This window comes from Embiotoca jacksoni, unplaced genomic scaffold (genome assembly GCF_022577435.1).
Source record: "Embiotoca jacksoni isolate LCO1_2020_lvr unplaced genomic scaffold, fEmbJac1.0.p SCAF_93, whole genome shotgun sequence".
Taxonomy (NCBI): Eukaryota; Metazoa; Chordata; class Actinopteri; family Embiotocidae; genus Embiotoca; species Embiotoca jacksoni.
Genome location: NW_027185451.1, coordinates 622937 through 765734, shown reverse-complemented (window position 1 = coordinate 765734; position 142798 = coordinate 622937). Strand labels below are relative to the sequence as shown.

Below are 142798 nucleotides of genomic sequence, written 5' to 3'. Positions count from 1 at the left end.
CGCAACCCGTCTTACTTTAAAACCTTTCTCAGTTTCAGAGCTTCGTTTTCTCCCTCCTGCTTTAAAAACAAACAAAGAAAGAAGCAAATTATTTGCGAGACTCTCGACGTAGGTTCCCAGTTTGAAAAGAATTAACCGCACGCCCTGCACGTCGCAGTAATTCCATGTTTGCACAGCCTTCGGGAGAGAGCTAAGTGTTGCCGCGCGCTGAACTCGCCACGCTGAGTCGCATTAGGCTCAGCGGCGCATTTTGTTTGCCAAGAGCTACAAAACAAATCCGGTGTGCGTGAGGCAACGGCCAACGGTGCATTGTTGTGTTCACAGCTCGCCGTAAATACTCTTGCGCGGACAGCAGACTGTTGGCGTTCACCATCGCTCCTGCTCCTCGCTCGGGGGGGAAAAAAAAAAAAAGAAAAGTCGCGACCCGGCGCCGGGCGGACGGTCGAGAGGTTGAGAGGCCGCGGCGAGCATCGGAGGTTAGAGCGAGGAGAGGAAAAATAAAAAGGGCAAAAGTTTAAAAGGAGAAAGGAAGAAGAACCCGAGGCTGACGCTTTACATCCGAAGGAACGCTTTGAGTAAGCTCAGCATTCACGGACGACCGTTAACCCCGGCCCGCGTTCAGATATCATTTTAAATGGTCATGTTTTTACATGTATCGCACCATAACGTATTGTCGGTAGTGATATCTTTTTTTTTTAATATATATATAATTGTGTGGAGTAGATTGTATATAATCTGGTAACATCTGAACCATGTTTGTTGGAAACTGTATGACTCAGCAATTTGAAAAAAAAAATATGTGCTTAGTGCCTGGCGGAAAAATGAATGTCATGAATGACCCTGGGTGGCTCAGGGGCTCCAAAACCAGGGACTCACACTCAGGACGTACGGCCTCCAGATATGTGGTAATAACTCAGTTATTATTTTTTTTTTCTTTTTCATACAAAATGGGATGTAATTTGAGACCTGTGCTTATTAATTAACATGGATGAAAGCGGAGCTAATATAATTGTCACTGTGTGTTCATGGGACTTGAACCATCACATGTATCTTGATATAATGTCTTCAGATTGCACCGCTTAAAAGCTACATCCTCAATCCAGCCGAAGTTAAAAGGTCGTAGACCAGAAACTAATGCTCAGGACAGGTTCAAGTCTGTCTTGAAACAATTCATACACACCCATATGTGCAGTGACAGAATTATTAGTCGTGGTAATCGTCGCTTAAGAGATGAAGGACGAGATCCACAGTCCAGGTTTACCCAGCCTCCTTCTAATAACGCGGCTTCTGCAGTCAAATGAAACGGGTCTCTCCAGCACTTAGTCTTTTTTAGTATCGAAATTTGTATTCATGAGGGTAAGCAGCATAACCATGTTTACAAGCACCTGGAATTTAGCAAAAGCAAAAAAAAAAAAAAAAAGACATGACAAGCAGCGGGAGAAGCCAGAAGTGAGAAGCAGAACTGCGAGTTTGTTTGTTGTGTTGTTTACAGTGAGGTTGCGTTTCTCCCGTTCGCTCATAAACACCCCCAGAGGATGGAGGAGTGACAAGATGAATTACAGAGAACACGCTCCAACCCTCACAAGACGCCCACGTGCGCCGCGGCGACGATATCGCTATCGGCAACATCAAAGAAGTTCTCCAACAAAAAAAAAACACAAAAAAACAACAAAAAAAGTCTTCGAGTCCAAAGGGTCAGGACCGGGCAACGGAGCCGAAAACCTGCGGTTCGTTAGCGCCGCACCTTCGTTTGTCGCCGCGACAACGGCGACAAAGAGAGAGAGAGAGAGAGAGAGAGAGAGAACCAGACTTCAAATGAGCCTCTCTGGCTCGGCACTTTAAACTGTCGGTGATTCGTGCAGCTGCGAAGCGGTGGTATGTGTCAGGGAAAAAAGGTGTCAAAAAATGTCACAAAATACACTCAAATGAATGCAAACAAATCCTGAGTGTGAAAGTGAAAAGAGGCAACGCATGACTGCGCCTGCATGCTCCGGGAAAGATGGCAGGTTTTCCTTCAAAAAACAAACAAACCGCATAACCTTGACAATCCTGGGAACAAACAACACAAACACAACAACAATAATTATCCTGGAAACGTCTCCCGTTGTTATTATTATAATTATAATCGTTTCTTTTTGTTCAGTTATTAGATGACAGGATATATGTGTGAAAATATCTTCATCTGCCAAAGGGAAAAAAAGAAAAGAAAAAGAGGGGCGGGTGGCAGAGCTGAAAAGTGAAGCCAATGTAGAAGTGCCTCAAAGTGCAATACCACCGAGGGCCACCGGGGCCCGGCTCCAAAAATAAACCTCTAGCTCCAATAGACTCAAACAGCAACAACTTCTCGTGAAATATATCAACGTATCAACAAAGTCGTCATTCCCTTCTGGTCAGTGCTCTGAAGGTCCTTTTTCAAAATAATTGAATCATTAATCAGATATTAGGCCTTAAAGAGGGCTTTCTTTGGGGGCGTGTCTGGTTTGCCACCGATGCAGATGTACACACCGGTAAAAGCTGACAGTCCCACGAGCACCGTAAGAGACGGTTTGACAAACCCAAAGAACTCGATGTGAATTTTCTTCAACTAAATTCAGACAGAAGAGAAACTGTTGTTTGTTTGTTTGTTTTTTTTCATCCAAAAATTCTGTCACTTAGTTCACCGTGTAGTCATTTTAACCTCGGCGTAATATTTCCACTACAACTTTGAAAGCGATGGCCGTCCAGTCCTCCTTCTACCATTTACAGAACAGTCAACATTTTGATTTTCCACCGATACGGAATTCATCACAAACGCTTTCATTTCCTCTCCGCCGGATTCCCGCGACGACGTCTCGGCTTGCATGAATCAGAAATCAATTCCTAAACTTCAGACTTTCACAAAAGTGCAGCCGAAGGACATTTAAGGCTAAATCTAAGAAGGGAGATCATATCATGACCGGGTTTCTTTAAGTCCTTCCAATTGGCTGCCAACTGCTTGTACAATTGATTTTAAGATCCGACTCATCACATTGAAAGCACTTCACCACTCTGCGCCCGATTCAATCTCGGAGTTACTCTCCGCTTATCAAACTTCACACACTCTCAGGTCCTCAACGTAACAGCGGCGCACACATTCGCAAAACCCAGACTCTGTTAAAAAAAATAAATAAAAAAAAGATGTAATTTCCTTGCTTGTATCTTGTAACTTTATTCCATTTTTGATACAGAAAAAAAAAAAATCCAGCAAACAGTGGCCGAGCCCCCACAGGGTTTAAATGATCTTAAAATCCCATTTGTCTCACAGTGGTTTCTTGTTAATTTCATAATCCTGTGCACATACTGTGGCTTTAGACCCTCCACCTCGACCGCCGCTCGTAATACGTTCTACCTCCTGCACGGGAAAATCGATATTAAATGATGAGGTGTCATAATCCAAAACGGGCCGCTGCTCATCGCTCAACGTGTTTCCTGCTTATTTGGTATTTATTTGTTTTACTGAGCGTCGCGTTGTCCCCTCAGTCGGTTAATATTTAATGCTCAGTTTAGGATTTGTTTTTTTGGTTTTTTTTGTATTTATGTTTCATAAGATAATAGACAGAATCGCCCGCTGCGTGAAAGGCCGAGAGATTAGCGGCCGCTAATGCGCAGGCTAATGGGGATGCAAATAAAACAAAACGCCGAGTCAATCAGTAAACACTCTCGAGACGGAAGCATCTCACGCTGCGCGGCTGTACGCAGCATGCAAAGTTTGTTTAAAGAAAACGATATCTAACCGCCCTCAACAGCAGCAGCTTCACTAATGAGGGAGGGTTTTTTTTGTTGTTGTTTTTTTTTTTCTTCTTCTGGTGTTTTAACAGGAAATTACTTATCATATTATGTCAGGGAACGTGTGACCGGCAGGAGTTGTTTTTTTTTCTTCTTCCTGTTTCTCTTTGTATGTACGGAAAGGAAATCATGAAAAGAGAAATCGCTTACGTCACACTTAATTGTTTTGACGTTTAGATCTGCATCAAATTCTGCCGATCTTTGAGGACGTGACGCGTTCCTCAACGTCGCCGTCGATTCAACTCGGTCCCATGAAATTGCATTTATATCGGGCCGAATCACAACACCAGGTTTTTCCCAACAACGGAGCTTTACAACGTCATTCGGAGAAACCCGGAGATTCAACAATTCCCATTTAAGATAGGCGGGAAAGAAAAAAAAACAAAAACAACCTCTGACGGTGGGAAGGAAAAGCTTTATACGCGTGTTAAAGTAGAAACTGAACGCCACAAAGAAAAGAGAAAAAGCAAGAAAATTTGAGGGGTAACGTTAATAAAGTCCCTCGGATACTATTAATGGCTGTGGAAAGGGAACACACTACATCCTGGAGACACCGAAGAGAAAGAGCGGCCAAAGCTGTCACTGCCGAAGGTAAAAATAAAGACGGATGTTTTATCTTTAACTCCCAAGAAATGAACGCTCTTGTTCTGCAGCGAGGTGATACAAATATTCTAAACGCATTTACACCCGAGAGCTGTCAAGTTGAAAGAAAAAAAAAACAACAAAAAAACCCTGCCTCCTCCGTCTACCGCCGGGCCGTTGAGCAGCTCCGTATGTCGGGTTTTGTTTACTCGTCGAGTCGAATGTGAGCTGGCAGGCCCACGGACGGATACCCTGAAGCGACGCGGTAGTTTGGCGAGGGGCGGGGAGGGAAAAAAAAAAAAAAAAGAAGAAAAAGAGGGCTGGTGGAAGTTTCAGTGCCCACACGGGAGGTCTCGGTCCAACGCCGATTTAAAGCCGGCGGTCTGAGAGGCGGCGCTCTGGCACCAGTTCGACGTGAGCAGCGGTGACACGACACGCTGCTGAAGGCGTTTGTTTTGAACCGCGAGCGAGAAACAAATCAGGGGAAACGAAGTGACACACGGCGGCTGTTGTTACTTCTAGTCCGGGTTGTGGCATTTTGTACAATATGCTGAGTCGCTGAGTCATTCGAGGACAGACGATCGCAACGAAGACGCGACGAGACGTCGCAACGCCGAGACCGGGGGGGGGGGGGGGTGGACACAATATCACGAACACCTGCGGCATATATATAAAAAAATAAAAAATTAAAAGATGGTTGCGAGGTTTGACGTTTGTGGAGAAGAATTAGATTGGATTACAATCAGATTATTATTATTATTATTTTTCTGTCATGTATATGAAGTGGTCAAACGAACAAGTAATCCTTAAACCACTGCAGCCAAACTGTGGAAGGCTCCGCCCTGATGATGTCACGGCCATAGACTGTATGTAAAAGTGGACGTAGCTTCCGGGTCTGAAAAATTAGGCCGAAGCGCCTTAAACCGCAATACCGCCGAGTGCCACCGGAGGTCGGCTCCACAGACTCCCGTTCATTTTCTCTCACGAAGTCAACACGCGTTTCACGTGAATTATCTTGTCGTTTTTAGCTAAAAAATCGCTCCTTATTAGTTTTCTGGCGGTTCATCTGAAAATAATCCCGTCGTTAATTAGAAAATAAGGTCCAAAAAGCCGCGTTTGCGAGGGGCGTGTCTGTTTGACTGACAGGCCCGTGGTGCAGTCAGGTTACGGCTATCGGCGGGCGGCGACGCGGCACTCGCCCAAATATGGTCACTTCCTGCTCCGAACTGGCAAAGATGGCGTCGGCCGAAATTCCCAAACCCGAGGCTTCATAACGGCCGTTCGCAAACCAACGGGGGACGTCTCTGTTGCTCGCCGCCTGGTTCTGACTGGTTTTTTCTTTGTTTTGTTTTTTGTTGTTTTTGCAGGGAGGAAATGAAGAAGAAGAAGCAGCCTCGGAGAGACCGGGGTAGAAAACAGGATGATCCCGGATTAAGTGGAAATCAGCCCACTCGTGGCACCTCATCGGGGTGGACGACAGCATTTTACCTCACCGCGGAAAAACATTTCTCTGCAGCAGCGGGGCTTTAACAGCCAGCGTCGGAAAACAAAAACCCCATCAGGTTATATTGAACACTTTTCTATTACTTTGTCCCTTTCTTCGAGCGGTATCTACCCCTGCATATATCTGTCGGCCTTTTGAGTTTTCCCGCTTTCACCCCGATCCAATAAAATCCAACAGAAACTTGTCTCTCCAGAAAAAAAAAAAAAAAAAAAATCTGTCGACAGATTTCTTTTTTTTTTTTTTGTGGAGCTACTTTTAGAGTCCAGAAGGAAAACCGCTGACTCGGCAAACTCTTTCTGGAGCGAGGTGTCGAAATGTTTCAGTCAATACGATCAAAAATTCAATCTACCTCTATTGGATTGGAGCTGAAGGCAGAAGAAGGCGAGTCAAAACTGCCAAGACTTTGAAAGTAGAGAAAGTATCTCTGCAAACGGCTACCGGGAGAGAGGGGGGGGGGAATAAATAAAATCACAATTGTACTTTGGCCCAACTGACCCTTTGAAATCGGCATAAATTCAACAGACGTTACTCTGCAGCGGGTTGACGTTATCGCGTCGATCCTCTGCATTGAACGCCATCCTGTAACGTGCATCTACATTTTCTCGTCCGCTACTCCAAATCCCCCTTTTGACAGTAATATCCAGCAGTGAGCATGTAGTAGTTGGATAATCTTTTGTATTTTCGGTGGATTAAGCGCACGCTGTGTGGATTTTCTTGATGGGGGCGCCGGGGGTGGAGGGGTGGGAGGGTGGGGGTGGAGGGGCGGGAGGGTAGGAGGGGGGGGGGGTTTAGCAGAGGAAGTGACAATCTGTGACTAAATTTACCACGAGCGGGAAGTGCAGGCGGGCGTGCGACGAAGCCGTGTACTTGAATGCTAATGGCGTCATTAGAAAATAACAGTTTACAGGTGTGTGTGTGTGTGTGTGTGTGTGTGTGTGTGTGTGTGTGTGTGTGTGTGTGTGTGTGTGTGTGTGTTGTTCTGTGCAGGTGCCGACGTCACACGAGGAAGGATGAGGAGGAGGAGGAGGAGGAGGAGGAAGAGGGCGTCGGCCAGATGATGTTGCTGTCACTTTATGAAGATAAATCGTCCAATCACACGTCAGAGATCCCCCCCCCCTCCCCCCTCCACCGGAGGAGCGCCACCGTCGGGGATTAGATTACCGCCTCCCACAATGCATCACGCTTTACATCACCGTCCCAATAGGAAACTAATACCGGGTAGCGGGGGCTACTTGCGCAAACCCTCCCTCTTCAGAACGAGAGGTTTAAAAGGAGCTCTCCGAGGACGCGCACGAACAACGACGCCGCCGCGGACGCGGGATCCTCGACTGTGAAATCGGACGGTCTTCGTTAAGTTTGACGGTAAAATCGTCGCAGACGCTTCTCGCGCGCCTCGCGCTTTCGGACCGGCGTCCAGATCCGCGTCAACGACAGGCGAGGGGAGAAAAAAAAAAGCGCCAGATGAGGAAATAATGAAATAGGGGCGATGAGAAGACGCTGGCGTCGGGGTCGGCGGGCGGGACCGTAACGCCGGCGGTAGTTATTGCTTGTTCACTCAGGACTGATGTTGTTAGCGAGAACAGCTTACGCAAGCTGCTTTTTAAAGAAAGTCTTGCAGCAATGTCATTACTCCGGCGTCGCGCTCGACTACAATGAGATTTCCCGAGCGCTCCCAGACAAAGCCCCCCCCCCCCCTCCCCCCTCACCACCCCGGAGCATCTTCTTTTACCCGCCCCGACAAAGCTCGGCGTTACCACGCGACGCAATGACGATTACGCGACGATCGCCCGCAAACGCTGACGTTCAAAATCGACGCGTGGAAACGAAACAAATAATTCAACTTTCATGAAATAAAACCCCCGAATCGAAGGAAGAGGAATCGAGCGTCGTGCGTTTTGTTTGGTGACGCGCGAAGGTCGTAATCGATGTAGGGTTAGTTCGTTTCTGATGAATAAAGCAAAACAGCGCTCGGCGGCCGAAGTCGCGAAGAACCGTCCCGTCCCGCCTTTCGATTCAATTTTATTTACGCGGCGCCAAATCCCGACAATTCAACAATCCCCCCTCCCCCCCGCCCTACCCTCCGTGAGCTCGGAGGAGGAAAAATAAAAACCCTTTTAAGCATCGCTTTATTCGCCGGCGTCGCTACAACTTCGCTTTTATCGAGCGCCGCCAACGCCGCCGTTCAGAGAAGCAACGCCCGACTTCAGCGTCGTCGCACCGATCGGTCCGCCCCGAGCCGACCGCCCCGATCGGTCCGCCCCGAGCCGACCTTCGTTCCAACTGCAAAGGCTGAAAGCTGCGAGCGGCAGGTGGGCGGAGCCAGGCTAATATAAATGTGCGTTATTTTTTTGTTTTTATTTTTTTAAAAGATGTATTTCTCTTGAATCAACAAATGTTCGGGAAAATGTTCCGCATTTAAAACCTTCGAGGGGACGTGACGTCGCATTCTGGTGAAATTGCTCGTGTTTTTATGCGGCCGCCGTGCGCGCGATTTGTTGGAAGTCTATTGTTTTGTTTTGCGTTATTTGTTATCGTGGCGAGGCGGCGAGAAGCATGTTGAAGACCTACAAAAACATACGCCGCCGTTCGTCGACAGAAAAAAAAAAGAAAAAAAAAAGCTTGGAAATGGTGTACTTTATTAAAAATTCAAGAAAGGGACTCGGCTACATCCTTTTGTCTCGGTTAATTAAAACCCTCGTGACGCAACACTGAAATTACCGCCCGTCAGGTCGTTAATTCGAGTAACGGTTGGAGTTTTGTTTTTTGTTTTTTGAAGGAAAGCGAGAACTTGTAGGCCAGTTGCTGCTGAAACTTCTGGAGGTGCAGGCCCACTTTCCAGGGGCCTACGGGGGATCCTTTCTTGGACTCCGATGCAGCAGCAGCAGCAGCAGTAAGGAGATGGGAGGTGTTGGATGGAGAATACAGACATCGGAGCCAAGCTCGGCTCTGGGGGGGGAATCCCCCCCCCCCCCCCCAAAAAAAAAAAATCACATGCACACATATGCACACATGCTCACAGCAGGCCGAAGCAGACCGAACCCGCCGCGTCGACCCCCGCCGCCTTCTGCCGCCTCTTTTTCGTGCGCCGGCCTCCGTTTGGTGTCACGCCGATTGTGAGTGAAGAAAAACTGAGAAATCTTTTGAATTTCATAATCGTGCCTCTAAAGCTGCAATTAATAACAAACAAAAAAAACAACAACCTCCGCTTCGTTTCATCTCCGCCGCTTTTGGTTTGTCTTTGTTTTTTTTTCCCATTTACTTTGCAAATAATCTTCCAGCCAAACTAACTACGACTACATTTTATATATATATATATATATATATATATATATATATTTTTTTTTTTTTTTTTTTTTTTTTTTTCTAAGAGATAGCTCCTTAATCTTTCAGACCTTACACACCCTTTACATATTTTTTTTTGTATTTTTTTTTTGTATTAATAAACCCAAGCCAGGGTGACAGATGCCTTTTTGCATGTGGACAAGGACTGAACCCTCGCTGACCCTCCTCAGCTGTTCTCTTTCAGCAAAAAGAAAGAAAAAAAAAAAGAAAACACCACACCGTAATTTATTCATCCTGGAGACCAAGGTCAGGCGGAGGTAGCGGCGGCTCCCTCGGGTTATTCCTCTATAATGACTTTATTTTTCCTTTTTTGGGGGGAGGATGGGGGGGCAGGACGGCTCACACAGAGTTAACTCGTTGGAGAAGACTTTTCTGCTGCTTGTGCTCAGCACAGTAATGAGACATTTCCAGCCATCTTCAGCTACCAAATTGACAGCGTCACCGACTGCCGGTCCGCCGGGAGGTCTTGTTAGGATGTCGAGCTATGATTGTACGATATGTTGGCATGTCCTGATCGATCACGCTTGGCCACGTGATTGTTTTTTTTTCCTGTTTTTTTTTTTTATCCTCCCAAGAGGTGAACACGACGCTCGCCTTCGATACCGCTTTTTAATTTTTTTTTTTTTTTTTTGAGAGGCAGGGTAGGTAGGGGTATTCCTCTTTGGCGTACCAAATTGTGATGCAGCCACGGGGACAAATGATTGATTACTATAAAACCTGTCAGCCCCCCCACCCGCCCCCCCAGTTGTGTAAAGACTCCCAGAGCCAGGAATAGATCTAAAAGACTGACAGCTGCCTCTCCCATAGGGCGCCAGTCTCTCGCTTGTGCTAATTTGTGCCCGTGCCCACGCGTGTGGAGGTGTGAGCGTGTAATACCGGAGAGGTTTTGGGCAGACTTGTCAGAATCAGTCGGCCCGCCTCGGATCGAGTGAAGAAGAAGAAGAGCGTCTTCCGGCGAAGCTGCCGACTCGGCGTCACGTCGACTCCGCGCGTATCGTACTAGGTATAGGTGTCCTCCGTCTGCAGCTCCTTTTTTTTTTTTTTTTTTGCATATAAAAGTTTAGTTACCCTCCCCCACCTCTACCTTACAGACGACGGTAACGCATCCTCTCCGTGGGAGGGATCCCGGAGATAAAGAAAACGAACGCACCAACCGGCTCAATGTCAACGCCGCAACCGCGAGAACGAAATCTTTGAATAATTCATGGCGGCTGCCTGCCGCATGCAAGTGCCAGGGAACAGCAGCGATGCTCCGCCGTCACGGCATCCCCTGCGAGATATAAAAACAAAAAAATACAAAAAGAAGGAGGCGCAGGGGTGTGAGAGCGCTGACGTTACTGTCAGAAGTGGTGAATAACTGTCAAACTGTGCCGGCAGATAAAGGGCATCTCCGAGACGGGGCCGATTTGATCCGGCGCGCATCTGAACGATTCTGCCAGATGAATCCCGACGATCCTCGAGCGAACGCGAGCGATCGGCCCGGAAGGCCTTTTTTTTTTTTTTTTTTTTCTTCCCCTCGCTCGATTCAATTCAGCTCGTTAAAGGAAAGCCGTGTCCTCGCTCACGACGTCGAAAGGCGTACGTAGGTCAGAGGTCGAGCTTTTTCAGCAACGCTATTTCTGTTTCGGTATCAACCAGCTTGGTGTCAACGAGACTGCGTGTATGGAGTAGACCGTGTGGAAAAGTGGGCGTCGCTTCTGCGCCGGAAAACTGAAGCCAATGTGGAAGTGCCATGAAAAGTGCAATACCGCAGAGGGCCTCTAGGGGTTGGCTCCAAAAAAGCTCGGGCTCCAACCTATTCAACTTCTCTCGTGAAAAGCCAGTAAATATTTTCCAAAGTTACAAAAGTGCCATTCGCTCACGTCACTCCTGATCAGTTTGCTGATGGTCCATCAGAAAATAATCCCGTCACTGATTAGATATTAAGGCTCAAAAAGCGGTACGTTTGAGGTCATGTCTGTTTGACTGACAGGCCTGTGGTGCAGTCAGGCTTCTGCAATAGGTGGGCGGAGCGTAGTGTCCTCAGGTTCCCAATCAGATCGAGTCAGATTCAGCAACCCCCCCCCCCCCCAGCGTGTCCAAATATGGTCACTTCTGGCTCCAAAACAAAGCAAAATGGCGACGGCCCAAACGCCGAAGTCGAGGCTTCGGGAGTGCAGTTTGACGAGCCGACGGGCGACGCCCTGGTTTTCAGGCTGTTACCGCAAGACGAAGAAAAAACCTAACAGCTGTCAACGTGCAGCTGCTGAGACCGCCGCCGCTTCGACTGCAGCCGCGGCTCAGCGGCTATCTTGTCATCCCGACGGCGGACTGACAAGCGGCGGCGGCAAACCCAATCAAATCAAGAGGCAGCGATGAACGCGGAGGCAGCGATGCCACCTGGGTGCTATTGAAATATCCGGGGTGTTGAGTGGAAGTGATGAAGCTGTGATCTCAAGCCTCTCCATCCGGAGGTTTGGCGCCCAGATCCCAATCTCAGCCCCCCCCCCCCCCCTCTCCCCCCCTTCCCCCCTCTCTCTCTTTCTCTCTCACACCCTGCCCACTCGTTAATTGGCTGGATGGGGGAGATTATAGAGCCCCCGAGAGACGGTTGCTAGGATATTGATGGCAGCCACAGGACGGACATGGCTCCGGGCATTTCTGTGCCTCCTTTGGTCTAAAGGTTTTCCCATTCAATTTTCTGAAAAGACCTTACTGGTTCCTTTTTTTTTTTCCCATCATTTCCTGTCAGAAGCTTGATATTTGTCATCAAATTCGTTCCGATCCTGCGTTTATCAGCTTCGAACTGCAATTTGCCGAACATCGTTTTTTTGGAAGCGTGAAAAATCAATGCCTGAATTATTGTAAACTGAGTACAACCTTTTAAAAAAAAAATTTTTTTAAAAAGACTCGCGGTCCACCGTGAATTATCATATTCCTTTAAAGAGCAGATCCTCGGAAAAAGCTCCCCGAAGACATAATTTGCTCGAAGGTAACGGATTGACCGCGGGGGCGAATCGATAACAGCGAGCGACTATTTGTACATTTCAGCACGAGAATTAAATCTCCGTCCGACGAAACGCGGCGTTGCCAGCGAGCGGTTACGCGGCGGCGGCGGCGGCGGCGGGGGTTTGGTGTGCCGGCGGCGGCCACTCAGCTGCATGAGCGATGGGGAACGCTGCCATCCCGTCCATATGGCCACTGCTGCCATGTGCTCTGACAACATATGCTTACTGTAACGCCGCAGCTTTTGGCTGCGAATGTGATCTAATCACTCGTGTTTGCTGTAAGCAGGAGAAGGAAAAAAAAAAAAAAAAAAGAAGGAGGAAACACTGCCAGTGTGAAAAGGTCAACCCGGAGCTATGGAGTGATCTGAAGCTCTTGGATTAGCCAGGAAACCAGCAGCGATAAGCAACATACATTAAGATTAAAAACCGTCCGAGGGCGTTATTTTGGTCCCTCGATAGATTCAGTTTTTTTTTTATTTATTCGGTTATGAACCTTTTTTTTTTTTTTTTGATAACGCTAAAAGATATTTCTCCGCTTCAGATACAAGCTCGTGCAGGTGCGATGCTTCTAATTTTTACATCTCAAACATGCGAACTGACGTAGTGAACTGTGTTTGGGTTTTTTTCCGCCGGTCGCTGAGACTTTTGACTTTTAAAAGTCACTTTCCATCGAGAAGTTTTCTTTCAAAACCCTTTTTCCTGCTCGCGATGTCAACAGCTCCGTGCAGGAGGGAGGCTGGTTGGAAAACAAGCTTCTGGCATTACAAGACGTTTCATTCTCAGGCAAGTACAGAGAGAGAAGTTTATTTTTATTCCTGCACTTTGCATGGGAATATATCCGGTTCTCCTCACTGTTGCAATACCCTGCAAATTGTTTGCGTCAATTACTCGTGGTTACGAAAAAGGTGAAGAGGCCGTCAGATTTAGCAGATTTGCATGACGTAATAGCAGCAGTCCAAAATAAAACTGTAACCAGCTGTCAAAGGAGAAGTTGTCGCGCTGTCGTCTGCTCCCTTTGAAATCTGGTCTTCGTCACATTTGAAACAGGAAAACGTTTTCAAGCTCAAACCGGCCTTTTTGTCAGGTGAATTCAAACACGCTCGGGCGTGACATTAAAAATAGTCTCGGATAAAAACCCAAGAACTGCCTCAAAGCCCACCTCACTCAAAAATATCTCCGCTAAGATTACGTAACTGTAGGTGAGTAAAAAAAAACAAAAAGGTATTAAAAAAAAACAAAAAACAATCAAAATGTCGACAGTCTTGCAAATGTGAAGTTAGAGAAAGATTGAGATTGTGGCAAATAAACCTCAATCAAAAGCATTTCAGTGGCCTAATAAAAAGCCAAAAAGTTAGTTGCGAGTTTTTAAGCATGCAAAGCAAACATCAACCACTCTGACATCCAAATGTTCTTCTTCTATTTCCCTCGAGTGGCGACCGACCGAGACGTCACCCAACTGCTGTTTTGAAGCCTTAATTTCGGCATTTCTGTCGTCGCCGTCTCGTTTTTGTTTTTGTTTTGGAACCAGAAGTGACCATGTTTGGATGAGGTTCGGATGTGGACTGAAAAGTTGACACTATGCCCCGCGCACGTATACAGGCCAAACCTGACTGCTCTCCAGACCTGTCAATCAAACCAAACATGCCCGCAAGCGTAGCTCTCTCTAATTATTTTCAGACGGACCACCAGACCACTGATCAGAATTTACAAAATGACACTGAAATGACTCGTGGGGGAAAAAAAATAAAATGGTTGACTTTGTATTGAATGCGAGAATTTGATGCTTTTTGAATGAGAGTCGACTGGATTTTGTTTTTTGGCACCCGCCCCTTAGTGGCCGTCGGTGGCTTTGCACTTTTAGGGCATTTCCACATTGGCTTCAGTTTTCAGACCCTCTTTAGTTTCGCAACGATAAAAGGCACTCTACTTCCTGTATTGGCACTGAACGCTGGTGTCATTTTGCCCCTAAAACGGTTGTAATCTCTTGGATTACTGGGCTAAAAATAACGAAAAACATACTGCGTGTACGAAGTCACTAAGAGAGGAAAATCAGCTTTATCTCTCCAAACAAGAGACACATCTTGGACATCTCAGGTATATATTGAAAGTCAATGCTGTTTAAATAACCTTCAAAATAGGATCATGTATGAGAATTTAATTTGAAAAAAAAAATCACTATAGCACAATAGAGAATTTGTCGTTCAATTGAAGACACGAGACAAGTCGTCTGGACAGTAAAAATTAAAATAAAACGTTGCGATCCAGGTCATGAAAACATGTTTTCGGTGTACGTGTCAGTTAAAACGAGATGCTACAGTACAGATTAGGCCCCGCTCGGGGAATCGCTTGTACCTGCACCGCGAGTGCATTTCATCATGTAGCTCTCATCTGATATTCCTTACTTCCTTCCTTGTCTTCTCAGTCTGCGAGATAACGAGAAGTGACATCACAAGGAATATCATTATGTATAAATGAACCACCCACGGCCTCCGTTTCCTCCATAAATTAGCGCGCGGGGAAGAACAAAGCTTTCAAGGAACCGCACGACGACATAAAAACAAAACCAAAAAAAATCCGTCCTTGGCACTGCGGAGCGAGAGTGGAGCTAATGGACGGGCTCGCGGAGAGAAAAGAAAAAAGAAAAAACGAATAGCACTGCCGGATAGATCAGGTAGAGCAGGAGGTCCAAGGTGAGGGAGAACACACACACACACACACACACACATACATACATACGCCGAGTGCTATGATCGCATCGGGGGGTGCGAGCTGTTAAAAAAAAAAAAAGCTGCCACCCTCCATCCGAAGGCGCCGAGATAAATGAGCACACAACCTCTCTGTTTCTGCCCTTTGATTTCACTGCTGCAACGCTCCAGGTAAACACAACACAGGAGTGAGAGGAGATGGGGAGCCACTGAGCATGTGATCAGACACACACACACACACACACACACACACACACACACACACACACACAAAAGGACAGAACCCCCTTCTGTCGCGTAGAAACCCGACAACGACGATTGAATCGGTGTGATATTTTCGCTTCCCAAATGGATCCAAAAAAAAACTGCAAGAAAACCATCAAGCAGAACACTTGAACCGGTTTTGTGTTTGCAGCTCGACACACCATCATCACCATCATCACCATCACCATCATCACCATCATCATCACCATCACCACCATCATCACCACCATCATCACCACCATCATCACTATCATCACTATCATCATCATCACCATCATCACCATCATCATCACCATCATCACCACCATCATCATCACCATCATCGCCATCATCATCATCATCACCATCATCACTATCATCACCATCATCATCACCACCATCACCATCATCACCACCATCATCACCATCATCACTATCATCAACACCATCACCACCATCACCACCATCATCACTATCATCACCATCGTCATCATCACCATCATCACCATCACTATCACCATCATCACTATCATCAACACCATCACCACCATCACCACCATCATCACTATCACCATCATCACCATCACCATCACCACCATCACTATCACCATCATCACCATCATCATAACCATCATCACCACCATCATCACTATCATCACCATCATCATCATCACCATCATCATCATCACCATCATCACCATCATCATCACCAAATGCTCAGAAATCCCCTTTTTTTTGTATTATTTTTTTTTTGTCTTCCCTCCTCCTGTTTGTCCTCCGTCGGCGCGGCGATCAAACAGCCGTCTTCAGACTGCGTGCGTAAGTGGAGACAACCCAATCGGATTAAACACATATGAAGATAATAGCTTCTCTGCAACTGTGATTGAACAAGGCGCCCGGGGGGGAGCCGATCGATTCGCTCAACTCCGAACCGGAAAAAGGTTGGAAGTATCTGCTTTGACTCGTCTCACGCGGACACCTTCTTTTTTTTGTTTGTTTTTTTGCTCTTCCTCAATCCAGTTGTAACATCTGGATCGTAACGCGGCGCAAGGTTTAATTACGGGGAGGGGGGGGGGGGGGGACAAGCATCGAGTGTGGCGCCGAAACCACTAAATATGGATTAACAGTTGTAATCGCCGGAGAGCCGGGTTGGGGGGGGAGTGGGGGGGGGGGGCTGCCAGGTGGGTGAACTGGCGGGACATGAACCACGGCGGGGAGGAGGGTGGGTAGGGGTGGGGTTGGGGGGGCATTTCAGGGCACGGCAGCAGCGCCCTTAACGCGAAGGCTCAGGATTTACCAATGAGTTAGCAACGTGCTAACTTACGGCTCCATCTGTTCCAAATACAAACAAACAAGGAGGATCAAAGGGAAGCGGGCGTCTGAGCGCCGACAGCAGCAGGAAGGAGCGGGTGTTTGGCTGACTTTTCTTTTTTTTTTTCGCGTCTGAACACGGAGCCCGCGGAGGGCGTTCGCCGCAACAACGCTGCGCAATCTGGGAATAAATGTGGGTTAATGACGCCGCAGACCAGATGTGTCTCGCTCACATGTTGGACCGAGAGCAGATGCTACTGTAAAAAAAAAAAAAAAAAAAAAAAATATGTAAAAAAAAAAAAGCAACCGGCTGCATATTTACACACCGACTACTGGCGAAGCGGTCCAAGCGATTTATAACGCCCCGGCGTGAAAAATAATCGCGCATCGATTTCATGTTTGAGATTAAATTAATAGAATTAATACGTTAAAAAAAAAAAAAAAAAAAAAAAAACGCAGCAGCGCAAAAGCAAATCTTTTGAGGGAGATTCACGTCAGTTTCTCGCAGATTCACAAATACAGAAGATAACAACAAAAACAAAACCTATGAATAGATTTGCATTAAGTTATCGAGAAATCTATTGAGATTTCAGGATTTTTTTTGGGGGGTGGGGGGGATAAGTAGTGATGGATGGTAAGGCTCAAGGATTATTATTCCATTAAAGGAGGATGAGTGTGGTGGATGTAGGAGGATTTGCAGATATGTAAATATAATGTTCAGAATTATTGTTTTCGTCAACGTGTAATCACACGAAACGAAGACTTCGAGATATATTTGTGGCTATTTTTTTTTTTTTGCTTTTATTGGAGATACAGCGAGACGGTGGCAGGAAATGAATGTTCCGGTCAGCTGGGATTTGAACCAGGGACTCTCTGCTCAGAGCACCAAGTGTTGGGGGGTCGGGTGGACTAAGACTTTCTGTGTTTTCATAATGTCTTCACAGTGTCTTCTTCTACGGGACATGTCATGTTGCACCGCCATGTTTTCTACAATGGCCCAGAAGGGACAAACCGAACAGTAGAGAAGCCCGTCCATGTTTTCTTTTTTTTTGTTGCTAATTTTAACGTCCACAGACTTCAATCCACAACCTCACAACTACAGTTGAAACCAGAAGTTTACATACGCTGTGCAAAAAGACACATAACACTTTTTTTCTCACTGTCTGAAGTTAAATCAGACTAAACCTCTCCTGTTTCAGGTCCGTTAGGATTACCAAAATTATTTAACTTTTGCTAAATGTCACAATAATGAGAAAGAGAATATTTTAGATAATTTTTCATGACTTTCTTTGAGGTCAAAAGTTTACATCCAGTTCCTTAGTATCTAGTAGCATTGCCTTTGAACTGCGTGACTTGGGTCAAACCTTTTGGGTATCCTTCCACAAGCTTCTTACAGTACTCTGCTGGAATTCTGGCCCATTCCTCCGGACAGAACTGGTGGAACTGAGTCAGGTTTGTTGGCCGCCTCGCTCGCACACGCCTTTTCAGATCTGCCCACAAATTTTTGATGGGATTCAGGTCATGGCTTTGTGATGGCCACTCCAGGACATTGACTTTGTTGTCCTCAAGCCACTTTTTAACTATTTTGGCAGTATGCTTAGGGTCATTGTCCATTTGGAAGACCCATTTGCACCCAAGTTTTAGCTTCCTGGCTGATGTCCTGAGATGTTGCCTTAATATTTCCAGGTAATGTTCTTTCTTCATGATGCCGTCTATTTTATGAAGAGCTCCAGTTCCTGCTGCAGCAAAACAGCCCCACAACATGATGCTGCCACCTCCATGCTTCACAGTTGGGATGGTGTTTTCAGGTCTACAAGCTTCCCCCTTTTTCCTCCAAATGTAACGGTGGTCATTATGGCCAAACAGCTCCACTTTAGTTTCATCAGACCACAGGACATGTCTCCAGAAGTTAAGGTCTTTGTCTTGGTGTCTTTTTGCAAACTGTAATCTGGCTTTTTTTTATGTTTCTTTAGGAGTAATGGCTTCCTTCTCGCTGAGTAGCCTTTCAGCCCATGTCGGTGCAGCACTCGTTTTACTGTAGATAATGACACTGTCTTACCAGCTTCAGCCATCATCTTCACAAGGTCTTTAGCTTTTGTTCTGGGGTTGATTTGCACATGTCGGACCAAAACACGTTCATCTCTGGGACACAGAGCCCGTCTCCTTCCTGAGCGGTGTGATGGCTGGACATTCCCATGTTTATACTTGCGTATAATTGTTTGCACAGATGAACGTGGCACCTTCAAGCATCTGGAAATTGCACCCAAGGATGAACCAGACTTGTGGAGCTCCACGATTCTCTCCCTGGTTTCTTGGCTGATTTCTTTTGACTTTCCCATGATATCAAACAAGGAAGCAGAGTGTTTGAGGTGTGGCCTTAAAATACATCCTCAGCTGTGCCTTCAATTAACTCACATGTTGTCAGTTAACCTATCAGGAGCTTCAAAAGCCATGACATCATCATCTGGGCTTGCCCACGTTGTTTAAAGACATAGTACTTTTGGTGTATGTAAACTTTTGACCTTGAAGAAAGTAATATAAAATTCTCTAAGAAATTCTCTTTCTCATTATTGTGACATTTAGCAAAAGTTAAATAATTTTGGTAATCCTAACGGACCTGAAACAGGAGAGGTTTAGTCTGATTTAACTTCAGACAGTGAGAAAAAAAAGTGTTATGTGTCTTTTTGCACAGCGTATGTAAACTTCTGGTTTCAACTGTAGATGCCACTAAGTCGTACAAACTGCTCCTGAATGGGACGTCGGCAAAAAAACGTATTAATAAAAGTCTCTGTCTGTGATTAATGGGAGAAAAAAAAAAAAAACAGAAAGAAAGCTCGTTTGAATTAGAGCTGAAGAAGTTACTCAATTGAAAACGATCCTTGGATTTCGGACTGATAGAACACAAAGAAAAATACGGACATCTTAGAGACACAACAATCAATCAATTATTCAAAGAAATAACTGTAAGATTTATTACAATCGTCCGTCTTGAATACTTTTATTCAGTTTGAATTTTTTTGGATCACGGCAAACTGGTCGTCACCAAATTTGTTTCCCCTGAAGTTGTCATCGTAGATTCACGCTGGTAAACGGCTTCTTTGCTGGATGAAAAACTCGAGCCAGACTCAACTTCTTTGCCGGAAGAAAAGAAGAAAGAGGAGTGAAAGTTTTTGTTTTGTTTTTGTCTTGATTAACAGCCTTCTAAAAAAATAATAATAATAATAATAAATAAATACAAAAAAACATTTTCCCTTCGGTCGTGGCTTTAAAACCGACGCTGGCTCGATTCAAAGCGAGTCAGTAATCAAGAAGCCATTTGACGCTTCGGCTCCGGAGGGGAAGAGCCGACTCGTGGAAATCCTTCCACATGTGAGGAGGGTAAACATTCCATATCGCTTTCTGTTCAGATTTGGCACGGAGCGTCCCGACTTGGCCGCGGGTGCGCTCTGCTTCCAGCGGAGTCCTCGGCAGAGTTGTATGTTGTAGATGAGGCCCTCGACGGAGAGCGTTCATCACTCCAAAAGAGTCACTTTCAAAGGCGCCCCAGTAGGCGTTGGAGGGGTGGGGAGGGGGGGTGAGGGGGTGGATCAAAGCGGCTCAATAGGCTGCCCTGGACCGCCATCTTAAACACCATGTTTTTCGGAGAATCAAACACTGCTCTGCAATACACCCCCTCACCCCCACCCCACCCCCCCACCCCACCCCTCATACTCGGCAATGAGACTGAGCTCAAACAAATCTGAGGGGGATGATTGGGGAATGGGAGGTTCGGCTTTGATTTGGGATTTGGAGGAAAAACACGAAGCTATTTTCTCGCCGAGACAGAAAAAAAAAACACAAAAAAAAACGGCACGACGGACTATCATCGCTCGCGTCGTCGTGTTTCCTCCACTCGGCGTCGACAATTGAAAATACATTTTTCGATTTTACAAGCCAGGCTGGAATTGACAGCGAGGGGATCGAACTCTTGACTCGAGGTACGAAGCCGTGTTGCCTCAAAAAGGCCCCCCCCCCCCCCCAAAAAAAAAAAAAAAACACGACTTAAAAGTTGCTCCCCTGGTTTCGCTCTTCTGACGAGCGAAGGCTTTTTTGACGGACGTGTCGGGGTTCAACCCGGCGGTACGGCGGACGAATTGAACCCGACAGACGGAGATCAATTTCAGATGAAATTTGAAGAGCGCCCCCCCCCCCTCATTTATCCCTAAAGCCGTGTAAGGAAAAACAAAAAACAAAACAAAAACGTGCTCGCTGCTGGCTGTATATGATCATTGTTAATAAAGAGAGGAGCTCTGGCTTGATCAATCACAGCGTTTGGCACCGGCGACCGCCGAGGGGGGAAGGCTTATTACTCCCCCCTCCCTCCCTGGAGTACGCCGCTCCATCCTGAGAGCCTTCATTCATTTTCACAGTGGGTCTCTTTCCTTTTTCTTTTTGTCTCCGCCGCTCTCTTCCTCTTTCACACTCCTTCCATCATCTCGATTCTCTCCGGCTTCCTGTATCTCGTCCCCCCCCCCCCCCCCCCCCCCACTCCTCCCCCTCGCCCCGCCGCGCTCCTTCGCTTTTAAAACAAACGGTGTCCGGGCGAGGTCATTCAAGGAATCTACTCCGACAAGAGCGCGTTACTCCAAAGAGATGACCGTGCAGTTTAGGGGGAAGCAGATGGCACCAGCAGTGTTGTTGGTTTTTTGTTGTTGTTTTTGTTTTTTTTGTCGAGCCCGAGTCTTTGACTCTTTGTTATCGTCCCCGTCATCGTCGCGGTGCATTTTCCGTTTTTTTTTCTCCCATTCCTTTCAAGTCGAGTCAGTTTTATTTATATAGCCTCGCAGAGACCGAGGGGGGGGGGAAATGCGCCTCGAGGGGCTTTACGATCAACACCATCTGTGCTCGGAGAACTCAATTCGGATGAGAAATAAATTCCCACAAAGATTTTTTTTTTTTTTTTTGGAGCAGACAAAAAAATTAAAAAAAATAAACAACTAAGGAAATCGCAGGGAGAGCAACTGGAGGACGGGGATCCCTCTTTCAGGACGGACAGAAACGCAGCAGACGGAAGCTTCAAAGTGTCGAAGGTCGAGACGACCGAATTGTAAACATATGAGGGGACGTCAGAGACAGCGTGACTCGACACCACGTCGATCAGCTGAAGTGGAGAGCTTCGGTTTCCTGCGGCGACGAGGGGCGAACCGCGACGCTGGAGAATAACATGAGATGGCTAATTAATGTGCTCAAATGATAGAAAAAGATGGAGGCAGTGTGAAACGAGTTGAGAGGTGATAAGGCTTTGCTCTCCGTCCTTTTGGTTTTCGTTTTGCCTCACAGCGGGACTTCAATTTATTTTCTTATGAGCTTTTGTGTTTTAATCTGAACTTTACTTCATTAACAGTCGCGCCGAAGCCGCAGACGCTGCACGGGCAATAAAACAAAATAAATAAATCCAGCCTGGTTCTCTGCATTTTGGTGGAACCAACCCAAATAATGAGTTCGAGGGACCGAGGTTAGGAAGCTTAGCAAAACCTTCAGTGTCAACTGTTCCAAAGAAAATCATAACGTGGTAAAGTCTAGCATGCCGGCAGCAGTCGATTACTTCATTCTGGACTGTTTTAGTTCCCTCGAAGCTGATTCGGACGGGGATTGGACGCCTTCGACGCAGGTCGCAGAAACTGTCGTCCCGCTCGGCTCATTTCCATGTTCGCGTTACGTCGGGCTTAAAACCTCTGAACCGATTCGTGCTCAAAAACAAACAAACGCGTAGTTTCCCCCGAACCGGAGCGCAAAGTCAGCGTGACGTAAACCAGAACGTCAAATCGAAGGCGTGAACGTCGAAGCCGAGATCGGAAAACTTAAAAGTCGGATCCGTTCTCACCGTCAAGTCGGTCACAAGTTAGTTTTGTTTGGCGTCCGCTGCGTCCCGTACAGTCCGGCCCGTACCCTTTCCCTTTCCCTGCGTCAACGCCGCTGACGAGTTCTTCCCCCTCAACGTCGCTCCGGGCAGTAAAAACCCTTTCAAGACGCCGCAGCGTAAAACTGCTCAGGGGGGAGGAGACGTCCTGGAAAACACAACCTTCGCTGTCAGCGCGAGAAGAAATCGGAGCGACACCCTCCGACTCGAGCGCAGCGAGGCATTGGGACGTCGGAGGTCGGGGGGGGGGGCGACGGACGCGTCTCGTGTCCGGTGTCATACCGGTAGTCAGCGTGGACTTTGGATCAATATAATTTACCTTTATTGTAATTCGAACTTTGAAGGAAAATAAAAAATACAAATAGAACAGGTTCAGATCTTTTCCAAATGTTACTCCAGTGATTTGAGATGAGAGTGACTTTGGCCTCGATTGTTGTTACCCGTCTTTTTTTTTTTTTTTTTCCAACAATGGGACGGCTTCATTGCCAGCGTACAGTAGGCGTTGGTGTGTTGAAGAATAAGTCTGCCGATATTGAATATTTTCTTTTTTATCAAGTGGAAGAGCGCTGCGAAGCGAGCGGGCTGAAGGGGGAGGGGGAGGGGGGGGTCCGTCGTTTGGAAACTCGTCCCGGTGGGCGTAACTGGAGGAAAGAGTCCCCTACAAATTACACCATTTACCTTTGTTGGAACGATATCTGGTAAAAAAAAAAAAAAAAAAAACCCGTCTGTCCGTTATGAAACAAGAAGACGTGCATGTCAGCAGCCCGTTTTATAAAAAAAAGAAAAAAAAAAGAAAAAAGAATCCAGCAGGTTCGGGGCTGAATGCAAAACACGGGGCAGGCTTTTAATGATGTTAATCCTCCGCAAATTAGCAGCGGACTACGGGGGAAGATTTCATCAGAAGTGAGCACTCTGTTCAAGAGTGTTCAAAAAGGCGTGGAGAGACGACCCATCGCCGCCGCTGCTGCTTCAGACCGCTCCCACGCCGGCGCCCTCTCACCGTGATTTAGCAGTATCCTCTTTTATTTATTTATTTTTTTTATGACAGCAGGTATAGTAGGAAAATATATATATATATATATATATATATATATTTTTTTTTTTTTTTTTTTTTTTTTTAAACGTGGATGATCAGCGGGAGAGTGGGTCCACTAACAATTCACGAGGCCCTTATTTTATTATTATTATTATTATTTTTTTTTTTTACAAGAGCACATGCCAGTTCAGATTGTCCACAGTGGTGACTTGAGGGTTCACCAGCGGGCCACAGCGGCAGAGACTGACCTACATTTCACTCACTCACACACACACACACACACACACACACACACACACACACACACACACACAGGCAGAAAGGCTCGGAGGCACGCATGCTCAAATACCAGTGTGTCCGCAACAGTTTTATTCTTGTCGGTGGTGGTGGTGGTGGTGGGGGGGGGCTCTGAAAACAAACATCTGGATCAACTACGGGACGACGAAACTGCCTGCTGGAAACCCCAGAGGAAGAAAAAGTTGGTCAGAGGCAGAGTGATGGGGAACTCTGCGACGTACATTGTGTGCTTTTGTTGTTGTTGTTGTTGTTGTTTTTTTTGGTCACGGATAAATAAATGTTTGAGGCTTTCACTAGTTTTTTTTTGAAGCACGTTGTTGAGGGTTTTGTGGGATTCACTCAGATTGTTGCAGCGAGTGTTTATGCTGATAAATGAAAACGACACGAGTCGGTAAACTCTACAATTTACAGGTGTTCCCTGAACGCCTCCTGTGCAGGCTATCGGCGGACGCCACAATTTACCATTGTTCCCTCGACGCATCACACGCAGACCAAGAGCAGACGCCACAATTTACGGATGTTTTTTAAACGCCTCACATGCAAACCGTTGGTAAATGCACTAATTTGCAGACGTCCCGTAAACACCTCCCATGCAGGCCATCAGATGTTCCAATTCATCAATGTCAACTGAACGCTTCGCAGGCTATCAGTAGATGCTACAACTTACCAATGTTACCTGAACGTCTCTCGTGCAGGCCGTGAGTAGGCACCCAAACTTACAGATGTATTTCAAACGCCTCGCGTGCAGGCTGTCGTTAGATGCTCCAATTTACCGATGTTTCCTAAATGCCTCCCACGCAGACGGCTGCGCACCGAGTTTTTTTTTTTTATGGGGCAGATGTACGGTGAACGCTGCGGATAACTGGCACTGATGAGATTTACGCGAATAGCGAGTCATTCTTTGATACTTGAGAGCATCTAAGCAATTTCATCGGTGCGATAAAAGCATCTAAATTCATTACGCAGCCGCGCACAGAGCAATAAGCTCTGTACGGCCTGACTTCACAGGCAATACTCATGAGTAAGAGATATTCATTACAAACCAAAAATCCAGACTTTACGCTCGGTACCAAACTATAAAGAACCCCCTTTTATTTTTTTTTCCGTTTTCTCGTGACAACTGCTGCAAAAGGTCTCGTCAAACAATTAAGACAGAAAATACATTTTTACTAAAAAAAATAACTTCTCGAAGTCCTTAACACAATAACACACGATTACCTGCATGACTGTTTAACATATTCCCATTAAACAGATACGGTTCAGGGTGAGGGAGGGGGGTGGGGTGAGGAGGGAGGGGGTGGGGGGGGGCAACGGGCTTCGTCATTTTACCTCGGTTGCTATGACGACCGCCGTCAGCCGCTCACAAAATGGGGACGTGGCGGTGGGAGGGTTAGACGCGCGTAGGTGGGAAAAATGGGGGAGGCAGCTCGAGCTTTGACTGACGGCTGTGACAGCTATGTAATCCTGTTGGTCGCGCTGTCAGGGGAAAACACACACACACACACACACACACACACACACACACACACACACACACACACACACAAGCGCAGTATTGCGTGAGGCAGGTGTGCTCGGGCTGAAGGACTGCCGGGCCGGGCTGACAGCTGACGACAACTTCCAATGACCGCACCGGAGAGCTCGAAGGTGCTCGTACGGGTGGGGTGGGGTGGGTGGGGTGGGACGCGGGCCGCGTTATTCCTGTAATTCTTATTTCACCTCGCCGCCGAGGAGCCCAACAGGAGTTTGATAATTGCGTGATTTATGGACCAATAAACAAGAGAAGGAGCTGCTAAATGCCAACTGGCTAAGAGACGGCGGTTGCGGCGATAGTACGCCGAGGGAGATCCGATATAAGCTTCCCGCAGGGAATGTTTATCCTTACTGCTCTTTATTACTCAATCACTGCCTGCTTCATCATTTTCTGACCTGTTTTTTTTTTTTTTTTTCCCCCGCAGGGGTTAAAGAGGGGGAGAAAAAGAAAAGTGTTTGTCTTATCACTTTTAATAACGGCTGCATAAATACGAGGATAAAGGATTTCCTGGAGAGTCGACTCAAATGAAATGCGCAGCGACATGTCGGCTGATAAATCGACACCGCCAACCAAATAAAAAGTCAAATTTCCGCAGCTGCCACCAAACGAGGAGCGGAGAAAAAAAAAATATCACAGGCAAACGACACCAATTTCTCAACCGATGGGCGGCCACAAAAAAAAAAAAAAAAAAAAAAAAAAAAATCACTAAAACGTGCAACTGTGACATCTTGTTTGTTTTGTTCAGTTCGAGGGTGGTGCTTTACCCTTTTTTTTTTTTTTTTTTTAAATCATAAAAACTGTCTGTTATCATTTCTTTTGTTTTATCACCGACTCATACGACAGACAGTAAGATCCTCGTGCTCTAGAGGTTCATGAAAGTTATTCTGGGAAACAGAAAAACCGGTAACTGGAGAAAAAAACAAAGCTCGCTGAAAGAAAAAGCAGGTAACCCAGAAAATGAATTCCAACGCTCAGTCACAAGGACAGAAAATAAATAAATAAATAAAAAAAAACCCTCCCCAGATTGATGACACCGAAGAGCTCGAGATCATCTGAGGTTGAGTTTTTCATTTCACTGAAAGGAAGCGCAGTGCGGCCGTCAAGAACTCCCGGCACGGCTGTAATTCTGCAAAACAGAGTCGTCCCACCGAGTGTGTGCCAAGAAAAAAAATGGGCGAACGCCTGTAGCGGAGAGGCCGTTTTTCACCGATTCCAGGAGGAAAGCGATCCTTATTCTTCGCCCTCCTTCCTGCGTGCGACCGCTTCAGAAAAAAAAAAAAAAATCAACCGGGAGAATGTAAACACGGGAAGTGATGGATGATCTTTTCTGAAGCTCTGTCTTGCAATTAGTTGTGGTTCGAGTGCTCGAAGGCCCCACTTCGACATTTTTTTTTTTGTTTTATTTTTTCTTTGATGACAAAAATTTCCTGGAGTGGATTTTTCCGGATTAGTTTTTGTCCAGCTACACAGAGATGCATTTTTTTTTTTTTTTTTTTTTTTAAATCCCCAAATGATTTGTCTGGCTTCAAATTCTTCACTTCAAAGTGGCAAAAAAGAAGAAAAAGATGATGTTGCGAGCCAATATGGAAACCTTTCAAGTTGTAAATTTGTGGAGGAAAGCGTTACTTATACGAGGTACGGCCGGGAAGTACATCGACTTTTTTATTTTTTTAAATATATTTTTTTATTTAAACGAGACACAGGACGATACGATTTACAGTTCGATGTTTCTTTCTTAAAGCCGGGATGGTGTTTGCGTCTCAAAACGTTCTGCAGCACAACTCGTCTCAGCTAACATGTGTAGCGGGTAATCAGCCGCCGTAATGAGGAATGTAGAAAAATGATGAGGAATGTAGAAAAAATGAATTAGTTTGAGAGAACACGCGAGAAAATGCACTTCCTGTCGCGCGTCGATTTTGTTGTCGATGTTGAAAACAGAAAGAAAAAAAAAAACCTACGTTTTGAATGTAAGCTATTTTTTTTTCTTATTCCTGTCTTTTAAATGACATGTTTACAGCTGTATATTTCAAAACTGTGAAGGAAACGCTGTCATTTTCGTTCCATTTCGCTGACAATCTGTTGCAATAATAATATATATATATATATATATATATATATATATATTTTTTTTTTTTAAACGGCTTTGACTTCCAAATGAAAGGTTCGCACACTTCATAGAAAATACTGAGACGTGTGTTGCCATCTGGCTTCAAAACAAAAAGGGGAATGTAAGTTTTGGTCCACGGTGCAAAAAGACCATATCAAACCTATCATTCCACTGATAAACGACGTCCTGACTGGTTCGCCTCGAGCGGTGAGTCATACGCGAAGTATGGAAGAGAGCAGCAGCACATGTAACATTTCCTCCTCGGCAAAAAAGTGAGGAAAGATGTAAAAAAAAATTGCTAAAATGCTCGGGTGACACGGTCGGACGGAAGGAAATGTAAAATAAATTTTTTTTTAAAAAAAAACAACGGGGGGAGGAACATATCGGGCTATCCGGCACGATCTTCCTCCTCCGCGGAGGATGAGGATGGGCACAGTGAGAACAGCCAGTGGCACCGAGGAGAGAGGTCACACGTGCCATGATGAATTACAGTAGCCGGGGTTTTGTCTTGGTCTGCTTGTTCTTTAATGAGTCCTCTTAAGGGGGGGGGGGGGGGGAGCGCGCCGCATGCGACAACACCACAAAAGGGAAAAAAATAAATAAAAAAAGGACACGTCAACGCTGCACCGATTCTCATCTGCTCGTTACCGTGAGTCCGCGAGTGAGCCGCTTGTTTTTTGGATGTAAGCGAGTGCAGCTCGTCTAATCTTCAAATGAGAAAACGCTAATTTGCATATTTTGTGGTTGCAGTGTAATTTGATCACAGCACTTAAGGGTGGGAAACCGCAGATTACAGGCTTTTATCAGAGGCTGCGTTATTTCAGTGTGAAAACGAGACTCGGTCGTTCAAGTACTCGACAAACAACATATAAAATACTTGCGACACTCCAAGACGTGCATGAGCCATACTGGACTGTTTGTCCGTCAACAAGCGTTTGAATTCGAGCAGGTCAGCAACACCGCGCACGGCTGTGGGAGGTGCCTGTCAAACGTGCATTAAGTTTAATAAATATTGAATGCATTAATGCAAAATAATTCAGCACAGCGTCAACCACCCACCAACCTGACTGTGACAAATACTGTGGAAAACTACAGCTTCACTCGTGACCCTACAGACAGCCGCCAACTGCACTTTATGTAGTGTAAATAAATGAATAAATACGTAGATGAATGCTTGGTTGGTGGGTTGTTTGGTTGGTTAGTGGATAGGTTGGTGGGTTGGTTTGTTGGGGGTGTTAGTAGGTTGTCAAGTTGGGTGGTGGGTTGGACAGTTGGTTGTGTGGTTGATTGGTGGGATGGTTGGTTGGTTTGGTGGTTTGGATGGTTGGTGGATTGGTTAGTTGGTTGGTGGGTTGGATGGTTGGTTGTGTGGTCGGTTGGTTGGTTGGTTGGGAGGAGTTGGTTGGTTGGTTGGACAGTTGGTTGTGTGGTTGATTGGTGGGATGGTTGGTTGGTTTGGTGGTTTGGATGGTTGGTAGGTTGATTAATGGGATGGTTGGTGGATTGGTTGGTTGGTTGGTTGGTTGGTTGGTTGGTTGGTTGGGGGGGAGGGAGGGGTTTTTTGGTTGGTTGGTTTGGTGGGTTGGTGGCTAAACTCAGCACAGCGTTACAAATGTGCCGTAAAACCAGCCGATCACAGACTTGGAGAAAGGAATCCCGATTGGCTGTTTTGGATCCAATCAGATCTCAAGAGTTCCTCATTCCAGAAGCACTGTCACATTAAATCAAGCAGCTTGTTTGATGCAGAGTCAAGATTTCTGTAAATCGTAAATTGTAAATTGCATATCGTCATAATTATATCACATAAATACCTATTTAGTTTGGTTGCCGAGCTATTTTGTTTTCATCGTATTTCCACATTTCTCGGTTGATATGTAACAACTTGGACTCTTCCTTGTTTCATTACTCTTAACTGGGCCTGCAGCACCGCTGCGGGCAATGTCCTCTCGTTTTTATTGCTGCGGTTTTTTTTTTTGTTGTTGTTTATAAGCTTTAATTAAAATTCGGTCTATTTTTCTCCTCTTTGATTTTCCTTTGCTCAAATTAACGCTTTCTCCTCAAAATACAGTTCTGTGCTTGTAGAAAATTCCAAACGCACGCTGAGGATTGTAGCACAAAAATAACAACATATGCTTGATGTACGTGCCCCTCGTGAGCATCGTTTAATGTACATTTAACTTTGAAATCTCGCTCCTGCGAGATCCTCCGACTGTGACAACGAATCCAGCCAGAGATATTTTACAAACCTCTTTCTTTGTTGTTTATCCGTTTTCTTTTGTTGCTCTTAAAGGGGATCTCATATAAATCAATTAGGCGGCTGGTTCGGACCCAATGAAGACCTCTGCCAGAGAGATTGTGCGCAAGAAGAAGTTAGCAAATGGTCAGCAGTGGAGTCAGTTAACGGCAGCGGGAGTAAATTTTTTTAATCTGGCAGTCCAAGTAGGTCCAAATCTCAAGACTTCTGAGAGTTTGTTGTGAAGCATAACAACTAAATGTGCCACACTGACTCCAGATGAGGCCAGGCGGGTTCATAGAGTGAAAAATAAAGCCCGGGATGTCACGGTATTTTGGTTCTAAACCTCCAGGAGATTTAGAGACAAGCAGCGTTCGTCTATTTTAAACTCTTATTTGGGAACACAGTAGAAGAAGGTGCAGAAATCCGACGCCTCGGAGGAGCATTTTCGAGGACCTGAGGTTGAACTGTGGACTTAGATGATCCTTTACAAATAAAAGCTCGTAGAAATCGTGCCTGGGCACGGAGCTCTGGATTTCTTGATAGGAGGAAATAAACAGACTGCTGAGGCCCTGACGCGGCTGTTGGGCGCTGATCACGCAGAGATTTCTCATCTGCTGTAGTTGCGAGACAGAGACATGCAAATTTGGATGTTGTTTGTACAACTGAAATTGACGATTTAATGGTCTTACCCAAAGGAAACACGAGTTTAAAAAAAAAAATAACAGAAGACTTCAAGGACCGAATGCTTGAAGCTCTTCAAGTATTTTAAGTGCTGTGGTCGTTTTTCAGTAGGCGAAACATTATTAGATCATTCGTTACAAAGATTCTTCAGTCGCCTTAAATGTCTTAAAATATCTTAAACTTTGAATACCTTCCAACCTCTCGTTCATGATACGACTTTTCTGCTTAAAACAAATTGCCAAATTCTGGATTTTGCAGCACCCTCTTAGAAAAAAAAAATCGTGACGCAAGTTGCACAGGATTGTGGGATTTGTTTTTGCAGGAAATGGCAAAAATGTGCAGGTCGAGGACTAAACGAAGACAACAATGGATGAGAAACGGGCTCGACAACAATCTGTCACATGGCCACGCCGAGCTATAACCGGAGGTGTGACCGCTAAAGGATTCACTTTCCCGACTGTAACTGCTAAAAGCCGCCCGCTTGGACATTGTAGTTGTGGAGGAATGCCAACTCTCTATGGATTACAAGTGTGCTGTTACTCTGTGTGTGTGTGTGTGTGTGTGTGTGTGTGTGTGTGTGTGTGTGTGTGTGTGTGTGTGCGTGTTAGAGACCTGGTTTGTGTGAAGTTGACACCCGTGAGTGCAGGCCCACGCCGTACACCCACTGCACACAACTGGTTAGAGAGAGTCAAAAAGCTAATGGACCAACAGATGAACAGACGTTTGAATCAATGCACGGATGAAGAGTTGGCCGGCGTTCAAGAGCGTCGTTATGCAACCATTTCAAACCAGCAGAAATAACTTAATTGAGTTAAACGCGCAGTACACAACAGCGCGGTGAAATGATTCAAAATTCCCTCACCTTGTAGTCACTGCATGATTTTCTAAGTTGACGAGTAGATTGTTTTGCGGCGTGAACGATCGAAACAAAGACTTTGCAAACGACCGTGTTGGAAAATTGGAGGCTTCGAAGCAGAAACTGGGACCGCTCATATTAAACTGGGTACCACTGTGATCTCCAACTCGCCTAACTGCATGAAGACGGTTGCAGAGTGAGCTGTCAACACCTGAACTTTCTCATTTTTGCACCTACGATCCGTGTCCATCTGCATGTTTACAAAAGAGTCGTCGGGCGAAACTGCGAAGACTTCACGACGATCGGAAAAGCAATCCGGAAGCTCGGTCGCCGAACAAAACTCGGCTGAAACACAGTTGTCAGCAATAATCGGGAAGTACGGAACAAGCCGATCGCAGAACTAATCAGAGCCGCGGCGGCCGACTTCAGGAGATGACGGCTCGGTCGAGTTTTGCTGCTTACACGATCTACTTCTGGAATAAAAAACCAGACCGGCGGTGGATTCAGCCTCGACACAACTCTGTGAATAAAAGAAAGCTTGATTGCTTGGAACACAAACGAAGCCTGATGAATACACCCGGTGATTGCCTGTGGATGTCCCAGCCGGTCCTGAATCTGTTTCACGACAGCGAAGCTCATCTTTGCCAGCGAATCAGCAACCAAACCAGTAGAAAACAAACCGTAGTTCCCCGTTTCCCATCCGGGAGTATCGTCGCCTCCACAGAAGGAGAAAGCCTCTTTTTTTATTTTTTTTTTTTTATTTCCGCAGCCTCGTAGTTTCTTTAGAGGACATTTCTTTAACTATTCGGTCGCACAATGTATTCATCTTCCAATGTGTGTTTCAGCGAATCACGATGCGTTTAATCGGTGGCGTATCTTGAAAACGACGACATCAGCAGTTCCGAGTGCAGACTCTGATTGGCCGTCAACGGCTCATCAGCTTTCCCTGCATTAACTGTTACTGTGCCCCAGGCCATCGGGCCAGCAGTCATGTCGGATCCTGCAGTTTGAATTATAGATTTCATTTCCATTTTCTGTTTTCAGGAAAATTGCTTCGCAAATTGCTGCTTTTTGTCTTTGTGACATTCCTATAAATTAAATGCTTTGCTGATTGATCCGGCCCTTCAGCCTTGATTTCGAACAGGGTTTCCGCACTACAATCACAGAGACACTGAAGCTTTTAGCGACACTACACGTCTTCATAAATGCATGAGCAGCGAGGGATCCCCGAAACTACGACAGATATTCGACACACACACACACACACACACACACACACACACACACACACACACACACACACAACACAATGCTTGTCTGCTGTAGGCAAGAGGTCGGTGGCGAGCTTGATCAACCCACTGGCACGTTTGTATACACTGAGCCCTGCCCCGCCCGAGGCCATCTGCTGCCCTCCCTGTAATCCAGGGGCTTGTCGCCGGTGATTAGCCGACCACTCTATCACTCCTTCGTCCCCTCCACCATCACATATTACCGGCTTATTATGTGGATACTTCCGTTGAAGTGCGGCGCGGTGCGCTCTCTTCAACTAAACTCCGTCGTGCGGGTATTTGATGCCCTACAAATCCTGATGCACTTCCTCTCTCAGCCTCTTCATTACAAATGTCAGGCCTATAACGCTGATGACGGGGCTTAAATGTGCTTAAGTGTGCTCTCTCTTAAGATTTGCCTCTTCGAATGCAATCGAACCACCTTTTTGCAGTTTCTCTTGGCATGCGCACTTTTATTGGGGCTGAGCATTACAATCAACTTGACTTTTAATACCTAATTGAAATCTTTATCTTTTAACAAATAAACAAGGGTAATGGGAATACAAAGCCGTATTGAATGACTACGCACTGTGTAAATCTTGCACTGTCACTGTCCCCTTGTGTTTACGTGCCCAAATTAGTATTTTATTTTCTGTCTATACTTTTAAGTCAGCATGGGTGGTAATGTTGGTCGGCCCGGTCGGCCAGCACAGACTGAAACATCTCATTAACTGTCGGATGGTTCCCCTCATTCCCGTGACATTTTTTACCAACATTCTTGGGCGCCCAATATCTTCGTTAAACAAACAAAATTTATCGGGTAAAATATCAGAACATCCACTTGAAATTTGTACAGACATTGAACATATCCAAAAAAAATGTGTGGATTCCAATTACTTTTCGTACTGTTGGTATTTGGGTTCTTAACTGTATTTTGATAACTTTGTCGATGCGTCATCATCAAACATCCTTCTGGTGAAATTCTGTCACGTTTTTGAGCGAACACGTAGCCTGGCTCCGCCCGACTTTTTCTCACAGCTTCGGTCTTTGCTGTGATTATAGTCTGGAAACTTCCAACAATGACGGCATTGGTAGAGTTTTGACGCACAACGTACGGTACATGGTGGTCAATGCTGATTGGTTAAAGGCTTCTCTGATAGTTTCAAAATTAACCCATTCCACGCCCATAATGATGCAATGACCGGAAACAATCCCAAATTGAAAATGACCAGACTCGTAAAGTCATGCCAGTCATTCTGGTCTGGTAACACCGGGCTACACTTGGATGATGCAGCCTAACAATTTTTGGTGTTTGCCTTAGTCTTTCTCCATGAAGTTGACATTTCCGTTTTTGAGTAAAACATTTCTGCAAGTATTGGACGGACTGCAATTCAATTTGTTATCGCCATTCGTGTCCCACTCGGGTTATGTTTAAATAAACTTTGTTAAAGCCTCATTAATGTCAAAATTATATTATTTATGATCAAATATGTGCAAAACTAATGAAATTTCCATCATCTTCTGCTGCAGTTTACATTTAGTGCCGCAAGGCTGGAATTGATAGTGAATATGGAGCTCATTGCACCTGCTCATCATCAGCATTTACTGTACACTGCCATTGTGAGCCAGTGGACTTTAGTATTTATAACAAAGCGCTAAGGCGCCTAATTACATCCACGCAGAGCTGCTGACGTGGCCGACGCTTAGTCTTGTTAATGAATACCCTTTAATCACTCGACTTCTGTATTTCTTCACTGTACAGTCAAACTAAACCGTAAGAAACCAAAGCAGAGCCGGTGAGAAGGCTGAATTATTCCACAGGCCAACACCATCAAATCAGGGATTGGGAAACACTGTCACAAACAATTACCTAAAGCCACTGTCTTGTCACTGTTGCTTAGCGCACTCGGAGGAATTACTGCACCATTTTTACTCAACCAAGAACGCATGGTCCAGAAATGAGCAGAAAATCGTTCATAAATGGGGTCGAGGCTGCAGAGCGACTTTCAGTGGAATGAAAAAAAAAAGGTAAAGTCGGTTATACAAGAGCCAAACCAACAGCAGCTCAATATTCCAGAGTAATACTCTCATGATATTCAGATTTAAAAGCTTTTGATATATCATTCCTTAACCACACTGCAGATTAGAGCTGTATTTACAGTTCATCACATGACCTAATGATGAATTAATCTTCTTGCTGAACAACAATGAGCGCTCTCCGGAGCCTGTAGTTCTTGAGCAGCTTAGCCACTGAAGAGCACAACACAACATCCAAACTACTACCAGACCAAAAAAAAAAAAAAGGAAAAAGCATTTTATGTTCACAAAGAGACTATGTAAAATAGGCCCCACAGCCGAGCGGGAAAAAACAATTGACGGCCAGTGGGAGAGATGAAGGATTAACAGCAGGGCGGCTGGATGGATGGGAGGATATTTACTTTCAAGCCTCCTCCGTCTCTTCAGCTTTATGAGAATAGCACGGGAGGCTCCTTTCAGGTAAATGTCACTGCTTTTCTTCGATGATTCCCCCTGTTACTTTCAGCCCAGTGAAGCTGGCTCGACGCCTCTCGGGGAGTCGAGGGGCCCGTTTTGAATGCCGCTCCCTGACAGCGGAAGCGTTTGGTTTCCACAATACCGGGCCTGTGATTTGTTGGCGTTTCAACTCGTGGCCGGGCGCAGATTTCGGTCCTCGTTTGTGTAGAGAGACACCGAAGGGACGTGACCTCTGCGTGAAGGGAAGACTCTGGAGGAAACCAATGAGTAAAAATGGAACGGAGTTCGTGGCGTGAATTAGTAGAAATCCCAAGCAAAATTACTCTTTGAAAGAACAGAAGTTCCTTAGTGTTCGATTAGAAATCGACTTCTTCTCCTTATTTTCTTTAACGGCAGCTGACAAACAGCTTTTAGACGCATTACCGCCACCTTCTGACAGGAGTAACGCGTTACAACCAGACCATGAGCCCAAAGAGCTCTTGAGAACAAGGCACCTGATATTTTAGGCGACTGCAGTCGTCGGATTTATTCAGTATGGGGACGTAGGCTGGATTGAATATTAATTGCTACGTTTCTCAAACTAAATTTATTGGAAGAGAAAACCAACACCACCACCAACACGAGTAGGTCAGGGTTTTATCTCATATGCTAATCCTTTTACAGCAGCACGTGTCACTTTGATTTACCGGGTCGAGGCTGATAATCAGAAAGAAAACATCCCTACAGAACATAAATCTATCACTGATCTGCTTACTCATGCCAAGCGCATCCAAAGTGCACGCATACCGTAGCGGAGCAGACACGAAGCTCCGTATAAAATATGTTATGAGCCGTTTGAATATGCTGGAATAAGGCGGCGAATCCTCTTATGTCACTCTAAATAAAGTTTTTTGGATGAAGTGTAATCTCTAATCCCACCACCCCTCCTATATCGGTAATAGCCAGGTTTTAGTGTAAGCTCGGCCATTTAGATTAAACAAACTCTGGCATCTCTTTGGCGTCTTTCTCCACTGGGATGGATTGGCAATTTAAAAAAAAAAAAAAAAAAAAAAAAAAAAAAAGGGCAGCAGCAGTCCGGAGAGTGGTGGAGAGCAGGAAGAGTAATATCTGTAAAGCCACAAAACAGATCGATGTGGGTCAAAACGTGACGCATTTCGATGCCAATGCTTTTTTTGTTTTTTTTTAAATCAAGCCCAACGTCACGCCGTTGGTAAAAGCTCGGTGTTATTTGTACCGCGGCGACACTGAGCCGCAGATCATTGCAGCGTCGAGCCTAAAAAAGTAACTATGAAAAATAACCTCCTTTTGAAAGATGCCGAAGCCAACGTGGCTTTTAACTGGTTTTTTTTTTTGTTTTTTTTTTTCAAAAACTGCCGAGTGCTCGCTCTCCCGATGGTTTACAGGGCCCGGACGCACCGCGCGCACAGTTTAGCCTCCATTTCCACTCCAACCCAACTAACTAGCAAAAACAAAAACAAAAAAAAACACAAGCAAGCTGAATCGAAATAAGACCCATTGGCACACTCGGTAATGAAAAATGAAATTCCCAAGGAAATTGTCTTAATTCATATGCATGGCCTAAATTGCCTGTTGCTAAAGTACTTCAACAGCGGCTGGCCAATTACCTACCAGACTCCTGCTCGCCTTCCGGTCCTACGCTAATTAGAGGTCGTCGAGGGTCACGTTTGTATCGCACTCGCGAAAATGAGGCGGGAATCTCCGAGGGATGTTCTCATTTTTGGATGATGCCAGTAACAAGCAACAGCTTGTCAGTCAGATACGTGTTGTTTTCTTTCTGGCTCAGTGAAAAGACAACTCACCTGACAGACAAAGCTATTTCAAGCAACGGATTTTTAGCCCGTGAAGAGACTAAATGTTCCAAACTAACATGGCTGCGATTTCTCTCGCGGCTCTTTAACGGAAAATAAAACTAGAGCACAAACTTTGTGTTTAATTAGTCCCAAAAAAAATAAAAACAATTCAATGCCACGCTTTTGTTTCCTTTCACGTCAAGGCTTCGCCTTTGAGCTCAGCTTGCTTTGGTGTTTGGTCACGACAATCGCTTCCGCTAAAAGCCTTTTTGCTGTGCAATGACCCTGACTCGCAGTGTTGAACTTATGAACCCGTCACACCGGCTCTCCCTCAATTTCCTGGACGGCCTGTTCAGCGGGTCCGCTGCAACAGCAGGTGATCGCAGGAGAGCCGCTAACAACCCCTTCGGCGAGGGTGACATCGTTCGCCGCCGGCGAGAATGTATTCGAGGCTAACAATGGCCTGTCCAGGACCCGCCTCGCCTCGCCTCGCCTCGCCTCGGCCCCCGGCGCATCGAGAGGCGACGTCGGCGGGATGCGGTGACACACAGCGGCGCGCTTCACAGCTCGAGGAAGCCACGGCGCTCCCCGATGTGCGATACCGTGCGCGGGACGACCATCTGCACGGCTTCTGGAAACCTGACAGGTCATTAAGAGACGCGGCGCTGACGAATGTACAGACACCCTCGCAGACGGAGATCTTACTGAGGTCAGCGCCATGACACGCACGGAGGAGGAGGAGGAGGAGGAGGAGGAGGAGGAAGGTATAACCCTAATGAGTAATTGAGCCGATCAAAGTTTGTGACAAATTATTGGGGAAACGAAAGAAGTCGCAGGGATCCAAAACCGGCGAGTGGGAGTCGTGCGGCGCGACGATTGTGTTGTTGTAGGCGAGAAACTCCGGAGAACTTTTGGTTTTGGAAAAGTCCCTTCGGAAACGCGAACGTCACAAAGAACCGTTTTTGCCCCCTCCTGAAGCGTCGTAAGCATCGCGAGAAACCGCCCGGACCACCGCTCACAAAAAAAAAAAACGCGTGCAACTCAGAAACCGATGACGATCAAGCGACTAAATTTGCTCCAGTTGCTCGTCAGGGTTACACCTTCCTGCCGTGATGAGCGGCAGTCCCTCGGTTTTTTTTTTTTTTTTTTTACGTTTTAAAATCCAATTCTCTTCAACAGCACTAAAAACTGAAGTCCAGCTGAGTAACAGTCGGCCTATCGGGAGCCCAATGACGCGCTCTTGTTTTACTTTTCATCTATTTTAACTTTGTGAATCCGAAAGGTCTCAAAATGTGAGCTCCCCCAACGAAACGCCAACTTTACCAGGACTTTTCTGGCATGATCCTTTCACACTTGGCATGTACACACACACACACACACGCTGAGAGACACACATACATGCCAAGTAAGTATGTTTAGACCAATTAGTGGAAGGGCGTGTGCATGTCTCAGGTGACTTAAGGACCATACGTGCTGACAAGTGTGAGTCGAGACAGCGGGTGAAATTGGATTGGCTTGACCGGAGGCCAAAAGCAAGTCGTGCGTAATCTAGAATGAAAACTAATCGGATCCCGCTGGAAGGAAAGATTACGAGCGCCGCGTTGGAGAAGAGGGTGCCAGCCGAGGACGACGCGATGAGACCGGGAAATGTCAACCCGGCGTCAACCTGTTGATGCGCATCTCAAAGCACCCCCCCCGGCCCCCCTCCCCCCCCCAAAAAAAAAATCCTTTAAGAGGTTTCAACCGCGACGTTCACTCAACTCGCAACGCTGCGTTTAAAGAAGGAGCACTTTCAGCGGGAGGACGCTCAGGAGATGGAGACGAGACTGTGTGTTTGCAGAGAGACGCCATCGCCTGCTCCGGCGGCTGTAATTGCTCGGTCCTCGGGCGGACATGTGAGGTTTTTGACAGCTGGAACCTGGCAAACCCTCGCTGCTCCAACAGCAGAGTCTAATGAAGCACGCACATTTTCACCAGAACGAGAAAGAGACACCTGCTGTCTGTCTGTCTGTGTGTGTGTGTGTGTGTGTGTGTGTGTGTGTGTGTGTGTGTGTGTGTGGTACTTAGCAGCTCTATTGCCCAGGCTACAGCAGTTAGTTGTTAGATCGATTGTCATCCTCGTGTTGCCTCTCGACTATCTTCTCTGGAATTTCATCATTTCATAGATTTTTTTTTTTTTTTTACCGTTTCCTTATTCAGACAAACCCCCCCCCCCCCCCCCCCCAAAAAAAAAAAAATGTGGATCGAAAAACAGAAAACGAGAGATGCAAAATATAGTTATGAGGCGCCAGACGGTGGGAGGAGGAGGGGGGAAGAGGGGAGCGATGAGGATGCAGAGAAGGGAGTGCACAGCTGCGAGGAAGAGAAGAGAAAATGGTGTGGAAAAATTGCATCTGAGAGGAAGACAAAAAGTCTCAGCAGGCTCTCAAACCCCCCCCCCCCCACCCCCCCCACCCCCTCCACCCCCCACCCCCGGAAAAAAAAAAAAAAAAAAAAAAACTAAACAAACTGTGGCATGCCATTATCACCACCATCATCATCATCCTCCTCACGGTCGGCTGTAATCGCTCCCGTGTTTTTTTTTTGTAGTTGTTGTTGTTGCTTCACTTATCCCACCGCCACCTTCAGAAATATCACTTGCGGTGTCTGGCACAGCCTGTTGTCTCCGCGCCTCATTTCAAATTGTATTCTCGGAGCCCCAAAAAGATAAATAAATAACTAAAAAAAAATAAAAATAAAAATATTGGAAAAAGTGAAGCGAACTGTCTCACCTTCCCAAAACAGATAGATCACAGAAAAAGGCAATAAAAGCAATGCAGGGCCTCAATTCCCCTCGCAGTTTCCGAAGAGGTGGTGGTGAGGGGGGGGGGGGGATGTATTTCAACCCAACTCATCAATATGCAAAACATCAGAGCATCGCTTGCCACAAGTATACTCTCCTCCACTGCACAAATGTGCACAAACATCATCACATTTTTTTTGGGGGGGGGGGGGGTGTTTTTCTTTTTTCTTCTTCTTCTTCTTTTAAGCTTCCATTGGCAAGAAAAAAAAAAGAAAAGTATGCAAATCTTGCACAAACATAATCACGTTTTGATGAAAAAAAAGCACCGCGATTCAAAGCAGTCAATTGCCCTCTATGTGATTTTAATACTCTGCAGGCAATTGTCAGAGCAAAGATGCACACAGAGAAAAAGAAGAAGGAAAAAAAAAAGAAAAAAGAATAAGACTCCAGGGTTGAACTCAATGAAATACTTTTTTTTTTTTTTTTTTTTTTTTTTTTTGGGTGGGGGGGAGGGGGGAGGGGGATATAGAAGTGAACAAACTCCCCAACACTGGATTACATTTCAAAGCGCAGCAGCAGCATGCAGCCGGGAGCATGTATATAGTGTGTGAGAAAAAAAAAAAAAAAGGTGGCTAGCGTGGGAAGAGAGGCGTAATCATTATGACCTACAGTCGGGTAGATGTAGGTTAAGTTAGTCTCTCTCGCTCCTTCTCTCTCTCTCTTTCTCTTTCTCTCTCTCTCTCTCTCTGCCTGCAGTGCTTTCTCTTTCTCCCAGTCTGTTCCCTGGGCTGTCTTTCCTGGGTTGTTAAATCCCCGTTCCTTTAATCTCCTTACTCAGCTACATCCTCTTTAAAGATGCAGAAACCACGGGAGAGAGAGAGAGAGAGAGAGAGAGAGAGAGAGAGAGAGAGAGAGAGAGAGAGAGAGAGAGAGAGAGAGAGAGAGACCGTGGGGGGGGTGGGGGAGGGCGTGGGCGGATAGGTGGAGGTGGAGGTGGAGGGTGGGATATGTCAACAGGGGACTTGGTGCTGAGTGAGGGCGGGGCGAGGACATGCACGAGTTTAAGGTGTGTGTGCGCGCGCGCGTGTGTGTGTGTGTGTGTGTGTGTGTGTGTGTGTGTGTGTGTGTGTGTGTGTTGGCAATTTTTTCGGTTGGTAAAATAAAAAAAAAGTTCGATGGGCGGGTGGGTGGGGGGGGGGGGGGGGTGGAGGGGGCGATGAGGAGCACTGACTTAATCTCCTTGCTTTACTTTCTAATTGAGAATTAAGCCAAGTCAAGAGATAAGGTCAATTAATTCATGCCTTCAAGGAGCCTTCCTGGATACCCCCCCCCCCCACCACACACACACACACACACACACACACACACCACCCCCCCCCCCAAAAAAAGTGTCTATCATCAGTCATCGTCTCTTTTATGCTGTAAAAAATAATAATAAAAAAATCCCAGAACCTTGAGAGGAGGAGGGGGTCGGTGTGGGGGGGGGGGGGGGCTAGATCCCCCTCATCTGGTCGGCGTGCTTTCCTTACGCATGTCAAGCGTGATAATACAACACTCTGGTTTTTTTTTTTTTGGTTTCTTTTTTTTTGACTCTTTGCCTAATATCCTTTCCTCTGATAAGACAGTTTAATGCAACCCGAAGCAAACATGTGCAGAGGATAACTGTAAACCGCCTCGTCAACTGTACACGCATACGCACGCGCGCACGCGCACGCACACGCACACGCATAAAGCTGGCAGAATCAGCTCGGATTTCAACGCAATCAAAACCAACCACGCTGCTTTTCCCTTCAACCGAGCACGAGCGAGGCGGCTCCTATCAATCATGTCGCACGCCGGCGGTATTTCAATAACGGTGCATCACCTGAGACTCGGTGTGGGGGGAGGAGGGGGGTGGAGGAGGAGGAGGAGGAGGGGGTGAAAAGTAATCCATCGGAAAAATAAATAAAAAAATATACGGATCGCGGGTCTGTCCTGCGCGACGCACCGAGACGATTTCTGGGTCATCTTTCAAAGCGCGCGCGATCTTTGAAGTTTTTTTTTTTTTCTTTTTGTTCTTTTGCAGAGAGTCGCATACACCTCAAATAAGAAATGTATGAGACAAAGTGTGTAGTGTGTGTGTAGTGTGTGTGTGTGTGTGTGTGTGTGTGTGTGTGTGTGTGTGTGTGTGTGTGTGTGTGTGTGTGTGTGTGTGTGTGTGTGTGTGTGTGTGTGTGTAAGGCGTCGGTAGGATCAGTCAATTAAGCAGGAAACCATGTCTGTGCTGTAAAGCCAGAGATATTTTTTGTATTTTGTTTTGTTTTGTTTTATTCTCACTGCACTGATTTTAATTTAATTTTATTTAATTTTATTTATTTTTTAAACGTTCCTTAAGTTGCCCCGCGACTGGAAAACAACGTATGATATCGATCTCGACTGTTGCTTGTCGGGAGGTCACCACACCATCCGTCAGCCAACAGTACACGTATGTAAAAAGATTAAATCTAATCTGTAATAAAGAGGGGAGGAGGTGGAGGAGGTGGAGGTGGGGGGGTGGGGGCAGCAGTTTTTACCTGTTTCCCAGAAGTAGACTGACTTCCAGTCGTCTGTCTGCGCGTGAACCTTCCAGAAGCAACACAGAAACAGCAGCGATGTCACCAAAAGGTGTCCGCTGCTGCTCCCCTCTGTCCTCCTCCGGAGGGTCCCTCCCGCACCCCTCCACCTCGGCCCCATGGTCCGCCACAGGATGCAAGAACAAAAAAAAAAGAAGAAGAAAAAAAAAAAAAGAAGTAAATCCACTCAGTTCGGGTGTGAAAAATTAAAAATCACCAAAAAAAAAAAAAATTAAAAAAAATTAAAAAAAAAAAAAAAAAAAAAAGGTGGGCGAGAAACAACAAAATTAAAAATTAAAAAAAAACAACAACAACAGCACTACTCCGTGAAGGCAGCGAGAAGTGAAGCGAGAGAGCGGCGGTCCTCCTCCTCCTCCTCCTCTCTCTCTCTTCTTTTTGCAGGAGTTGAGGGGCTCCTGGTCTCGTGAAGGTTAAGCGGAGGTGTATATAGTTTCTCCACCACTACACACGCACACACCCACCGCACCCCCTCCCCTCCCCTCTTTTTTTTAACTTGGCAGGATGGTCCCGGAGGGGGAGAGGCCTGTCAGTGGATGGCTCCGGGCTTCCTCCGACCATCGGCGGCGTCCTCCTCCGTCCACGCAGCGTCGTCGTCGGCTGGTGGGGGCGGTGGTGGCGGTGGTGGTGGTGGTGGTGCTGCTCGCTTGCCGCTCGTCCTTCGGGCTGCGGAGCGGTTGTCAGCGGGGCGAGTTGTCTGCAGTGTTGTTCGCTCCCCCTCTCTCTCTCTCTCTCTCTCGCTCCCTCGCGCGCGCTCTCGCTCGCTCCTGTGCTCCTCTCCCTCCCCGCACGCGCTCTCTCTTTCTCTACTCCCGTGGGTGTTTTTTTTTTTGTTTTTTTTTTTATTCCTTTCTATTTCCCTGCCCTCATTGTCTCTCCATCTCATTTGTCTCCCCTTTATTTATTTTTTTTATAGATATGTATTACAACACTCTGCATCCATAAACACGCTCACTTCTGACTTTCTCTAGCTCCCCTCTCCTTTTTATTTTTATTTTTTTTGTTGTTTTCCTCCAGCCTGGGGCATGAGGACGGATACCCTCCTCCTCCTCCTCCTCCTCCTCCTCCTCCACCAGTCGTGAGTGGATACCAGCAAGGGGCTGCACGCTGGTCTGAGGAGCTCCCATAGACGCCGCTCCCGGGATCAGAGGCAAGAGAAGAGACAAGCGAAAGGGCTTAATGCAGAGCTCGGGAAAAAGTAGAGGTGGTGAGGGGGGGGGGGAGGGGGTGCAAAAAAACACTAAAGCAGCTAGGGAGAAAGAGGAGGATGATGATGAAGGGAATAGGGGGTTGTGTGTGTGTGGGGGGGGTGATTTACACTCGTGTAGGAAAGGGGAGGGAGGGGGGAGTGGTTGGGTGTGATAGTGAAATGAGGGATGATGGAAAAGTGCAAACGAGAGCTTACAGTAAGATTTCCATTAAAGACTCCGGTTACAGGAGCTGCGAGGCAACAGGAAACGGAAGAAGTTGACAGAATTGGAGACTGTAAGGTGTTTGTGTTTCATACAACAAACGAGCTGGAGGGAGTGGGAGGAGCTTGTTTATTCTATATGTTTATTTAAAAAACAAAAAATTAAAATAAATGTCCTCAGTAGGTTGGAATTTGAGGCCATTTAATGTCAGAGCGGTATTAAAAAATAAAAAAATAAAAAAAAACATTGTGCACTCATACCAACTACCAAGACAAAGAAAAGAGCGCCACCATGAGGAAGTTCAGCGACAGAAAGCTCCGGGGGAAACGACACTTTAACGTATGTTGACAGCACGGTGACAAATATATCAGTGGAAGTCCACATTACTGATTTTGATTATGCTGCCGTTTGGCTTTTCTTTTTGGGAGGAGGGAGTAAAGAAACGTGTAATTTTGATGGATAGGATACGTATCAGTTTTTAAGGGTTTAAACAATCAAAATCAGGTTTGTTTTTTTTCCGCCGGGTAAGATTACACACAAAAGGAATTTGACCGCAGGTGTAAATATACAAACAAAGAAACAGACATAAATAGACAGATACAAATTGGGCATTTGTGCATAGACTTGTGTGCAAGGAGGAGGGTTATGTGCAGAGGGGACTCTGCCCGGACAGACTTTAAAGACAAATATCAAGTTTATTTCTAGCTGTATCTTCAAACCATTTACTTTTTGATTTAAGTAAAAATGGCTGCAACGTTGAGGGCCAATTTTCGGCACACTTCGGACGTACCGAAGGAAGCAAACCGATGTGTCGTTTAATCGACCTTGAAGAATGAAATATATCAAGTCACGCAGACGAAGGACCGGCTCATTACTGATTTTTCTCTTTTTCATGTGACTCGTTGACACTCAGAAAAGTCAGGGTACCTTTAAAGTGTAACGCATCAATCCACAAAGAGATTACACTGAAAGGAACAACAGGAATCGAGGCTGGCGACGAAGAGGTGGAAATACTTTGACGTCGAAGACCAAGCGCGCAGGGTATCGGTATCCGGCGAGTTGCAATCGGCAAGACCTCTTCGCTCGATACCGATAAATCCTACAAACTGGTCCTTTAATGTTCCTCCGCCGACTGCGTGACCAAGCGAAGGTCGCGTCAGGCCATCTGACTGGCAGGCTTTGACTTTTGGCCGAGTCAGCCTGTCACGCTGCATTTTAGCCGGGCTTTGCTCGGACCGGCCGATCTGAAGGGAAGCCTGGTTACAGACAGATTTACCGCAGACTAAAAAGAGGCCAATATATCTTTGGAGTGTTTAATCGGAACAACAACAAAAACAACAACAACAACAACCAAAACAGAAGCCAGTGGCTCCCGGCACGGATTATTATTTCTAAAGCCTGGATAAACTATAAACTCCTTTTTATGTGGAAGACAAAAAAAAAAAAAAACCCGGAGCAGTCGTTCTGTCAAGGAGCTAACAAGCTACAAGACCAAACAAAACCCTGTCATCGGTCTGAGAGGTGCGTCGGCCAATCAGAAGAGAGGGTCGTCGCTATCAACGCGCCTTCAAGATTCAGGCACAAATCAGCCTGAGCTCCTGAAAGACACTTAAAAGAGGAGATTTAAAACTAAACTGAGGCGCTTAATGGGTCTTAAAACCTTAAAAAAAATATCTTTCTTTGGAAATAAAGGGTGCAAATAAAATCCCAGAAAAAGTGGAAAATATGGGACCTTTAAAGATTCAGGAAGATCCCGCGTGATTGTATGAAGCACAAAGGCGTTTATCGTACTCCCATTTCTTAAGATCACCGGTCCATATTTCTGTCCTCCTGTACGACTTCACAGCATAACAATAGAGTTAAACGTGGCAGCTAATGACGTAGTGTCTGGATGTCACTGCCTGTAAGATTAAATGTCAACCGTGAGCAGAGCTCCGGAGTCAGACGGACAGATAGAGAAAAATACAGATAAGATGTGCGTGAAACTGGCGAGCCGAAAAAAAAATTCCCCAGCAGCCGCCGCCGCCGCCTAAATACCGACGGGCTCGTCTTCTTCAGTCGGTGACGAACGAGTCGACTCTGCAAATCAGATTTGCCGTTCGTCTAATTGCAGACTGAGAACATCCTTCAATCTAAAAAAAAAATAAATAAATCAAAAATCAAATTTGAAAAGTCGTGAAATAGGAGAAGACACCATCTCCGGCAGACAGACAAAAAAAAAAAAAAAGGAAACCAGCTTTTTGAAAGACATTAAATAAAGATGGCGTGACAACAACTGTCCTTCAAATGTATGAAAACACCGAGTCACTTCAACCGGCTGTCCTTCTTCAACACCTCGGATCGAATGATTGACTTCCATTCAGTCACTCATTTACCCTTATTTATTTATTAGTTTATTCTGTACATACGTATGACCGTAACTGAATATGTTGACGAGGTGTATTTTAAAAAAAAAATAAATAAATAAAATCTGCACCCACGCACCACATCCGCTTCTGTGCATATTTATGGCCATCTGCAGGCTCGTTAAATTTATTCACGTGTTTTAGCATCATGCAATTTGCCGCAGATTTGCGTGTAAGCTGTTCTCATACTGCAACCTGTACGGTAGTGGTTTCATCATTTCATACTGTGTATGTACGGATAGTTATTCATTTAATTAATGGACTTGTGTTATAGGCCGATAGATTTTCTCGGTTTAATTTTGTTGCATTTTATTTCACGTCATTATCTCCCATTTTTCTTTTTTAGATTTTAGGCTTCTTTAGTCATTAAGTAAAAAAATTTTTTGCGCTACTTCAATTTATTTGATCAAAAACATAAAAGCAGAATTATACAAGTAGTTCCAACGCTGCGATCTGATTGGTCAACGACGATGGTTTGCGACGTTCTCAAATCACCATGACGACACACCCTGCTCGTCACTAGCAATGTCACTCCGCCCGTATTTTTGAGAAACCATCTTTAGAAAGCAAATAAAACGGGCCGGATCTCGTCTCTGTCGCTAGGGTCGTTGCTAAGGGGCCGGGCTACTTCCTGGAGTGGTAAACACTGCATACGTTACATTCGCTTCCGGTGACGCGACTGATTGTTTTCCAGGTGTTAGTCGTGCACCACGTGTGTTGCCGTGGAAACGGAGATCGTACAAACAAAAAGTTTTGTACTTTGAGAGCAAACAGCCCCCACGAGTTTTTGGTTTCATTTAGTTTGGTAACTTAATCGCATTATCACACTCGCGGGTGACGTACAAACGTCATTATTTGCACGACAGATTCGCGGTCAGGACTGAAGCGCTCGCGCGAATATTTGAGTATTTCAATCGTAATTATCACGTAAAAAAAAAAATCGATTAGTATATGTGACTCTTCCTTATTTCCCCTGTTTTTTACCGGCGTCTGGTTTCCGTCACGCCGCTAGGTTTGCTGGTTACTTTCAAGACATTCAGCGACACCAAGCGGCTACTGCACGCCCGCTGCGTCACGGGAAACAAATGTCCTTCAAAATAAAAGCCCAGCAGCAGAAGTTCTGTAGACTTCAAAAGAAAAGAGTGTTTTTTTTGGGGGGGGGGGGTTTAACCCTTAAGTTTTTTTTTTCCCCCTGGTTATCATTCAAGCTTCTTTATAGGTTACTGTTATTTCATTGGTCATTAAGCCATTTATTTCTTAAGGTTATGTTTTAATGATCCAGCGTGTTTCTGTATGTATTTGTTCCTCTATTCCTCTGAAGAAAGAGCAAGATGATCTGACAACAGTCTTTAAGCACTGAGGCCGCATCGTGTCTCTATTTTACAGAGCAGCCTGAAATCTGCCTTGTAAGTGTTCCCCTTTTTTCTTTTGCTGACAGAGAGCGAAAAAGCGAGAACATTTAAATATGGTCACCCCGATAAGATTCGATTTAAGCAAATAGGACCGCGTTTTTATAATTAACCTCATTAGGTGATTACTGTGTTTTTATAATTAAATATCCACCGTCTGATAAACCGCAGAGCGCCACGTTTTTTTTGGAAATGCTCAATGCTCATTTTCATCATATACGAAAAAGAAAAGCAGCAGCACTCTGTTGTACTTTTTTTTTTGGGGGGGGGGGAGTGACAATGTCAGCAACAATCATCAGATTATCAAAATATTTGATGAACCAAAACAAAAAAAAACTAATTTTGTGATTACTTTCTTTCTAAAATTAAAAACCCTCCATCTCATAAACCGAGTCATCACAACAAATTAGTCATTCTAAAATGGCAGCAGATAAAAGAGTCTTTGTTGTCTTTCAGATATTGAATATACAAATATGTCACGAGCTGATATTAAAGATATTAATATCAGCTCGTGACATTTTCCTAAAATAAGTAGGGCTCTTGTGAACCGATGATTAAAGCTGATTCTCCGGATGCGGTGCTTGAAGGTGGTTTTAACAGACGAAAGCTCTGCAGCTGAGCAGATGATTGACATCCGGACTTTATTATTATTATCATTGTGGATTTGGGTTTATGTTTCTGCGCACAGACAGGATGTAGTTATTGGCTAACAACAACAACAACAACAACAACAACAACAAATAGTGTATTTAGGTTATGCAAATAAGTCTTCCTGCTGCTGAGAACCCTTTGCAGAATCGTCCTACATCATTTTTCCATTGAAACCGAGTACACACGGTTTAAAATGGTTTCCAAGCAAAGCAAGATGCCTCCTATTGGACGTAGCAGTCATGCGGGACATTATTCATACGCTCATTGTAACTTTAGCACGCTCTTCGTTTTGGCATTCGACGAGCTTAATGCCAATAAAATCCGAACCGTAATGACTACGAACGGTGAGTTTTGTGCAGCTAAAAAGTACATGATTTAAGTAATACACGTAATATTACTTTGGCCTACTTCTTATCTACGAAGAATTATGGTATTGTCTTTGGGCTGCCAGTCGAGATGAGAGATCGAGGCACCGACGAGACATTTTTTTTTTTTTAAATTGTCAAGATGATTATTTTTGACAATAAATGGTTCGGCGTTTCGGACCAATTGTAGAAAGTTGGGGCAGCCCTTTGAAGCTGAGTCTCGGGGAGGATGACTCACGACGCGTTGCCACGGCGACGCTTTGAATTGTCAACTCGTAACATACCCTTGCATCGCATGGTGGGGTGGGGTGGGGGGGGGGTTGCCTTATGGAATCGGTGACCACGCCGCGGTACAAGGAGGCACAGGGGGCCATGACTGGACCACTTGTGACACAATGAGAGCAGCGTTGCTCCGCCCAGCTGCAGCAGAGATCAGAGCTCCGGGACACTATTTCTAAACTTTAAGCTAGATTTACTTTGCACAGTGAATAGGACGCCGGAGCCGAAGACAAAACACAATAATGAAATGCAATAACAGAAAATCGATGGGAGTTTATACCCACCTCTGGCAGTTTACTACGCGGCACCGCTCTGTTCTCATTCTTCATAAAAACTTGCAGCAAATTGGATTAACAGCTGAATGAGCGTCTCTCCGTCGGCAAACACAAACTGAAGATGATTTTTTTTTTTTTTTTTTTTATGTTTGGAGGGGGGGGGAAGCAATAAAAACTGTCTTTGCTTTTATTTAGTCAGAATTAAATAGGTTTGTGAATCTACTCGTCGGGTTAAAAAATAAAAATGCTGTTTATTATTTATACAGTTTTACTTTGTTTGTGAGTTTCATTGTGTTTTATGTGAATGAGCCATATCTACAGAGTTGTGAGGCGCCAAAAGCTCCGATCTTATCGCTCCACGCACGAATGCGACAAAAGGTCAGCCCGAGGGGGGAGTGAGGACAATAATATCCCTGTGAGGGGAGTTTGGACTCACGGTGCATTCATGAGCAGCTGGGAAGTGGGAAAGTTCACTTTTTCCGAGTGTCACGCGTTGGTTTGCGATCCGCCGCTCCGGAGCCTCGAGTTCGGATTTTGGCCGCCGCCATTTTGCTAATTTGGAGCCAGAAGTGACCATATTTGGACGAGCTGGGGGAGGAGCCAGTGGTGGATCTGACTCTAACTCTAATTGGGAGCCCAAAGACAATAAGTCCCGCCCACCAACAGCAGAAACCTGACTGCACCACAGGCCTGTCAATCAAACAGACCCCACCCACAATCCCCTTCGAAAAACACCACTTTTTGAGGCCTAATATCTGATTGATAATGTGATTATTTTCAGAAGCTCCACAAGAAAACTAATCAGAAGGAGTGACTTTCAGAAATGTCGCCATCATATCTTGTGGAAAAATTTTTTTGATCGACTTTGTATTTCATTAGAGAAGTTGAATGGGAGTCTATGGAGCCAGAGGCTTTTCGGTGCCAACCCCTAGTGGCCCTCGGTAGTATTGCAGTTTAAGGCACTCCCTCATTGGCACTACAGTCTACGGTTGATTCGCTGTCACGGCGTACTGGAACTTAGTGGTACTATCGGTAACACCCCTGTGCTTTCCCTTCAACGACAAGTCAAAATGTCTGCTCTGAAAAAAAAATACAAATAAAAAAAGCTCTATTCCCAGCGAGGCTGAACGCACCATCAGAGCCATCGGGTGAGAGATTGTCGAAGCTTGAAAAATGCTAAAAAATGAACAACGGCGGCAAAGACAGCAGTTACAGAAAGCGATTGCTTCCCCAGACAGCTGAGAATCTTCCACCTTATAAATCAAGCGCTGACATCTAATTTGATCATCTCCAGCAGCGTGCGGTTCTTAACAGTCTCAGCATGCTTTCACAAGTCTTCTGTCGAAGTTTCTGTTGGCTCATTGCTCTTTTTTTTTGTTTGTTTGTTTTGTTTTTCTGCAAGATTTATTTATTTAAATTTTTTTGTAAACTTCCCACCACGGTGTATATTCTCCGTAAGAGGATCGCGGTCAACGTCGCACGTCCCAGAAAGCACGAAGGGAACCGCACAGACGTCCGTCCGGCAAAGCAAACCCAGCGCAGAGAGTTTGCGGAGATAAGACGCGAAGCCTCTGCCGAGGAAGTGAGGGAATGCGGCAGGACTCGCGCGTTGAATTAAACATGAATTCAACAGCATCTAAAGCGCTTTGTTTTGACAGCGGATGCAGTCGCTGTTTATATGATATAGTCACAGACTGTTCTGTAAAGCTGCGTCATTTTTTTTGATTTTTTTTTTTTTGGAACTTTTAGCTCCACGGTTCTCCAAGTTCAATAAATACATAAAAGATTAGAACTAAAATATTTCTGTGATGTGCAGCGTGATTATTATCACAGGAAGTGATGGCATATTTATTCCTTTATCAGATAACGCTTAAAGGAAAATGTCTTGCATCTTTTTTCTAATTCCCGCAATTTTACGCAATAAACTCACTTAAAACTCTGCAAATCACATCGCGATTAATGAGAAAATCATTCACAAAAAAAAAAATCAAGTTAAGACGTGAATTTTTTTTTTTTTATCTTGAAGCATTCAGCAAAGTAAATCTAAACAAATCTGAACAACAACTGCTGCCAACAGAAATGTATCTGCACATTAAGTATGCATAAGAAACACCAACATCTTGCTTTTTAACACAAAGACGAAACGATTGTTTTACAGTTTGTTTGCAGTTACAGTCAACAACTACAAGTCCCCTCGGGCAACATCAAAAATAGATTTGAAGGCAAACAGACTCCCGCCGACAGATCTAACACTTCGTTCTGCAGCAGGAGGGAGGGAAGGAAGGTTGGTTTGATTCGTTCACCGCGACTTTATGGAATTGATTAAATGCTGCATACGGTGAAATGATCCCCATACATCTTTCCGTCAGACAAAAGCTGCAGGAGTAATTGCCCTGGAGTAGTACCAATAAGCACTGAAGTCACTTGGGAAAAATCGCACGTTAGTATCAGTGCTGATTGCGTTTTTTAACCCGGAGAGCCTGAAACGAATCAGCAGAGCGACATTTACAAATAAGGCAAAAAGCCCGGGTGGTGAAATCTGCAAGCAGCGCCGCCAACAGAACAGCTGACAACAGCGAAGTAAACTTCGCCGACATTTTTTTTATTGACTTCGTAGTTTAGTGGGAGTCCATGGAGCCGGAGGCGTTTTTGCAACCGACCTCTAGTGGCACTCGGTGGTATTGCAGCTCAATGCACTCTCCTTGTTCAGCTACGTCCACTTTTATAGAAAGTCTATAGGGCCAGATCGTAAATGTGATTTTTGTTTTTGTTTTTGTTTGTTTTATTGTAAAGTTGGGCATTTTAACATGGAGGTCTTTTAGGGGGGGGTTGACTCACTTTTTGAGCCAGCCTCAAGTGGCCGTTTGAGGAACTGCAGTTTTTGCCACTTCAGCATTCACTTGATTTTTCAGCCCCGGAGGTCGCCGCCTACTTGTTATCCCAGAATGACGTCTCATGCCGTTAAGACCCACCAGTCTGGCTATGTATGCAAATTCGTACCAGTCGTACCTGACCGTTGTATTGTCCTAGTGCCAAACATTTATAAAAAAAAAAATATATATATATATATGGTCTCCATCTGAGATGTTCAGCTTTTTTTTTTTTTTTTTTATTTGTTTGTTTTGCCCTCACTTGAGCTGAGATCTGACCACCGGACATTTCGATCGCGAAGACTTTCTCCCGAAGCCTCATCCAAATAATCCCATCTCCGAGTTTGCGAGCTGTAATCCATCCCAAAGAATCGTTACTGAAACGAGAGGTAACGTCTTAACGAGATCAACCCTCAGGTCGGAGTGCGTCTAAGTTCTCGTTCTCTGCGAGGAGGATCACGAAGCCGAGGTGGTGGGGGGGGGGGGGGGGGGGGGGGGGCGTGGCGACGAAGGGAAAAAGAGCTGCGGGGTAAACGTTTGACTAACGGCCGCGCCGAGAGCTTTCACGAATTCAAAGGGATCCACCGCCAAAATAAAAAAATAAAAAAATTAATAAAAAAAAAAAAAAGAAGCCATCAGCATCTGCTGCGACGCGCACGTACAGCGAGCCGGATGATGTGAACTCTAATCTTTCTCTCGCTGTCTGATTGCAGTGTTTATGCACGCTGTGGTATTTGTCTCCGCCGTCTCACACACACACACACACACACACACACACACACACACACACACACACAAAGACGCAATGACACAAAAGCCCATTTCAGACGTGGTACATGTAACATCGCCGGCTTTGTCGAGGCCCCGTCACATGAAAGCTTTGTGTCGCTCGGACAAACGTGACATTTACGTAAATGTTCCTTACGACTTTCAATTCAGGCGTCGCCGGTGGCGCGTTTGACACCTCCCACCCCCCCCCCACCCCCCTCCACCCCCCGCCCCACTTAAAAAAATTAAAACGACATGATGGATAAGTTGATCCCGTCGTCCTGGCGACAGAGAGATGTGAGGAAGTCGAGCGGAGTAGCACAAAAAAAAAAAAAAAAAGTCTTTTCTCCGGTGGCTGAGCTGAAAATAGGACCGCGGCGTGAAGTGTTGCTTGGCACCACGTTGCTTGCGAGTCTAGCAACCGGTGTGTGTGTGTGTGTGTGTGTGTGTGTGTGTGTGTGTGTGTGTGTGTGTTTACATGGGAAATAATAGGAGCATCTGTCCGCCTGTTGTTCTCTATCAGACGACATCACTGATGGATTTTTTTTTTTTTTTAATTTTCACTTCAGTTTCATCCAAAAAAAAAAAAAAAAATCTAATTTAATTTAATAACACATCCTTCTCCCAAGTTGTCCCAGTTGTTCAATTCCTATTTATTTATATATAATATTAAAAAAAAAAAAAAAAAAAAAAAAAAAAAAAAAAAATGTATGTAGAAAAAGATGAAGATTGAGATTTGAACTGCAGTCGTTTCAGAAGTCGGTGTGAGACTCCGTGTTTCACTTCGTGCCGTCTTCACGTCGAATCTGACGGCGTGTCGTTCGGTTTCATGTTGAAAGCTACGCAGAAACATTTTCTTTATCCGACCTTGTCGTTGTGACGTTTAAGGAAGAGTGACGGTTAAATGGAAATGAGTTTGAGTTGTCTCAATGGGGCCACACACACACACACACGCACACGCACACGCACACACACACACACACACACACACTGGTCAAGGTCGACCTCTGGCCAGTTTACGCAAGACTTCAAGTGAAACACAAACTATTCTGATCCTGCTTTAGGGACACCCTGTGTGTGTGTGTGTGTGTGTGTGTGTGTGTGTGTGCGTGTGTGTGTGTGTGTGTGTGTGTGTGTGCGTGCGCGTGTGTGTGTGTGTGTAAGTGCGCACTTGTTTTTATATCCCAGTGGGGACTCAAACCTGAACGCACACCAACCCAGGGGGACACGTGTCACTGTGGGGACATGAGTTGAGGTCCCCTGCTTTTCGAAGGTTAAAACTATATTTTAGAGATAGAATTAGGTTAAAGTTCTGCTTTTAGTCATGCTGGTTAAGGTTAGTGTGTCAATCAAAACCATCACTGGGATAGTGTGTGCGACCTTTAATGTCAAATGCAGCCCAGTGGAAAAACACACTCGCAGACAGCATTTCGATACAACAGCGAGAGCAGCTCACCGGGCGTCAGCCGTGAACACCTCAAAGTGTTTTCGATCAAGAGATTTGGAATTATAGAGATTTGACAGAAAAGATTAAAACAAGATGGAAACTCTACGTCCAGCCGGCGACGCCGCGAGGCTGTAAATCTAAGCATTCATTGGTCCCGTCAATGAACCCAATAGCTGTTAAGATATTTCAGGAACCGACCGACGCGCAAACCGATACTGACGCACCTCCAGAATAATGACCACGTCTTTCCGAATCCACGTCTCCGGCGGGCGATTCTTCTCGGACGCCGCGCGCCAACAGTCTGACGAGGACCCGAAAGCTTGACCCCTACGGCGTCGGGATCCAGCCGGTACTGTGACGATGCCGAGGGGCTCTCGGTCGGTCCGAGCGGTCACCCTTTATTCCGTAATAGAACATTTCTGTCCTGATAACGTGGTCTCTACCGGGATGACGCTGTCCCCCGTCCGCAGGGCACAAAGACGGGTCGCTGAACGGTTTGATGGGTGTGAAAATGATGGGAATGATTTTGCTGTCGCCGCCGCAAGTCGGCAGATCTCGACCCAATTGAACCCCTATTGAAAAAAAAAAATAATAATGGCTTCCAGGTACCCATCTTGCTGCTGTATTTCAAAGAGTTTATTAAATCTAATGTCTGGTGTCCGCTAGCTGCATAAATACATACCGAGCATGCTCAATGGAGACTTCCGGTTTAGCCTCACACTAACCTACACTGGGATAAAACGATTCAATTGTGCAGCTCTGTTGGACTTTTCCAAATGCTATCGAACCGAACGGATCAAATCCTGAGAGTAAAACCAGAGTTGTAACGTTCAAAGCTATTTATCCACTGTTGGCTGCTGCAGAGCAGATAACATGAGCACATGTTGACGGCATGTTTTTGTAATTAGTGTCACGGACAGAAGGGGGAAGATAAAAGTCGTGCACTGCAGGTTCAAATCGATTGAGTCCCTATTTAATACAATATTATTGGAATAGGCAACAACGGCTATCTTCTCATTTCACATTTTTTTTCACCCACATGTTTGACAGTGGTTAAAATGTGACCATATATTATTAATATTTCTGAGAAGGCTTTATGGGAAAGAGTTGGAAATTGAAATAAGTAGGGTGTCAGTTCCCGAAGTTTTTGTAGTTAGTCAAGCTGCAAGCCAAAGTCTCTGGAAGAGAGGTAGAAAAGAAACGGTGTCTGAAGTAGTCCCGTCTATTCTTCATGAAAAACCAGATTTAACGCTTTCTTCTTTCTTGCGGTCGTAAAATGGCCAAAAAGCTCCGCAGACAGCCGAGGACACAAAGAATTAAAATACCAAACCCTTGTCGAAAATGTTTTACTTTTCTGTCGTTTTCAAATTGGCAGCAAAGCTTCAGTTGAACATCCGCCGGCACAAAGCGCGCACGCTGAAATTGAAGTAGTCCTTAAATAAATCAAGCGGTTTAAAGTGAATGAATTCCCTCTGACTGGCAGACGGGGGACGCCGTCAACATCTGTGTGTACGCTTCATATCGTCCCGCCCGGTGGGAAATTGGAACCCGACCCGTGGAGCCAAGAAATCCATAAGATGAAGGTTTTACTCGATCCGGGTGACCACTCCCACGTGACCTCATCAAGCGGCCCGCGGCCAAAGCCGATTACCGTGATGACACACAGGGACACCCTCCATTAGCATCACAGGGGCTTCACTCTGCAAAAGGCTGCTTTATTTATCTCACCATTGATTAAATGTAGCATCCCACTCAGACTTGACTCCGATATGAGGAAGCAGCAATTGAATCAATTGATGAACTCACATGTAAGCCTTCATCAGACAAGGCTGCATATTATTTGCAATCCTTCATTTGGAAAACATTTATCTAAAACTCCTCTTTATTAAACAAGCATGTATATTTTTTTAGGAGCTACTAAAATAAAATAAAAAAAATAAAAAAATAAAAAGATTTTGCCAGTTTAGAAGAAGCAAATTTGTTCATTTGAAAAGTGACCAAAAAAAAAAAATCAGAGCTTTTTAAATAAAAACACAGAATATGATTGAAAAGTTTGGTTGTAATAGCACTTATTATACGTAATATGATCCTTGTTTTGACAGCTTTTAAGTCTTCAAAAAACTCTTAACTTTACAACAATTACAGCGCAGTGCCCCGTCGTTACCTCTTTATCTCAAATGTATGAAGCTGCAACATAAAAGGTTGGCCACCAGTTTGGAAAAAATAAAGAAAAGAAACAAAAAGAAAAACAACAGGTCGATGTCGAGAAAAAAAAAAAAAAATTGCCGTGACGTGAAGAGAAAACGTCGGCGTTATCGACCGAATATCCGAGACGTGCGTTTGTGTGCACGGAGGCGTTGAAGTGTGCCCGCTGCTCTTTGGGGTTATTTTTCACTGCGATTAAGTGACATTGCAAAAACCGGGAAAGTGCAGCTTTAGACAAAACTCGGGCTCCTCTCCAAAAGGGCAAATTAATTAAACGCTTGCGCGCGAGCAATATATTCTGCGATTAATTCGATTAGATTTTAAGATGCTCTTTCTAGTGTGTCAATATGCTGCATCTAAAATTGCAAAGAAGATTTTCCGAAACTCCCAAACTGCTTCGTGTGGGTGTAAAATAAACCCGCTGCAATTAAGCACGCTGACAGAGCACATCTAATCAATCGCTACGGTTACGCTCCTCCCAGGAAGTTACAGTTACAAAGTTTTTCTCCCATTTCACAAGTGATTAATTTCAATTTCATCGTTTTCAACTTTCATTGTCTAACAAGACGTTTTGAAAGAACTTTGGTTAAAGTACTTTTTCTACAGTTACAATTTGTTTTTGTTTTTTTGGAAGTAATGGTGGAGAAAAGGTGTTTTCATAATCCAGTAGATTAGATTTATGTTGCAGTAAAGGAGGTGAAAAGGTTCATTATCCTACAAAATGTCTGTACACATGTTTGGTCTTTCATTAATAATGATGTTACATCAGTTTGTGGTTCATTTTGATAGTTCAAACACTGATTTAGAATTATTAATAGGATTAGAAAAATTACATTTCACCACTTTTTACTCAGATTTGAAATGAAGGTACTCGCGATGCATCGTGATTTCAGAATTTTCAAATAGTCATTAAAAGACTATAAAAGACAATCGTCTTATTCACATGTTTATACCGTCACCTGGCAGCAATGTGCAACGATCACCAGAAGGTGGCGGTAATGTGCCTATAAACTGTTTGCCAACAAGCAGAGAAGGAAAAGAACACATTATTATCATAGACTGTATAAAAAAAAAGTGGACGTAGCTTCCGGGTCTGAAAAATGAGGCCGATGCAGAAGTGTCTTAAACTGCAATACCAGCGAGTGCCACTAGAGGTCGGCTCCAAAAAAAAACAACTTTGGATCCATCGACTCCCATTCAAATTCTCTCTTGAAATACAAAGTCAATAATTCATTACTACGAGGTATCATGGTGTCATTCACTAAGGTCACTACTTCTTATTAGCTTTCTGGTGGTCCATCTAAAAAAAAAAAAAAAAAAAAAAAAAATTAAATATTAATTTCTTTTGAGGAGGGGGGGCGTGTCTAATTGATTGACAGGCCTGTGGTGCAGTCAGGTTTCTGCTATAGGTCAGCAACGCAGAGTGCCTTCGGCTTTCCAATCAGATGGAGTCAGATCCACCGGCCCGCTAGCTCGTCCGGATAAGGTCACTCTTGGCTCCAAAGCGCTCGGCGCTAGCGAGACGGCGAAGACCACGACGGCGGTTCGCAAACCAACGGGTGACGTCACTGTTGGTTGCCGCTTGGTTACTACCGGGCTTTTGGTAAAAACTTGTGTGCGGTACCGTGAGATTAGATGGCACAAACAGGAAAAACGTGGTAAGACTGCTATAGCCGTCAAAAAGTCCTGTGTGGCACTCCTCTTTAAAAAAAAAGAAGAAAAAAAAAGAAAAGTCCCTCTACAACTATGCAGTCATTTGGGAGTGAAGCAAAGAGCCGACGGTGCGTCCCACAGATCAATAATCAATGGCTAGCTTTGTTTGGGGGAAGGGGAGGTGGGATCGAATGTCTGCTTGAAACGTCCCATCCCTTGAAGGCACTTCTTTGTTGTTTGCATCTTACACAGTGCCGCCAGACGTCTCATTTTGATTTCCCGCTGGACACGTTCGGATAGAAAATTCGCAAAAGTGGCAGCAAATATGGGTCAGTGTCATTATCGAAAGCGACGGAAAAGGAGCTGAAGCAGAACGAGGTCAGACAGGAAGGCTTTTTTTTTTTTCTTTTTTTTTTTTAACCGGACACTCTGCCAAGCCACCCAAAATAGAGGAAAAATAAATAAATAACAACCCGCGTGGCAAATCTCAGCCTCCCCGTCATGCCAGCGTGCACAGCCCCAACCTGGCTGCTGATTAGGAGAGCTGCTACACATTTAATTCACCTATTGTGAATTAAAAACTGCGGTGGGGGGGGCTTTTCCACAGCGACCTTCCTCCCAACCTGGGATTTTTGCGAAGTTTCATGTTCACAGAATTTCTGGGTGTTTATTGTACTCGACTGAGGGTTTTTCTTTTTTGTATTTCCAACTCTCTTTCTAGTAAACAACTCGTAGCTCCCAGGGTGTGACAACAAGTCCTGGCACACTGCAGGAAAACACATCTTGGCAATCCTGAGTTCGTCTATAACATTATTGGCACAATCTGACCCGCGGAGATAGCGACGATCTTGACTGAATGAAACTAATGTAATTAGACAGAATTATTCCCGAGGGGAAAAGTAAAGATACAGGACAATATGTGTGACTTTAGGAAGGTAACGCACACGTGGCTATGACGGTTGTTGTGAATTTATTTCTCGCTCGTCCTCACTTAAAACATTTATATATACTACTGAGCTAAATTCATTTTATGACATTCAGGTAAAAGCAAGAACAAGGGGGGAAAAAAAAAAGGGGAAAATAAAAAAGGTTAAGTGTACATTTTTACACCTGCGACAATTTCAAACTGCTCGATCAGATTAGCTAGATAAGATCAAATCAGACTTTATTAATCCCACAGTGCGGAAATTTAGTCGTCACAGCAGCACAGGAACACAGTTAGGAAAAAGAAAAGGTAAAGAAAGAATTACAAAATACGCATTCAATCAAAATAAGATAGATTAAAAGGAAACATTCTCTTGGAAAAAGTATAAAACATAAAAGACCAATGGTGAGAAATGTTAAAGGAATAAACTTTCCTCTGGGTTTTTACGACGCTGTTGATGGTTAAACGCGGACGCTGAAAAAAGCTTCTTTTTTTTTGTACCGCTTTTTTAACGGTGACAAATTGCACATATATCAACAGCACTTGACTCATTCATGTGTTTTTTTTGTGTGTTTTTTTTACACACTCCTTCCATTACCCACAGCACGGCGGTGGGAAGCAATCCCTGGTAGTTACACCAATCTTACTGCTGCAGCCCTGTTGTTGGAGACGCCTGTAAGAGCGACCCATAGACCCTCTCGCTGCTGCCATAGCAACCGGCTAAAAAAAATAAAATAAAAAAAAATAATAAAAAAAAAGCAGCCTGACCTGATGTTAATATGATTTGACAGGCAAGAATGTGTGTGTGTGTGTGTGTGTGTGTGTGTGTGTGTGTGTGTGTGTGTGGGCGGGTGTTTTATTGAGCGAGTATACTTTTCTTGAGCGCGCGGTGGCCTCGGCTACAGCGTGTGCGTGCGTGTCCGCGTTTGTACGTAAAGCCCATTAAGTCGTCAACGTGCCGTTGCTATGCTTCTTAGCGGAGACTTGAACATAAAATGAGAGTAAATAATAAGACGGCCCTTTTTTTTTTTTTTTCGTCGTCGTCGTCGCGCTCACCTGCGACATTACACGTTTTGGTAAATAACGTGGCGCTTTAAATCGGAGCTTTTTGTGGAAAAACGCCCGTCATTGCAATTTGGGGTATTTTCGTCGTTTTTTTTACAGCGATCGCGGTGCGGAGTCCGGTGGGTGCCTCGGCAGGAAATGACCCCGAATACAACCACAGGGGATTGATAGGGTGGGTGATCAATAGTTGCCCTCAACCAGTTTGAATTTTAAAGCTGGTTAATGGACGACACACCGAGAGAGAGTTGTGGGGACATGATTTTTTTTTTTTTTTTTTTTTTTAATAGTCTGAATGTCGTTCATATCTCTCTTTTTTTTTTTTTTTTTTTTTTTTTTTAAACCAATTCGTACGGGTGACTATCGTTCTTCCTTATTTCGACTGTTTTTGCCGGTAACTTGTTGTAATGCATTTCTCCCGTCAGAAGGTGGCAGTAATGCACCACAAAATAAAAGTGTCCGCCAACCGCCATCAAGAACACGTTGTTACAAGGTAAGCGTGAAAAGATCTGAATGGGACTTCTTAAAAAAAAAAAAAAAAGAGAGATGCAATACAAATTTTGCGCAAATAGTTGATTTTTTTGGGGATTTCGAATAGTAATTTTATTTTCTGTCTGACTTATAAACATGCAAAATAACTTCCGCTGAAGTTTATTCAAAGAGTTTCCAGAGGCTCGCCCTAGCCTGGCTCCGCCCACTTCCGGCTCAGCCGCTGTTGCAAAGCGGACCAATCAGGGCGGGCGTGGGCGTGGCTAAGTGCGATGACGTTTGAAGTCGAGCGTTATGTTTTATAAATGTTCTGCGTTTCCCGAGAGCAGCAGCGGAAGTAAGAAATACGAAACGATAATTAAACTCCTGATTGAATTTCAGCGGCAGAAACGGACTTCTAACGTATTTTACCTTCAGATTTAGTTGCGACGAAATACTTTTTTTTTTCGGACTAAATTGTGCATGAAATCGTGCAGAAAACTGGTTCTGCAAATAAATTCACCGAGAAATCAGGTTTCTTAGCAGGAATCTTGCCGTGTTATCTGCACCTCTTCAATCCTCTTTTCCCTATTAAGGCTGCTCTCCTTTATATCATATTAAATTTAAAAAAAAAAAAATCAGGTTACAGCAGAGAGAGGACAATTAAAAAAAAAAAAAAAAGTACTGTGACCGCTTCTGCCGGCTCCGCATCGACGCCGCGTCCTGTTTGTCCTCTCCTCTCCGTTTCCCCACGTCAAGCATCAATTTGGTAAATTAAAAGGTGATCAGGTAGATTAGAGACGACTGCAGGCTGTCACGTCCCACTTAACAAACTAACACCAAAATAGCCTCCAGAGCAGAATAAAAAAAAAAGGAGACTTTTAATCGAACGTCGGGACGCCGGCGGCTGCGGGAGCCGTCGGCGTCAGGGTTTAAAGATCGGAGCAACTTCCCGCTTTGCCTCGAGCTCTTTTTTTCCTCCATCGTACCTCCTGCACGTCGATAACGTTATTGTATCAATAGGATGCATCTGCTTCTGCTTTGAGACGTCGGCGTGGACCGTTACCACGGCGATAATCCCCATCGCACAGGTGCGGCGTTTTGTCCACTTTTAAAGTCGGTAACTTCCTTCGAGCTTTTATGAAAATCAAAAAAAAAAAAAAAAGCGACACGTTACGAAACAAACGGGCTCTTCGGGTCCGTGTGGGACGGGTTTATTTCCCGGGAATCAAAAGGTGAAGCAGCTTTTTATTATTACACATACGACTTTTATTGTAATTTTAATGCTTTGTTTTTATTTTTCCGCTGTATTTTTTTTTGCGCAGCGCAACTAAGCCCCGACGGCAGAAGACGAGAGGATTCATAACTACGATGATTTAATTCATGTGGACGTAATCGACTGAAATCGGCGATTCGTTCGCAGCGGTTTCCGTGGCAACTGCTTCGTAGACTTTTTTTTTTCTTCGTCCGTCTACGTCCTTGACGACCTTTTCTCCCGACTCCCGGACCGCTAGTGGCCGACACGTGACGAAGGGGTTTCCATTTCAGGGAAGCCGCAACTTCTCACGTTCAGCAGAGGCGTTTTTTAAAAAAAAATGTTTTAATTGTTTTTTATTTTTTTTATCTCGGCTCAAAACTTTCGAGCGCTCGTATCGTTTCTCTCCGTGACCGCGGGGGGTCGTAGAGAGAGAGTGAGAGCGTTACGTTGAGATGATGGGCGAGATAATCGACCTTAAACCTGAGTGGGAAACCAATTAGGCCACTCAGCACGCCAGCGGATCTGCAACCACTGACGGCTTCAAAGGGCGCCGTAAAACAGCTTAAGACGGGAAAATCACTTTATTACATTAGCTCACACACACACACACACACACACACACACACACACACACACACACACACACACCTGTCGAGGAACTTCCAGCCTGCGTATAAAGCCAGAACTTTTCAAATAAAGCCTTTTCTAGCAGACACCAGTAAATATGAGCTGAATTACTTGGATACTTCTACAATCGTTCATATTTTTTATCTAACCCTTTTTAAATCCCTGTTGTTGCCAAAGCGTTCGCTCTCTCTCTCTCTCTCTCTCTCTTTTTTTTTAATGCAAAATAGAGCATCAGATTGGATTCCAGCAGGAGTTAATCAGAAACGTCGCACGGTGCTGAAAAAGATGACGCGCTTTATAAGCGGGGTGAAAAATAACCATCAGCCTTCAGCCCTCCAGACGAAAAGGAATATATATTAAAAAAAAAAAACGCTGGCCAACTCTGACTGAAGCCGCTACGCGAGTCAATCAGCCGTTTTCTGGAAAGCGCCCGACCGTTAACGTGGTCACATTTTTTTTTTAACTCGAGTAGGCGGTCGGCTCGACAACACATCGACGGCTCGAGAAAGAAATAAGTTATCCGCTTCTTGTTTGCGATCTACCGGCCAACGACGACCAGACCTCGAGGGATCGCCCCCCTTCAAGCTGTTGCTGTTTTTTTTTTTATTATTATTTACATATAAACTAAAAATGAGCGCTGACAATGTTATTCTACCTGTACGAGTTTATTTGGCTCGATAAAAGACGTTTGAGAACATGGAAACAAATGTAAGGAAATCAAAAAGGGTTAAAAAAAATAAAATAAGAAAAAAAAGACGTACATAACCCCGTCGTCATCCCGCTTTACTTTGAAGAAATCCACTCGTTTATCGGTTTGACTCTTTTTCTCTTTTCATGCCTGGGTGGTTACTTCAGTTTAGGAAAAAGGGATGTTTCCGGATGCACAGTACTGATATTATCTTTCAAGTCAAATGAAATAAAAAAAATTTAAAAAAAGTAGGAACCATTGTTATCAGTCTTCCTGCTAATTCGAATTCACTTAAGCGCAAAGCCAAATGTGCAAATGTGGGGATTCAATTTGTTCTACACGTTTAGGCGAGTCACACATTATGTGCAGCCGCGTGTCCAATTGTTTTTATATCCGTTATTTATTTTTTTTCCCCTCAACGCTCGCTGCTTCGTTTCCGCCACATAAAAAAAAATGTGAAATAAAATCCTCCCGCTGCTGGTGTGAATCCTTGTGAAATGTTGTTTAACGTGCTATTTTTTATTTTGTTTCTGTGCAGCAGTGTTTTATTTTTAGTTGTGTGTTGTTGTTGTTTAATTTTAGCACTCCTGAGAATCCATTTCAAATTGGGATGATTTTGTGTTGAGTAAATCCCATTTTATGATAATTACTGAGAGGATTCCACTGAACCTATCAAATAAAAAATAAAAATAAAAAAAACATCCCATAGTGAAGGGGAAACTACAAAGTACCAGGGTGACGCACTTAAAACAGTCCCAAAAAAACAAATAAAAGGAAGTGTTGAGACGCCGGAGTACTTTCCAACCCTCGACGGTCGCCGTCACGGCAACGTAGGGGAAGGAAAAGGGGGCGGGGCCACCGACGTAAAGGATTTTCAAATTAAAGCGTCTGAAGGAAGCTTGCAGCTGGAATCGGTGTGTTTATCGAGTGTGTTAAACAGAGGGCGCGAAAACACGTTCATGAAACAATTAAAGCTGCAGAATATTGACGCGTTGACGTGCTGAGGTTATTTCCCGGTCAGGGTGCAGATTTGAAGCAACAACTGCTCCTGCTCCCGAGTCCTAACGTGGAAGATTTGTTAGTGCACTAAGAGGAAGTATGTGACAGCAACACAGCATCCGGTTTTTTGTTTTTTATCGTGCCAAATAATTAGAGTGGCCTCTGTGCTGTAAAAAAACAAAAACAAAACTAGGACGGAAACAGCAGCCGAAAACCTTGGGATAGCGGAGATCCCAGTGACTCACCACTCCAGAGTATTTTTTTAGTATTATTTTTTTTTAGGTTAAAAACAAGTTGACACCAGACTTCAAATACTACAAACTCAGAATATCCTGTTTCACCTCGGCAGTGTGGATATTTTTTATTTTATTTTACACATCGCCTGTGAAGCCGTGCTTCTGGTTTTGAAGTGCTGACACCTGAAGTGGGCTGACGTGTCCTCGCCCGCTCACTCCCTCTTATCGGGTACACACAGGCTGCCCCCCCACCCCCCCCCCACACCACCGCCACCACCACCACCACCGGACCAGGCGCTGCCACCGTTTAACCTGCTTCTTTTCCTCGGACTGGCGAGGTGTTTTTTTTTTCTTTCTTCCGTACGCCTCACGGTGATTCAGAGTGAAATTAGTCCTCTCTGTGTACTACACGGATGGATTTGGTACCGGAGGAGGTGCGGCGGCAGGGTGGGACTCTGAGATTAGGGGGAGGACGGACTGCTGCATCAATAAACAGGCAAGGATGCTGACTCGTCCCCCCCCCGATCCCCTTCTGGCACCTATTACAGATGTCAGTTCTCTCAAAAAGAAACTGCGGTGCGGTCTGTTCAGTCCGAATGAAAACTGATGCAAACTAAGTGCAACACCACAACACAAGTGGCTTCAAGTTGAGGAATACTGACGTCTGACAGCCGAGACAGACGGCAGAGGTAAAAAAAAAAAAAAAAAAGTGATGTAGTCTCGGGTCTGAATGGTGAAGTCCAATAAGTGCCTTAACGTGCTGTACCACTGATGGCCACTAGGGGGTGGATTAAAAAAAAAAAAAAAAAAAAAAAACGTCTGGCTCGATTTTAATCCCGTTCAAGACAATAATTTATTTTTTCCCACAAGTCATTATGGCTAAATTTACTCCTTATGATCAGTGTTCCAGTTGTTTGTTGAAAAAAAAAAAAATTAAAAATCATAAGTAGATTTCCTCGGCGGTCCATTCGTGGCTTTTCACTGCGTATCCATGATGACGACCGTTGAGGGAGATAAGTGTGCGAGGAGGAAGCCATTTGAGACACAAGCTGCATTTCGAATTGCTTAATTTTTCTTTTGACTTTGAGTACAAACTGCAGCTACCCCTTACAAAGTGTGTACTGTCGCATGGTAGTATGTATACGATACTATTTCAACGTACAAAATACCAACGGATGCAGTCGGACATCCTGGTACTTTTGAGCATACTACATGTCGCATACTATGTATTGGGACGTATTAAATCTTTTTCCTGGCATACTAACTAGTGTGGTAGTATGGACACTGGAAAACCACAGGTGGTGTCCTTGGGTCCACCCACTTGTCCAAATATGGTCACTTCTGGCTCCATTAAAAAAAAAAAAAAAAAAAACACAGCGGAGGCCCAAAATGTCCGACCGGAGGACTTGAAAACGGCAGTTCACAAACCGATAGGTGGGTTTTGGGGACTTATAACAAATGATTTGACAGAGAAGCATAACGTTCGGTGATCGATTTCAATACAAAAGACGTGAGTGAAATCCACTCGTGAACAATCGGCGAATAACAATCAAAGTTTCAACATTTCCAACCTGATTGAACCGATCAAAAAGATTAAAAAAAAACAACAACAACCAAGAAAACTGTTCCACGGTGGTTCAAGATCAGAGGAAAGAAAAAAAAAAAAGAAAAAACCTCGCAGTGATGGCCTCCTTTTTCCAAAGCAACTGGAGCTTTTGAACAATGGCTGGTTGGCTGCCAAAGAGCCGAGCGAGTTGGGGAAAAAACAACGCCACCACCGACTGGCACGCAAGAGTAGCTGCTGGTAGTTTCTGACCCGGTTAATAATAGAAGCAGGAAAGCATTCGGATCCCAAAACTCTCGCACGAGCAGCAGCAGATGCTCCGGGTTCGGCGGCGGGTTAACGTCGCTCCTCGCCGTACATTCGCACACGTGGTTATTACGAAGCTCAACCGGTCTGGACGGTTCGTGGCGCATTTAGGAAATACTGTGAAAGCGCATCATTAAAAACATGTTTTTATCCCAAAGTAGCAAAATCCCGTGTTTATCTGGATATTGCGGGCCGGTGTTGGTGCTGATTTGCGTCATTTAGCACCCGGCGTTAAGAAGAACTTAATCGATGGTGCCAAGTAGGTCGTCGTTAAAGCCAACCTGTATCAAAACAGCATTAGCCGTTTTATTTTTAGCACTTTTTTATCCACGTGGCTACGAGTCCTGAACACATGAACTGCACAATTAAATGTCAGTGAGGGGTAAAATAAAAATGTGCAAAATCAGCAGATCAGTCTGGTGTTGAAAACAGTGATTTGACACCGGGTCAGTTTTAGAAAAAGTAACTGAAAAAGCATTGGAGGTTTTTTTTTCTTTTCTTTTCTTTTTTTTATGCACTTCCTCTCAACTCTCCTTGGTTATGTTTCACTTGGAGGGTTGGCTCTGAAAGATTAAACAGATTAAATCTATTATCGCTACGATTTTGAAGTTCGTTCAAGGAGCATTACAACGGGAGGATCCCACCGGCTGCTGATGAGTCACTCATTCACACGCGGCAGCACAGTGCCCTCATCTGGACGATCGAGGGACTACAGTATTTATTGGTGTATCTATAAGTACATTTTCTGTTATTTTATGGCATATTTATAGTAAACAAAAGAGTAAATTTTCTGTTATTTATTGGTGTATCTATAAGGACTTTTTCTGTTATTTAATGGTGTATCTATAAGGACATTTTCTGTTATTTATTGGTGTATCTATAAGGACATTTTCTGTTATTTATTGGTGTATCTATAAGGACATTTTCTGTTATTTAATATTGTATCTATAAGGACATTTTCTGTTATTTATTGGTGTATCTATAAGGACATTTTTCTGTTATTTAATATTGTATCTATAAGGACTTTTTCTGTTATTTAATAGTGTATCTGTCGTGTATTTGAAGCGATATTGTTTCAGTCGTGTTGGGGCTCAAACCTTTCTGTACTTTTTTCAGCTTTAAGTGTGTCTGGTTTCTCCGGTAAACAGCATAAAGGGGAAATATGCGTGTCTGCTATTTAGAAAAAAACTCTTGACATGTGTATTTCCTTTTCATCATCAGTCCTCTTTCCTTCTGCTTTTTGGTTTTTATCCTCTTGGCACGCAGGTTTCCACAGAGAAACACGTGTTTTTAAATGGATTTTAACTTGGTGAATTGAAGCTGATTAAGACTGACAATGGTGGTGGTTGTAGAACTCCTTTTGGCATATTTCTGTCAGCTGACTAGATTTTCCAGGAGCTGCATGACAAACGCTGCATCCAGAACTTTTGTTTGTTTCTGTATACGTGGGAAGAAGTTTCTAAACGCTGCGAGGCCGCGAGGGTATTTCAGTCTGGAGACTTCTCCTAATTTAAAACCGAGATGCTGCTTGTTTGTTTTACAGTTTTACATTTATATTAATTTACTAAAGAGATTAGAATTTACATCTGATATAATATCTGTTATTTTAATTATTCTTCCAGGAGGACTTTGCTGCCGCTGCTAATAAAAAATAAAAGTCTTTGAATATTTCAACTCGTTTGTGATGACGGGTCTCATTGTCTTCAGGATTGCAGTGACTCAGTGAGTCACTGTAGTGTCACTCCCCTGTGGCTGCATGACTGCACATCATCCCTCGGTCATTGGTTCGATCCATGACGAAGTGTTTTGTTAACTTTCCATTATGTCTACAGTAACACAATGTGTTGTTGTTTTACTTGTATATATATTTATTACAGCGTCACAGCGGTCAAAATGAGTACCATTATTTGATATACTTATTTGGTTTATAATATGTTTACTTGTACGCCTGTACAATAACTCACCTCTGGCAAAAATCCATCACATAACAATAACACTGTTGTCTGTGTTTCTTAGTTGTTTTGTATACACTATATACAGATATATACTGTACTGTATATACTGTGCATTTTATATTTTATATTTATATTTTTTACTTCTATTTTATTGCTTTTCTATTGTTCTATTATTATCTTATTGCTTCTGTAGCGGAAAAAAAAAATTCCCCTCGGGGATTAATAAAGTAACTACCTAACCTAACCTAAAAATTATACGTGCAAAAAAAAATGTATCTTTAAAATTGTGCAGTGTTTGGGCTCAAGTCTGTTTTATGATATTCCATAAATAAACTTGTACTTTCTTTATTCTCTCTATCTTTTAAAGCAACTATCTATGTTTTTTCTTTATATCCCAACCTCTTAATAACTTTTTGTTGTTGTTGTTGTTGTTTCCTTCTTTAGCTATATAAATAAATTGTGAAGTCATCCGTGTTCCCGCAGAGTGCACGGAGAGAGAGAGAGAGAGAGAGAGAGAGAGAGCAGCTCCGCCGGAGACCAACGTCTCCCGCAGCCACTGACCGTGCAGCCTCCGACCGCAGACCGACCAATCAGGAGGCGGAGGAGGCGTTCCCGGCTCCGATCCTTCACTCGGCGTGCGCGAGCCACAACAAAACAGCGACGACAAAACAAAGCGGACGGGCGGACGGAGTCCGGATAAAACAGGAACACAGGTACGACCTTTTTTGTTTTTGTTTTTTTTCTGTGAGGAGAACGGACACCCGGTGTTTGAGGCGTTGTTGGATGTTTAACGGCTTCGATGACGCGTTTTGTTGGCGGCCCGCGTGCGGGGTTTCCGCGCGGCGCTACGCAGCCGTTTGCTGCTGCTGCTTTTCGTGCGCGAGCTGGAATAATTCAACGTTAAATAACGTCGCGTCGACGCGGAATCGTGTTTTTTTTATTTATTTTTTCGTGTGTGTGTGTGTGTGGTTGAAATAAAGATGTTGAAATGGTGATTTAAAAAAAAAAAAACACGGCTGTCTGTAAGGAGACGTTATGGGCTCTTTTCCTGCGGGGCCGGGTACGTTGTGTTCCCGGCTCGGCTGCAGCATGGCGGCCCTGCTCCCTCTCCCTCTCTCTGTGTTATTTTCTGAGTGAGTTAAAGAAAAAGTACCATCAATGCTGGAAATAACTTTTTAGATCTATTACTTTAAATAAAACAGCATAAAAAAAAAAAGTACAAATAATAAAAGTAAAGGTACTTTTTGGATTAAAACTGTTGCTGCATTAAAAAAACATACGTCAGCAGTTGTTGAATAAAGGTCAAAGTGGAGCTACTCCTTTACACGGTATACTTCTGGGTTAGTTTAATCTACAAACCACAAAAAGCCTCTTTAAAAGGCTAAAGAGGCTGTTTTGTATGAAACATCTTAATATGGAAACTGTGACTGCTAAATACACCCGTGGCTTTAAAAGTGGAAAAGTCGATTATCCTCTCCCCCCCCCCTCCTTCAATACTGCAAATAATTAAGACTTCTGCCTCAAAAAATATTATGGATTAATAATGAACACAAGTGCCATGATGAGGCACGTTTTTTTTGTTTTTAACGAGCACTAAAAGTCTTTAAACTGTCATAAATCACTTCATAAAGAATACACGACACAGAAACCTTAAAAAAAAGACTAATTATATTGATTATGACGCAGCAGTTTGTTGATTTTTAAATGAAAATAACGATTTGAATAGACTACCTAATATTATCGTCTCTGGACGGGTGAATACAGAAGTTTCCCGTAACAGCAGCTTATAATTAAGACAATCTCTTAATCGATCAGAGCTGTAATTATGCTTAATTGACTGCAGGCATTGGAGAACAGTGCAGCATAATATTAAGTGTAATCCTACCGGACAACGGTCAAGTGACAAAACTATTACATGACTTTAAGCTTAGTTTATTTTTGGACAGCTTTGAAAATAAGAGGAGAAAAAAGGAGCTCAAAGTCTCGTCTCGAACCGAATTACTTTACAAAAGATGTTTCATCAGCAGGTAAACGTTTCCTGGAACGTGTCCAGGTCTAATTTGAACATTCGAAACGCCTTTTGAAGCGCTCCCCCCCGACTTTTTGTATTTATTTATTTTGTCTTTACCTTTTTCCTGCCGTGTCGCAGACAGCTGCAGCGATGGGCAAGTCCCAGTCACACTTGGTCAAGCACAAAAGCGAGAGTCAGGACACCCTGGCGACGGACGGCCAGACGGAGGAGGACGGGAAGAACGGAGACGTGTCTCAGTTCCCCTACGTGGAGTTCACCGGGCGGGACAGCGTGACGTGCCCGACCTGCCAGGGGACCGGCAGAATCCCACGCGGTAAAATTTTTTTTTTTTTAATTAATTAAATAAAAAAATTTTTAAAAACTCCCAACAGATATCGGAAACAAAAAAAAACCACAAAACTTTTGCGCTCTATAATAAGAAATATTCATGATTAAATGAGCACGTTTAGGAAAAAAAATATTCTCCATGACAAAAAACCTTCACTCGTCTGCTTCGATTTATGTATTTTGTTTTTATTATATTTGATTGACAGCGTTGACGAAAACAAACGACAACGCGCAGCTGTCGACACAATCGGACGCTCGTCTCTGACTAAGCGGCGTCGCCTTTTTTTTTTTATTTATTTTTTTGCTCTTTAAATGCATCCTCGCCTACGTTCGACCGACGAGGACCGAAAAACACCAGAAATCTCCTCGACGGGAAAAAAAACCCCAAACTGCTCAAAGCGCTGCGTTCACGTCGGGATGAAGAACGCCGACTCATCGATACAGCAAAAAAAAAAAAAAACCGCAGTTATGATTTCTATATATTTATGCATGCAAAAGCCCACACGGGTTTACAAGAGCCCTAAAAATGTATATCCATCCGATCCGGGAAGTCCTGGCAAAAGTCAAGTTAATAAGTAAAAGTACGAAGAGTTTTTACACAAAAATACATTCGCATCCTCAGACTTGACGTCATCTATTTTTTTTTTTTGCAGAGATACAGCAAATATGCTGTTTAGTAATAAGAGGAAAATGCATCCAGTCGGCCGTAACGGTCATAACAACACGCCACGATTTGAAGATCTCTACAGCAGAATATTTAATATTTCAATGTTGTTGTTGGGTTGTTGTTTTTTTTAAGCCCTGAAGCATAAACACACAATCAGACCCACTCAGCACTTCCTTTTTTTTTTTTTCTCCTTGCGCTTCCCTCGGCCCAAACCAATCGGTTTTCCTGCAGCTGTTGCACCAAAGGTTACAAACCGGGGAGGTGGAAGTGGTAAAAGAAGACGAATGAATCGAGGCGTGGAGGTTTTAAGCGGAGCGGTTATTCGCGTTGCATCGTTTTCCAAATTAGAAACAATTCTCAGAAGGGGGAAAAAAAAAGTATTGATTTTTAAAAACCAAAGGCTGAGCAATTCAACAACGTAATCTGTATTTAATCCAACAGTAACGGGACGGATTGTTTTCTTTCCAACAGGCCAAGAGAACCAACTCGTGGCTCTGATCCCGTACAGCGACCAGCGGCTGAGGCCGAGCAGGACGTGAGTTTCCACCCTGAGCTCTTTTTTATTTTTTTGTTGTTGTTGTTTTTTGTTTTTTTCTACAGCATCGAAAGTCTTTGAACTCATCGGCTGCTTTCAGGGTCTCACTTCTCCTTTTTCTCTCCCTCCCTCCTCCCCCCCCCCCCCCCCCCCCCCTCCCCCGCCACCCTGCAGAAAGCTGTACGTCACGATATCGGTGGTTCTCTGCCTGCTGCTGTCCGGCCTGGCCGTGTTCTTCCTGTTCCCTCGCTCCATCGACGTCTCCTACGTGGGAGTGAAGTCGGCCTACGTCGCCTACGACCACGACAAACGCATCGTCTATCTCAACATCACGGTAAGGCTGCGACATCCTTATTCGGATTGTTGTTTTTTGTTGTTGTTGTTGTTTTTGGTTTTGTTTTTTAAATCGCCTGACCTCGCAGCTCTGGTCTCGAGCCAGAAAAGCCCCCCCCCCCCTTTCGCGCTTCGGTTCGTTCGTCCACCGCAGCGCAGCGCCCGACCCTCTCGGAAAACCCGCTGGACTAATTGAACAGTCGGAGCCTGAACCGATCGGGTGGAGTCTTGACGGTTCGGGTCGCGAATTACAAACTCTTCAGACGTTTACAAACCTGAAATACGTCGTACGTTTTCTTCGTAGACGACGCAAAGTGTCAGTTAACAAGTTAATGTTGGGTCTGTTTTTTTTTTTTTTTTTTTTTTAAATGAACCACAATCTTTCACACTTCCTCTTTTCCAGAACACTCTGAACATCACCAATAACAACTACTACGCCATATCGGTGACCAACATCACGGCACAAGTGCAGTTCTCCAAGACGGTGATCGGCAAGGCCAAGTTCAGCAACAGCACGGTGATCATACCGCTGGACGAACAGCAGGTAGGAAAGAAGAGCAACAACCACGCTCTGTTAAATGTTACGTAACAACAACCACACACACCAAATAAATCAGGATTACCCTTTTTTATATGACTCGCGCAGATTTACACAGCAGCTCATTGTTGCGCCCTAAAATCAATCTTAAAGCAAAGACGGGTCACGTGACATGTCAATTATGTTTCTTGCAAAATCCAGACTTAAAACAAAAAGGTACGATTAAAGCTTCTTTGTGGAGAAAAAAAAAAAAAAGTTCTTTACCGCCGGCCATCGACGGGGACTAAACATTCGGGTTTATTTTGAATAAACACGCCAACCACGTTAACGTCTTCCTATTTTGTGTTCACGACAGCTGGACTACATGGTTCCCACCACCATCGCCGACGAGATGAGTTACATGTTGTAAGTATCTGACTAAAAACAATCAAATAAACGGTTTTACTCGACTCGTCGGTATGTTTTATTGGAAACCTTTTTTTTTGTTTGTTTGTTTGTTTCCTTTCCAGTGACTACTGCACCCTGCCAACTATTAAAGTTCACAACATCGTGGTGATGATGCAGTAAGTACGAATCCTTTTTTCTGTTTTTTTCTGCACACACGTAATACTTTCGCAATAATTGTCCTTTTATTTATCAAGAGAGACTGTTTCTTCTTCTTTTTCATCCTCCACACTATCACATGGCTTCACCCACACACACACATTTAGACTCGGAGCAGGAACACAACAAGTTCAAAGACGTTTAAGCTCGCGTACATGAAATAAACTGATCTCGTACTTTTTTAGGCGTCGGGGTCATAAATTATCGTGAAAAACATTTAGCTGTTTTTGATATTTCAGACCTCCGGTGGTTCTTGAATTCAAGTCTTTTAGACTTTAGGTCCCAACAAAAAGTTCCCCCCTCAAAGAAGTACTATATAGTACAATATAGTACTACAGTATCATAATGTACTGAAAATCCAGTCTTATTTTCTCTCGTCATGAGGCACCGATTAAAGAAAACAACAACATATAAATATATATATATTTAGGTTTTTCCTTTGTGTGTGTTTTGTTCATAATCTTTATGTTGCATGAACTGGAATGAGTCTGCTTTTTTTTATTATTATTATTATTTCTACCGTCACTGTGACCCCGCCCACATTACCCGTCACCCCGCCCACATTACCCATCACCCCGCCCACATTACCCGTCACCCCGCCCACATTACCCGTCACCCCCGCCCACATTACCCGTCCCAAAGGGAGTCTAACTTCTCCCCACGAGCCGATCTTTACCTTCATTTTGACGACCTTTTGTTTTGTTTTCTTTCTTTCTTTCTTCTTCTCCCCCCCGTCCTCCGCCGTTCAGGGTGACGGTGACGACGACGTACTTCGGCCACGCGGAGCAGGTCTCCCAGGAGATGTACCAGTACGTGGACTGCGGCGGGAACACCACCTCCTTGCACGGCCACGTGCAGGTCTACCAGTAAAGGGAAGCCGCCGCCGCCGGACCCCGAAGGATCTCGAGAGAAGAGACTTGACGAAGAATCTACAGAAAAATATACTTTGCTCGGTGACGGGTGGAGATAACGTGTCATATTTCAGTCACGGTGGCTCATCCAGTTTTGTTTTTTTTAAATTCCCAAACCACTTTATTTCCTCCGACAGGTCGATGTTTAGAAAAAAAACATGGAGCAGTAAGAAAAAGAAACCTCGGCTGACAGGCTGGTTACTCGTTAACTCGGCTTTCAAAGCGAATCTTTACCTGCAACAGAATCTCGCGCGGGTTCTTCTTCTTCTTCTTTTTCCAACCTGTTGGCGAAAAACAAATGTAATAAATTAGTTATCGGGAATGAATTACTGGAAGCGATAGTTTTCTTAGGAATGCTGCACTTTAGCTTCGTCCTTTATCATCACGGGGTAAAAATAAAAATGTTTGAGCACGGCGGGGGAATCCTGCGTCTGCTAACGACCCCCTGCTACAAGATACCACTTTTCTTCTTTTTTTTTTTGAAGTCCCACTGTGTCGGGTTTATGGGCAGAAATGGTATATAATATTGGGGGTGTTCAGTTGGTTGCAGTTTGCAACCTCACCACTAGATGGCGCCAGAATCACTCCTCCTTTAAAAAAACACTGACAGTAAGTTGAGACACGGTATTAAAATAAAAAATTAAATAGAACCACTGAGCTGTAACTAACTACTTTCAACCTTCTTGTCATTCCAGCCTTTTTCCCCTCTTTTTTTAAAAATGTTCTTTCATTAAACTTACATTTCTCGATATCGTAGAGTGCAAATATAGACGACTTCTAATCTCCCGTCATTGGTTAGTTTTGTGTTGTTTTTTTTTTTAGTTTTTGTCCGTTAAAGCTTTAGTCAGGGTGAATATAAGCCGGGGTGACGTAACTACTGTGATGACTTTGACATGAACATATTGAATATTTTTTTTGCCATTTAGGATGAAAAGTAACTTTATAAAAGGGATAATATTTTATATTTCACAGAAAACATAGCAGTGTTACATACAGGCTTTAAATGCAAATGTAAAATGTCTACACCTTCTTTCTTTACCGGCTCAAAAAAAATACGCTATATAAAGAAATAATTTATGACCTGTAAGCAACCTTTGAATCTCTTTGAATGAGGTTGTCCTGTTTTTTGTTGTTTTTTGTGGGCTATTCTGTCATTTGCAGTGACGTGCTTTTGCTATTTTTAATCCGCTCTGCTTCCGTAACTTCTATCACGAGTCGGCTCCCTCTTTTTCCTGACTTTTTTTTTTTTAAATGATTACGTTTGTTTTTGTTGACAGCTTGTGCCCAGAATTGCTTAAACTGCTAAAACAAAAAAAATATGACCTCTTTGAACAAGAGAACAAAGTTCATTTGAGTGCGTTTTCCTACCATTTCTACACAGTTATCATAGGTCACGTTTAGAGATTTAACCCTTCGTTGATACCCGATGGCTGCGTAGATTGTGAATACTTTCCTGCTACTTTCTAACATCTACACGGTGGTTCTGTGTTTTTCATGCATGAGAATTAAAAAAATAAAATCATTGCTTCGTTTTCAAAAGTTTCTTTCCATTTCTTGCTTGTTGTAATATTCCCTGTCCGCCACCGGGTGGCGCCAGGCGTCCCCGGCTCCAGCTTAAAATTATGATCCGCTGCCCCCGAAGGTACCAAAACTGTCAAGTTATTATTTAAGGGCGTTATTAATTACAGTTTACCTGAAAGATTCTCTTCTACAGTATTGAGGGAATTTATGCCCCGTGTAGTCCAGGAAGTAACTGAAAAAACAAAACAAACATAACGTGGTTTGATTATGATTCAAGACTATATTTGGATCGTCCATTTCACCAGCCAAGAGTTTAAAAACGAGTAGAAACGTTTCCGATCCATCCATAAAAAAATAGATAAATAAATAAACGCATATCCTGAACGTTTTACTTCAGTTGTGTGTTCTCGTCTCGCCTCTCTGGGGGGGGGACGTGTCTCCGTTGTCCCGCGGTATGCTCACATCTGCTGCAGCCATTAAAAGCGCCAGCTTCACTTCCGCTGATGGGATCCAAAGTCGGTCTGAGGACGGGAAAAAAAACACACAAAAAAAAAAACACACAAGAGTACTCTCAGGTTTCCCAGCCGGTCTCAGAGGTGTTGTTGTTTTTTTTTTTTTTATTGACATTAATTGTGTTGTCACGGAGAAAATGTTCGGTAGAACACGTTAAGTGAAGACTGATGGGAACTTTTTTTTTTTTTGGCGCCAAATGGGGTCACCGTTAGTAAACCTACGACGAGTAAAAAACAACAAGCACATCGCACGTTATATGAAATTCAATCCCGATCATATGTTCACATTGAGAAGGCGGCGCGGTAATCGTCTAGGTGACGAGCAAGGGTGTGTCGTCACGGCGTTCAGAGCCAGTTCCAAACCTACGGTCGACCAATCGGATCGCTGGGTCGGAGCTACTTGTTGTCGTGACGTGTGCGCTGGTCGCACTCTGCCGCCCTCTGAAGGAAAATGTCGGAAATTTCATCCGCGAGTTAAAAAAGAAACAGACTCGTGTGGAAAAGCTGCTTTTTCCCGTTCGGCGCTCAGTCGACGGGTTTTTAAAGCCGACGAGAGATCCCCCGGCTGGAGAAAAGGCAGCCACATCCGCTATCAGATATGGTTGTGTTTTTGTCATTACAGCAGACCCCCCCCACCCCCCCTCCCCACACACCACCCTCAACCCCCATACTTCATATAGGCCCAAACCATTTCTTCTCACCGGGTAAAAGGAAATGGCTTTTCCACATGTGCTTCTCCGTGAAACTTGCATCTAATAACGGTTCTTGCTCATAAGCGCCGGACCTTTTTACTCCGACAGACGTCTTCAAAAGATCAATTTCTCCAAACCCCCCCCCCCCCGATGGTATAAAAATCAAAAACTGTGCTGCAAAGCGATAAAACACCAACACACGTTCTTCGTTTGGTTTCAAAAACTGGGATTGAAAAAAAAAAAAAAGCAACCTTACAAACTACTGTATATGTTGAACCCCCCCCCACACACACACACACACACGGGACTCCACATCACGTGGTCCCTGAACACATCATCCCACCTGGTGAAGAACGCCCAGCCGTCTTGTTTTATCTTAGTTTTTATATATATATTTACTTTTTTTTACGTTGTTCATTGCTGCTGAGCTGCCAACTTAATTTTGTTGTATTTTTTTTAATTTACAATGACAATAAATTGCTTTATGTCCTTATCAACATGCTGATTAAATAGCCGGTACCGCTCACAAACTGGTCACTTAAAAAAATGTAAAAAAAAAAAAAAAATGCAGTTTCATCACTTGAAAGCCGCAGATGTCACAACGTTTTTGAAACGTGCAATCGGCATGTTTGACTGCAGGGAAGTTTGAACCAGAGCGACTTTGCCTTGAATTGAACAAATTAATTTCACAACCGATAAACCTTATTATGTTCCCGAGGAATTTGGCAGCAGGTAGGTCCAAATACAACAAGCAACAGCAGCAGACCGCGTTGTAACCAAGCCGACCCCCCCACAGCTGTCCTCCTGTCCACCTGCAGGGTCATCGGAGACACCTGCCACCCAGACAGCTGATGTGCAACAGCTGGTTTTGCACAACCAAAGTCATAATCTGAAGTCACGTGTGAAATTATGGCAAATACTTGTAAATGCACATTTTAGAGAGGCCCTTTTTTTTTTTTTTTTTTACCAGGCTCAGAGCAAACAAACCATGCTGCTGACTCAGCACCCCTGGATTATTTCTGGGCAAAATTTTGAACAAATTTGTGAACAAAATTTGGGAGAAATAAACTTGTAGTGTCTTAGATCAACCAACGTGAACACGTGGCGTCGAAAGCCTGCAGATGAAGGAAGAACTCGGCATTTCTCTATTGGAGTGGAACTCGGCATTTCTCTATTGGAGTGGCGCATGCGCACTGGAGACTTTTTTTTTTTTTTTTTTTTTTTTTTGCTAAATTTCCGAGGCTAGCTAGATGCTAACTTTAATATGAATTCAATCGTACGGCTCTTCGAGACTTTTTCAAATATGTTACACAACCAATTAAATTAAAATTAAAAAAAAAACGGTTGGAAAAAAAAAAAAAAAAAAAGTTCGTAAGAAAACGTGAACACGTCACGCTTCCCGACAGCTGCTGTGACCAGTTTCAGTACTTACCACTCATCCGACGATCTCCCAGCCAGGAGGGCTCCCCCCTCCCTGTGTCCCCCCCCCCCCCCCTCGCTCCGCCCTGTCTGCCGCCGCCGGCATCCCCGCGATTGGAGCCTCCCTCGGCGCGCAACAGCTGGGGGGCCACGCCGAGACGTCTCAGTACTTCACAGGAGCCTCTCCTCCTCTTCCTCCTCTTCCTCCTCCTCCTCCCTCCTCGTTCCTCCGTCCGCCTCATCCTTCCACTCTCCGGTTTTACAGGGCGTAAAACAAAAAGGAAAAATGGGGTTCGCGGGTCTCGGCTCGGCGCTTCTCGTCCTCGCCTCCTCGGTCGCTCTCGCCGCGGTTCGCTCCGGAGGGTCGGACGCGCCGCGGGGAGTCGCCGTGGGGTTCGTTTTCGACCCCGAAGCGAAGTGCGAACCGCCGTGCGAACACGCAGGAGTCTGCATCCGCAACAACACGTGCTTCTGCTCCAAAGGCTACGAAGGGGAGACCTGCAAATATGGTGACGTTACCTTATATTTCTAAGTACAATTAAAACTGCAGTACTTTTTTTTGTTGTTGTTGTTGTTGTATACTCAGCTTGCAGATGAACTAAAGCTAAAAAAAAAAGAAAAAAAGTCATGTTTTGGATAATAGTCTGTGTAAAATCAAGTTACTAATATGAAGAAAAATGCCCTGGATATTCAACAAGTTAAATTTTGATCAAATATTAAATGATTGGATGAAGATGGCTAAAAAAAAAACCGGTGAAGCAGGATTTTATCAGTTAATGGCAAATATATATAAAATAAAATTGCTGATGGGTGTTCTTCTGCAGCCAACTGTTATCCCAAATGTAAAAACGGAGGAGCGTGTCTTCGCCCTGGAAAATGCAGATGCCTTCCAGGATACGGAGGAAGATACTGTCACAAAGGTCAGACGAGTTCATTTTATTCAGAGGGAGTTATTGTGACTGGACTCTGAAAACTGATTCTTTTTTTTTTTTTTTTTTAGGATTTTTAAGTAGTTTTCTGTACGAGCAGATTTTTTTTTTTTTCAAAGTTAGGAATTTGTTCGGTTGTTAAAGGATGAAACTTCTACTTTTTAAGGGATGATTTGCAGGAAACTGAGGCGTTAACTTGAGTTTATTTTTTTTTTGGGGGGGGGGGGGGGGAGTTTTTCTTTTTCTTCCTGTTAAAATCAAGTTGTTGTTTTTTTTTTGTTAATGTTAGAGATTTGTAAAAAAATAAAAAATCAGGTGTGATCTTGTTGTTTTTTTCCGCAGTGACGTGCGACGGCGGATGTTGGAACGGAGGCGACTGCAGCGCCGTCAACGGCGTGGCCAAGTGCATCTGCCCCTCGAGCTGGACCGGGTCCAAATGCCAAGAAGGTCCGTTTACGGCCGCGTGTCCGATCGACCTCGTCAAAACGCCGAAGGTCAAAGAGCGTCTCGGTCCCTCGGCCGGCGCTCGTTAAAAGAAGTTTTCTGAAGCTTTCCTTTCCGTGGCGGTAACTTGCATTTCAAGTTGAGCCTGTGAAACTTTTGAGTTTTCTTTTGACAAAAAAAAAACATTTTTTTTTTTTTTTTTTTTAAATTTCCACCTTAAATCTGTAAAACTGCTTCTGTAAAAAAAAAAAAAAAACATCTTTCTCGGTACCGACGTCGGGAAAATACGAAGCCGCAAAGGCAGGTGATGGTTAGCTTAGCTTAGCATACAGATTGTAAAACAATGGGGGGGGGGGGGGGGGGGAGGGAAGGGAGGAGGATGAGGGGGGAGGGGGGGGGGTAAACGCTCATCAGATTTTTAGTAGGACAGCAAACGAGCACACGTGGTTTATTTTTCTGGTTGCAGCGAGAGTGAATAACTTCTAACTTGAATACCTCCCCCCCCCCGCCCCCCCTCCCCCCCCCCCCAAATGCAGCTCTTTGTCCTCAGGGCTGCAGGAACGGAGGCATCTGCTTGGCTCCGGGAATCTGCAGCTGTCCGGAGGGATGGCTGGGCGGCGCCTGCCACACCGGTGAGTTCAAACTGCTTTTTTTTTTCCGCCCAAAAAAAAAAAAAACCACCACAAACCAGCTTTTTTTTTTGTTTTTGGGAGGGTTTCCACGTCGTCGTGTCCCCCCCCCCTTATCCCCCCCCCCCCATATTTCTTAGCGCTCAAGCTCGGTGTGTTTTCCAGATGTGACGCAACGCTGCACCCTCTCGTGGACTCACAGCTGGATGACCGATTTTAATTTTTTTTTTTTTTTTAACAAGCTCTTCACGGTCAACTTCCACATTCCCAGGTTGTTGTTATTGTTGTTGTTGTTTTTTAAAGCCCCCCCCCCCCCCTCTCTGTTGCTGTCTTTGTGTAGCTGTGTGCTCTCAGCCCTGCCTGAGAGGAGGGAAGTGCATTTCACCCAACAAGTGCCGCTGTCGCCCGCCGTTCTCCGGACCTCGCTGCGAGGAGAGGAAAAAGTCCCACTAGACGTCAGATCGGCCTTCGAGAGGACGATTACATCGTCGTAGCTGAAACATCCTTTTTTTTTAAAAAACATTTTGTTTTTTGTTTTTTTTACCATTTGACATGTAATTTCAGAAAAAAAACCCTAAACTGTTTGTTATTAATTGACTGTAAAAAAAAAAAAAAAAAAAAAAAGACATGCGACTTCTTTTAACTGTAATTTGTGTCATTAAATGAAGAGAAAAACAATCGCGTGCGTTATCGAAACTCATTCAACGAAACCAAAGCAAGGGAACGGTACATCGTCTTTATTTCGTCGCGTGTAAATTGTACTCCCAATCTTTTTTTTTTTGTTTTTTTAGAAAACAAACCCTATAAAGAACTGGTTTGACTCCACATTCAGTATCAGTGTAAACGGTTACGAACCCGATCGAACAATACATTAACGAAAGAAAAGAAAAATAAACAAATGCTATTCTTTTGTTGCTGGTAATCTGCAATACTTTCATATCGACGTCTTCAGTCGAGTTCCTGATGTGTGCCGTGAAGTGGCAGATTTAAGATTAGCTTCAAGAAAAGAAAAAAAAGAAACGGTGCGCATCGGTTTGGTGAAATTTAAACTGCACTGCAATTTAGCTAAATTGCAAAACACACACACACACAAAAAACAAAAAACATATAAATGAATCCTAATTGAAACTCATTCATTTTGTCAATTTCCATTTAAAAAAAAAAAATTGTTTTACATAATACTGTGCAGCAACACACACACACACACACACACACACGTATATAAAGCAGTGCTAATGTATCTTAACAGATGTGTGTTACCTTGAGCCTTGAGGTAGTGATATACAAAAATACAAGTGCAATACATCAAGTCCCTCTGTTAGCATTGTGCAAGACACACACACACACACACACACACACACCCAACCAACCAATCGTGGTGCTCTCTTCTTGCTTTGTGCATTTTGTTGCGTCTTCCATCCCCATTTTCTTTCTCCCCCCCCCTCCCCCCCCGTCACCCTTGCGATGCCTGTGAAGTGCAGATAGAAAAACAGTCAATGACATGAAATCTCCCACACGGACGACGATCTTTTAACCGAGTGTATTTCTGAGCTTCGGCATCGCATTGGGAGTCACGGGTCTGAAGCGTCTTGTTTCTCTAGAAGATAAATAACCCTGCAGTGTGGAAAAAAAAAAAAAATCCAAAACGCACACGCAACTCGTCACCGCTCACCTTCGTTGCGCAGGTGAGGCCCTTGTAGCCTCTCCGACAGTGGCAGTAGTCGGGCAGCACGCACCTCCCCCCGTTGAGGCAGCGCCGCTTACAGATCGCTGGGGAGAAGATAAAAAAAATAAAAGTGCAGCGTGTTCAGTTCACGGTCGGTAAAAATCAGAAAAACGTAAAGTCCGTTTCTCTTCAGACGTTAAAATTTCAGGTAAAAAAAAAAAAAAAAAAAAAGCGGTCGAATGTTCAAGCGATAAACAGAAAGACTGGAATGTAACGGGGGACGCTCACGCGTTTGACACTGGAGACCCTCCCAGCCGACGGGACAGCGGCAGGTGTTCGGTCCCACGCACTCGCCTCCGTTTTTGCACTTTTGCAGGCAGACGGCTGCAACGAGAACAGCGAGGGAGGGGGGGGGGGAGGGCATTGAACGCAGCCTGCAGCAGCTGGAAACTGTTTTTTGTTTTGTTGTTGTTGTTGTTGTTTGTTTGTTTTATACCACAAAATCCCAAACTGGAGGAAAAGTGAATGTAGATAGTAAGAGTTGTCTCACCGCGACACCGTCTGATTATATCTTTTATCATGAACGAGAGTCAACCAGATGTATTTCTGTTTTATTTTGTTATTTAGCATCTTCTCAAAATGTGGCGCGGGGGGGGGGGATCTGCATTTTTACTATTTTCTGACATTTTAAATCGACAAAAATGGATCGACAGCCGTGCTCATACAAACCCCCGTTTCTAAAAAAAAAAAAAAAAAACATTTGGGACGCTGTACGAGACGGAAGTAAAAAGCAGAACGTGACGATTTGCAAATCACGTTGTTTTTTATTTTTTTTTTGAAAACATTTTGAATTTGACGCCAAAAACAAAAGAGGGAAAAAAAAAACAACCCACGTGTGTGTGTGTGTTAGCTTCAAGTGCGTCTTGCCTTCCTTCATTTGATGCATTTTATTGTTGAAACAGGACGTTTCGGACGGATTAAATAAAATAATGAAAAATGATGCATTTTCCCACATTAATATAAATGAAAATAAAAAGGTTGGATGTTTGTATCGATACGTAGATAAATATGCGTCACTCACGTATGTTGCACCTCTTCCCCCTCCATCCCGACGCGCAGGAGCACGTGTCGGGTCCGACGCACTTCCCCCTGTTCATGCACATCGGCTCGCACACGCCTGGAACGCAGATCACCGTCGTTTTATTTAAAAAAAATAATAATAATAATTTAAAATGGCGGCATCTCTTTAAAGCAGTGAGAAAAACTAATAGCTTTTTTTTTTTTTTTTTTTGTGGACGTCACTCACTCTTCTGACACCTTTTGCCGGTGCGGCCTTCGGGGCAGGAGCACACGTTGTTCCTCCTGCACTGACCTCCGTTCTTACAGGGAGGACTGCACACGGCTGGAGGGGGGACGACGACAACAACAACAACAACAACAACAACAACAACAAGCACGTTCAACGGGGAGGATTTTTAAAGACGAGACGTCGTCAACCTGACGAACGCAAGAAATACGACTTCCGTGTGCAAAAAAAAAAATTTGATAAAGTCACATTTCTGACCTGATGTGGTACATTTACATCAATAGCTCACCTCTGGCCGAATCCATCCGACATCATCATTAACGTCGTGGCGCTGTTTTTAAATTGAATTGATTTTTTAATATTTATACTACTTCTATTTTTTTTTTTTTTTTTTTTTTATTGCTTTTGCTGAATCTTCCACGCTGCCGTAACGGAAATATTTCCCCTTGCGAGATCAATAAAGTATATCTGTGTATCTGTCTATCTGTCTGTTTATCTGTCTATCTATCTATCTATCTGTCTATCTGTCTATCTGTCTGTTTATCTATCTATCTATCTATCTATCTATCTATCTATCTATCTATCTATCTATCTATCTGTCTGTCTGTCTGTCTGTCTGTCTGTTTATCTATCTATCTATCTATCTATCTATCTATCTATCTATCTATCTATCTATCTATCTATCTATCTATCTATCTATCTGTCTGTCTGTCTGTCTGTTTATCTGTCTGTTTATCTGTCTGTCTGTCGACGGGGACCGATTGAAACTCAAGACTCATGAACTTCTTCGAGCTTTTTGCAGCATTTTAAAACTAACAGACCCGACATTTAATGAACATTAATCGACCGATAGGAGACAAACTATCCGTTTTAAATTCAGCTTCAGCCACCAAACAACTTTCAACGTGTCAGAAAGGGGGAGGAAACTAAACAGTACTTAATTAGTAACCGGTCACGCGAAAAACAGGACTTGAAGAGCGTTCGGTCCAATTCGTCTGCGAAAGATCTCGTCTCACCGATTTGACACTGAGAGCCGTAGAAGCCGGAGGGACAAGCGCAGACGTCGGGCTTCACGCAGCTTCCTCCGTTCAGACAGACGGGCGTACAGACAGCTGCAGGGCGGCATGAAGGTACACCGAGTAAAACGTTTAGAGGCAGCATCCCGTCGCCACTTTTCTTTTTTAAGTTATCGTACGTGACCGATCAAAAAGCTGCACGTTTCAAGAAATATGATGCAAATGTAAAAAAAAAAAAACAAAAAAAAAAACAATTCTACATTGCTATGGCAACGGAGACGGGGGGGGGGGGGGGGGGGGGGTGAAGGGTGGGGGGTACCTGAGTTACACGTCGGTCCGTACCAGCCCGGTTTGCATTCGCAGACGTCCGGAGAAACACACTCGCCGCCGTTCTCACAGTGTCTGTTGCAAACCACTGGGAGAGAAGAACAAAAACCAAAAACACATTAAGGACCGATCAAAAAAAAGGAAAAAAAAAAAAAACTACAGACATCGAATCAACTGGATCCTAAAAAAAACCAAAAAAAACATCGACTAACAGATTGAAACTCCCCCACAGTGCCGATTGGATGAAATCTCTCCACCTGGTTTTTGTCTCTCTCTCTCTCTCTACTTTCAGAAACAAACAAAAAAAACAAAAAAAAAAAAAGATCAAAATGTGCCGATCGGGCGTGTCGGTTTACCCGCTGACGCTCGCAGATTCAAATTCATAGTCAGAGCTTCATTTGTAACCCCGCTAACTTTAATACAAAATGGAAACACGTCATGTTATGTTTTTTTTCAACCAATTCAAAAAGTGCCGAAGTGGCCCCCCTCACTGATTTCACACCGGGGGTCCCACGTAGCCGTAGGAGCAGGTGCACAGGTTTCGGGCCAGGCAGGTGCCTCCGTGCCGACACGGCGGCTCGCAGCTCGCTGCGCACAAAAGACACACCCGTCAGTGCGGTCTGACTTCGGACAACGTCGTCGTTTCGGGTCCGTCGGGTGTCGGGTTGGGACTTACCTTCCTCGCAGGACGGCCCGCCGTAGCCGGCCGGACACTCGCACACGTCGGGTTTCACGCACCTCCCCTGGTTCTTACAGTCGGGTCGACACACCGGCTGGAAACAAAAATACAAATAAATAATTAGACGCTGAGGTGATGATGATTTATAATTACGTTCCCCCCCCCCCCCCCCCCCCCCCACCCCTTCCCCCCCACCACCACCAACACCACAGGCCGATGTGCTCTCACCGATGTGGCAGCTGTAGCCGGTGTAGCCCTCCCTGCAGGTGCAGGTGTTGGGCAGCGAGCACTCCATGTTCCTGCCGCACGGATACCGGCACACAGCTGGAAGGAAGAACAAACAACAACAACAAAAAAAACACACGCGGGATCGTTTTTTTTTTTAACTGTAATAAAACTTGATGATGAGCCACGTGTGAACATGTTAAGAAATATCAAGTCATCAGGTCACTGAACAGATTCAGTCGTTTCGCTCAGACACGTTGCGTCGGCCCTTTATTTTGATTTGATTTAATGCTGTTTAAATGCAGCTTATATAAAAAGTTACGTCGACAAAAAACAATATGTAGTTTGATGGTGATAAAGGTGTTTGTAAATTAGGCAGAGATGAAAATAAGGTTGTATGAAAGTGATGATACGGAGGAATACCCCTCCAGCTGCGTCAAATATGACAAATATGCCGTTTCCATTCTGCCCGGCAACAGCCAAAGTAGTTGCTATGGTTTCAATATAAGTTGAGATCAGAATCGTACATTTTTACATTGTAAACTACCATACAAACGTTATTATGTCAAAGAAGTGTGTCATTTTTGTAAAATAAAATAGTAACTGTGTTCAAACCAAATTCTGCCGTGACTGAATTTACCTTTTTTTTTTTTTTTTTTTTTTAATTTACCCATTTTTTTTTTGCTGTTTCATGTATTTTTAAATATCTATTTCGATATTATCGAGTTTTTCTATCATAATAATGCATCAGTTTAATCATTAATGGAGAAAAAAAATACGCATAACTGAATTAATTAAACTATCTTTAGATCAGTAGTTAAATATTTTTGATAAAATTTAAAAAAAAAAGGTGCATTTTGTCAACTTCAGCTCACTAAAACAACTAAATATTTCTGGGCCTTCGCTACCTCTACAGGTGACTCCGTCGCCGGCGTATCCGTACGGGCAGCGGCCGCACCTGAAGGACCCGGAGACGGCGGGCTCACAGGGAACGCCGGGGAAGCAGGGCGAGTCGGCGCAGGTCGCGCGGTGAGCCGGCGACGCCCATCGGACCCCCGCGGAGAGGTCGGGGGTCAGCGTCGCCCCCCCGGTGGGCGGTGGAGACGAACACTCGGGCGGCGGTTTCGTTCCGAGGCGTCGCCGTGGTCTTCCTGTCGGAGGAAAAAACTCTCCTCGTACCGTCGGGTCTCATCCTCCTGTCGGCGGGTCGTCTGGGTGAGGAAGAGGAAGAGGAGGAGGAAGGGAGAGCTTTTTCTCTGCTGGAATCGGATTTGGTGACGTGAGTATGACCGTCAGCTCCCGCGGCGACCGTCATCTGACCTGTAAGACACTGGAAGTTAGAGGATACGACTTAAAAAAAAACAAAAAAAACAACAACAACAACAACACACACACAAAAAAAAGCGTCTCGGCTTCGCTCACCCGTTGCCGTGCACGTGTGTCCGTTTCCGTGGAGACCGGGAGGGCAGGGCGCGCAAACGAAGCCCGCGGAAACGTGGGCGCTCTCGAAACAGCGGAGCCCCGGGCGACACGGACCCCCGGAGCACGGAGACGGCGGTTTGGGCCTCGGCGACACCTGCGGGACTCTCGCCGGCGTCTTCGCCGCTTTGACCGGAGAGTCTGCGTTACCTTGGAAACGGGAAAAAAAAAAAAAAAAAAAAAGGGACGAGAGCCACCCTTCGGAATTTGCCACAGAAACGAATCGACGCGCTGAAAGCCTTGAAAAAAAAAACAACAACAACAAAACAACAACAACTCTCCGCCGCCGCCGAAGCCGAATCGGCGTTATTTGACAAATTCGGCACGCGGATGACTTACGCTTGCAGCTCCTGCCGTCGCCGCCGAACCCCGGCGGGCACGACGCGCACACGAAGGAGCCCATCGTGTTGTTACAGCCGACTCCGGGGAAACACGGCTCGGAGACGCACTCGTCTACGTCTTCTCTGCACGTACGACCTTGGGAAAGACGAGCAGAAGAACAGGAATTTCACGTTTTTGTTTTGGAAGCCACCGCGGCCGCCGGCGAGGCTCAACGAGGGCTCGAAGGTCCCGCCGAGCTCGGCCGGTTTTAAAAAAAAAAAAAACAAAGCGAGCGGGCCGCTCACTGACCCGTCATCCCCGGCGGGCAGACGCAGGAGAAGGAGTTGCGTCCGTCGGTGCAGCGGCCGAGTCGGCAGGGGTTCGGCTTGCAGTCGTCGACGTCCACCTCGCACCTCGAGCCTCCGAATCCGTCGGGACACGAGCACACGTACTCGCCGCGGCCGGCCGGGACGTTCGGGTCGGAGACGCACGGGGCGCCGTTCAGACACTCGCAGGAGCGCACAGACATCTGGGACAAAATACATTTATAAAAAGAGGATCACAGTTCCACCGGTAAAAAAAAAAAAAATGCTTTGTTGATTTAAAATTCAATAATAATAATAATAATAATAACAATAAACTTGATTTGTATGGCACCTTTCAAACAAGAAACGCAGCTCAAAGTGCTTGGCAGCGAGAGATTTACATGCTTCACGTAAAAAAAAAAAAAAAAGACATAAAAGGAATATTTAAAAATATAGAAAAGAAATGAGACAGATCAAACGCATGAAATTAAACACAAATGGAGTTCAAATATAAAATAAGCAATATGCATTTTAAAGTTGCGGTAGTTCAAAGAGAGCTTCAAGAGTAACTAGTCAAAGGCGAACGTAAAGAGATTTTATGTTTTGAATAATGAATCAATATTTAACACAAGTCTTCAAGTTCAAATACTTATGTGAATGCAAATCCAGTTTCTGGTGACACACACTATCTGCACTGTGTAATGCAGAGTTGCGAGCTTGTCGCCCTCTAGTGGGATGAAGCCGCAAAGACGCGACAGCCGAACCTTTTTTTTTTTTCACTGCACATCTGGAAAAAGCGTATTGGTGACGGCGGCTGCGTTCGTTCCCCCTTCGAGGAGGCTCAGCTGTTCTGCGAACGCTTTGGCTCACTGCGGGACATTTCTCCTCTGAACGTCTGTTGCTTCTTTTTGGTTCCTCGAAAATAAAAATTCCCTCCCCGCTCTCCTCCCGTAAGAAATAAATGGTTGAACTGCGGCAGAGTCTTCTGCAGGAATAGGCGACGCCAAAACAAAACAAAGAAATTAACTTATGTGTTGTTGGGATTTTTTTGCCAAGAAAAAAAAAAAAAAAAAAGTTGTATTAATGTTAAAAAAAATATATATATTCTAACAAAAAAAAACATAAGTACAACAGATCCGACTCTTTCTTCCGTTTGCCGTTGAAAAAAAATAAAAGGTGCGAATTCCAAGAATGAGCCTCTAAACCTGCCCTCAGTTATATAATTAATAAATGTTGGGGAAAAAAAATTGTTTTATTATTATTTATCGCCCCCCCCCCCGTCGTGACCGCTCGGCGCCTCACCTCCAGGGAGGCTGCCGTCTCGCCGTCGCAGCCGTCGGTCACGGTGAACCGGAAGACGTGAGCGGCGGCGTGTTCGGCGGGTTCGGCGGCGGCCGTCCACGTCAGCAGGCCGGACGCGGACAGCGACGCGCCTTCGGGACCCGACAGCAGCGCGAACGCGACCGCCGAGCCTTCGGGGTCTCGAGCTCGCAGCCGGTAGACGAAGCTCTCGCCCTGGAAGGACCGCAGGCGGAGCGGCGCCGGCGGCTGCAGCACCGGGGGCTCGTTCTCTGACGGGAAATAAAAAAAGCGACATTTTTTTTTTTTTTTTGCTCTTCTGCAGCAACAAAAGAATGAGAATATTTGACGTAAGAACCGGTCCATGATATGAGCGCGTCAGATGTATTAGAGGAACAGTTTGGTGTTCATTATAAGCTTATTGCAGATCAAATCTGTGCGGGGCGATAAGTTGCAAGGAAATCCCCCAAAAAGACAAATCATGGCATGAAAATCGATGAGTGACATTAGGACATTTCTACTGTGTCAAACTACTGTATATTGTCATATTTGTCAGTTTTAGTATTTGTTTTTTAAGAAGAGTTTGTTGTCGTTACGTCTACTTCGCTTTGGGCCTTTTAACATGCATATCGCTCTATTGTATATTTTAACTCTACAATGTATTTTAATTCACGTTTTGTCTTGAATTTTATGCATTTGATCTGTTCTTATGCATTTATATTCCTTTTCTGTTTTCAAATGTTTCGTCGCATCTTTTTTTTTTTTTATATTGTGAAACACGTTCTGCCCGTTGAGCACTTTGAGCTCCCTTTATGAAAAGGCCCCCATGTAAATAAAGTTTATTACTATTATGATTATTATTATTATTATTATTTAAATGAATGACAATTTAAGAGCAGATTAAGAGTTTAAAGGTACGTACTGTCCGGCGTGGACCAGGCGTGTTTGGACGAGTCCGGCCGGCAGGTGAGGCAGCGGCTGCCGGGACTGAACTCCCCTTCAGCGTAACACAGACCGCCGATGCTGCAGGTTTTCTCCTGCGAAGACAATATAAATGAAAAAAAACTCCATAATTTTATTTCACGTTGAAACGAATCAACCTTTCCGTTAACGTCAAATGTTTTTTTTGTTGTTGTTTTTTTTTTTCTCCTCCTCGTCCAAAACGACATCCTCCATTAAAGCGTCGGAGGAGAAAACGGGCGTTTTTGTTATAAATTCATTGGTTTCCCTGCGTTTAAACGTTAAATCGCGCAGCAGAACAATTTTTCCCATTTGTGTGCCGAAGGTTCCCGATCCGGCAGAAAAAAAACGTGGTAGGAAAAAAAAAAAAAATTAAAAAAAAAAAAAATTAAAAAAATATATACAATTCAATATAAAGTTGAGTTTAGAAATATATATCATTAAACATTCTGGTTTTTTTTCATCATTTATTTCTCTCAAACTGATACAGAGAATTTAATTTAACGTAATAACTGCAATATTATCATTAAATACTCTAAAATACAAAAAACAATAACCTGGGAGTCATTTTTTTTTTTTTTTTAATCAATTCACTTTGTAGTGGAGCTGAAATTTAAATCATTGACAATGAACTGTCGAGAATTTGTTCGGCAATTTGTTTTCCCACGTGCGTTAAATGAAACTGAGGAAGGCGTCTCACCTTCAGCGTGCACAGGACTTCGGCGTCGCGGCTGCAGACCTGACAGGCTCCGTCGTACAGAGTCAGTATCTTGGCGTTGCTGTAACCGTAGCCGTCGTTGGAAACCTGGAAAAATCGGCAGAAAGCTCGGTCACCGTCGGGTCGCTGAGACAAAGGCATTAAACAAATAAACATTTCTTAATTCATATTTACAACGCGCTGCCATGACGGTAATTTACTCCTCGGGTGAAACGTCTCGTGTTCTTTTTTTTTTTCCTGAAATCTAACCGTTGTGAAAAACGGTATTTCCTCCAGGCTTTGTGTTTGGTTTCTGGCACTTTGGCAGTCGTGTGATCCAGCTAATCTTTTGATTTATTTTTTTTTTGACACCACTGAGTCAATTTTTCTTTCTAAACCAAGTTAAAAAAAAAAAAAACTAACAAAAAAAAAAGAAAAAAAACTCCAGCTGCACTCCGCGGACTCTTTTTTTCAAACCGTCGCATCTCGTCCGCTTCCAGCGCAGATTTACCGTCGGGAGCGTTCTGAGATTTGTAAACGTCTCGGTAAATGAAAATAGAGTTTGATGTATATTTTTGGAGGAGAAACCGGGGAGGAATCAGCGAGAGGTAAAACAAGAGGAACAGAAGCTGAAAGAGACTCGGTTATGAACCGGACGGGAAAGGACTCGGCGGGACTTTCGCTGAATCGGCCGCAGACGTGACTAACTTTAATCTGCCAGCGGGCCAGCGGCCCGTCGGGCGCCGCTTCCGGGTCGCCGGCGCCGGCGGGAGTCCGGCCGTCCTTCGGGGGGAGCTGGCACTCCAGAGCCGTCGCATCCAGGAAGGTGGCCGGGACCAACCGAGGCTCGTCCAGAACCCACTCCCCGTCCGCAAACTGGACCAACAGGGGAGACACGCGAAGAGAGGAAGGTGGGTGACGAAGATGACGACGAGACGGAGGGAAGGATCAAACGTGGACAAAAGAGAGCGGTAAAGAGATGAAAGTTAGTGACCTCAACTTGGTGTAAGTGCAAAACAAAAATCAAGAAAAATCCGCTTGAATCTGGTCTGAGGAGAGCAGCGAGAACGACGCAGGATATGAACGATTGCTCCGATGGGATTAAATACCAAACTGAAAGATGTTGCGGTTCAATATGTTTAGATTCAAAATAGATCAACTTTAATTTCAGCTCTTTAAAACCAACTGTACGCCGTCACGGCTGAACATACCGGAATATTTAGCAGCTGACGGCAAGTCGACCACAGACGGTAGATATTAAAAAAAAAAAAGAAAAGAAAAAGAAAAGTACCTTTTCTTTCACAAACTCGCACTTGAGCTCGTAGGAGTCCCTGAAGCCCTGACCGGACACCCGGACGGCGGAGCAGTCGCCCCGACGGACGTCGCACAGACCCTCCTTCTCCAGCTCGGCGATCTCCGGGATCTGGTCTTCACCGCGTCGGCAGGAGTGACGAGAGACGAGCGTTAGGCCGAACAAAACTTCTCGCAGCCGTGAGCGTGTCGCTCCTTTCTGCTGTTTGAGTGCACGTCAATTAGAAACGTGTATATTTGATTTTTGTGTGCAGCAGCGCCCCCTACTGGGCACACATCAGCAGTAGCTTCCGAGTCGTTGCCGTGGACACCAGTTGGCTGAGTATTTTTTTTTTTTTTTCCCGTGATTCTTCTTGATATCGCAGGCACAAGATGTGTTTCGTGTGTGTTTTCTTTGGCTTGAAGTTACGTTTAAAAGTGGCTCAATAAGGTAATCAGCGTAGCTGACTTAGCATTTTTTTCATTACTTAATGCGATAAGCATTGTTCGATACTGATTTGCATTTTTCTTTGTTGCAGTTTTTTTTTTTTTTTTTTTTTTTTTTTTTTTTTTTAAGCTGAGCTGGTTTTATTTATCTATTGAATTACATTTCTAGCCAGTTGACATTATTAAAGACGTGTCCAGGATAAGTGGCGTGTTCGTGTTCGGTGTGTTACCGGACAGCGCGCTGCAGTCATACGACCCAAAGCCCGGGAAGCAGGCGCAGCCCCACTCGGAGCACTGGCCGTTCCCGTTGCACAGGTTCGGACACTTGAGGACGGCGAGGACGTCCCGGTGCTCCTCGTCTCTCCGCCCCTCCTCCACCAGCCTCCTCTCGCACTCGTTCTCCAGCAGTGGCAACGTCGCGTTCAGCCACGACAGCTCGTCCTTCAGCCGCAGGTCGGCGACGCACATCGCCACCGCGTGGCCGACCATCACGTCACCGAGCAGGCGCCCGCAGCCCGTCGCCACGCCGGAGTTCGCCACGGCCTGCCGGCACCGAGCCCGGGCCCGGCGCTCGGTGAGGCCCGGACGGCGCGGGCCACGTCGGGGCGGAGTCCCGCCGAGCCGCCGGTTCGTGGTCCTCTGGGAAAAAGTAGGCGAAGCCCTCCAGGTCGGACTGGCTGAGGCTTTGGTGCGAACCTCCGGAGGCGCCGGACGGAAACCGTCTCCGGCGCGGCTTTCGGCCGGAGTGACCCGGAGGCGACGGCGGCGGCGGCTGTCTTTGGTTGTCGTCGAGCAGCTCCACCGAGCTGATGTACTCCGCCGTGACGTCCAGAGTCGGGATGATGCCGGGGGAGTGCACGCTGGCGTGCTCGGAGCAGGCGGAGTCGGAGGAGGTCGCCGGTCGAAACCGGGCTCTCGGAGACGAGGTACGAGGCTCCGCCTGACAGGTGCAGTGCTTGCGGGGGCTCGGCGGGCTCAGACGGGACGGCACGGCGTCGAACAGGCTGCTGCCCGGAGGGAGTCTGACAGAGGAAAAGATGCCAACTGAATTAAGGCAAAAACGGTCTCCGCATGGCCACGCTAATCTGACCGGCCTGATATCGCGTCAGAGCTCGTGATACGCCCATCGGTCCACTAGAGGATAGCGTGTCAGTGTCACGCTTTGCGTCGCCTGAAGCGTGAAAAGTACACGCACGTACTCACAAGAGTCGAGGAAAAAAAAGGAGGTCATTTAAGGAAGTACAAAAGAGCTAATGGCAAAACAGCGAGGCAGGTTGGAGATACAAGGAATTTTTTGTGCCTATCTCTAACCACCTTTTTTTTTTTTTTTTTTTTTTATCAAGGCGAGGCAAAATGTGACACTTAGTTTTTCAATTTTGGATAAAGCATCGGGATTTCCTCTTTTTTGTTGTTTTTACGTAGCTAGTTTATAAGTTACAGGTATCACAACTCCTTTGGGAACATCGTTCGACCGAAACCTCCCTCGCTCTAAAAAAAAAAAAAACCACTGACCTCCACTCAGAGATAAAAGCCTGCAGATCCTCCAGTCTGGCGCCCCCTGCTGAGTGGAAGTCGTTGTCCGACCGTCCGTCGTAGGTCCCGCACAGACCCTCGGTGTGACTCCGGTCCGAACCGGGGGCCCTCAGCGTCAGGCTCATCCCCCAGTCGGACACGTCGGCACGAACGAACGCCCCGGACGAGAAGGTCATCTGCAAAAAAAGGTCAAAGAATCAAATTCAAAATGCAGATGAAAGAATATCTTAATTAAAAAAGGAAAAGAAACTAGCTTTCATTTTAAAACCTCATCATAAAACACGATAGCGACTCGTGATTCAACTCGTGACTTAATGAAACATTTCGGTAACGTCTTTCACCTCTAAAACGATCATCTACATTTGTTATAATTTATAATAATAATAATAATAATAGCACCTTTCATATAAGAAATGCAGCTCAAAGATCTTCACAGTGAGAGAATTACATGCAGTGTTTCACATAAAAACAGATATAAAGGAACATTTAAAGATATTAAAAAAAAAATTTTAAAAACTGATGCATGAGAACAGAAAAAATGCATAAAATTAAACGTGCATTTTCAAAGTCCAAGAAATGAACTTAAAAAAAAAAAAAAACCTCCAGAAACCGAGTTACTCGCCGTGACTTTGCGTCCCCGGTAGGACTCGGTGATCCGGACGCCGCTCCCGCTCAGGTCTCGGTTCTTGACGGACAGGCGAGGCTCGGTTTCGCCCGCCTCCCCGTCGCACATGTCGAAGGCGACGACGTCGCCGCCGTCCCTCGCCGCGAAGCCGCAGGCGCACGAGGCCTCGTGCGTCACGCCGCCGCACTCCCGCTGCCGCACGTGGACCTCGAACGGCCAGCGGCGGCTCCTGTAGAGCACGAAGGTGCCGACCTGGTAGTTGTCGTAGCGACTGGAAGGAGAAACCGCCCCGCGCAAGAATTATTGATACGACCGTTCAAATTCAAAATGGGGTCACGGAAGACGAGAGCGAAGTACCGGCCGTCGAACGTGATGACGTGGGGGTCGGTGAAGGAGTAGCAGTACGCCGAGGGGACGTCCTCCACCGTCACCTGGAGACGAGACCTCGTTTTATTTACCTCTTCGAATCAAAATATGGAGATCGCACAACAGGTACGGCGGTGCTTGAAACTTTCGCCGCTCACAGATACGTAGTATGTTGATGGTTTTTCCATCTACAGTAAAACATTTTATTTTTGTCTTGTTTGTTCATTTGAAGTTCCCTTTCAGGACTTTCGGTGTGACAATTCGATGATGTTTCGGGGTCATAAATGCAGCTTTGAAAACAACAAAAGTCATAAAAAAAAAGAAAAAGAGAAAAGAAAAGAAAGGACATTACGGTTAAGTGGGAATGCTACAATATATAAAAGACCTGAAAATCGTAGATAACTCAAGAACGACTTGATATTTAAACACCTCACTCATCAGTAAAGTTTCCCGCCTCGACGTGCGTTTACCTCGACGGGTTCCGGCGAGTATCCGTTCCACAGGAAGTCGCTCGAGACGACGGGTTTCACCGAGATCCGAGTCGTCCTTTCACCGTCTCTCACGAAGTCCGTGACGGCGCCGAAGTGGATCAGAGCCCGGCCGCAGACGCCGTCCCCGCAGGGGCCCCGGGACAGGTCCGCCACGCAGGAGGACAGAAACACGTCCGCACCCGTCGAGGCATCGTCTGGAACAACAACGAAGAAGAAGTTTATTTCGTTTGCGCGCCGATAAAACAGAAAAAAAAAACAAAAAGAACACCCAAAATCTGAAACCGTCATCATATCCTGTAATGCAGCAACCGAGTCGTCATATTTTAGATCCTTTTGCAGGTTGTTCATCTTCATAAAACTCAAATTAAAATAGAAAAAAGCCCGAATCTGTCTTCCTTTGTCCAAAAATAAAGAAATCAAATCGCCTCGAGGAGCACGAACCGTCTTAAAGTGCTCCTGGAGAGCGACGCCGACGACTGGAGATCCTTCGCAGCTGCGATAACGAGTTAATAACGGCGCGTCTTTGCGGACGTCCTCACCTGGACCGCTCGTGCCGAGCTGCAGCGACAGAGCGCACGGCCCGGCGGGAGAGGACGACCCCTCCGGACACGGGACGGGAATCGTGCTCTCAACCAGCAGCTCGTACAGTCGCCCGTCCTCCGGCACGCTGCTCAACTCCGCCGTCAGCTGCACAATACGACGTTCACAAGAAGACAGAACCTTCTTAATGTACACGTTAAATGAAACATTTGTTTGGGTTTTTTTTGGTCACGTGACCATCAAGTGAGTCAAATGACGTGTGATCCCTTTTGTTACGCAATATTTCTGCAGCCAGATGTTCAGAGCTTGGGAATGAAAACAAACAAAAAAAAAAAATAATCATGCATGATGCTTGAAAGTCTGTCAGTTTCCATTTGTGCCGGTTTGATTATCGTCCACTCGTTATTTTTTTTTATCTCTTTTTTTCCTGTTTTACACGGACAGAAAAAAAAATGGATTCAGAAAAAAATACAGACAATAGATCATTAAAAACAGAATTGGCAATTCTCTTTTCATCCGTGGCAGGTAGACGGTCGTACACGACGCCGGGACCGTCGCGTACCTTAATCCCGGCAAAGAACTCCTGACTTTCCGCCGAAGGACTCCGGACGTCGGGCGAGTCCAAGAAGAAACTGGAGCTGGAGCAGTAGATCTGAGAAAAACGACATGAATACCCGGATCGTGCAAACGGATCGTACGTGTAGTTGCGCCTCGATATTCTACAACATATGTCGCACCTTGTCCCCCAGACGCAGGTTGAAGCCGTCCAGCTCGATGAAGGCGGAGGTCTGGATGGTGGTCTCCCGTTTGAGCTCCTCCTTGCTGCCCCCGGGCGAGAGGCGGGACCAGGCCACCACGAAGCCCAGCGAGCCGTTGGAGCCGCTCTCGAAGCTGCACTTCAGGTGGACGGCGTTCCCCGTCGCCTCGACGACGATCGCCGGCACGGGCGGGGTCGGAGGCCGCTCGACTGAGAAATGACGGGTTAAGATTTATTGGGGATGTGTGGGGGGGGGGGGGGGGGCATATTTACGGTTCTCCGAATGTTAAGATAAATATAAAAATGAACTTGGTAACACCATCGGGGGGGGGCACAAAAAAGGCGTGCAGGCGGTTCTATCGACATCGTTTCGATAATAACACGTTCTACTATTTCATGCGGGTTTGACGTTTCGTTTTCTGCGTACTTTGTTGAAATGACGACGTTTTTGGGGGCTCGCGATTTATATCCATTGCTGTCAAGAGAAAATGAATTCTCTCTTCTGCTTCGACGTGTATGAATGCCATGTGCATGGCTGAAGGCTGCTGCTTATTTCTATTCCAGGTGGGTTTAAATGACAGACTAACAATCACATCTGTCCTAAAAACTATTATTTAGGAGCCCGTATGAACACCAAAAAGTAATTTTTGTTTTGCTCCCTGGGATCGTTCCTCTTTTTTCTTCCTGGCTTAATGCAACAAAAAAAATAAAGGCAGCACAAATTATGAAGTGAAAAGTAGCTTCAGCTGTGGAATATGAATTCATTCATGAGCAATTCTCCCCAGATCGCCTCAAAATAATATTCAGCGATGCTCGTTTCGTCCGAATTTAAAATATAAAAAACGAGCTGAGGAATAACGTGAATCCCATTTATTCAAACCCAGTTAATGAACACGTTCAGAAATTGTTCATCTATCTCTAATTACCCCCCCCCCCTCCCCCGGCCCCCCTTCCCCTCCTTTCTTTCCACCTCTGTCAAGCTTCCTAAAAAACACGCCCTAGCATTATTCACGACCGGGCCGAGGGCCGTCGCCATGGAGACGGGCCCGGGGGGGCGGGTGTGTGGGGGGGGGGGCACACATGCTCAGCTCATTAAGAGGAGCACTGAAGGGGGGCCCGACGGTGCATTCCTGTCCACATAGCAACTCCTCCGAGCCTCCCCGATTGTTTTGGCATTTGACCAAACGCGAGGAGACAAACCGCGGGCTGTAAACAGCGGCGGGGCGGGGCGAAGGGTGGTGGGTGGGGGGGGGGGGAGGTTCCTTACTCCGACAGGCTCCGCCCACGGTCGCCTCGTCGGGGGCCGCAGGTCGGCGACGGCGTGGGTAACGTGTCCGACGTCTCTGTTAACACAGATAAGAAGTACGTCGTCAAATAGTTTACACGTCTAACGCCAGACGCGGTTGCTGCACGATTTTTATTTTTTTTAATTTATTTTTTACTATTTCTGTAGTATATTCATACGAGCGATCCCACTGTACGTCTACGCGGCCCGCACGCACTCACCCTGAGCGCAGTACCCCATGCATCCCTGCGTGGGCTGCAGCAGGTAAACGTAGAAGTCCCCGCAGTTGCGGACGGTGACGGGGATGCGGAACATGCAGCAGTCTCTGCTGCCGGCGCTCGGGAGGAACTGCCAGGCGGCGCACGCCGTCAACTGCCGGACCTCCAGCGGCGCCGGCAGCGACTGGCCCGCACCCAGAGACAGCCACACCGGAGCCTGAGTCCCACAGTGGTTCACCTGGGTGGTCGGAAAACAGACTCATGTTAGGTGGTCCATTTTAAAATATGACTGAATATTAATCAAAGTTCTGATACTGAATCCACCAGATGACTGAAAAAAAGGCGTCAAATGTGTCAATCATGACGTCGCCCCCCCCTCCCCCCCGCCACACTCCCCCCCCCTCCCCTTCATAAATATGTAGACACACACACACACACACACACACACACACAACAGTGTGTGTCCGCTTATATGCGTCAAAATCTGATCTCTTTATTGTATCGCGGATTGCAAATTTATAATTGATTTGTTTATGTTCGAAATTATATAGAAACGTAAGAAAACGTATCGTATTGTACGACGCGATTCGAAAACGCTGACGTTATTGATGAGCTCAAACTGTAATCGGTGAGGTCGCGAGAGGTCATCAGGTCCGAATCGCCCGATGACCGAGAAACACTCTTAAAAAGCAGGACCGTTGGGACTGAAGTTTCTAAATCTGTGCCAACAGTAATAATAAATTAAAATTGGACAATCTTTCTGTACAAGAATTTCTGGCAAAAAAAAACCGTGACCGGATCTCCTACGTGTGAAAGTAATTGCTTTGACATTGAACCGCACAGTAGCAGCGTTTGTTTTTGTTTATTACCATTTTTTAAAACGTATTTTTTTTGTTGGACATTTTTAAAAGGGGCCCAGAACCGTTTTAGATTGTTGGGTTTCATTTTTTTTTTTTTTTTTTTTTTTTTTTTGCACGGTTGCAGACACTATTTTCCATTTTATTTCTGCAGAAGATGTAAAAAAAAAAAACAATTGGTATCATATTTTACAGAGAACAAATCGCTCACCTCCACACACTCGGTGGGCATGCTGGCCGGTTTGTCGAAAATCTGAAACTGGTACCAGCCCGGAGCGAGGGAGTGGTCGCAGATGAAGTCCTGCAGGGCCGACTGCTGCAGCCAGCTGGAGCTGAAGGTGGTGCTGCGGTAGGGGTTCTGGAGGACCGAGTGGCCGCCCGCCGCACATTCTGGAGGAAGAAGCGCTGCAGAGTGAAAGTCGAGAGAGAGACAGAAAGCGTGAGCGCCCGAAAATAAACCTATTAATGGACACGTGTCGACCCCCAAACTTCATCGAATCGGGACGAGAAATCGGATCCTGCCGACTGCGGCCGCCGGCGCGGAAACCGGTGCCGAGAACGGCGGATTTTGGGCGGTACTGGCGCGGCCGAACCAAATATCAAAATATTTGCCAGTTGGGAGAGGGCCGATCGATCTCCACAGCGTCTCTGGGAGCAAAAACCTCTCGTTTTAAACATTGGTACTAGAAAAGGAATACAAACAACAACAACAACAACACGAATGGAACCGCCGCGCCAGTAAAGCACGACTGCATATTTAGGCCGTTGTAGGTTTAAAAGATTCTGGATGAGGAGAAGAAAAAAAAAAAAAAAAAACTATTTCAGGGATTAAATTTCAGATTAGAGTCGTTAATTTACGAGAACAAAAAAAAAAAAAAACAACCTAGGATACGGCGAGGCTTTACGTTTAGGAGGAGGGGCCTGTAGAAGCTAAAACACGACCGCGAAGAGCGAGCGAGCTGATAAAGTCAAAGAAGAGAATCGAAAAAGACGCCGGGCCGTGAAGCCAGAAGAAGCGGACTCTTGCCCTCCGTGAACTGCGGCGAAGTTTTTCCCCGACCGCGACCCGAGAGGTCAAAGCGAAAGGTGAGATCCTGACTTGACGCTGACAGGGACGACAGGGAGCTGTCCCGGTGGTGGTGGTGGTGGGGGGGGGGAGGGGAGGGGGGGGCGACCCGCCGTATCCTCCGTGCTCAACACCTGCTCACTTCAGTCCTCGTCACCTGAACGGGAACATCGGTAGAGACCCACATCCTGTCCGCCTTGTCAGAGGAGGGTGTGGGGAGGAGAAGGGGTGGTGGTGGTGGGGGGGGGGGGGGGGGTCACCAGGAGCCGAAAGGGGCCCCATTAAAAGGGAGTGAACTGTATGGTCCCGGCAGCGGATGCAGTTAACACCGACCATGAGACTCGGAGGCATGCGGCCACGGACGACAGCTACATGATGGACGGAGGGCGAGACAGATAAAAAAAAAAAATAATAAAAAAAAACTACTGAATCTTTTGAGCTCTTCAGTATACAGTGGGGGTGGTTGGGGCGGGGGTGGGGGGGGGGGTATGATATTCTGCTTCCAGTTTCCAGACATGACAACCAGAGAATAATCAAATTACGTGTCTGTCCATTTAGTTTGCGCATTTAGTTATTATTTAAAGAGTTAAGAGTCTTTTGTGTTTCTTTAAAAAAAAAAAAAGGGGGGGGGGATGAGGGGGTGAGCTTACCTGTTTGCGTGCGCATCGCGTTTGGCAGCAAAAACACAACGCAGTGAAGAAGTTTCCAAAGAGTTTCAAGTCTCATCGTCCCGCAGTGGCACAGCGCGCGCGCGACTATTTGGCGAACATATGCCAAACCAAAGAGCGCGAGCACCGAGCGCGAGCACCGGTCGTCTCCCTCCGGCGCGGAACAACGGGGTTAAAAAAAAAAAAAAAAAAAAAAAAAAAAAAAAAAAAAAAAAAAAAAAAAAAATTACCCCCCCCCCCCAAAAAAAAAAAAAAAAAAAAAAAAAACGCAGCAGGAGTTTAACACTTCCGGCTTATTATTAAAGTCACTTTGTTTGTTGGGACGACCGAAGAAGCTTTTGTCCGAGACGCCGGACTCGCGAGCGGCTGACCTGGGACTGCTGCGGGGCTGCAGCATCACAGTGTGTTAGGAGGGGCATCGGCGGCGCACAGTACCGACCCAAACCTCCAAACCGCCGCACATCTGCACCGAGCTGCAGGAGGAGAACTAACACCGATGAAGGATTTTAAGATTCTGTCCTCAAGCCGGAGGATTTTGAAACGTCGATCAATCTGCAGGTTAAAATCATTTAACTGATCAGCTGTTTCATCATGCAAAACATCAGGAAATAGTAAAAAAAAAAAAAAATTGAGCGCACTTCCTGGAGCAGTTTTTTTTTTTTTTTTTTTCCCGACCTATACTTCAAAACCTAAAAATATATAATTTACTATAATGTAGGACTGGGGGGGGGGGGGGGAACCAGCAAACTCTACCAGTTGGAAACATCACATATTACCTTTGTTTTGCTTCAAAACTAATTTAAACAATTATTTTTTTTGTATTATGTTCAGCTGAGTATTTAATTATTCAAATCATTTTTAAGTAGAAAAATGCTAAATCAAACATGAATAGTTGTGTTTGACGTGCATTTTTTTTTTAATAGGCTTTAATGGTTTGATCCAAGTAACACTACAACAATCAATTATCAAAAATGAATCAGGATGTCCATAATGAAAGTCAATAAATCAAACTGTTCTTCAGCTTCACATTTCTTCCATATATATATATATATATATATATATATATATGCAGATTAAGGTAACATTTCAAAAACACCTCACTGTCCAAACTGAGGGAGTTCTACAAAAGCTAATTATCTTTATTAATCTAACTGTCATGGGTGCTGTGTTACTCATAGCCAACTGAAATCAACAAGCTGAATCAGATCTTGCCAGTAAATCTTTCTGCACCAGAGTTTGTTTTCTCTTTTTAAAAAGGAGGGGAAGGGGGGAAGAAGGAGGGGGGGGGGGGGTGTTAGACCGATTATCTAATCATGAAGGTTCACTGCTGGCCAGCCAGTGATATTTCATTAGTCACCACTGCAAAGCGCTAAAACAGATGGTCCACATACTCCATTTCTCGGGGAAACGGCCTCCGCCAACGAGTGGGATTTTTTGGACAACTCAGATGTCACATTCACGTCTTTTCGTTTCTCAAACTGCTCGTTTCCATTCTCACGCTTTTACTGCAGCCGCGAAGTTTAGATATAGAGTTTCACTGGCAGGAGCTGACTGTAAAAAAAGAAAAGAAAAAGAAAAACAACCACCTTCAACTGATCTGCTCAGAGGAGGAAATATGAAACAGAGGAAGTGATAGCTCAATTCTAATTGTCAGTAAAAAAAAAAAAAAAAAAAAAAAAAAGTCAACTCTGGAGGAGTTTTGAAAAAACTCTGGCAAAAAGAAGGATGATAGAATAAACAGGGATATAAAACATTTGTTGTTGTTTTATGCTATAATATAACGCTAATGAGCAACAAGAAGAGATGAGATGCTACAATTATAACAGGAAGTTGTCAAATCATTATTAACATTTTCGATTACAACCCAAACATCTGTTTCATCCATTCAAAACTGCCAAGACCAAAGATTTTTTGTTTTGTTTATTTACAACAAAAAAAATACTATTTTAGAAACTAGTACCAACAAACGACTGATACTTTTGGTTCAAAACGGACTCAAACGATGGATTGATTATGAACATAATCCATACAGATTTTCTATTTCAGTGTTTCAATTCCGCAAAATATTTTCAAACTAATAGCAGTTTGCTCTCTATAATCTCTATAATCTCTGTAATCTCTATAATCGAATCTCTGAGGGAAAGAAGACAGTTTAAGTGAACTGTGAAGTTACAATAAAGTCAGCGAGGCCGTGCTCTGTGATTAATGATGAATAAACCTACAGGGGACCGATGGGAATCTGATGGTGCCTGACTGTCTTGGTGAGACGGAGGAGTAATATAACCCCCTCCCCAGCCCTCCACCCCCCCCCCCCCCTCATAAATCTCCTGGACCCATCAACCTGGTGAGAGCCTGGAATAGCCATCAGGTAAAAATCCACTTACTTCCCGTCTGCTCGCTGCTCGTCTGACACAACCGGCGACTCCTGGATGGAAAAAAGAAAACCCAACATGAATCTACGTCAAGTAAAAACACAAACATGTACGACATGTACGAGTTTGTGCCTTTCAAGTTTAATTCCAGTGTGTAAAAAGAAAGCGGTAGACAAACGGCGATGATTGCCTCGTTTAATAGTCGAATCTATAGGCGAGATAATTTGGTGCAATTTTCTCTCATTACAATCAAGTTGTTGAGACGGGGGAGAAACGGCAGCGCTGCAGTGTCCCCTGGGAAATGTGATATCGGCTAAATGATGTGGGGAATTCAAACTGTACATAATTACCTTGACCTATCCCCCACCGATGATTGCGCAACTTTAAAGTGTTTGAGAACATACAAGCAGAAAACCAGAGGGGAGGGGGGGGAGGGCGGGAGTCAAACACGGAGCAATAAACGGCACAAAATTTGTAGTAAAGCGGATAAAAAAAAAAAAAATCCCTAAAAAAAAAGGAAATAACTCTGATTTATGGGCGTCGAAAGGTAAAAGGGCCTTTTAAGGCCTCAAAATCACCGGGACAAAGGAAGACCATACTGCCTTTGTCTGGACAACACTGTACAATCATTCCTCAGCTTGTGTCTCGGCTGACTGGAGCGTAATGTTTAGGTAAAAACAGAGATGGAAGAAGCTCTCGAAATGCTCATAAAGATTCCCATCAATCATCCAGGAGGTACAACGTGAAAGAGAAAGCTGAACCTCGAATTACCCGAAGACTGAAGTAAAAGTGTTCAGCGTCATTCTGGGAAAGGAGACGCTGCGAGTAAAAGTCCTGTAGTACCAAACTGGATGAGGGTTTTTTTTTGTTTTTTTTTACCACAAAAGCACATGAAATGTCAGTAAAGTTGATTCTGAGAGTCAGTAAAAAGTACTCAGAAAAGTGAAAACTGCGTAAAATGCTTTCAGTAAAGATGAATTGTGTAATATGGTGTAAAGGAGGGAGTCAATAAAAAAAAAAAAAATTGGTAAGAAAAGGAGAAGAAAGAGCAAAGACGGTGAAATCACCATGTACCAACATAAAGTCTAATAAACATAAAGGGAACCTATAAGTGAAGAAACAAGTACCTCAGATTTGAGCTTTGAGTCCAGTTATTATTTTCTACTGCTGATAAATGTGTTTCACGATAACTTCGCGTTATTATGAATATCGTGAATGTAATTCACGACAAGGGGAGCTGCTTTGTGTCTGCTTATCGGTGAGGATAAGTGTGCCCCCCCCCCCCCCCTCCCTCAGAGAGGCAACGGGGTCACGGCGGGAGCTATTCCTGCCCCCCCCCACACCCCGCCACCGATGCAAACAATGTCTGGTGCAGCCTCCGACCCAGCTAACAAACACATTATTATTATTTGTGCCGTCGTCTTTACGATGAAATCCTTGTTTTTTTTTGTTTTGTTTTTTTTGTTTTTTTTGCTCCTTTGGATTGTGATGATTTCTACTTTTCAAAAAAAAAAAGGTACACATTGCTCAGAGAAGTCGTGTGTTCGGCAGTTTTAAGGACTGGTTGGTTGTGCTATAAAAAGCAAACTATATATATACAGAATATATATCAGTGTCACAAATTCCTAATGAGAACTAATGAGCGATGCCATTTTATTCATTAGTTTACTTTGATTGACAGTAAAGTACTTCCTCTATCTGAGCCGAGATCAAAAGGAACCTTTTTTTTTTTTTGCCTCAGTGACAAATGTCAAAGAACAGTTAAAAAAAACAAAAAAAAAAAACAGCAGACGGCGGTCCTGACTAAGGAACCCTCAGCTACAGTTTGTTTTTCTTCATCCTCCGTGATTTATCTGCGGCACGTTTCCCTCCCGGTGTTAAAACAACGACGCAATTAGGGGCTCGTCGACCGGTGTCAGGGGAGGACGCCGGCGACGCTGAAAGGTCAGGAGGTCAACGGCGGCATCTCGGGCGGTCGCGTCCGATGAAGGCTCTGATTGCGCGGCAGCTGTAAATGTCACCGGATACCACGGCGGGGAGTTTTTTTTGTCTCGGACAACGACGGGTTCAGAGGTCGGACAGGAGCCTCCGACAGGCGGCTCCCGGCTTTACGGGGGGCGGGGAGGTCAGGTCCCTTCGCGAGGCGCTCGCCGGGTCTCGGCTCAGGTTTCCTGCTCGCCTTCGCTCTCGTTGCGTTGTCAGCTGTCCGAGTCGGCGCGAAACGGCGTTGACTGCCGCGCGGACGAACGCCGCCGAGGACGGATCGAGTGTTTTTTACGCTAAAGGGGATCTCCTTCACTTAACGTCTTCTTAAGTCACAACTCTGAAACTCCTGACGTCCCCCCGTCCTCCTGGCCGTAACCTCTCATTAAGAGACGCTATAAGACGATGGCTAAAGGTCTTTATAGACTTCTTTTCTTTCTTTTTTTCGGAGGGAGGTCCATTTTTGCAATTAAAGGCAATCGACCAATCACGTCTTGAGAAGGTGGAACGAACGTCACATCGCGACTGAAGAATCTATTCCAAGCTTTTTTTTGTTTGTTGTTGGAGCAAATGTCGCAAAATCTGCACCGCCGGGGGAAACATTCGGAGGCGGGTGAATTTTAAAACTCGCTGACACCTCTTTTATAAGTGTGCCGAGTATAAGAATCAACCACGAAAAAAAAAAATGGATAATTACAATGTTTGGAAATATGGCACTTTGATAAAGACAATGATGTGTATGGGACAACAGCATTTACACATAGTTCAAGTAAAAACGAAACTTTGGTTCAACCCTTCCCCCCCATCTTAAAAAGAGGAACATATCAAATAAATATATATATATTTCAAAGTACTGTTGTCTGTTTTTCTTGGTTGTTTAAATAAAATAAAAAATAAAAACTTTGCACTATTGTTTTGTTAGATTTAATTTAATTATTCTATTTTATTTCATTGTATGTACTGTTCATTTTTATATTTAATATTTTTTTTACTGTTATTTTATTTCTTTCCTGTATCTATAAATGCTGCTGTAGTGAAAAAAAATTCCCCTTGGGGATGAATAAAGTATCTATCTATCCATCCATCCATCCATCCATCCATCCATCCATCCATCCATCCATCCATCTATCTATCTATCTATCTATCTATCTATCTATCTATCTATCTATCTATCTCCATCCATCCATCCATCCATCCATCCATCTACTGCTGTCTTGAGATATTATCAAAGAGCAGCCAGATGTCTCGTTTTATTCAACAAAGCTCTTAACATGAAGAAACAAAACCAGCAGATTTCCTCCTTCTCCAGATTATTTCCTGGACGTTTCTGGGCGGTTGAGTCTGTAAAAATGTCTCATGTAGCCGCGGCAGACATTAAACAATCTCTGTCACGGAGAGATGACAGCATGAATCTGGAAGAAGCATCATCATCTCTGCACGGCCGCGTCTTGAGCTGCTTCCTGAGACTCCGCGTGAGTCGTTCGCCTTCGTGACGCCGCTGCCGGGACACTTTACATGCACTTCCAAAATGAATTCAAAGTCATTTGGCCAAACCCTATTTCCTCCCAGTCAACCTCAATATATCCTACTTCCTGTATTTTACCTTCGCTATCTCAGCCTGAACAACTTCAGCATAAAAGAGGGAAATTACTGCCACATATATGCTGTTTCCTCTTTTTAAATACAAAATGTATAAAATGAAGAAGCACTTCTTTCCTTTGTGCATCTGTTATTCTCGGACTGCTCCCAGCTGCGGAGCCGTGATATCTGCTGCCATCTAGTGGTCATCTAAACACCCCCCCCCCCTCTCCACACACACAAAACTGGTTTTGTTGAGACTTTTAAATGTTCCAAAAAAAATCCGATGACATTAAAAACAACAGCTCCTTCCTCCCTAAACAATCTACAGATTCTTTAAACGGACAGAGGCGAAAACTCATGATTGTTTCTCGTCAGTTTTAATAAATAATTTGGAAAATAGTACTTTCTTCTGCGTCGTAATTGGACATTTTGAAGTCTCATTTGAAATAAGAGTTTGTAACTGCCAGATTTTGACCTGATGAAATAGAAACCTTTTTTTTTTTTTTTTAAATCCAGTAAAACTTAAGCCTGAGCATCATAACCTCAATTCAAGCACATCAATTCTTCTTAAATAACTAGTTATTCTTGATGCCAGGATTACAATTGTGAAAGAGACACACAAAACATTTTCTTCCTACAGTAAAAACTTAAAGTTATTGCACAGTACACTTTTGTCCAGAATAAAATGTAATTATTATATAAAAAAAAAACAACAAAAAAAACATTTAGATGTCAGAAGGAGATTTTAAGAAGTCCTTCCTGCAGCTTCTTTATAATCAGCTGAGAAGTGGAAAAACTTTCATTTGACTTGATTAAAAATGGCTTTGTGTTAATCGTGATTATTAAATGACAAAATCTTTCCGGATGAGTGTCTCTCAAATACTAAATTTGAATTATGTAAAAAAACTACATTTCATCTCTAGTCTTTGTACAAGAAAAAGACGAGTACCTCTGAATGTAGTTCGTCCTACAGTTTACTGGTAAGAGCTCAGAGGGCACATTGTTCGCACTGTTGCTTAGCTTCTGTTTTCTGTTCCAGTAAACGTCCCGCAGAGCTCGGCCTTCTTAACTTAACTCCTTTCTTAAGAAGACAAAAGGCGCCCTTTCGTTACCAAGCAGCACTTTTTATGTGTTGCGTCTGTAATCCAACCCGCCCTTTGCCGCGGTCTGTTTTCATCCTCCAACCTTTTCCTCTCAAAACTCGGCGGATTTTGAAACTCCTCCGATGAGAGATCTCCGCAAAACCCGATCAAAAACGCCCCCGCGCGGTTCGTCGCGTCCGCCGCCGCCGCCGTTCTCCTTCGAGAGCAAAACCCGATTCTCCGCTTCTCGCGAGCTCTCCTTCGCGAGAAGCGGACGATTCGGGCCCGGCGAGGCCGAGAGTCGGAGCGACCCGCGGCGCGTCGGGCCGCCGGATTTCTCTCTGAAACTGCACTGTTGTCGGAAGGAGGGCAGAAAGGCCGATTCGGAGGCGGCCGCAGGTCGTCGGCCCGTCGAGGCGAAGAGGAAAACGTCGCTTTTTCTACCGGATGTCGCGCGAGTGAGTCCCAGCGGGAAAGGCCCTCCGAAGTTCGTCACGTCGTACGCGCCGCCCGACGCTCTGCGGTCCGAACTGATGTTCGTGGAGACGGGAAAGTTTCCGTCCGGGCCTTATAGGAACCCCAAACCTCACGACTTCAGACCGGTGAGTGTTCCCTACGTACGTTACCTGCCTCGTGTATTTTGCACTCAAAACACTGAGGGACTCCCAGACTGACGGGGTCGCTCACGTTGTGCGTTTTAAGGCCGCAATATTTAGTTTGACCACCAGATGGTGCTACATGCAACATTATTGACCGTGTGCCGTCCACTATTTGCTTTTTAAATCGTTCACTTGCAGCTCGAGGAGGACCTTCCAGACGTAATAACTACGTATGAACGAGACCCTGGCAACCTGAAACTGAAATTAAAACACGTGGACACACGTGAGTGAAATAATCGGGACCTTTTTCCCCGTTTTTAATTCTTACCGGCTGCAGCTTTTGTCTTTGTGTTGTGAACTTTTTCTTGCTTCTTGAGCGCGACTCCACCGATTCGCTGAATCACTGAAACAAATGCCTTTTGTGTCGGTAGCTGAAAAGAATAAAAGGTTTATATATATAAATTTATACACCGATGTCTGATCTGCTGCAACCTTTATGAACCATCCCGACCCACTGAACCATCCCAGAGGCAAAGCTGCAGGTCTGCTGCAACCGCACTTTTATTTTTTTAAGCTCGCTTATTTATTTCAACGACTGTTTTTAACGTTTCAATCGCTCGTTCTTAATTGTATTTAAATGTCCCTTTTTCTTTTGCCTGATGTTTTGATGCTTTTCATGGTTTTATGTGAAGCACCTTGTTGTTGAAATGAATGAAACTCACCCTAACGTGTCCTGTTCAGTCCAAAAAAACCAAAACAAAACAAAACAAAAACATCTAAATGAACCTCACTTCTTTTCCAGTGCAGACGACCAGATCTGAGACCGACTTCGCCACCAGAGACGCTACGACGCGGATGGACACGTTTAAACCCGCGGAGCCGAAGTGGGACGGGGACCTCGTCCTCCCTCCGCTGCCCTGGCCTCCGAAATCAGCCTCCTACACCGTCAGTTAAGTTTTGTTTTTTTGTTGTTGTTTTTTTTTAAACATCACATCTGCCTCAATTATCGCTTCTCTCGTCCAACTCGCTCGGAAAGGGCTCGGATCACGTACTCATTATGCAGATCGGTGCGCCGTACGATATCCCCCAAGGACACGCGCGCCCGCGAATTACGACGCGGCGGTGACCTTACAGAAACGCGACGCCTCGTCGCAGATGAAACTCTCCAGCGGGAGAAAATGAAGTGGTCTTCAACGTTAAAGTGCCACTTCACACGTCGACGATAACCATCCGGGAATAACCAACGTCACGGCTGAAGTGTAAACGCGTGCCGTTTTTGTCTCCGAGCGACCGATCTGAATGGAAATTTCAAACGCTGATCGGATAATCACGAAGTAGCGCTCGCTAAAAGTTCATATGGAGAAAAAAAAAAAAAAAAAAAAAAATATATATATATAGATGGCCGTGTTCTTTGAGTCCGTCTAACAGGACAAGGGATTTAAAAAAAAAAAAAAGATTTAACAATAGACAGGTTGGAGTTAGAGCTTTAATTAACTCTATTTCACAGAGACACCAACGAAGAAGAGGAGCGTACAGCGCGTTTCTGGACCGCGTGGAAGAGAAACTGTGCAGAAGCTGGAAAAAATAAATCACGATCATCGATTTTCCCTTTTTTTAAAAAAAATTTTTAAATTTTTTTTTAAAAGTTGTTTCCAAAACGATCGTATTTGCTTAATACGTAAATATTTAGAATAAGTGCTGAATCTGTTTGTTCGAGAGTCCGTTTCATACAATCTAACTAAGAGGGTTAAGTTTGTTTATTATCCAGTTTTGTTTTTTGCTGTTTTATCATTATTTCATTTTTGAAAGGATTTATGATTGACAGCCTGTCAGCTCAATCTTCAGTGATCTCCCCGACGACATGAGGAGAATCTGCCAAATGTCTCTCATCAGCTTCACTGCGGCGGGTTAATGCGGATTTTAGACCCCAGTGAGTCCTAATACAGCCGAGTCAGCGCACTGAGTGAAAATTTAATACTTGTGCATTATTAAGTACCGAATAAATCACTATCAGCGACAACCCAAGTACTTGGGCTGAAAAAAAAAAAATGCCCAAGAGTACAACATCATTTTTTTTTTTTAAAGTACTTAATATTCAGATATTGTTAAGTCCACTGACAGCTGCTCAGTCGGTATCCGTCGAGAATTATAAACACGAGAAGCCTGCACATGTTCGACGCATATCTGGAATAGCTGAGCGTGTGTCATCTGCATAACTCGCACACTAAATATACAATGAAAGAGACATCGGTCACTGCATTAAATCACCATGACGACACACCCTGCTCGTCACCGGGAATGTCACTCCGCCTGCTCAACGGGAATATACGGTTGGAGTTGAATTTTGTGTAATATTTAATATCTTATTGTTGTTACATTCCAACTAATTGTGACCCGCTTGGTGAAATCTGGTGAATATCTTATTTACGACGAGACTGAGCTAGCTGAGCAGTTTAGTGTTTCTATGTGCTTTTATTGTGAAAAGCAATAAAAACGGACTGGATCGCGTCTCTGTTGCTAGGGTCGTTGCTAAGCGTCGGACTACTTCCTGGAGTGGTAAACGCGTACGTTACGTTCGCCTCTGCTGACGCGACTGATTGTTTTCCAGCTGTTGGTCTTACCCTCCCTCCCCCATATGTGTTGCCATGGAAACGGAGATCACGCCAACAAAAAAGGTTACCCGTGTTGAGAGCGAACGGCCCCACGAGATGACTACATTTTTGTTTACATATTTTATTTAGTTGGTAACTTGTTGTGCAATCGCAATATTACACGAGAGGGTGCTTTAGCGAATACTTTACTCAATTTTATTTCGCTTGTTCTTTGGTATTGGTATTTTATTGGTATCTCAGAGCTGTTGAACAAACTACCCGTTAGATATCAGTTAATACTTTTAAAAGAAAGATTAAAAAAAACATAAATCTCTTTACGTCCGCCTTTAAACTAGTTACTCTTGAAGCTCTCTTGCGCTTTGAACTACTGCGCCTTTTAAAACGCGTATTGCTTATTTTATATTCTAACTCTATTTTTGTTTAATTTTATGCATTTGATCTGTTTCTTATGCATCTCATTTCTTTTCTATATTTTTTAAATGTTCCTTTATATCTGTTTTTATGTGAAACACTGCACGTCATTCTCTCGCTGTAAAACGCTTTGAGCTGCATTTATTGTATATACAAATAAAGTTTCTTATTATTTCTTACTTTTTATTTTATTTTATTTTTTTTACATTGGTTCTCCATTCTTTGTCCAACTGCAGGATGGCTGGGGACATGTCCCCGTCCCCCCCCTGCCCTAAACTGACCTAGAAATAGTTCCGTAAACAAACGAGAGGCAGGTGACGTCATTCGGTGGATTTAGAGGCCAGTTCGTGTTTGTTGTCTTTCACGCGCGACAGGCAGCAGTGAGCGTGCATCTTTTTTGTTTTGTTGTTGTTTTTGTTTTTCCTGCTCGCGGACCAATCAGTTTAAACAAAAACACGAGGATGAATGGGGCGGCGCTGTTCACACACACACACGATGACGTAGACTCCCTCTATCTGTCCCAACACACACAAACGGTCCAGAAAGAGAAAAGACCCCCCCCCCCCCTCAAAAAAAACAAATGGTAGGTTCCGTTTTAACGGCTACTAACGTCTTCGTCTCGTGCGGCTACTAAGCTTCAACTACTGCGGAGTGTCTGTAAATGTTATTACCGTTTAATAATACGGCTATATAAAAAAAAAAAACACCCCGCCGACTTGTATGATAAAGTGTCACGGTGAGTACCGTTAAGAAATATATTCCGGGGTTTTTCTCGCGCTTCGGCGGTACAAGAAATGTCTCACGAACCCGTCATTTCAAAGCAAAGAAAGTACCGTTTTCGGTGCCTTTAAAGTTGAAGCAACGTAACGGCATGCGCCTTCTGCCGCTTAACGGGGAAATGAGTTGAAGTCGCCTCTCTCCGGCTTGTGTTTTTAATGTGTTTATTATTGAGATGAGATGACAGACTGGGCTGCCTCTCGTTTGGTGGGTGGAAAAGCCGCGACGTAGTGATTTCTAAAGTTAAAATGGTGTGACAGACAGCCAGAGCAACAGGTGATCCTCGTTCCCGGGTTAGACGCGCGATTGACAGCTGCGTTGAGCCAATCAGCTGACAGAGTGTGGCGCGCGAGCACCAATCGCGTGCTCCCCGCAGTGTCTGCGTGTGGGCGTTGTTCCAGCCTCGGGCAGGCGCGCGCGCACACGCGCACGCACGCACACACACACACACACACACACACACAGCAGCAGTGTCATCAGCGGTAGATCCACACGGGACACCGAGGACACCGAGGACAAACAGGGAGGGTTTAGCTCTCTGTCTCTGGCGAGGATTTTTCTTTTTCTTTTTTTTTTTTTTTGTTGCTGCCGTCGTGGCGGAAATAAGAGGAGGAAATAACACCGTGTGCTGAATGACCAGGCTGTGTTTGGAAGAAGGACAGCGTTGCTTTTCTTTTTCAGGGAGGATTTAGGTTTAACGTTTTCTCCACAGATGCCTCAGACTGGTAGGTAAACATATTCTGGGCTGGGAATAATAATTGGGGAAAAAAAAAAAAATAACACGTTTACCTGCAATGTAGATTTAGTGTCACGTCACAACCTGAAAAGAGACTGAACTGTAAACTATTAATTATGGATATGGTGTTATATTAAAGCAACAGTAAGGCGGTGACACTTCAGGGTCCAAGAGATGTAACAGTGGGGATAACACCACATTCATTTCCACTTGTTCACTACATTTATTAATTAAGGCAGCCGTGAACTTAATATTGGGTGACTTCAGACTTATTACAAATGTGGAATGAGGTAAATAAAACATATTTTCAGTCCCGGTAGGTAGTAAGTAATATATAAACATAATAAATGGCAGGCTAGATATGATGTTTAGCTCAAAGCCTGCATTGTCTTTAAGTGGACTTTTGACCGCTCGGAGTGAAACAACAACAAAAAAAGGGATTTCCTCCACATGTTTGGTCGTTATGTACACCTCATAGCATTCCTCGGAGAAATAATTCATGCAAAGCACCAGACTAATGTGTTGTCACGTTTTTCAATATAAAAATTAATCCGTAAACGATATTTCGCCTTTTAGGTTTGTGTTTGCTGGCGTCTTTTGGCCACTAGGGGGCAGCTGAACGAGCAGAAAACTCGATATCTGATCATGAAGTCATGTTTATGTTGGATGTGTTAGGTATCAGTTTTGTTTTTCAGGAAATATTGGAGCAACGTTAACTTTCATTTGGAGTCCGTCCACCGAACAAATACAATTGACTTTGATTTTAGTTCTGTTTTTGGTCTCCGATTAATATTAGTAGTTTTACGAGATGCCTGTCTGCTCTGTGAAAACGGTGGATGTTGAGATCCATTGCAGTCATTTGATCCACTGTTGGAATATGCTTCTGATTTCACCCACCGTAATGTGAAATATCCTTTCAGGTAGCTGCTGCAGTCATTTTGGAATATAAGCGACTCTTGAGGACGACTCCTGGTGGCTCGAGCTTTCCTCCCCCCCCCGCCCAAAAAAAAAAAAAATCGCCTCTCCTCCTTCCCCATGAGGAAAGATGGGGAATGGATTGTCGGAACAACCTAGCCTCCTCTCGAGCATCCCGTTCTTCCAGTCCTTTCACATCGCCATCCTCGGACTGGACTCGGCCGGGAAGACCACCATCTTGTACCGACTGCAGTTCAACGAGTTCGTGAACACGGTGCCCACCAAAGGTTTCAACGCCGAGAAGGTCAAAGTGTCCCTGGGGGGCCACAGGGCCGTGACCTTCCAATTCTGGGACGTCGGCGGTCAGGAGAAGCTCCGCCCCCTCTGGAAGTCGTACACGAGATGCACGGACGGCATCATATTCGTGGTGGACTCGGTGGACGCGGAGCGCATGGAGGAGGCCAAAACCGAGCTCCACAAAATCGCCAAGACCTCCGAGAACCAGGGAGTGCCCCTGCTGGTGGTGGCCAACAAACAGGACTTGAGGCACTCCCTGGGGCTGCCTGAAATCGAGAAACTGCTGGCGCTGAAGGAGCTGGGCCCCGCCACGCCGTGGCACCTGCAGCCGGCCTGCGCCATCATCGGAGACGGGCTCCGGGACGGCGTGGACAAACTCCACGACATGATCCTGAAGAGGAGGAAGGCGCTCCGGCAGCAGAGGAAAAAGAGATAAACCCCGTCGTGGGAATAGACTCGTCCGGTGTCTTTAATGTGAAGGAAAAAAAAAAAAGTTGTTGTTTTTTATGTTGTTGTTGTTTTGTTTTTTTTTCCTGGGTGGATTTCAAGGTTCTGCTGCAGGTCGACATTCAGTACGCTGAGTTTTATCAGTCCCAAAAAAAACAAAACAAAAAAAGAAACATGAGCTTTAGGATCCCCCCCCCCCCCCCCGTCTTTGGTCTCGTTCGTTGAAGCTGTCGGATCAGGAAGTGAACGTAAAGGAAATACAGTATGAAGATGAGAAAGTTTCAGACACGTGTGGATAACGTTGAAGAGAAGAGTTTCTATGGATTCAAAACAAAACAAAAGCAGAGGGTTCGGGGTCAGGAAGGGCGATGGAAGAGGTTTTTAAGGACGCTTGTATGATTATTTGTTTTTTTGAGCGGCTCGTTCCAAAACATCATCACCAAAAAAACAAAAAAAGAATTTAAGAAAAGGACTTTGACAAGTTGAAGGATTATTCAGTAAAACAATGTTTTGTTTGACTGTTTCACGTCAGTATAATTTTGATTTCTTGTTTTTTCTTTTTTTACACTGGACTTTCTCTGTGAAAGAAAAGTATTATCATGCATTATAGCATTGTTATGGATTTGCTTGCTGTCTTTATAGCGCATCTTTTACAGTTTTTTTTTTCCAAAGCACTTTAGATGATCACTTCATACAGAGTTTACAGTTCTTAAATAGATCATATTGTGTTGGATTTTGCAGAAATATTTGGACAAAATGCAGCGAGATGCTACTTGTACAGTAGTCATTGTCGTTAGACAGGTTATGCATTTATGTTTTGCTAAATAAAACATGTTTAGAGCAATATTGAGCGTTGTATGGCGGGTATTATTATTTGAACTTTTTCCATTGAAAAGCTCGTATTTAAAAAAAAAAATAATTCAGGACTGAAACCTTCGATTCATTTCGGCGACAGGAAGCCTGAGCTTTTTTTTTTTTAGAACAAGGAGCTTGTTTAGTATCCGTATGTTATTGTTCACGATAAAATGAAGCCTATTCAGCTGGTGGAGCTCAGCTATGTGAAAAAAAATTCAGACTTTTTTTTGTTGGGGGGGGGGGGGAGGGGGGGGGGATTTATTTGAAACATTTCTCAAAGCCAGAAGACTTTTTACAGGGACGAGTTGTTGTGTCACACGTGGCGCTTCCAAAGGGGTTTCCTAAAAAAACAACAACAACAAAAAAAACCACCAGCTCAGTCAACCTAACCTCTAATTATCACTAGCAAAAGAAAAATAAAATCTTCTTTGGTTTCACGCGGCTCGAGCAGTAATTGTGCTGACACGGGAACACCGCCCGAAACTCTGTAAATGATTGTGTGCAATCGTGCCTTATCACGACTTGTATTTCTCAAGACAACGTTTCTGACGAGTTAACGACACGCAGAGACATGAAAAAGAAAAAAAAAGAAAAAGACTTAGTCCGTCTACGCACACGAGAATCGACGCCTCGTATTAAACGTTACAACACAAAAAAATAAAACTAGCTCGCTGTAGTAAAACAAAACTTCAGTGTTTTGTTTCCTTCTGGAGCTCAGACAGGTTCGGCCTTCGGGGCGTCGAAAAAAATGTTGTCGGGTCGGTCTGGACCCGGTACAACAGGCTGGGGCAGGAGACTGTACAGCCCGAGGGGGGGAGGGAGTGGTGGAGGGGGGGCGAGGGGGGAAGCGGGGGGGGGGGGGCATTACTGAGTATTTGTGGACCGGGTCGGCGGCGGATATTTCGCCCGGCTCATTCACGCCACTTGTGCCCCCCCCCCCCCCCCACCCCCCGCTCCCCCCCCCGTTCCTTTGAAACAATTAATGACTGTACGCCCCGACGGGCCGGCGCAGCAGCTGGCTGTTCAAAATAACTCGTTAAGCTTTTGAATCACCCCAAAACTTCCCCTGCGTATAAATATCTGTTCCAATTAGATGTCATTAGATTTAAGAATAGAAAAAAAAAAAAATCAACAAATCATTGTCCCTGTCAGTGCTGGGTTTCACAGAGAAAGAGACTTTCTAAAAAAAAAATAAAAAAAAATGAACTTAATGGAACATGTTCTGGTGAATTTGAATATTTTTCTGTGGCTTTTTTTGTTTTACAGGGATTAAAAGCAGAAGGGAACAGGAATTAATAACAAGCAGGAGGGGTTAACTTGAGGTTTTGTGGCACCATCTTTTTCTTTTTTTTCTTTTCTTTTGTCACATGTTGATGACTCATGTTTTTGTATTTGGAAGTCCCAGGTGCTGCTTGTTTGCCAAAGGAAGGAAACTCCAAAGGGCAAAAGGCATTTTCACACTTTTCCTGATTCTATTTCCCTTTTCTGTGTGTGTGTGTGTGTGTGTGTGTGTGTGTGTGTGTGTGTGTGTCCTGCTTTATAATGTACCTCAGGTCATTTCCTTTGATCTACACACCCACCAGGTGATTTATGATAGTTGTTGGTCCTGTACGTCCCTCGCGCTTTATTTTTGCTTACACAGTTTAAAAAAAAAAAAAAAAAAACTCCCTCTGCTTGATTATATATAAATAATCACTTTCCCCCCTGTATGTAGGAAAAAAGGCCTCCTCGGTTCCTCTTCTTTATCCCTTCAGTGAAAAGTGGATTAGGGTGAACAAATCTCTCGCCCCGGGGCCAACCCCCGTTAACCCCATTAACGTCAGATGGTGCGTTTTGGGCACCGGAAGACTTTTAACCAACATTAAATTAAAAAAAAAACAAAAAAAACAACGACTTGTTTGGAGCAGCTCCATTACTGCTTTTTATACCGTCTCAGCTGTTCGAAGCGTTATTTTTTCTAGGTTGGGCGGCATACATGCCGAACACTGAACATGTTGAACGTGAACAACATGTTCTGCTGCTTGAGAACAGATTTGTTTTTTTTTGTTTTCCACCTGTGGTGGAGCCACACAGCGGGAGGAGCCACCGGAGGTTTTCTCCACATGTTTTTTATCTCTGGAATGATTTCCTCGGTGTTGCTCAAACACGGTTAACGCCCTCCGCACGGAGAAAACACAACTTGTCCGGTCGCACGGACACTTTTACAGGTTCACTAACCGCAGTTTTCCACCAAAAAACAAACCACCTTCGAGGGTTTTCTGTCCATATTTAAACAAACCACCTTCGAGGGTTTTCTGTCCATATTTGAACTTTTCGATGGTACTCGCCCGTCAAATTTGTATCTATAATTTTGAACAAAACTATTTTTAACAACCAAATACAGCCCGCCGCATGTTATCGAGACTCGAGGCTCAAATTTTGGGACGCGCTGGTTTCGAGAGCGAACGTCCCGCTCCGAGCGTCGCAGTACGCAGCTTGTTATGCCAATAAACAGTCTTTTAATTGTTCTTCTTTTATGAAGTGAAGACGAAAATGAAATCACACCGACGGTAGAAGTCTCAAAATCGGGACTTCCGCCGGGCTTAAATAGAGATGAAACGTAAAATATGTGGCTGGGGTCAGAATAAGCGTGAAGTCTGAACGTGAGCGCGTGCTGCGAGTGCCTTCTTCGACCTTGAACCCCCGAGGTACAAGGTTAACGCTCCGCCGCATCGAGCTCAGGTTAACTGCAAAAGAATCCAGTAAAAAAAAAATCTAAAGCCTCCTTTTTTTTTTTTTTAATCACACGTGGTGCAATTTGAAACTGCGTACGTTGAGGCCGTTCTTCTTGCGCGGTCCGCGACGCAGTAACGTCGGTGTCGAGCTGCGCTCGCCCAGAAAAAGCCAGTTTTTCTCCTGCGGTTGTTTTTTTTTTCTCTTATTCTGCTGAGTTTTGAGATTTATCCCGTTGCGTTACTTGAAAAAAAAAAAAACAACAGAAAAAGGAGGGGGGGGGGGGACACTGATATATATATGCATACACTCCTGGGCTGCTTATTATGCCACGTTATCGTGACGGGATTCATTTTTTTTTCTTTCCCCGGTCTATTGAGAGCGAGTGGCCTATTTACATGTGAATTCCTCCCGCAGCCCTGCGAAAGTAATAGTGAACGGGGCCACCTGCAAGGGGAAAGGGGGGAGGAGGAGGAGGAGGAGGAGGAGGGTTGAGGAGCTGCAGAAGCGCACTCCTGTTTTCTTTGGTGCAGAGAAGAGAAGCCGCCTGGTTTCATTCAAAAAAAAAAAAAAAGATTTGTGATTCAAAAATCGCAATTATTCTTGCAGGCAGCTACGATCTTCTTCCGGCGCGTGAAAATAGGTTTAAAGCGCAACGGATGCCCTCGAGGGGAGGTTGCCCGAAGAGTCGGAGGGGTTCGCTCCGTACGCCTTTGCGCGCTTTTAGGCTACGAAGGCGCTGACTTGGAGAGTTTTTGGTTAAACGCGGAAAAAGTCCGGCGTCCCCGCTTCAAACCGTGAGAGATGAGGCTCAGATGAGAAGTTGAATGTCGTCCGCGTGCAGGTTTTTATTGTCTCGTTTTTTTTTTTTTCGTACCGTTTGATTGACGGGCCTGCGGCGCGGTCGGCTACAGGCGGGCTACCTTACCCCCCGTCCCAAATATGGTCACTCCTGCCACCAAAATCTGTACGTGCGTAAAAAGGACTTTTTTTTCATTCTCTCCTTCCGACGTTGGCCCTCGAACCCTCCGAGAGTTGCCCTCACTCAACGTCCACGATGCACCCGACGCCCAGACGTCAGATCTGGTCCACAAAGAGCCGTGGCCTCCCCGCTCCAGTCTGGGTATTGTGAGGCACGGGCGTGTGATAATCTGTCTTTGGTCTTGTTTGGGCACGAGGGATTACGGTGGGGTTTAGGCCGCGGTCCCCCCCCCCCCCCCCCCCCTCTCCCTCTCTCCCCCCGGGCGCTTTATGTTTTGCACACTGACTGATGGGGAAATTTGCGGCGACCAGCGGTCTCGAGAGTCGTTGGGTTTCGTCACTCGACGGGTGAACGCCCCCTCCACCCCCTCCACCCCCGGGAACAGTTTCAAGATTGTAGGTTGTAGATTTGGCGCTTTGTTCAACCGGCGAGGGGTTCTGTGGTTTCGTCGAGTTTGAAATGAATTAACTCAAGAGAAAGACATGAAATAGCGCAATTTTTAACGAAACAAAACCCCAAAACAAAACATTTGTGAACACAAATCTGTCAAACTACAGGAAGAACCGTGAGCATAAGTTTGAATGACGCGTTTCGGCATTTTAAAGCAGAGGGAAAGAAAAACAAAGTTGGATGAAAAACAATGTACGTATCTATGTAAAAATAAAAGAATTGTATTTACATGTGCCCTAAAACATAAATACCCACAAACAGGGTGAAAATCTGAGAGCTATCGACATTGTATTGAAAGAAGAGATTTGAGGCAAAAAAAAATGTCACATGGTCTTTTTGTATGTTTTATTTTTTTGTGAATGAGGACACGGGACAGTCGTCCAGACGCTCTGCTTTCCGCGTGCTAATTGAAATTCAAATCAGATACGGTCTCTGATTCACCTAAGGGCCTCTGGGCGCTATCGCCCACCACCACCACCACCACCACCACCGAAATGAATCACAAACCCAAAACAGAAGAAGAAGCCTTGTCAGAGGTTCACGCGGAGGTCACGCGCATAACTCCTCTCCTGAAATGTTTTAATTGCGTGTCTGCTTTGTGAGATAGTGTAACGGTCCAGAAGAGGGAGCGGAGGGGATGAAACGTGGCCAAGGTCAGAAGCGGGATGAGAACGGATGTTTTATTGCGCGCCTGTCGTGAGTCACATGGGTGACACGCAGGCTCGGGTTGCACCACCCATTCGTAAAACCATCACCAAGTAAAACCGTCACCAAGTTTACGAGCAAAAGGGGCCGTCCGGAGCTGGTTTTAAATTCACGTTTTACTAAGTCTGGTTGCATCAGTGAAAGACTGGAAGAAAAGTAAAGACTTCTAGCAGCACTAGATGTAATGTAAAAAAAAAGGAAAAAGAAGCACCTCAGGAGGCCGAACAGTAAATCAAACCTTACGTTTTTGTAGGTAAATAGGACTTTTTTTTTTTTTTTTTTTGTGGAAATATATACTGTAGTGCGTTTTAAGGTTTGTAGTATTTATACACGTCATGATAAAAAGATATATTTACTGCCAATATTTTATAGTGATGATGTAAAAAAATAAACAATTCCATGGGATGATTTGTTTAATATAAAAAAAAAAAATCTGTAAGCATTATCAAATCAAATTATAACAAATTTGGATAGCCGAAAGTGTTCTGAAAAAAACACAAGATATAGCATGAATGGTTAGCCCCTATACTGACCACGTTATGAGTTTAAGGGTTAAAGTGAAATACCACCGATGACCACTAGGGGCTGGCTCCAGCATGGTGTCCTTATGTCTCAAAGATATTTGCGTTTGACTGCCTGCCTGATTTAATTGACGTGGTAAAAGTGGGCGGGGCTTAGTGTCCTCATGTTGACACTTAGATCCGCCCCTCGCTCCTCCCCAGTTTGTCCAAATATGGGGATGGCCAAAATGCTTCAAAAAGAAAAGTTATAAACTCATAGCCGATGGCACATTGCGTTTCATTTTAAGTATATTGCACGTTTGTAAAACAATAAAAGGAAAAGTAGACTACAGGTAGGAACGATTTTAAACTTCCAGCTGCAGTTTTTTTTAACTTGTGTCATTAGTCGGTGTGTGGATACGATTCTCGAGCCTTTTGGGAAGTCAAGTATACGTTGCTGCTTTCAATGACCCACTTTACATCACCTCCAAATCAAATTGTCCTTATTGGACACACGTTGGACGGTTTAATTGAATCTGCAGCGAGAACGACACCGTTTCATTCCGCCACTAAACGAGAGCCGTCCATGTCTATCCACTCCGATTTGACGTTTTCCCCCTCTCGCTTGACCTCCTCTCGGTGTAAACAGCACGACCCCCACCGACCTCCCCCCCCCCCATGCCGGCATTAACACTGACGGAGGTATTTTAAACAGCCACAACACGAGAGAGAGAGAGAGAGTCTCGACGAGGAGTCCATTAACTGCAAAGAAAGGCGAAGCTGAATAATGAACCGGGGCCCTTTTTTTAGCTGGGATGAGGAAGAGGAGGAGGAGGAGGAGGGTGGCGGCGGTTATATTGATGTTCCTCAGTGATTAACACTCCCCACTCTCGTGGCCACAGCTTCTCAATCTGCCTCCATTTCCATGGCGATCAGAGCACCGCAGGAACCCTCTGGCTTTTATGAAGCGGAAGTGTTTTTTTTTTTCCCGCCCGGTTACGTCTATCAGAGATATTTTTGAAGGGGTGGTGCGCCTTCGGACGAGATCTTCCCCACAGCCGAGGAGGAGGAGGAGGAGGAGGAGGAGGAGCAGATAAGAGAGGATTGATGGGAGTTTTTCACTGCCTCTTATCTGCATTAGAGTCTCCAGGGGATGCCTGGGGATACCCGTCTCACCTCTGGAGGTGGAGAGAGACTGCACTTTGTCTTTGCCGGTTGATCTGTCGCACAACTCGTGACCAAGATTAGGTCAAAAGTCAACATCGCGGTCCATCAGACGTCTTATCGAGTGTCCTCCCTCTCCTCCCCCGCTGCTGTGACGGAGGCTGGGTGTGGAGGGGAACAGTCAGGTTGGAGGTTTTCTATGAGAACCAGACTACATTGAGGAGAAGGAGGAGGAGGAGGAGGAGAAGTTAAGGCGTCCTCCCACTCCCAGAGCCATAAATCAAAATAAATTAAAGTCAGGCTCCTTCAGCACATATGGTCCCCCTCACCAGAAGATACTTTTTTTTTTTTTTAAACCAAGCCTGGGCTGCATCAGTACAGTGATTGAAATATTTCAAACAAATGATTTTACTAAACGTGGCGGCGTGATTTGAACGTTTATGTTCAAATTAGCTGCCGGGAAATGTCTGTCATCCGTCCAAAGCATCGAACTGGTGCACAGAAAGTTGCTGAAGAAGTTTCAATGAGCAAAACGAGGGCAATGTTTGAGCTTTCAGCCGGCTCAATCGGCTCCGACTTCCTTATTTTCTTTTGTTATTAGTGGAGATTTTGTCCTGCTCTTTCACCGTGTAAAGCTAAAACACAACGAGCCCCTTCGAGTTAAGTGACATCGTGTATAGACATCGTACTTGTCCTCTTACTGTCACAACAGGGAGAGGAGACTAAAAATAAGTTCATTGTTACAGAATTAAAAGGGAAATAAACCAACATGCAAATGGAAACCAAACCCAACAAGGCGGAAGTCAAAGGAGAGATTGTTTCCGTCTTGGCTGCCACCACCTTTTATAGTGGAGCCGGACCAGGTGACCCGACTCCGCCCACCAGACTGACGTGCCGAAAATAAATGTTTACGTTACGTGAAATCACATTTCATCTAAATGTAATATGGTTTCCACAATATTGCCGTTCTGAATCCAAAATGAAATTTCGGAATCAATAAAACACACGTCTTCAATCTGTTTATTTTTTTTTTAATTTTATTATTTTGTAGAAATTGTTGTCAAAAACATAAGGCATCCATATCCTTTTTTTTTTGAAGAAGAAGAAGAAGAATGAGTACAAGCTTGTTGGCCCATGGCGGGCCAAAAAAAAAAAAAAAAGTGAGGGTCAAAGGTGGCCCGCGGGGCCCCAAATTGGGCAGCTGCGGTTCAGAGCAACCCAGTATCGCTGCAAAGCGTGAAATAGACACGCACGCCCAACTACAGCAACCGTGAGATACTTTGGGCTGTCTAGGTGTGAAAGTTACACGTTTTGTAAGCGTGAAACGTACACACGAGTGAATGTCGCGTGACGAAGGATCACGTGACCGAGGTCCCGCAACAGAGGTGTTGAGGCCGGGTGCGAAGGACATTCCTCGGCATGTTTAGGAAGCAGCAGGGTCGGTTCTGTGGCATTGATTGCAGTTTATTTAATAACCTCGACCATGTTTTTGCTTAGTTTTCCCCGAAACCAAACGCCTCAAAAAGCGCCAAATGAAGTTTCATTTTCTTCCACTACCGGAAAACGTCGAACTAGACACGTTTTGAGGCGTGTCTATTTCACACTCAGCCGTGATGCCGAGTTGCTCAGAGGATCGTGTCGCGTTGTATAAAGCAGCCAAAAGGTTCTAAAAAAAAAAGGAACAATTTATTTGACAGCGACGGATGCCCGTCAGGTTAAACAGGAGAAGGAGCTCCCCGATCCTTCACCTCCTCTTCGTCTCCCGTGGCAGTAAAAACTCACCGTGCACGTTAAGCCTCTTATCACTTTCACGCCCCACAGCGCTGCTTTGTTTGTGATCCTCTACCTGTCTGTCAAAACCCTCACACGTGGGAGTTTTTTTTTTTTTTCTTTCAGGAGCAATGCGCCAGATATCAGATTTATTCGCCGATTTAATGTCATTAATTAACCTTTTTTTGGGGGGGGTTTCTTAAAACTTCAAACTGACCCGTCTTGTCTTCCGTGACCACACAGCGAGCTGTCGGATTAGAATAAAAAAAAATAAAAAGAAATTTAAAAAAAAAGACTTCTGAGCTCCTGACAGTCCAGTTAAAGCAGAGTAATCCTCTCTGCCTCACATGAACGGTAATTATCTCCGCGCTTAGTTCTGCCGAGTTGACCCACATGAGTCCGTCAGCACCTCCGGGTGACACCAGTCCGCTGGGATGAGTTCATTTACATTGAAAAAAAGAACCACGACACAGTTTGTAAAGAGCTCTGGGATGAAAATACTGGTCTGGTGACGAATAGTTAAATGCTGGTTGTGCAGACTGATGCTGTTTGCCCATTTTGTATAAACAAAGAAACTCCTTGTAAGTTTTTTGTTGTTGGTTTTTCTTTAGGCTTGTTTCTGCAGATCAGTGTTTTGAGTTTCCAGATTTTGACTGACTGTCTACATTGTTTACACAATGTTTGGACACGCCTGCTCGTTGAAGACGTTTCGTGTCTTCGTGGCGGCTGCAAGCTGCTGTCGGATTGCATCGTGTTTTTTTTTTGCAGGTTGTCAAGGTTTACGCGAAGGAAGCCTTTAAGGGACTTCTCCAAACTGAGCACAAACATTGGACGAAAATGGTTGATGTGTTTATTTTTGGGGGTCAAAGGTCATTGTGAATCTCTTGAAACACGTTTGAAATTTGTACGGCAAAAAAGGTCAAAGGTCAACTTTTACAATAACTCGGGAACAGAAGGGGCAGATTGTGACCATATTTCACATTTATATGTGTGAAGCATCCACGTTTTTCTTTTTTAAAAAAATCTGTAGCTTCTTTGCAGCAACATCTGTCGTGGGGACAACTTTGCATTCGGTCAAAAATCAGCTTTATTGGACATTATTACAGATCTGCGGTAACGTACGAAGTCGTCCAGTCGGACCGGTGGCTGCTCTCAGGAGAATCATTTCCGTTAATCGAGCGACGAGTCAGCTTCTTATCTTTTGTCCACAAGCACTAAGTTTCCCACGTACGGTATTTACGGAAGCACACGAACAGACTTTCTGTCTCTTTAACACAATCAAATACAATTTTAAAATGTAGTAATTGCAGTGGAAACGTTTTTTCACGTACTCTTTCAAAATAAAACGCTTGCAGCTGAAATAAAAGCTTTATCGTGTTCTCTTAAAAAAATGTGGCCGGAGTCGGATTCACGCCGGGACGTCCACAGTCGTATTAAAATGCACTGATTGTCTCTAACTGCGCAGGTATTCCTCACTATTGTTCCCATTTAATTCATTACTGCTGCCGAACAAAGCCGGTGTCAGGACAGATTACACTCCGGCCGACCCGTCTGCAGTTTCAGACACATTCCCTGCCGGATTAAATTCCTCCTCTTTTTGTTCTTTGTCACAAAACCTCGAGGTCATTTTCTCTTTTTTTAATTTTATGTTGAACAGGTTACTTCAGGGATTATTGTTCTTTTGTTTGAAGTAACCAAATGTTCCCAGCGTTACATTTACAACATTTAGATTGAATATTTGGATAGTTTTAACATTTAAAAAACATCATCAAAAACATCAGCTGATCGCCATTAGAAATGAAAGATGAAAGATTTTTTATGAAATCCAAAGATCAAAGTCAACGCTGGTGCAAGTCTGTGTTTTTAAATATATTCAGAAAATAACTATAAACCACCCAAAAAGAACTTTAATAATCCGCCCTTGTGCTGAACTGGAGCTGCAGAAACGAGAGCGAACTCATAATGTCTCTTCTGTCTCTTTTCTTTTTTTTTTTTGCAATGTGAGCTGAAATCTGAGTCAAGAGTCCCAAAGCCAGATCTGAGCTTTATACAGACTTGGAGCCTCATTAGCAATCTATCTTTGTGTCCATGAAAAAAAAAAAAACCCACACACACAAAGTGTCTTTGTCTTTGGGGGCAGCGTTTGATACGCTGCAGCAAAGAGGGCCCCGCCGAGCTCGGAGACACCAGCGAGGACTGAAAGCAGACACTCCACAAGCATAGAGGCACCTTCAGAGGAGACAGATCCGTCCTTGTTATCGGGGATGAGAACCCCGGTCGGTGCGTTTTTATACCTCGAACGCGTGAAGCCAAGAACAATTTGGTTGTTTAAAAAAACAAAAAACAAACTAATACCTATGTGATGATTGGCAGCCGTCCAAAGTCTAAAAGCTTTTTTTTTTTCTTCCTGCTTGTCAGGAACTCGGGTTTGGGGGGGGATTTCGTAGGGGGACGTGTTTTTTTTGTTGCTTTTGGTCCAGCTGCGGTTTTTCAGCGTCCGTCGTGCACGTCGACGGTCGGAAAAAAACATGAATGGAAGGAAAAGTGAATGACGGCAAAATAAAAAAAAAATAAATAAAAAAAGAGGAAGTTCAATCAGGAGGAAAAGAAAGAGGAGCTCGCTCACTGATAAAGACTGACTGCAGGACGACTGCGTCTTTACAGGACATTTATTTTGAGCACACGTGCCACTTTTAAAAAAAAAAAGCAGCGCCCGGCGTTCTTTGATGTTTCTGCTGAAGAGACTTTCGACCAATCACAGCTCAGCAGTCAAAAAGAAAGCGGCGGCGTTTCCTACAGTTAGCTGCTTGGCTACGTTTGTGAAATTGAGTTGAAGATGAAGGACTTTGATTGATGCAGTTGTGCAACAGTTGCGCAGGAATATAAACTCTTGAATCAACATATTTCTTTAATCAACGTAAAAAATGTTAATTGCTCTTAAAAATCTGCTGAGCTAAATGTGACCCGGTTGACAGCAGCTGACAATTTTCTCTGCACTAATTTGAAGTGTTACTTCTCATCACGCCGCCGCTTAAAAATAAACCTGTTTATAATATTTGGGGAGGGGGGGGGGTTTCCGTCCGTCTTGTGAATCTCGAGAACCCCCCCCTCTAGCAAATTTGTTCAAACTTGTCAAAAACATTCCCACAGTACCGACGAGGAACCGATAAGATTTTGGAGGGCAAAGGTCAAAACTCAAGGTCACTGTGACCTCACGTCACGATATCTCACGGACGCGTCGAGGGGCCCGCTTCAAATTTGGCGCTAACGTTCACTCGGACGCAAGGATGTCGTGTAGAGAGTTTGGCGGTGAAAGGTCGATGTCCACATGACCTTTACGTTTCATCCATGCTTGCCCAATTCCATTCCCGTGATCTCAGGAACGGATACGTACTGCGCGTAAACTACAACTTGAGCGGTAAACGGAGCCGCGCGACCGCGAGGGCCGTAAAAAAAGTGAAAACACAAATCCTTTCGAAGCGACGTGAATCAATTACAAATATCGGTTGCTTACGTGCGGTACAGCCGCAGCCGATTTCTCTCGCCTGTCGCATAATCAGTTGGAAATAAATCACTGCTGCCTAGCGACGGGTTTGTAACCGATTGCACCAAAAGTAAAACTAACTTCTTGTGAGCCGAACACATGGTTGCAGTCACCGACACCGCTTCTGAAGTCGAAGGTAGAAAGTATGTTGCGCAAAATCAAATGAAAACAACGACCAAAAAAAAAAAAAAAAAAAAAAAAACGACAGAAGGTTTTTCCTCTTGATAAATTGGAGGAAACGAAAATGGCCGTATCGGTTCGGGACTTTTACGCTTGAGAACCGAGGTGAGAAAAAAAAAAAACATCGCTGCAACCAGAACAGCGTGTGCCTCGTGAATAGTGTTCCACAAATTCAGCAGCTTTTCCATACACAATAGCCCACACACACACACACACACACACACACACACACACACACACACACACACACGCTCGGCAAAAGACCTGTTCAATCAGAGCGGGCAGGTGCATCCTGCTGCCGCAGGAAGTCTTCAGCTGCACGCTCCCTGACAGACGAGCATGTGGGCAGCAGGGGGAAAGAAAAGAAAACATCTGCAGCTTCCTCGCACAACGCGTCGCAGCAGAACACAGAATGTGACATTTCGAGCTGCTTTTCTCGGCCTTAAATCCCAAATCTGGGAGCGCTGACAAGAACACCTCCTCTCGGTCTGATTTCTCTCTGAGCGCCGGGCCCGATAAGACTCTTTTAAAACGCAGCATGAAGCTTTTTTTTTTTTTTAGGACATCTGCACTTTAAAGCTGACAACATCCTGATTTGAACGTCAGGACAAAAAAAAAAAAAAAAAGAAAAGAAAAAAAAAAAAGAAATTCACTCGTTGCTAACGGCGCCGGTTAGAGAGGAGGAGGTTGCGGGACGCGGGGGGGGGGGGAAAGGTAGGAAACGCATCCCGTCGTCACGGTTACAGCGAAACGGGGGGACACCGGGGTGACAAACGGCACGCCGACGGGCGCCACGTTAGATCGCTCGCGCGTTCACCGCCGCGGAGCTCGACAGGAGACGCGAGCGACGCGAGAATGACTCGGTGTTAAAAGTGAGCGTTTCTGTACGCGTCGTTGGTTACGAGTGAGGATTCGTGCGTTCGTCTGACGTCACGCCGCGCACGGCACGTTCAAATTTCGCGTCGGCTCAGTTGTTGTAACATCTCCACGTGACAGACGGAGAAAGATCAGAAGAAATGGACAGCATGTGAGTTAAATATGAGTGTCACAGCAAAGGGTCTGAATACTTATGACCATGTGATATTTCAGTTTTTCTTTTTTAATAAATTTGCACAAATTTCTACATTTCTGTTTTTTTCTGTCAACATGGGGTGCTGAGTGTACATTAATGAGAAATAAAATGAACTTTTTTGATTTTAGCAAATGGCTGCAATGAAACAAAGAGTGAAAAATTTAAAGGGGTCTGAATACTTTCCGTACCCACTGCAGGCTGCATATTTTCCAAGGGTTTGTCCAAGCAGTAATATGAAGTAATATGACTTAAAATGTACTTTTTCTTTTTTTTAAAAAACAACACATTAAACTATGTATATGACCACCATGTTTGTCCATCAGGCCTCGTTTTCAAAATACATGTTGAATTTTTTTTTTTTTTTTTTTTTAAATACAATGAATAAACAGACAGTAAAAATGAACGCCTTACGACGTAAGTTTACCCGACGTGTTGGCAAACAGTCTCACATCCAGCAGTCGCTAAAAAAAACCGTCAGCTTTCGTTTGTGTTCACGTTTTAGCCGACGGTAAGTCTCATATTCTGTTTAACTCCCCGAGACATCTTTTATACCTTTAAACACTTTGTCAGCTTTACTGCATTTGTCTGTCCGCCGTTTGATGCCGAGCAGGTCGTGTAAAATGGGTTTAATCAATTTTTGTTTTCAGTAAAAACATTCGACCTGCTTGTGTTTCTCACCGTAAATGACTCATTAAAAAGAAAAAACCACAACCACCAGCTTTTAAAAAAAAAAAAAAAAAGCCTAAGTAGAGCAAAGTTGGGAAACGATTAGCTTCGGTGTTAGCGGTCGGAGAAGGAGGCCCCTTAAATAACCTCCTGAGCGTCACGAACCTATCGTGATGTGAACGTATCATTCATGGCGATGAGTTCGTTTTACGTTTCAGACTTTCGCTTGAACGTTGCAGCATCTTCAGCATCAGTTGTCGCGCATAACTCGGTGGATGCTGCCCGCTCTGTTCCTGCAGAGGGGAGCAGTGAGAATATGTGGGTTTGTTTTGTTGCTGCATAGTTGCCCTCAGCTGTCCCATCACTCAGCAGGGGAGGGGCAGTTTTTTTTTGTTTTTTTTTACCCCCCCCCCCTCCACTTTTCCCTCTTTTCACTCTCAGACGAAGCAACTGGGTCAACCTCCGAGCTATTAAAACTCCCTGCGTGCCTGTTGGAACAGCGGGACGAATGGGGTCCCACTTCGTTCGGCTCAGGCACGAACAAAAGCCCCCCCCCCCCCCTCCCCCCTTCGCATCCCAAATGAAGCGAGAGTGGAGGGGAAAAATGCACTAACTCCTGCTTATTCAACGTGCTCGCTGACCAGGAAACAACTGCGGGTTACACAATCAAAACGACGGCATCCCGGTTGGGACGGAGGACATAACGACGTTTTAATCACGGCTACAAGCCTGGACGCAACAAACAGCAAGAACACACGCACACACACACACACACACACACACACACACACACACACAGCAGTCGAAGCGGATGATGTTTTCCGAGAATTTGCATTTCATAATAGGGACGTCCCTTCCCCTCCCTGCTTCGCTGATTGATTGCGAGTGGTCCCTCTCCCCTCAAATGAAAACCTGAATTATTCAAGCACAATTTGGCAGGTCGGACTGTATTCATTTCCTGTTCAATCAGACAGTTTGATGGGTATTTAGGAACCACTGAATACATCTGGAAAGAGTAATGGAGCTATCTTTGAGAAGCGTCCCACTAAAAATAGAAAAGATATCTTTAAGAGAAATGGGGCGACGCTCGACTTCAAGTGTTTTTGTTCGTGTTATATGTCAAAGTTTTGTTCTTGAATTCAAAGGTAATAAAAGTCAACAGTGTTGCGAGCAGCAAAAATGGCCTCTACTCCAATAAAATTTAAAATGTGGGACCTTCGTTTGATAGAGATATTTCCCTGGATGAGGGAACATTTTGTCCTGCTCTAGAGTAGCACTAGAGGTATCGTACTGGCATCACCAAATTTATTGGGATCGACCCTCTGGACACCATAAATGCCAAAACTTCATAGGGCTGTTATTATCGTGTAAAAACTAATTGCAATTAACGATTTAATTGTCTTTTTCTGTTCATTTTAATCCACTATTGTCTAATCCACATTTGTTGACGTTGACATTGTAGTCGATGATGTAATATTTGCGATCCATCCATAGTAGTTGTCGGGATATTTCAGTCTGGACCAAAGCGGTGCACCGACAGCTACAGTAGCTCCATAAAAGCCACCTTTTTTCTTTTCACTGCCGACGTCCCTGCTGCGCCCTTCTCGCCAAACAAACCTCACATTACTCGCATTATAATCTACCGTGATGTCACTGAGCAAACACAAGAGGGGCCAGCGAGCTAATAATAAAACACTTCCTGCTGCACGGTTTGTTGATGCTCTGCCTATAAGCAGGTGCAGTGAGCTCACTCTGCCGGGACAAGACTGTAACTTAAAACCATTCAAATTATGGCCCGTGAAGTCGCACAACAGCAACAACCATTAGAGCTTGTTTTGTCTGGAAGCCTTGTCCAACAAAAAAAAGGGGAAATCTAATATGTTTGTTCGTTGTTTTTGGCTTCCAAGGTCTAAAACCGCACATGAAAGAGCCGAAGGGGACGTCTGAGGACACGATGAAATGTCAGTGATTTGCCAGTGTTCGTGTATAATGTACGTTCAGTCTGCCGGAGCTTTTATCTCTGGGGTCACTTTCAGGTTCACAGTTGGACCGGCTTCATGGGAAACAATCACCCTGTCATAGAGAAAAAACAAATCATCTTTTGTTTTTAGAGTTGCTAAATAATGACCTTGAGCTTTCGAATAAACTTGTTTTTCCTTATTTCATTAGACAATCAAGACTAAATGAAATGATCATTTAATGGACGTCATTACTCATATGTTTAAATAGGAGTTTGAAAATGTGAAAAAAAGAAGAAGTCTTCCAATCAATTAAAAAAACAGGTTATATTAAATATTCTGGATGTTTTTGCATGTATACATTTATGTGTTACGTCATGTGATGTTTTTTTTTTTTACCGCGTCTGAGTTTGCGTTCAGTCATGTCTCGTGCGTACATACTTTAGTTTGTTTGGGCTCAGGCTGCAATACCACCGAGTGCCACTAGAGGTTGGCTCCAAAAAGCCTCCGGCTACATAGATTCTGATTCAACTTCTCTCATCAAATACAAAGTCAGTACATTTTTTTCCACGAGTTATCTCGGTGTCATTAGCTAAAGTCGCTCCTTCTTATTCGTTTTCTGGCGCTCCGTCTGAAAAATAATCCCGTCATTAATTTGAAAATAAGCCTTAAAAAGCGGTGTTTTTGGGGGAGTGTCCGTTTGATTGACAGGCCTCTGGTGCAGTCAGATTTCCTCTATCAGTGGGCGGGGCGTAGTATTGTTGGCTTTCCAATCAGATTGAATCAGATCTTCCACTCGCTCCTCCCCCAGCTCGTCCAAATATGGTCGGAAATAAACGCTACGAACTCGCAAAGATGGCGACGGCCAAAAATCCGAACTTGAGGCTTCATAACTGCCGCTCACAAACCAGCAGGTGACGTCACTGCTGGTTGCCACTTGGTTTATTGACATAAGCTTATGTAAATTTGTCTAAATCCCACGGTCTTTCTAGAAGCGTTCATGTTGTTGCACAACGGTTGCTCGGTTAGTAAGTTCCCTTCCCATGTAAATGTGAAGTATTTGCTATATTAAAGGTGTGTTGTGTTGGTTATTATACAGTATTTCCTGGAATTTAGGACAGAGGAGTCACATTGAAAACCGAGATCATGTCTCTTCCCGACTCAATTCCTGGTCTTCCACATTTTTATAATGAAAGAAGTAGAAGTAGAGATTCTTGAAGAAAAATAGTTTGTCCTCTTTTCTTCCTGTGCAATCGTACAAAATTTAACGGTGTCTTCTTTTAGGTTTTGGAAATGTGATGACGAGAGAAAAGAGTCGGGAAGCTACAAAAGTGCCCCATCACACTGAGACTAGGGATTTTGTGATTACATGATATGCGCCTTAGCCCGAGGCCTCCACATCGCCCCAGATCAGACCAGTTCATGATAGGTGACAGCTCTCTGCAGAGTATTGTCAGAGTGCCAGTCAACCCATTTAGTTTCCGTGCCGAGTTATATAACACAAAGCTTCAAAGCTTTTCGGTAGATTCACGTCACTTCACAATTCCTACATTCTTTGTAAGACGTGTTTGCTCAATATCACCAGTTTTAAGTCTTAAATTGGTTCCAGTGCGCCCGATTTTCTGAAGCGACTTTGTGACCAAACTACAGAGGACGGTTTGCCTTTCAGGTTTGTGTCCCTGCTGTTAGTAAAGATGAGACAAAAAAAACTTCCTACAGCGTTATAAAACTTTGACTTGTTGCTAAGAAGTGAAAAAAGATGTGTTCTTGTGTGTTTGAAGTTTAAACCCGTATTTACCACAAAAGGTAACGTGTTGTTTCAGGAGGAAAGAGGGCAAGCTGTAATTCACCAGCGTCATCTTTAAATATACTTTTTTTTTTTTAAACGCTGTTGTCGTCTCACGGGCCCAAAACAGTCATTGTGAGCATAAAACAACTTAATGACAGCAATTTCTGTATTCTTGTGCAAACAACTGTGGCTTGCTGCAGCGGCAGTTTGAGAAGCTCAAGCTGCTATTTTCTGTCCTCACTATATTTGCTTGTTGCACTGAAAAGTTTATGCTTCCACATTCATATGAAAATAAAAACAAAAAAGATTTGTCTTCAGGCACCCCAAGAGAGTGATAAAAATATCTAACTGCAGTGACACTCCTGTGGTTAGTTAGAATTATGGAAACAGCTATTAATGGCTTCACGTGACACAAAAGCAACACATAAATATAACAATGACAAAATCCATACATATTAAACAATATTAAAACACTGCCGGATTAAATTGAAAGTAAAATCACAACTGAAAAAAATGTACACTTGATGAATTGCTCTATTTTGGTGTATCTGGTCCTTTGGAAGCTAAATGCTCCACTACTGTCGCCAGCTAGTCGCTGACTTCATCTGTTTGTTGTTTGAGGAAATGAGACTGAAGGACACCAAAACGCACTGTGGAGTTTAGAGGAACTTTACAGCTTGGTGATGAATTCTCTGCTGGTACTTCACTGAGAGGGCACATATAGCGTTCATTGTAAACCTTATGGATACTAAAATATCAATTAAAGCAGCTGTGATAGCTGTTCTTCATGTTTGAAGTGAGGTAATAGAATAATTTATAATTTTCAGGAATGAAACTGGCTCCACAAACCTTCAGACCAGTCATCTCTCTTTGCATGTAAAATCGATTATCTGTAATAACTACCAAAAACGATTTATCAATTATTTTTCCGTGTCCAAGCTTTTAAAGATCTCATGGAGTCAGAATATGTAACTGGTATGTGGTCATTGTAAATTATGTGAATGTCATTGCTTTACACTAAAGCGTGACTCTGACTGTAACCCACAATCCCCGCCTGACCTTTTCTAAATGAGGCAAACCCTGCACATGCCACGGTGTGTTTTTCTACAGTAACTCAATTCAGCCACATATGACTGTAGTAGTCCTACTAGCAAGCACACCCCTCTGTACAGTTTGCATTTCAATATTTGCTGAATATGGCTGAAAGGAAATAGAATAGAATAGAATAGAATAGAATAGAATAGAATAGAATAGAATAGAATAGAATAGAATAGAATAGAATAGAATAACATGACTTTCAGAGTTTCAGAATTAAACTTCATGCTTGTTTTGCACTTTGCACTTCTGTTCTTTATGGCTTTGCAAACAAACTTTCTGTAGCTGCAGGCGTTTGTCTTTTCCAAATTAAATGAGCCCCCCCCCCTCTCCCCCCCATGTTTCCTATAAAGTACCTTTTTCTCCTCCCCTCTGTGTGACTCAGAGACTCTTTGGCTCGGAGAAAGCCTGATCCACTCAGGTTTATCAGCGACCGGTCAAAACGTGACCGCTTCCCATGACCTCATGAGTAATTGGTTTAAACTCTAAATCCCAAACGGTGGCAAGCGCGCCTGTAACAACATTCCCCGCATTCACCGAGGAGAGGTGGAGATGTGGAGGAGTGTGGACGGTAACAGGCGGTGACTGGTACAGTACAGTCTGCAGTCAGGTGGGACTGGAAGCACACATTTACTGTGAAAGGAGGGCGGGCGGCACCGTGACCTTCGTGCCTCAGGCGGGGTTTCTAACAACTTTAATGGTGTTTATTTTTAAAGCATTTAGTCCTTTTTTTTTTTTTTTTTTACTTTCTCTTTTGTAAATAGTAGATTCGGGTGGGTTTTCTTGGTGGGTTTGACACTAAGACACCTCTTTGGGAAAGTGAGATGTACAGTTGTGTATCATCAGCATACAGGAATGAAAGGATACGTTGTGATTTGGTGTGATGGGACCAAAAGGGTCGCCGCGATTCGCAGTTGTCACCGACGGGCTACCGAGACGAAGTACGTATAGATTGAATGTTAGCGGGCCGTTAACCGAGCCTTGTGGAACCCCACAGACATGTTTGACTCCAGATGTGAAGTGGCCAATAGATACGAAAAGACTGTGTCAAAATCATCTCTCAAATTCAGCGATACTAGAATGGAAAGTTTGTTTGCATCACTGTTGATTTTTAAGATCATTGATCACTTCGACAGGAACAGTTTATGTGCTGTGATTCACTCTGAAGCCCGACTGGTCCACATCATACAGGCTGTGGAGGGTTCGGTAAGAGCTGTTGTTTGTAGACAACCTGGTCAAGGCATAACAGGAGGGTTGGAGTTTGGTTCATAGCCAGAGTCGGGTCTAATTATTGCTTTTCGGTGTCGGAGTAACAACGGGAAGTAGAGAAAACACAGGACCGTAAGGAAGCGTTGGGCAGAGAGACGTTGGGATTGAACATATATCTTTGTGAGTCACTGAGGTTGAAGAAGTGACATTAGGATTTATTGCTTTTTCAAAAGAATTATAATTTACACCCTTAAAACTTTAAGTGTAACCGAGTTTGAATGGCAGGAAAGCAGCTTTTTCTTCCATCAACTCTCAGATTTCAAAACTGCATCGTCATTCTTTTTTAACAACTTTTAAATGACTTTTGTTTTGCTGCCAACATGGCTGGTAAAGTGGAATAACTTGTCACAGCCAACTTCAAGCAGCATTTAGCCTGGTGGGTATTTCTCCACCCCGCCGGTGGCGTCGACGCTACATTTAACATTTGTGTGTGTGATGAAACCTTGCGTGTTTTTACTTGTCAAGAAGGAGGTTTGTTCCCAAATCTGAACAACAATTAAGAACCCTTTTATACAAATGAGGCATTTCTTTCGTTATGACTTGCAGGATGGCGCTGCAGTTTTATTGAAATCTTAAATTTTACTGAAGCTCTGAAGTCTCAAATCAGAAACAGAACGACTCCATCTGCCAACTGCAGTAAATGTGTAAAAATTAATCACACGTGCAGATTTTAAACATGCTGGGGTGTACAGGGAATGTCAAACAGCTTCCTTTTTTTTTATTTATTTAATCTAATGATCATGAGGACACATTAAGTAACCACATATGATTTTAATGAATATAAACACGGACTTCGACTGTACATATATTATATTTCTTTTCTGCTGATTCCCTGGAGAGTTTTTTTTTCCAAACCCTTGCAGTTTCCACATCAGCAGGGGCCACAAACCCCCGACCATTAAATTCATGCATAATTTATCTCGGCGTAAAAGGACCCAATTATACCGTGTGTGTATTACACCAGACCACGGCTCACATTAAACTGTGGTTTCTTTTCTGGGTTTTTTTTTTTTTTTTTCACCAAAAGGCTACAAATAGAGTCCTTTGAAATGAATACACCGGGGGAATCAGAGATGGCAAAGTCAACAGCGCCACAAGTGTGTAGGAATATTTAATCCGCCAATTACAAGCCCCCCCCCCCCCCCATGCATACATTCAACACTGTGTAAATGCACGAGCATCTGGAGGGAATTTTATTCATGTGAGAGTGTGCTGTTTACATGCTTGTGTGGTAGTAGTGGCGTAGCCTCCCAGTCCACGGGGAGGGGGGTTAACTGCATCGGGCTCTGGGGGAGGAAGGGGGGGGGGGGGGTGCTGATAGTGAAGACATTTGTTTTAGGGAGTGCCAAACGCACACACACAAAAAAAAAGCAGCTTTCTCTAATGCTTTGCTGTGTCTCAGAGCGAAAACAATCTGTGCGCAGAGAGACACGGTAATTTATGTAGAGTCCCGCTTGTGGGATTCAATCTTGAATTTCTTAATAGTGTTGAACAATGACAGCACTAAAGATAGAACTAAATGAAATGACAAATGCAGTAGCAACTTCGTTACTACCCCAAGCAGAAACCAATAATCAGGTCACCAGTTGGTTTGTGAACGTCCGTTATGAAGCCTCGAGTTTTGATCTTGGCCGGCGCCATCTTGCTAGTTTGGAGCAGGAAGTGACCATATTTGGACGAGCGGTGGATGTGACTCGATCTGATTGGAAACCCGACGATAACACGTCCCGCCCACCGATAGCTGTAACCTGACTGCACCACAGGCCTGCCAATCAAACAGACACGTCCCCAAAAACACGGTTTCTTGAAGTTTAATTTCAAATTAATGACGGGATTATTTTCAAATGGACCTCCAGTAAACTAATAAGAAGGAGCGACTTCTTTAACGACACCAAGATAACTTTTGAAAAAAAAAAAAGACTGACTTATAATTTCATGAGACGACTTGAATGGGAGTCTATGGAGCCGGAGGCTTTTGGGAACCAACCTCTGGTGGCACTCGGTGGTATCGCAGCTCACAGCACTTCCTCATCGGACTCGTTTCTCAGACTTGGAAGTCAACGTCAAAGTATGCGCTGCAGAAAAAGGTCTATTTCAGTGGTCAAGCAGGAACTCGGCACTCAGAGGAACAAGCTGAGTGAAAAAAAAAAAACAACAACTTATCTTTAGGTGCTTTAACATTTGCGAAAAAGGAGGAAATCCTGCTAGTGAAATCAGTGGCAGCATAGTGGGTGACACCATGTAGGTTACTGTTATAATACGGTTACTTTTGCCGTCGTTACTTCTGCACCACGTAACAAGGCAATTATTACCGTCATGCACCACAACAGCACTGACTCAAACTGACGTGCAGTTATTTGCTGCCCTCTGGTGTACAACTGTGATGATCTACTCTCGGTGATATGCACCGGTTTTGTTGCACTGATCTGACAGCAGCAACATTTCTGTGTAAACACTTCGTACTCCCTTGTCTGTCACACAATATATGCTTTTTGCAGAACAGTGAAATTTATATCTCTCAACGCTGCTTTTAAAGTGGCACATGTGCACATCGCCCCCCTCCCCCCCAACCACCACCACCACCCCTCCACCTCCCCCCACACACACACACCCCAACCCCACCCGCCTGCCTCGACCAGGCAGCCATCCATCCGTCTCAGTGTCACGTGAAGCTCGGCTTGGTGCTTCATTTCAGCCGAGATACTGTGGCGTTAATGAGGGCACCAGGGACAGTGAAATGTGCACACACACACACACACACACACACACACACACACACACACACACACACACACACACACACACAACACCAGCTTCTATTAGCAAAAAAACAGATACACAGGTGTTGATTGTGTGCTGAAGTACAAAGAAGCCAGAAGCTCTCCATTTATGGTACTATCATTTTCCCTTTTAATATCAAACATTATAAACCCTTTTAATATGATGTTAAATTAACACGCGTAATTTACAATAAGTTGGTCATAAAACAACACAATAAAACAACCAAAAAAGACAAATAAAGTTTCAATCCAACAAAATAAAACATCAGTAAAAAAAAACAACAACAGTAAAACGTAGTAATTTACACTTTTATTAAAGTAAAGTCTTATATGGCCAAGTGAGCAAGAATTCTAAGATACACGTTAGTTTGCTTAACAGAAATGACAATAACAATACAATGTAATGATAGAAATAATCTATTAAAGTCTAAATTTGTCTTTAAAGATCATGCAAAGTTGACTGTACAACACACACACAGTTAAACATGTTGTTTCTCCTTAAATATGTGGGTATTTTAGTCTCCTGTCTCCTCACATCAAACCCTCAAGAGGGAGCCCTTGTAGCTCCGAACACACACGGCTCGCCACATCCCAAACATCCATGGAGCCAAAGTTGATCTACAGTTTGTTCAAATGACAGAAAGAACGAGATTAAAAATAAGAGCCAGACTTAGCGTCACGTTTAAATTCATCCATTATGACGCTGAATGTCGGCTGTAAACGTGCTTTTTGTGTTTCAGTGGTTTTTCTTCTGAGATTTAAGAAGTAAAAGAAAAAAAAAGGGTTGGTTAGAAAGATTAAAGCTGTAAAAGTGAATATTCTTTTTTATTTATATTAACAGCAGGTCAAGTTTATTTGCTGTGGTGTCAAAGGGGGTCACCGGTAGTTACAAAACCCGCGTTTTTAGTGTCTTTCAGCTTTATTTTGACACGACCTGCCCAGAAACCCGAAACTGCAGACATAAAGTCAGCGAGCAGCCGGTGAACGTAGCGGAGCATCTAGTCGGCTAAAGAGCCAGATATTTTCCGTCGGGAGACAGAAAACGGAGCTGAAACAGCGGGGAGAGTATCGGACTTGGATAGGTGAAGAGCACAGAAACACGGAGAACTTTTTTTTTTTTTTTTTTTTAAACGGCTTCACCGTCTCAGGGGAGAAGATGTCGGTGTTTTCTCGTCCCCGTGATGTCAAGAACCATGAATGAATATATAAAAAAAAAAAAACTCAGTTAAAAGGAAAGCTACTACTAAAGTTACAACTTTGATAGAAGTATCATGTGTACGTTCAAAAAAAAACAAAAAAAACAATAACAACAGCACAAACATCCTCATTTAAGCATCAAATTAGTTGATTTCATCAAGAATAATGAAACGTGTGGCGCTCGGTGCGTTTAGCTTAGCTGGTGGTTAATCAAGGATTCATCAAGAGTTTAAACTGCAGTTGATGTTTCGTCGTGTCAGTCGGATGAATATATTGGTGGGTGACGGCCATTTTTATTCGGGAAAAAAATAAATAGTCAAAACATCCTCGTGGCAACCTGACAAAATGAATTCACTCTTTACCCGTGGATCCGTTTCTGAAGTTTACTTTCGCATCGAGGCCAATTAAAAGCTTCAATCACACCATTCGTAACTGTAGCTTGCCTCCATACGGTCCCTGTGATCACACAGGCGTTTGTTTCACTGTCTGCTGTGTTTACGTCGTCGTTCACACACACACACACACACACACACACACACACACACACACACAGTCGTACACAGTAAACCCATTTTGCGGGTGCCGCGTTCGCCCACAGTCGACACCTGAGTGCGACTCTGCTGCGTCGCTGCTTTTGTCTGCAGCTATACATGCCAGGTCGTCCCCCGTCTGTGATTAATTAGCATCCAGTTCGTAACCCCCCCCCCCCCCCCCCCCACCCTCACCCTCACACACACACACACACACACACACCCCTGAATTAGCAGCAGAGCACTCGGGCTAATGAGCTGACTGTGAACCTGGAGGTTACAGTAACCAGCACAACTCATCTGTCAGGACACTGAGGAGCCGTGGAGGCCTCGATCAGCTTCTACGTCCCGTCCGTGTGTGTGTGTGTGTGTGTGTGTGTGTGTGTGTGTGTGTGCGAGACGGTGTTTTAATAGAGTCAGAGTGACGTCAGCAACTACTGACATGTTTGTCCTGATTTACGTCCCATTTTGTGGCTGTTAAACACCGAGACGACTGGTTGAAACGTGGCAGCTAAATCACTCGTATGAAAGCTGGTTTATTGCGACACGAAATGAGGAACTACAACTTGGCAGGAGCATGAAATTCAGTTTCAGAGGTGCCAGTGAGGAAGCGCATTCAAGGTGCGATGCCACCGAGCGCCACTAGAGGTCGGCTCCAAAGAGTCTCCGGCTCCATAGACTCCCATTCAACTGGTCTCGTAAAAATTCTCAGTCAATAAAATGTCTCCGGCAGTTATCTCGGTGTTTTCAGCGAAAGTCGCTCCTTCTTATTCATTTTCTGGAGGTCCATCTGAAAATACTCCCGTCATTAATCAGGAAATAAGGGCAGACATTTGAACATCTCCCAGAGAAGACGATTTCATGATATGAACCAAAAGCACCAACGGGAACTTGTTTTTTTAAATGCTGACGTCCAACATTTAAACAACGACTCTTTTGCCATTTCAAACACTATGTAGTGGCTCAGGAAGCTTTTCCACACCTGATTTTTATTTATTTTCTTGCGGTTTTCTTTTTTGTTTTGAACACGGCGAACAGTCTGCACCACACAAAGATTAACCATCGTAAATCGTAGTAAATAAAAACCTGCCAGTAAGGTTGTGTAAATCACAAATGAGGCATGCTGGGAACCTAAAATGTACACGTGAGAACAAAGGTGTTAAAAAAAACTTCCTGAAATCACACCGGTTGTTTTTATCTCTTTATTCAAATACAATAAATCCTGTGAGAAGTGTTCAAATATGTTAAATAGGTGAAGGTTTCCAGCAAGCAAACTTTTTCTACACAGAGTGCGAAGATTACGCTCCTCCCATAATGCATCACACGGACAAAAAAAACCAAAACAACAACAAACAACAACAACAACACCAGGGTTTTACGGGTGGACTGCCTCCGCAGCTCTCGGTGAGGTCTGACCCACTTGGCCCGAGCCGAGCCGAGCGGTCCCCGGTCCAGAGCCGCCAGCTGCTGTTGCCGCGGGGTGATGATGAAGATGTTGGCACGGGCGTCGCGACTCAGGTGCCGCCTCCAAGGGAAGCAGCGGGACTGTGACAATCTGATCATCTCCGCGGCGACTGACACCTGACTGCACCCCCAACCTGGAGCGGCTCACACCAGTCAGCTGTCCTCAACAGGGGCCTGACTGACGGAGGACGCGGGAGGCGGGTGGGTGGCACGTGACCTGATGTGACACGTCGGAGGGGGGGGTAAAAATAAATGATGGATGAATCGTATTTTTAATAAGATATTAAGAAAAAAATGCGAATGACTTGTTTCCACGTGTAGCATGTCACAAAGTTTTTTCCAGGTCAGAATAGAAAGATATGAGCTGTTTCGCTCTCAGCTCGCTCAATCAAGCTAATTAGACTGCAATCAGGGCTTTATCATTATTTAACATTTTGCCGCTTTGATGTTGATGTTTTGGGTTCATTGCTCTGAGCGCTGCACACACACACACACACACCACACACACACACACCCTCCATCTCCCAGTATTTAGGTGACGTTACCCCCCCCACAGGATCTGCCCGACACAACTCAAACACAGTAAACTTTTTGTTTGTTAATCCATCTTTTTGTATTAATAAATCGTTGATTTTACATCGTAAAAAGGTTCAAATGCGTCCCTGCGTTGTCTTAAAGCCTCCAAACATGAAACGCCTTAAAGTGAAATGAATCCAGATTTCAAAATGTCAAAAGTTCAAAGGTGCGGTCACCTCTAATTTGTAAACATGCCCCCCTTCTTGATTTGTCTTTGGCTTCTGTGATAACGGGGCAAATCTTTCTAATTGGACAGAGGCGTCCTTTAGGGCCCGTTCTGATTGGTTCAAAGGCCAGTCTGCTGCTCTTCCACCTGCCCCCCTCCCCCATTTGACCACCGCACTTCCTGCCCCTCCCTCACCACCACCACCATTAGGACTCCATTAGCCGCTGCCAGGTCCGAGCCTGTTCGTTAAAGCTCGTCGCGCTGCAACGGCAGAAGAAGAGCACGGGGGGGAGGCGGGGGGGGGGGGGGGTAGAGAAAAAACGATTCAAAGCTCCCTGCGTATAAACTGTAATGCTATATTTATAAGCCAGTATTTATAAACACATTTGCATATATCAAGATGAAAAAGTTGTTTGAATTGGGGGCAATTTGCATTTGGTGAAACATATGGCGGAGCCACGGAAGCCATGGGCCATGCCTTCATTACCCGATCTTCGTTTCATCAGCTCCTCGCTCCCCCACTGAGCCTCCCCACGGCGGAGCCTTCTGTCCCCGAGGTTTCAGTGACAGGGGACAATATGTCCCCAAGGTGAGGAGTAGGGGGAAAGCCGCACGCACACCGCTCCTCCAATGATTATTTAATCAGACTCTTCACTCTGGATCTGAAAGAGGAGAGAGGTACAAAGTGGCGCTTATTACCCATTTGTTCAGCGCAGGGAACGGAGAGAGGAGAGAGGAGAGAGGAGAGAGGGGAGAGGAGAGAGGAGAGAGGGGAGAGGAGAGAGGAGAGAGGGGAGCGAGGGAGAGGAGAGAGGGAGAGGCGAGAGGAGAGAGGGAGAGGGGAGAGGAGAGAGGGGAGAGGAGAGAGGGGAGAGGAGAGAGGAGAGAGGGGAGCGAGGGAGAGGAGAGAGGGAGAGGCGAGAGGAGAGAGGGGAGCGAGGGGAGAGGAGAGAGGAGAGAGGGAGAGAGGGAGAGGCGAGGAGCGAGGGAGAGGGGAGCGAGGGAGATCGGTTAACACCGGTGCAGAACGGGAGGTGAAGAAGATCCAGAGGAGGGGGAAAAAAAAAAAAGAAAAAAAGAGAGAGATGGCATTAAGAGAAATGAAAAGGAGAAAAGAAAAGAAAAATCTAGTG

General features: G+C 44.6%; 6 protein-coding genes across 8 annotated transcripts in view; 4 read left to right on the top strand and 2 right to left on the bottom strand.

Moving 5' to 3' along the window:
• LOC138193736 (thrombospondin type-1 domain-containing protein 7A-like) overlaps nt 1–43124 on the bottom strand; it is a 152803-nt gene extending 109679 nt beyond the window's left edge. Inside the window, exon 1 of the mRNA XM_069141934.1 lies at nt 42031–43124. Coding sequence (XP_068998035.1) covers nt 42031–42190 — 160 coding nt within the window. The 5' untranslated portion in view covers nt 42191–43124. The remainder of the gene's footprint in view (nt 1–42030) is intronic.
• A 25393-nt stretch (nt 43125–68517) lies between these two features.
• tmem106ba (transmembrane protein 106Ba) lies at nt 68518–75399 on the top strand. The gene is made up of 8 exons (XM_069141899.1): nt 68518–68627; nt 70064–70259; nt 71412–71475; nt 71650–71809; nt 72212–72352; nt 72702–72751; nt 72856–72909; nt 73699–75399. Exons 2-8 carry the CDS (start codon nt 70076–70078, stop codon nt 73817–73819), a joined length of 774 nt encoding a protein of 257 aa, XP_068998000.1. The 5' UTR covers nt 68518–68627; nt 70064–70075; the 3' UTR covers nt 73820–75399.
• Nucleotides 75400–78117: 2718 nt separating this feature from the next.
• Nucleotides 78118–80664, top strand: seraf (Schwann cell-specific EGF-like repeat autocrine factor). The gene is made up of 5 exons (XM_069141901.1): nt 78118–78513; nt 78829–78924; nt 79276–79380; nt 79914–80009; nt 80347–80664. The coding sequence occupies exons 1-5, from the start codon at nt 78291–78293 to the stop codon at nt 80457–80459; spliced, it is 633 nt and encodes a 210-aa protein (XP_068998002.1). The 5' UTR covers nt 78118–78290; the 3' UTR covers nt 80460–80664.
• Nucleotides 80665–80728: 64 nt separating this feature from the next.
• On the bottom strand, nt 80729–100528 carry vwde (von Willebrand factor D and EGF domains). Its single transcript, XM_069141933.1, is given in 32 exon segments — nt 80729–81474; nt 81679–81776; nt 81961–82056; nt 82754–82849; nt 82979–83074; nt 83995–84090; nt 84314–84409; nt 84813–84828; nt 84830–84909; nt 84998–85093; nt 85229–85324; nt 86134–86296; nt 86298–86545; nt 86648–87181; nt 87335–87554; nt 88633–88901; nt 89552–89666; nt 90290–90394; nt 90995–91162; nt 91578–91714; nt 92254–92605; nt 92607–93045; nt 93536–93732; nt 94179–94452; nt 94539–94612; nt 95018–95232; nt 95578–95725; nt 96141–96230; nt 96316–96545; nt 97842–98076; nt 98907–99100; nt 100412–100528. Coding segments are annotated over 32 exon segments (5364 nt in total). The 5' UTR covers nt 100488–100528; the 3' UTR covers nt 80729–81459.
• Nucleotides 100529–107590: 7062 nt separating this feature from the next.
• Nucleotides 107591–111248, top strand: cunh7orf78 (chromosome unknown C7orf78 homolog). Its single transcript, XM_069141920.1, has 4 exons — nt 107591–108049; nt 108245–108329; nt 108849–108991; nt 109554–111248. The coding sequence occupies exons 1-4, from the start codon at nt 107591–107593 to the stop codon at nt 109632–109634; spliced, it is 768 nt and encodes a 255-aa protein (XP_068998021.1). The 3' UTR covers nt 109635–111248.
• Nucleotides 111249–111664: 416 nt separating this feature from the next.
• Nucleotides 111665–115089, top strand: arl4aa (ADP-ribosylation factor-like 4aa). 3 transcript variants are annotated; one of them, XM_069141905.1, is made up of 2 exons: nt 111665–111805; nt 113503–115089. In XM_069141905.1, exon 2 carries the CDS (start codon nt 113628–113630, stop codon nt 114228–114230), a length of 603 nt encoding a protein of 200 aa, XP_068998006.1. In that variant the 5' UTR covers nt 111665–111805; nt 113503–113627; the 3' UTR covers nt 114231–115089. The 3 variants fall into 3 exon arrangements, with proteins under 3 accessions (XP_068998006.1, XP_068998007.1, XP_068998005.1); XM_069141906.1 differs by lacking the exon at nt 111665–111805 and adding an exon at nt 111837–112571 and having other exon boundaries at nt 113507–115089; XM_069141904.1 differs by lacking the exon at nt 111665–111805 and adding an exon at nt 111837–112575 and having other exon boundaries at nt 113507–115089.
• The last annotated feature ends 27709 nt before the right edge of the window (nt 115090–142798 follow it).

Coding starts and splice junctions, on each gene's coding strand:
- arl4aa (XM_069141905.1), top strand. CDS start 113,628: ATGGGGAATGGATTGTCGGAACAACCTAGCCTCCTCTCGAGCATCCCG.
- tmem106ba (XM_069141899.1), top strand. CDS start 70,076: ATGGGCAAGTCCCAGTCACACTTGGTCAAGCACAAAAGCGAGAGTCAG. Junction 71,810..72,211: donor TCGTCTATCTCAACATCACG/GTAAGGCTGCGA, acceptor CCTCTTTTCCAG/AACACTCTGAACATCACCAA. Junction 72,353..72,701: donor TACCGCTGGACGAACAGCAG/GTAGGAAAGAAG, acceptor TGTTCACGACAG/CTGGACTACATGGTTCCCAC.
- seraf (XM_069141901.1), top strand. CDS start 78,291: ATGGGGTTCGCGGGTCTCGGCTCGGCGCTTCTCGTCCTCGCCTCCTCG. Junction 78,514..78,828: donor AGGGGAGACCTGCAAATATG/GTGACGTTACCT, acceptor GTTCTTCTGCAG/CCAACTGTTATCCCAAATGT. Junction 79,381..79,913: donor CGGGTCCAAATGCCAAGAAG/GTCCGTTTACGG, acceptor CCCCAAATGCAG/CTCTTTGTCCTCAGGGCTGC.
- cunh7orf78 (XM_069141920.1), top strand. CDS start 107,591: ATGAGAGATCTCCGCAAAACCCGATCAAAAACGCCCCCGCGCGGTTCG. Junction 108,330..108,848: donor ATTAAAACACGTGGACACAC/GTGAGTGAAATA, acceptor CTTCTTTTCCAG/TGCAGACGACCAGATCTGAG. Junction 108,992..109,553: donor CGAAATCAGCCTCCTACACC/GTCAGTTAAGTT, acceptor TCTATTTCACAG/AGACACCAACGAAGAAGAGG.